Below are 144,179 nucleotides of genomic sequence, written 5' to 3'. Positions count from 1 at the left end.
ATGCCCTGCGTGACCCTTTTCTCTTTTCATATGCAGACGAGGGTTGCAGCCAACTATGCCCACTGCTTGGATGACATCACTATATGCAAATCCATCTGCTGCAGGCCTTCCCCCAGGAATGCTTGCAGTAGTTGTTGCATTTGGTTTGTTGTTTGGGGGTGCTTCAGTATTAGGCAGCCTTCTGCCCTCCCACATTCGTCTGAAAATGTGTTCTCCCTGCAGTTGTTGTTCCCAGATGAGAGTTCCCTTGTGCTTCCTCAGTTGAATCTCCTTAACTTGACAGGGGTGTGCCCGAGCAGCCGCCCTCCACAGCCCTATCCCAACACATACTTATCTTGCATATGAGATCTCTTGATCATGAAGATAGTTCTCACAGGGTGAGGTTCATCCATTACATTTTAAAGTAGGAAGGTACAAATTACATATTCAAATTACATATATGTGCTGGATTCAAATGTTTTCCCCCCTTCCTTTCTCAATTGTGCCCATCAGCAGCTATTCTAATGTTGCTGCCAATGGGTGTGACGCATTCATTTCTTCTGTGGGGTACACTGGACTCCACAAGGATTCACATTGTATATGTACACCAGAGTAGGATCTTGATCTGAGGCACCAACAGGCTCAAAGCTTTTGACTGTTCCCAAGATGCTCAGCGCCCCCTCCTCTATAACCTCGCTTCCATGAACAGGGAGCTCAGTTTGTAGTTGGTGCCTTCAGTAGCAGGCCACTTAACAGGGGGCTGCCTCAGGCAGCCTATTCTTAGCTATTAATTTTGGCAAGAAAAGAAGAACTTTTTTTATAAGAATCTACAAGGGCTGCAGCAGGCTAGGTCTAATAGACCTCTTTACTGCAGCTCCATCACTCCCAGTGGCGCAGTATACTCCCGTGCCCCGGTTGCTGGGTCACTGCAGCGGAGGCTCCGGTTTCTTCCTAAGGTCAGTCACACACACACCGCCCTCCGGGATCACGAGGCCGCTGATGGGGGCGGGCCGTGTGCGCACTGGCGTGGACACTGATTACTGGGCAGCCGCTCCACTAGCCACCAGGGACAGTTAAGGAGCACAGCTCTGGGGTTTTTTCTCCTATATTAACCCCATTTTGTACTACCCGCAGTGCATTGTGATAGGTAATGGGGCCTGATTCAGGTTGGATCGCAATCCAACTGCAATAACTGCTAAGAGCATACGCCTGCATTTTCTGCGGCACCCCGCAGATAATGCGATCACCTCTGCCTGTGAATCGGTGAAGGGGGGGGAAGGGGGGTCAACAACACTCCATTTCCAAGTCGGAGATGGAGCGGTGCGGGGGCACGGTTTCAAAATGGGGTCGGCAACGGAGAAACAGGAGGCGTGGTCAGAGCAGCTGCATGACATCACATGGGCCGGACTCTGCCAGTGGAGCCCAAGCGTCATGAGGTAGATTTTGTAGAGGCCGGGGAGGACTTCTGTTCCTGGGAACTAGCTGTGTTGTGCAGCTTTATTCCTCTGCCCCTACCTCTGGCAAGAAAGGACGCACCTCACACTTTCTTGTTTCTTTGTGACTGAAAGGACTGCATTTGATAATGCGGAGCTTTCTTATGCTGTGAGGGAACATAAGGTAAAAAAATTGATTTTCCAACTGTAGCTGTGCGTGTTAATGCTTTGTCCATCCTACGGGAGGATTTCCATCGTAACCTATCCGTTGATGGAATAGGATACGCCATAAGAATCCTTTTGGAAATCTGCAGTCTTTTATCTGGAGATTCCCAAGCTTTTTCACATAACTCGTTCAGCTCGTGTGACCCCCTCAAAGGTTACCTCAGGCTTCTTTCCCTTGTACATATGTACCCTCTTGTCAGGGACAGGGGGTTCCTCTGTGATGTGCAAAACATCTTTTATTGCCATAATCATATATCGAATGGATTTTGCCAATTTTGGCTGTAACTTTGCATCATCGTAATCGACACTGGAGTCAGAATCCGTGTCGGTATCTGTGTCAACAATCTGGGATAGTGGGCGCTTATGAGACCCTGACAGTCCCTGCAACATAGGATCAGGCATGGGTTGAGTCCCGGACTGTCCCAAAGCTTCAGCCTTGTCTAATCTTTTGTACAATGAGTTTACACTAGCATTTAAAACATTCCACATATCCATCCAATCAGGTGTCAGCGGAGACACCACATTCATTTGCTCCCGCTCCTCTCTAATATAGCCTTCTTCCTCAGACATGTCGACACACGTGTACCGACACACCACACACACAGGGAATACTTTTTCTGAAGACAGTTTCCCCACAAGGCCCTTTGGAGAGACAGAGAGAGAGTATGCCAGCACACTCCCCAGCGCTATATAACCCAGGAATAACACAGTAACTTAATGTTTGTCCAGTAGCGCTGCTGTATGTAATTTGCGCCGAATTATGTGCCCCCCCTCTCTTTTCAACCCTCTTCTCTACTGTGGTATAAGCAGGGGAGAGTCCGGGGAGCTTCCTCTCAGCGGTGCTGTGGAGAAAAAATGGCGCTGGTGAGTGCTGAGGGAGAAGCCCCGCCCCCTCGGCGGCGGGCTTCTGTCCCGCTTAAACTGTAAAATTGGTGGGGGCTCATACATATATACAGTGCCCAGCTGTATATATGTTATATTTTTGCCAAAAAGAGGTTTATATTGCTGCCCAGGGCGCCCCCCCTGCGCCCTGCACCCTTACAGTGACCGGAGTATGTGAGGTGTATGGGAGCAATGGCGCACAGCTGCAGTGCTGTACGCTACCTCAGTGAAGATCATGAACTCTGTGGAGCCCGTCTATCCCCATGGTCCTTACGGAGTCCCCAGCATCCTCTAGGACGTTAGAGAAACTAGGATTTTAATACCTACCGGTAAATCCTTTTCTCTTAGTCTGTTGAGGATGCTGGGCACCCGTCCCAGTGTGTACTGTGTCTGCAGTTATTAAATGGCCCTTAACTCCAGAACATTTATGTGGAGACAACTTTCCTGACTTGACCATCTTCCTTGGACATTTTCCCCCTGTGTGACTGCTCCCCAGCCTCGGAGGGTTGCATCTGTGGTCCCTAGGATCCAGTCCTGGATCCCGAACCATCGCCCCTCTAGGAGGTGAGAACTGTGCAGCCACCAATGGAGTGAGATTCTGGTCTTGGAAGACAGGATTATCCTCCGGTGCATGTGTAGGTGGGATCCGGACCAATTGTCCAACAGGTCCCACTGGAACACTCTGGCATGGAACCTGCCAAACTGAATGGCCTCGTAGGCCACAACCATCTTCCCCAGCAACTGAATGCATTGATGGATTAACACTCTTGCTGGTTTCAGAATTTGTTTGACCAGACTCTGGATCTCCATAGCCTTTCCACTGGAAGAAAACCTCTTCTGTGTCCAGTATGTGTTATGATTCCAGCACTCTGGTCAGAGAAGATCTTATGGCAAGGACCGGAGCACTGGAACGGAATGCTGGGGAAGGGAGCAGGACAGGAAAATAGCCCCTGGCGCCCTAACTCTGTTGTCTCACCCGTGTTGTCAGAAATCCCCTGCGAGACTATGGTTTCTTGAGCCCTTGGCAGCCGCGTTTAAAGGGCGGATTATGTCTGCCCAACTTCGATGCCCCCCGGTCTTAATGAGAGACAAAGGGAAACCCGAGACAGGGTGATAACAAGAGGCCCTCTAACTAAACAACCAGGCCAGGGGATAAGCAAACTCAAAACTATAATATGTGCGGAGAAACCGCCAGGAAAAAGGACAACCAAAATATCCACTTGTCCAATTCTACTACCCGGCACCGCCGAGTACCAGAGAGGACTTGTGGAAGCGGAACCCTCCGCAAATGCTCCAAACACAAAATATAAAAGGTAAAGCGGCTGAGCCGCAACACACGGCAGAGCCGCAACTCACGAACACCACTGGATATAAAACGGTGATCAGTCAGGACTCCAGGGAACCAAACGACCTCTTGGGATGAGTTGACAACTCCCGAATACCGGACTTCTGCGGACTGGAATGACCGGATACAGCAGGACTGGAAACAGACTCTCAGCAAACAAAGGCAGCATGCAGGAAGCTATTACCGGCATCTGTGAGAAGCCCTGGGAGTGTATTTAACAAGGAGTACTCCAATCAGCTGCTAATGGCTGATTAGAATAAATGCCGTGCAGCTGCCTTGCTGCACGGCCAGCGAGCAGGTGAATATCTTAATTTCCTAAAGCCTAGCAACGGGGAACGCGGTCCGCCAGTGGCGTCCCCGTTGCTAGGGTCCGTGCGGCTCAGCGCGCCCGGCGTCTAGCGTTGCTAGGGAGCCGGCGGCTGTACGTGCACGGCATCTCTAGTTGCTAGGCGCCGGGCCGCGCAGACCATCAAGCGGACCCCGGCGCCTAACAGTACCCCCCCCTTGAGGAGGGGTCAAGGAACCCCTAAAGCCAGGTTTCTGAGGAAATTCCCGAAAAAATGCCCTCTTGAGCCTCGGGGCATGAGATCCTTATCCAGGACCCAAGACCTTTCCTCCGGACCGTAGCCTTTCCAGTGAACCAGAAAATACAGCCGATCCAGGGACAATTTGGAATCGAGAACCTTCTCTACCAAGAACTCCTGTTGTCCCTGTACATCCACTGGAGATCTACCCTGAGAGATCTTCCGAGGAAATCTACTGGAAGAAACGTATTGTTTCAACAGGGAACAATGAAACGTATTTCCAATCCTGAGAGATCTTGGTAAACGTAACCGAAAGGCAACTGGGTTGACTCTTTTAATAATAAGAAATGGCCCAATAAATTTGGGTCCCAGTCTAGCTGAGGATTGTCGAAGCCTGATGTTGCGAGTCGACAACCACACCCTATCTCCCACCTTAAAAGTACAAGGACGTCGGAGCCTGTCAGAAAATTTCTTCTCTCGAAAGGCCGCTTTTCTGAGAGCAAGGTGCACCTTTTTCCAAATGGCTCTGAGATGGGAGGTTAAGGTAAGCGAGGAGACTGAGGAATTATGAAAAAAAGAATTAGCTCTGGGGTGAAAACCAAAAACTGAAAAGAATGGAGACTCTTTAGTGGAGGAATGACAAGAATTATTGTAAGCAAATTCAGCCAACGTAAGAAACTCGGACCAATCATTCTGGAGTTTGGCTGAATACAAGCGCAAATATTGTTTCAATGATTGGTTAACTCGTTCGGTTTGCCCGTTGGATTGTGGGTGGTAACCGGATGTTAACGACAATTTCATCTTCAATGAGGCACAAAAACATTTCCAGAATTGTGCGATGAATTGTGGACCCCGATCAGAAACAATATCAGTAGGCAACCCATGAAGCCTGAATACATGGCGGAGAAACAAAACTGCCAACCCTTGGGCAGAAGGCAATCGGGGAAGAGCAATAAAATGAGCCATTTTACTAAAACGGTCCACTACCACCCATATGACTCGGAATCCGGCTGAAAGGGGAAGGTCAACCACAAAATCCATGGAAATATGAGACCACGGCCTGAGAGGAACATTTAAGGGCATAAGTTGCCCGATGGGCAAGGAACGGGGAACCTTATGCTGTGCACAAACCTGACATGAATAAACAAATTCCTTGACGTCTTTAGAAAGACCAGGCCACCATACTGAGCGAGAGACTAACTCCAATGTCTTAGAGACTCCTGGATGCCCTGAAACTTTGTTATCATGGAATTCCGTTAAAACAGTAACTCTCAAAAACTCAGGGACGTAAAGACGACCAGCAGGAGTAATTCTAGGAGCTTGGTGTTGAAGCTGTTTTAACTGGGTAAATAAATCTTGTGTGAGGCCCGCCCAGATGACCGAAGATGGAAGTATGGGGGTAACAGGATTGTTATTGTGAACCGGAAGAAAGCTATGTGACAGGGCATCAGCCTTAGTATTCTTGGAACCAGGCCTGAAAGTGATTATAAATTTGAAACGCGTAAAAAATAATGCCCAACGTGCCTGCCGGGCATTAAGCCGCTTAGCCGATTCAATGTATTGCAGGTTCTTATGGTCAGTCAATACCGAAATAGTATGTTTTGCTCCCTCCAGCCAATGCCTCCACTCCTCGAAAGCCCATTTTACCGCCAGTAACTCCCGATTACCAACGTCATAGTTGGATTCAGCGGAGGAGAATTTCCTGGACATAAAGGCACAAGGATGTAACTCCAGAGACTCCGGATCCTTTTGAGAAAGGATAGCCCCCACTCCAACCTCCGAGGCATCAACCTCCACCACAAAGGGCAATTCCGGATTAGGATGTCTGAGGACTGGAGCCGAGACAAAGGCTTGTTTCAAGGCCCGGAAGGACAACTCAGCTTCACGCGACCAGTTGGTAGGATCCGCTCCTTTCTTTGTCAGAGCTACAATGGGAGCAACCAGGTCAGAAAAAGAATGAATGAACCTCCTATAATAATTCGCAAACCCTAAAAAACGCTTAATTGCTTTTAAATTGGTGGGTTGCGCCCAACTAAGGATGGCCTGGAGTTTCTTTGGTTCCATGGAAAATCCCTGAGGGGAAATTATGTACCCTAAAAAAGATACTTCCGTGACATGAAACTCACACTTCTCCAGCTTGGCATATAAATGATTCTCACATAACTTTTGAAGAACCAGACGCACCTGGGTAACATGTTGTTCCATTGATTTAGAAAAAATCAGGATGTCGTCTAAGTAAACGACCACGAATTTCCCTAGGAAGTCACGGAGCACATCGTTAATGAGGTCTTGAAAAACTGCCGGAGCATTGGACAGGCCGAACGGCATCACCAGGTATTCGTAGTAACCCGACTGAGTACTGAAGGCCGTTTTCCACTCATCTCCAGATTTAATTCGGATGAGGTTGTACGCTCCTCTAAGGTCAATTTTAGAAAAAATCACAGCAGAACGTAACTGATCAAAGAGTACAGAAATCAACGGCAAAGGATAGGTGTTTTTAACTGAGATCTTATTCAGGGCTCTAAAATCAATGCAAGGTCTAAGCGAGCCATCCTTTTTCTCCACAAAGAAGAAGCCTGCACTTAAAGGAGATTTTGATGGTCTAATAAATCCTTTCTCAAGGCTCTCCTTTACATAATCATTCATAGCCGCAGTTTCTGGCCCTGATAATGCATATAATCTTCCCTTTGGCAATGCGGCACCAGGAATTAACTCAATAGCACAATCATAAGGCCGATGGGGAGGCAGAATGTCCGCATTGCCTTTGGAGAAAACATCAGCAAACTCCTGGTATTCCACCGGAATGAGTTCTGGAATGATAGCTGCTACTCTGACTGGAAACGTGATACATTCCTTATCACAAAAAGTACCCCAATGTGAAATCTCCCCCGACCGCCAATCAATGGTGGGATTATGAAAGGCCAGCCAAGGGTGACCCAGAACAACTGGAACTGCTGGGCAATGTGTAAGAAAGAACTCGATTTTCTCGGAATGTAGAGCTCCTACTGTAAGTAGTACAGGGGGTGTACGGAGAGAAATAATCCCATTAGACAGCGGACTCCCATCTAAGCCATGCATGGTGACACACCTACCCAAAGGTAACTGAGGAATGCCTAAGGCCTTAGCCCAAGTTAAATCCATAAAGTTTCCTGCAGCTCCACTGTCAACAAAAGCCGACACCGAAGAACTGAGGCTGCCAAAGGAAACTTTAACTGGGACTAAAAGGGAGTTATTCGAGGAGATAAGCTGCAGACCTAGGTGAACCCCCTCACAATTCACCTGGTCAAAGCGTTTCCCGACTTGTTCGGACAATTACGAGCAAAATGTCCCTTACCCCCACAGTACAGACAAAGACCAGAATTTTGCCTTCTGGCTCTTTCTTCAGGAGACAGCCGGGAGAGACCCATCTGCATGGTCTCCTCTACGTCTTCAGGAATGGAATATACACACGGACTTGACCTTACAGGTGCTCCTTTTTCAGCCCTCCGCTCTCTGAGACGACGATCAATCTTAATAGAAAGCTCCATGAGTTTATCGAGAGTCTCAGGAGCGGGGTACTGAAGGAGACTGTCTTTTATAGACTCTGATAAGCCGAGGCGAAACTGACTGCGCAGGGCTGGGTCATTCCAGCCACAGTCGTTCGACCAACGGCGAAACTCCGTACAATAAACCTCTCCAGGATTTCTACCCTGTCTGAGAGCGCGCAACTGACTTTCAGCGGACGCCTCTCTATCAGGGTCATCATACAAGAGCCCTAAAGACTCAAAAAAAGCGTCAACTGACAACAATGCCGGATCCTCTGCTCTTAAACCAAATGCCCTGGTCTGAGGATCCCCCTGGAGCAAAGAAATAATAAACCCGACCCGCTGAGATTCAGTACCCGAGGAAGTCGGTCTTAAACGAAAATAAAGTTTACAGGATTCTTTAAAATTAAAAAACTCTTTTCTATCACCAGAAAAACGGTCAGGCAAATGCATCTTTGGTTCAGGGACTACCCTTGGGGAAGCTCGCAAAAGATCTTCCTGCGACTTCACCCGAAGAGAAAGATCCTGAACCATCTGAGTAAGTTCTTGAATCTGGCTGACTAAGAGCTGACCAGGATTTGGCCCTAAACCTGTTGGATTCATGAGGCCGATAAACTCTCACAAAACTGAATGAGAAAAAATTAAACCCCGTTTAATTTTAAGTTTTGGTATGGCCGGTAATAATGTTATGATTCCAGCACTCTGGTCAGAGAAGATCTTATGGCAAGGACTGGAGCACTGGAACGGAATGCTGGGGAAGGGAGCAGGACAGGAAAATAGCCCCTGGCGCCCTAACTCTGTTGTCTCACCCGTGTTGTCAGAAATCCCCTGCGAGACTATGGTTTCTTGAGCCCTTGGCAGCCGCGTTTGAAGGGCGGATTATGTCTGCCCAACTTCGATGCCCCCCGGTCTTAATGAGAGACAAAGGGAAACCCGAGACAGGGTGATAACAAGAGGCCCTCTAACTAAACAACCAGGCCAGGGGCTAAGCAAACTCAAAACTATAATATGTGCGGAGAAACCGCCAGGAAAAAGGACAACCAAAATATCCACTTGTCCAATTCTCCTACCCGGCACCGCCAAGTACCAGAGAGGACTTGTGGAAGCGGAACCCTCCGCAAATGCTCCAAACACAAAATATAAAAGGTAAAGCGGCTGAGCCGCAACACACGGCAGAGCCGCAACTCACGAACACCACTGGATATAAAACGGTGATCAGTCAGGACTCCAGGGAACCAAACGACCTCTTGGGATGAGATGACAACTCCCGAATACTGGACTTCTGCGGACTGGAATGACCGGATACAGCAGGACTGGAAACAGACTCTCAGCAAACAAAGGCAGCATGCAGGAAGCTATTACCGGCGTCTGTGAGAAGCCCTGGGAGTGTATTTAACAAGGAGTCCTCCAATCAGCTGCTAAAGGCTGATTAGAATAAATGCCGTGCAGCTGCCTTGCTGCACGGCCAGAGAGCAGGTGAATATCTTAATTTCCTAAAGCCTAGCAACGGGGAACGCGGTCCGCCAGTGGCGTCCCCGTTGCTAGGGTCCGTGCGGCTCAGCGCGCCCGGCGTCTAGCGTTGCTAGGGAGCCGGCGGCTGTACGTGCACGGCGTCTCTAGTTGCTAGGCGCCGGGCCGCGCAGACCATCAAGCGGACCCCGGCGCCTAACAGTATGACTCCCAAAAACAACAACCGCGTCATTGGGACCAACTGCGATTTTGGCAAGTTTAGGAGCCAACCATGTTGTTGAAGAACTGTCAGGGAGAGTAGATGTTTTGCACCAACTGGTCCCTGGATCTCGCCTTTATCAGGAGATCATCCAAGTACGGGATAATTGTGACTCCTTGCTTGCGAAGGAGAACCATAATTTCCGCCATCACCCTGGTGAAAATCCTCGGAGCCGTGGACAGACCAAACGGCAATGTCTGAAATTGGTAATGACAATCCTGAATTGCAAACCTTAGGTAGCTTGAGGCAGTGGCTAAATGGGAACATGTAAGTAGGCATCCTTTATGTCGACCAAAACCATGAAATCTCCGTCCTCCGGACTGGAGATCACTGCCCTGAGAAATTCCATCTTGAAATTGAATTTCTTTAGGAAGAAATTGAGGGATTTCAGATTTAAGATTGGTCTGACTGAGCCGTCCGGCTTCGGGACCACGAAGAGGCTTGAATAAAAACATTCTCCCTGCTGACTAAGGCCAATTTGAACAATCGGTGAGGGGGAACGTCTTGAAACCCCAGTTTGTACCCTTGGGACACTATTTGTAAAACCCACGAGTCCAGGTCCGAATAAATCCAGAACTGACTGAAGAGTTTTAGACGTGCCCCCACTGGTGTGGGCTCCTGCAAGAAAGCCCCAGTGTCATGCAGTGGATTTGGCAGAAGCAGAGGACAATCTCTGGTCCTGCGATCTTGAAGAGGCTACAGACCTCTTCCTTTTCCTTCCTCTACCTGCAAAGAAAGGGTAATCTTAACTTCTTGCATATCTATTGGGCCAAAATGACTGCGGTAGATAATGATGCGTCTTCATCCGTTGAGAGGGAACATAGGGCAAGAAGGTTGACTTACCATTGAAATGAGGATGCATCTTGCTGCCTTTCCAATGAAGCAAGTTTAATTTAGTAATAGGTGAAAAACCATCCTTACAAAGGTGTTAATCAGAGACTTGGCTTTGTGGACACTTTTCAGAGAACAAATTTGTTAGCTTAAAAATAAAGCCAGAAAATGAAGAGCTGTTTAATCACTCAATTGGATTTTTCTGCCAGCATATTTTTTTTCTCTGCAACCCACTGCTAAATTGTGCTTCCTAGCTGTTTTTATAAAATCACTGAATCAAATCTAACTCTGATTACATCAGAGAAGGCCAGGTACCCTACACCATAACAGGGGGTTTGAAATTTTGACTTGTCTACTTAAAGATCACCAAAATCTGATAACAAGGTCAATTAGGTCCCTGGGTGGGATTGAACCACCAACCTTATGGTTAATAGCCATACATACTAACTGATTGCGCCACAGAGACACTTTGCAAAAGTCCATACTGACAAAGGCTAATAAGCATTCATCTAAAACGTTTCCTAGAAAAACTTTAAAAAGTCAATAATCTGGAGAGTTTTTGTAAGATGTTTCTTCCATCAACCAACGAAGAAACACATTGGTACTTTCCCATGATGAGTGAGTGCTTCAGGATCTCTTGCACTTACATGTGCAGCAGAGTACTGCAATGGAAGCATGCTGGGCCCTTAACCCAGAGGTAGGCAGATTGAAACTATCCTCTGCTATATGCATTTTTTTTGTTAATTAAAGTAATCCAAAACTGGGATTGATATTTTGTCTCTTTTATTTTTACTTAAAGTACAATAACTTTTACCATTTTAATTTGTTTTAATAGTATATTGACAGTATTGTTTTCTTTCAAAAATCCACTTACTTTTCTTTACCCTATTATTAAAATGGTAATTGACAAAAACAAACTACATTGTCACCAGAAGAGCAATACAAAATGTACAAGTGATATATTAAAATCATCTTTCCAGCTTGAATTTCAATGATGCATTGGGTCAACAATTTTGTGAGAAACATCTTCACCCTTAAATAAAGATTTTCTTAATTCCTTACCTGTGTGCTAATTAGATATCACCTTGTTTTCACATTAAACAGACTTCCACATGAGAAAGCAGCAAGGATGCAGTGGCGTTAATGTTTCCTGGTGTCAACCTGTATTATTTCAGTAGACATTGAAATGAGGATACATCTTGCTGCCTTTCCAATGAAGCAAGTTTAATTTAGTAATAGGTGAAAAACCATCCCTACAAAGGTGTTAATCAGAGACTTGGCTTTGTGGACACTTTTCAGAGAACAAATTTGTTAGCATAAAAATAAAGCCAGAAAATGAAGAGCTGTTTAATCACGCAATTTGATTTTTTTGCCAGCATATTTCTTTTTCTCTGCAACCCACTGCTAAATTGTGCTTCCTAGATGTTTTTATAAAATCACTGAATCAAATCTAACTCTGATTACATCAGAGAAGGCCAGGTACCCTACACCATAACAGGGGGTATGAAATTTGACTTCTCTACTTAAAGATCACCAAAATCTGATAACAAGGTCAATTACGTCCCTGGGTGGGATTGAACCACCAACCTTTTGGTTAATAGCCGTACACACTAACTGATTGCGCCACAGAAACACTTTGCAAAAGTACATACTGACAAATGCTAATAAGCATTCATCTAAAACGTTTCCTAGAAAAACTTAAAAAAGTCAATAATCTGGAGAGTTTTTGTAAGATGTTTCTTCTATCAACCAACGAAGAAACACATTGGTACTTTCCCATGATGAGTGAGTGCTTCAGGATCTCTTGCACTTACATGTGCAGCAGAGTACAGCAATGGAAGGATGCTGGGCCCATAACCCAGAGGTAGGCAGATTGAAACTTTCCTCTGCTATATGCATTTTTTTGTTTGTTAATTAAGGTAATCCAAAACTGGGATTGATATTTTGGCTCTTTTATTTTTACTTAAAGTACAATAACTTTTACCATTTTAATTTGTTTTAATAGTATATTGACAGTATTGTTTTCTTTCAAAAATCCACTTAATTTTCTTTACCCTATTATTAAAATGGTAATTGACAAAAACAAACTACATTGTCACCAGAAGAGCAATACAAAATGTACAAGTGATATATTAAAATCATCTTTCCAGCTTGAATTTCAATGATGCATTGGGTCAACAATTTTGTGAGAAACATCTTCACCCTTAAATAAAGATTTTCTTAATTCCTTACCTGTGTGCTAATTAGATATCACCTTGTTTTCACATTAAACAGACTTCCACATGAGAAAGCAGCAAGGATGCAGTGGCGTTAATGTTTCCTGGTGTCAACCTGTATTATTTCAGTAGACATTGAAATGAGGATACATCTTGCTGCCTTTCCAATGAAGCAAGTTTAATTTAGTAATAGGTGAAAAACCATCCCTACAAAGGTGTTAATCAGAGACTTGGCTTTGTGGACACTTTTCAGAGAACAAATTTGTTAGCATAAAAATAAAGCCAGAAAATGAAGAGCTGTTTAATCACGCAATTTGATTTTTTTGCCAGCATATTTCTTTTTCTCTGCAACCCACTGCTAAATTGTGCTTCCTAGATGTTTTTATAAAATCACTGAATCAAATCTAACTCTGATTACATCAGAGAAGGCCAGGTACCCTACACCATAACAGGGGGTATGAAATTTGACTTCTCTACTTAAAGATCACCAAAATCTGATAACAAGGTCAATTACGTCCCTGGGTGGGATTGAACCACCAACCTTTTGGTTAATAGCCATACACACTAACTGATTGCGCCACAGAAACACTTTGCAAAAGTACTTACTGACAAATGCTAATAAGCATTCATCTAAAACGTTTCCTAGAAAAACTTAAAAAAGTCAATAATCTGGAGAGTTTTTGTAAGATGTTTCTTCTATCAACCAACGAAGAAACACATTGGTACTTTCCCATGATGAGTGAGTGCTTCAGGATCTCTTGCACTTACATGTGCAGCAGAGTACAGCAATGGAAGCATGCTGGGCCCATAACCCAGAGGTAGGCAGATTGAAACTATCCTCTGCTATATGCATTTTTTTGTTTGTTAATTAAGGTAATCCAAAACTGGGATTGATATTTTGGCTCTTTTATTTTTACTTAAAGTACAATAACTTTTACCATTTTAATTTGTTTTAATAGTATATTGACAGTATTGTTTTCTTTCAAAAATCCACTTAATTTTCTTTACCCTATTATTAAAATGGTAATTGACAAAAACAAACTACATTGTCACCAGAAGAGCAATACAAAATGTACAAGTGATATATTAAAATCATCTTTCCAGCTTGAATTTCAATGATGCATTGGGGCAACGATTTTGTGAGAAACATCTTCACCCTTAAATAAAGATTTTCTTAATTCCTTACCTGTGTGCTAATTAGATATCACCTTGTTTTCACATTAAACAGACTTCCACATGAGAAAGCAGCAAGGATGCAGTGGCGTTAATGTTTCCTGGTGTCAACCTGTATTATTTCAGTAGACATTGAAATGAGGTTGCATCTTGCTGCCTTTCCAATGAAGCAAGTTTAATTTAGTAATAGGTGAAAAACCATCCTTACAAAGGTGTTAATCAGAGACTTGGCTTTGTGGACACTTTTCAGAGAACAAATTTGTTAGCATAAAAATAAAGCCAGAAAATAAAGAGCTGTTTAATCACTCAATTGGATTTTTCTGCCAGCATATTTTTTTTCTCTGCAACCCACTGCTAAATTGTGCTTCCTAGCTGTTTTTATAAAATCACTGAATCAAATCTAACTCTGATTACATCAGAGAAGGCCATGTACCCTACACCATAAGAGGGGGTTTGAAATTTTGACTTGTCTACTTAAATATCACCAAAATCTGATCACAAGTTTAATTACGTCCCTGGGTGTGATTGAACCACCAACCTTTTGGTTAATAGCCAAACACACTAACCGATTGCGCCACAGAGACACTTTGCAAAAAGTGCATACTGACAAAGGCTAATAAGCATACATCTAGAACGTTTCCTAGAAAAACATTAAAAAATCAATAATCTGGAGAGTTTTTGTAAGATGTTTCTTCCATCAACCAACGAATAAACACATTGGTACTTTCCCATGATGAGTGAGTGCTTCAGGATCTCTTGCACTTACATGTGCAGCAGAGTACTGCAATGGAAGCATGCTGGACCCATAACCCAGAGGTAGGCAGATTGAAACTATCCTTTGCTATATGCATTTTTTTTGTTAATTTAAGTAATCAAAACTGGGATTGATATTTTTGCTCTTTTATTTTTACTTAAAGTACAATAACTTTTACCATTTTAATTTGTTTTAATAGTATATTGACAGTATAGTTTTCTTTCAAAAATCCACTTAATTTTCTTTACCCTGTTATTAAAATGGTAATTGACAAAAAAAACTACATTGTCACCAGAAGAGCAATACAAAATGTACAAGTGATATATTAAAATCATCTTTCCAGCTTGAATTTCAATGATGCATTGGGGCAACAATTTTGTGAGAAACATCTTCACCCTTAAATAAAGATTTTCGTAATTCCTTACCTGTGTGCTAATTAGATATCACCTTGTTTTCACATTAAACAGACTTCCACATGAGAAAGCAGCAAGGATGCAGTGGCGTTAATGTTTCCTGGTGTCAACCTGTATTATTTCAGTAGACATTGAAATGAGGATGCATCTTGCTGCCTTTCCAATGAAGCAAGTTTAATTTAGTAATCGGTGAAAAACCATCCCTACAAAGGTGTTAATCAGAGACTTGGCTTTGTGGACACTTTTCAGAGAACAAATTTGTTAGCATAAAAATAAAGCAAGAAAATTAAGAGCTGTTTAATCACGCAATTTGATTTTTTTGCCAGCATATTTCTTTTTCTCTGCAACCCACTGCTAAATTGTGCTTCCTAGATGTTTTTATAAAATCACTGAATCAAATCTAACTCTGATTACATCAGAGAAGGCCAGGTACCCTAAACCATAACAGGGGGTATGAAATTTGACTTGTCTACTTAAAGATCACCAAAATCTGATAACAAGGTCAATTACGTCCCTGGGTGGGATTGAACCACCAACCTTTTGGTTAATAGCCGTACACACTAACTGATTGCGCCACAGAGACACTTTGCAAAAGTACCTACTGACAAAGGCTAATAAGCATTCATCTAAAACGTTTCCTAGAAAAACTTAAAAAAGTCAATAATCTGGAGAGTTTTTGTAAGATGTTTCTTCTATCAACCAACGAAGAAACACATTGGTACTTTCCCATGATGAGTGAGTGCTTCAGGATCTCTTGCACTTACATGTGCAGCAGAGTACTGCAATGGAAGCATGCTGGGCCCATAACCCAGAGGTAGGCAGATTGAAACTATCCTCTGCTATATGCATTTTTTTGTTTGTTAATTAAAGTAATCCAAAACTGGGATTGATATTTTGGCTCTTTTATTTTTACTTAAAGTACAATAACTTTTACCATTGTAATTTGTTTTAATAGTATATTGACAGTATTGTTTTCTTTCAAAAATCCACTTAATTCTCTTTACCCTATTATTAAAATGGTAATTGACAAAAACAAACTACATTGTCACCAGAAGAGCAATACAAAATGTACAAGTGATATATTAAAATAATCTTTCCAGCTTGAATTTCAATGATGCATTGGGGCAACGATTTTGTGAGAAACATCTTCACCCTTAAATAAAGATTTTCTTAATTCCTTACCTGTGTGCTAATTAGATATCACCTTGTTTTCACATTAAACAGACTTCCACATGAGAAAACAGCAAGGATGCAGTGGCGTTAATGTTTCCTGGTGTCAACCTGTATTATTTCAGTAGACATTGAAATGAGGATGCATCTTGCTGCCTTTCCAATGAAGCAAGTTTAATTTAGTAATAGGTGAAAAACCATCCTTACAAAGGTGTTAATCAGAGACTTGGCTTTGTGGACACTTTTCAGAGAACAAATTTGTTAGCATAAAAATAAAGCCAGAAAGTAAAGAGCTGTTTAATCACTCAATTGGATTTTTCTGCAAGCATATTTGTTTTCTCTGCAACCCACTGCTAAATTGTGCTTCCTAGCTGTTTTTATAAAATCACTGAATCAAATCTAACTCTGATTACATCAGAGAAGGCCAGGTACCCTACACCATAACAGGGGGTTTGAAATTTTGACTTGTCTACTTAAAGATCACCAAAATCTGATAACAAGGTCAATTAGGTCCCTGGGTGGGATTGAACCACCAACCTTTTGGTTAATAGCCGTACATACTAACTGATTGCGCCACAGAGACACTTTGCAAAACTCCATACTGACAAAGGCTAATAAGCATTCATCTAAAACGTTTCCTAGCAAAACTTTAAAAAGTCAATAATCTGGAGAGTTTTTGTAAGATGTTTCTTCCTTCAACCAACGAAGAAACACATTGGTACTTTCCCATGATGAGTGAGTGCTTCAGGATCTCTTGCACTTACATGTGCAGCAGAGTACTGCAATGGAAGCATGCTGGGCCCATAACCCAGAGGTAGGCAGATTGAAACTATCCTCTGCTATATGCATTTTTTTTTGTTAATTAAAGTAATCCAAAACTGGGATTGATATTTTGTCTCTTTTATTTTTACTTAAAGTACAATAACTTTTACCATTTTAATTTGTTTTAATAGTATATTGACAGTATTGTTTTCTTTCAAAAATCCACTTAATTTTCTTTACCCTATTAATAAAATGGTAATTGACAAAAACAAACTACATTGTCACCAGAAGAGCAATACAAAATGTACAAGTGATATATTAAATTCATCTTTCCAGCTTGAATTTCAATGATGCATTGGGTCAACAATTTTGTGAGAAACATCTTCACCCTTAAATAAAGATTTTCTTAATTCCTTACCTGTGTACTAATTAGATATCACCTTGTTTTCACATTAAACAGACTTCCACATGAGAAAGCAGCAAGGATGCAGTGGCGTTAATGTTTCCTGGTGTCAACTTGTATTTTTTCAGTAGACATTGAAATGAGGATGCATCTTGCTGCCTTTCCAATGAAGCAAGTTTAATTTAGTAATAGGTGAAAAACCATCCTTACAAAGGTGTTAATCAGAGACTTGGCTTTGTGGACACTTTTCAGAGAACAAATTTGTTAGCATAAAAATAAAGCCAGAAAATGAAGAGCTGTTTAATCACTCAATTGGATTTTTCTGCCAGCATATTTTTTTTCTCTGCAACCCACTGCTAAATTGGCAAGGAAAAGCTGTCTTGTACCTTTGCATTTTTCTCCCAAACGAAGGACACTAGAAAGAAAATTTTAAAGCCTCCTGTTAGGCCATCATCTACACGACATAGCCCTGAATTTTCCAATGTGTAGCTCTTTGCAAAAGAGAGATATTGGCAAGGAAAAGCTGTCTCTTACCTCTGCATTTTTCTCCCAAACGAAGGACACTAGAAAGAAAATTTTAAAGCCTCCTGTTAGGCCATCATCTACACGACATAGCCCTGAATTTTCCAATGCGCAGCTCTTTGCAAAAGAGAGATATTGGCAAGGAAAAGCTGTCTTGTACCATTGCATTTTTCTCCCAAACGAAGGACACTAGAAAGAAAATTTTAAAGCCTCCTGTTAGACCATCATCTACACGGCATAGCCATGAATTTTCCAATGCGCAGCTCTTTGCAAAAGAGAGATATTGGCAAGGAAAAGCTGTCTTGTACCTTTGCATTTTTCTCCCAAACGAAGGACACTAGAATTGAAATGTTAAAGCCTCCTGTTAGGCCATCATCTACACGATATAGCCCTGAATTTTCCGATGCGCAGCTCTTTGCAAAAGAGAGATATTGGCAAGGAAAAGCTGTCTTGTACCTTTGCATTTTTCTCCCAAACGAAGGACACTAGAAAGAAAATTTTAAAGCCTCCTGTTAGACCATCATCTACACGACATAGCCCTGAATTTTCCAATGCGCAGCTCTTTGCAAAAGAGAGATATTGGCAAGGAAAAAGCTGTCTTGTACCATTGCATTTTTCTCCCAAACGAAGGTCACTAGAAAGAAAATTTTAAAGCCTCCTGTTAAGCCATCATCTACACGACATAGCCCTGAATTTTCCAATGCGTAGCTCTTTGCAAAAGAGAGATATTGGCAAGGAAAAGCTGTCTTGTACCTTTGCATTTTTCTCCCAAACGAAGGACACTAGAAAGAAAATTTTAAAGCCTCCTGTTAGGCCATCATCTACACGACATAGCCCTGAATTTTCCAATGCGCAGCTCTTTGCAAACGAGAGATATTGGCAAGGAAAAGCTGTCTTGTACCTTTGCATTTTTCTCCCAAACGAAGGACACTAGAAAGAAAATTTTAAAGCCTCCTGTTAGGCCATCATCTACACGACATAGCCCTGAATTTTCCAAAGCGCAGCTCTTTGCAAAAGAGAGATATTAGCAAGGAAAAGCTGTCTTGTACCATTGCATTTTTCTCCCAAACGAAGGACACTAGAAAGAAAATTTAAAAGCCTCCTGTTAGACCATCATCTACACGGCATAGCCATGAATTTTCCAATGCGCAGCTCTTTGCAAAAGAGAGATATTGGCAAGGAAAAGCTATCTTGTACCTTTGCATTTTTCTTACAAACGAAGGACACTAGAATTAAAATTTTAAAGCCTCCTGTTAGGCCATCATCTACACGACATAGCCCTGAATTTTCCAATGCGCAGCTCTTTGCAAAAGAGAGATATTGGCAAGGAAAAGCTGTCTTGTACCTTTGCATTTTTCTCCCAAACGAAGGTCACTAGAAAGAAAATTTTAAAGCCTCCTGTTAGGCCATCATCTACACGACATAGCCCTGAATTTTCCAATGCGCAGCTCTATGCAAAAGAGAGATATTGGCAAGGAAAAGCTGTCTTGTACCTTTGCATTTTTCTCCCAAACGAAGGTCACTAGAAAGAAAATTTTAAAGCCTCCTGTTAGGCCATCATCTACACGACATAGCCCTGAATTTTCCAATGCGTAGCTCTTTGCAAAAGAGAGATATTGGCAAGGAAAAGCTGTCTTGTACCTTTGCATTTTTCTCCCAAACGAAGGACACTAGAAAGAAAATTTTTAAAGCCGCCTGTTAGACCATCATCTACACGGCATAGCCATGAATTTTCCAATGCGCAGCTCTTTGCAAAAGAGAGATATTGGCAAGGAAAAGCTGTCTTGTACCTTTGCATTTTTCTCCCAAACGAAGGACACTAGAATTAAAATTTTAAAGCCTCCTGTTAGGCCATCATCTACACGATATAGCCCTGAATTTTCCAATGCGCAGCTCTTTGCAAAAGAGAGATATTGGCAAGGAAAAGCTGTCTTGTACCTTTGCATTTTTCTCCCAAACGAATGACACTAGAAAGAAAATTTTAAAGCCTCCTGTTAGGCCATCATCTACACGACATAGCCCTGAATTTTCCAATGCGCAGCTCTTTGCAAAAGAGAGATATTGGCAAGGAAAAGCTGTCTTGTACCTTTGCATTTTTCTCCCAAACGAAGGTAACTAGAAAGAAAATTTTAAAGCCTCCTGTTAGGCCATCATCTACACGACATAGCCCTGAATTTTCCAATGCGTAGCTCTTTGCAAAAGAGAGATATTGGCAAGGAAAAGCTGTCTTGTACCTTTGCATTTTTCTCACAAACGAAGGACACTAGAAAGAAAATTTTAAAGCCTCCTGTTAGGCCATCATCTACACGACATAGCCCTGAATTTTCCAATTCGCAGCTATTTGCAAAAGAGAGATATTGGCAAGGAAAAGCTGTCTTGTACCTTTGCATTTTTCTCCCAAACGAAGGACACTAGAATTAAAATTTTAAAGCCTCCTGTTAGGCCATCATCTACACGACATAGCCCTGAATTTTCCAATGCGCAGCTCTTTGCAAAAGAGAGATATTGGCAAGGAAAAGCTGTCTTGTACCTTTGCATTTTTCTCCCAAACGAAGGTAACTAGAAAGAAAATTTTAAAGCCTCCTGTTAGGCCATCATCTACACGACATAGCCCTGAATTTTCCAATGCGCAGCTCTTTGCAAAAGAGAGATATTGGCAAGGAAAAGCTGTCTTGTACCATTGCATTTTTCTCCCAAACGAAGGACACTAGAATTAAAATTTTAAAGCCTCCTGTTAGGCCATCATCTACACGACATAGCCCTGAATTTTCCAATGCGCAGCTCTTTGCAAAAGAGAGATATTGGCAAGGAAAAGCTGTCTTGTACCTTTGCATTTTTCTCCCAAACGAAGGTAACTAGAAAGAAAATTTTAAAGCCTCCTGTTAGGCCATCATCTACACGACATAGCCCTGAATTTTCCAATGCGTAGCTCTTTGCAAAAGAGAGATATTGGCAAGGAAAAGCTGTCTTGTACCTTTGCATTTTTCTCCCAAACGAAGGACACTAGAAAGAAAATTTTAAAGCCTCCTGTTAGGCCATCATCTACACGACATAGCCCTGAATTTTCCAATTCGCAGCTCTTTGCAAAAGAGAGATATTGGCAAGGAAAAGCTGTCTTGTACCTTTGCATTTTTCTCCCAAACGAAGGTCACTAGAAAGAAAATTTTAAAGCCTCCTGTTAGGCCATCATCTACACGACATAGCCCTGAATTTTCCAATGCGCAGCTCTTTGCAAAAGAGAGATATTGGCAAGGAAAAGCTGTCTTGTACCTTTGCATTTTTCTCCCAAACGAAGGTCACTAGAAAGAAAATTTTAAAGCCTCCTGTTAGGCCATCATCTACACGACATAGCCCTGAATTTTCCAATGCGTAGCTCTTTGCAAAAGAGAGATATTGGCAAGGAAAAGCTGTCTTGTACCTTTGCATTTTTCTCCCAAACGAAGGACACTAGAATTAAAATTTTAAAGCCTCCTGTTAGGCCATCATCTACACGACATAGCCCTGAATTTTCCAATGCGCAGCTCTTTGCAAAAGAGAGATATTGGCAAGGAAAAGCTGTCTTGTACCTTTGCATTTTTCTCCCAAACGAAGGTCACTAGAAAGAAAATTTTAAAGCCTCCTGTTAGGCCATCATCTACACGACATAGCCCTGAATTTTCCAATGCGCAGCTCTTTGCAAAAGAGAGATATTGGCAAGGAAAAGCTGTCTTGTACCTTTGCATTTTTCTCCCAAACGAAGGTCACTAGAAAGAAAATTTTAAAGCCTCCTGTTAGGCCATCTTCTACACGACATAGCCCTGAATTTTCCAATGCGTAGCTCTTTGCAAAAGAGAGATATTGGCAAGGAAAAGCTGTCTTGTACCTTTGCATTTTTCTCCCAAACGAAGGACACTAGAATTAAAATTTTAAAGCCTCCTGTTAGGCCATCATCTACACGACATAGCCCTGAATTTTCCAATGCGCAGCTCTTTGCAAAAGAGAGATATTGGCAAGGAAAAGCTGTCCCGTACCTTTGCATTTTTCTCCCAAACGAAGGTCACTAGAAAGAAAATTTTAAAGCCTCCTGTTAGGCCATCATCTACACGACATAGCCCTGAATTTTCCAATGCGTAGCTCTTTGCAAAAGAGAGATATTGGCAAGGAAAAGCTGTCTTGTACCTTTGCATTTTTCTCCCAAACGAAGGTCACTAGAAAGAAAATTTTAAAGCCTCCTGTTAGGCCATCATCTACACGACATAGCCATGAATTTTCCAATGCGTAGCTCTTTGCAAAAGAGAGATATTGGCAAGGAAAAGCTGTATTGTACCTTTGCATTTTTCTCCCAAACGAAGGACACTAGAAAGAAAATTTTAAAGCCTCCTGTTAGGCCATCATCTACACGACATAGCCCTGAATTTTCCAAAGCGCAGCTCTTTGCAAAAGAGAGATATTGGCAAGGAAAAGCTGTCTTGTACCTTTGCATTTTTCTCCCAAACGAAGGTCACTAGAAAGAAAATTTTAAAGCCTCCTGTTAGGCCATCATCTACACGACATAGCCCTGAATTTTCCAATGAGTAGCTCTTTGCAAAAGAGAGATATTGGCAAGGAAAAGCTGTCTTGTACCTTTGCATTTTTCTCCCAAACGAAGGACACTAGAAAGAAAATGTTAAAGCCTCCTGTTAGGACATCATCTACACGACATAGCCCTGAATTTTCCATTGCGCAGCTCTTTGCAAAAGAGAGATATTGGCAAGGAAAAGCTGTCTTGTACCATTGCATTTTTCTCCCAAACGAAGGACACTAGAAAGAAAATTTTAAAGCCTCCTGTTAGGCCATCATCTACACGATATAGCCCTGAATTTTCCAATGCGCAGCTCTTTGCAAACGAGAGATATTGGCAAGGAAAAGCTGTCTTGCACCTTTGCATTTTTCTCCCAAACGAAGGACACTAGAAAGAAAATTTTAAAGCCTCCTGTTAGGCCATCATCTACACGACATAGCCCTGAATTTTCCAATGCGCAGCTCTTTGCAAAAGAGAGATATTGGCAAGGAAAAGCTGTCTTGTACCATTGCATTTTTTTCCCAAACGAAGGACACTAGAAAGAAAATTTTAAAGCCTCCTGTTAGACCATCATCTACACGACATAGCCCTGAATTTTCCAATGCGCAGCTCTTTGCAAAAGAGAGATATTGGCAAGGAAAAGCTGTCTTGTACCATTGCATTTTTCTCCCAAACGAAGGACACTAGAATTAAAATTTTAAAGCCTCCTGTTAGGCCATCATCTACACGACATAGCCCTTAATTTTCCAATGCGTAGCTCTTTGCAAAAGAGAGATATTGGCAAGGAAAAGCTGTCTTGTACCTTTGCATTTTTCTCCCAAACGAAGGTCACTAGAAAGAAAATTTTAAAGCCTCCTGTTAGGCCATCATCTACACGACATAGCCCTGAATTTTCCAATGCGTAGCTCTTTGCAAAAGAGAGATATTGGCAAGGAAAAGCTGTCTTGTACCTTTGCATTTTTCTCCCAAACGAAGGACACTAGAAAGAAAATTTTAAAGCCTCCTGTTAGGCCATCATCTACACGACATAGCCCTGAATTTTCCAAAGCGCAGCTCTTTGCAAAAGAGAGATATTGGCAAGGAAAAGCTGTCTTGTACCTTTGCATTTTTCTCCCAAACGAAGGTCACTAGAAAGAAAATTTTAAAGCCTCCTGTTAGGCCATCATCTACACGACATAGCCCTGAATTTTCCAATGCGCAGCTCTTTGCAAAAGAGAGATATTGGCAAGGAAAAGCTGTCTTGTACCTTTGCATTTTTCTCCCAAACGAAGGTCACTAGAAAGAAAATTTTAAAGCCTCCTGTTAGGCCATCTTCTACACGACATAGCCCTGAATTTTCCAATGCGTAGCTCTTTGCAAAAGAGAGATATTGGCAAGGAAAAGCTGTCTTGTACCTTTGCATTTTTCTCCCAAACGAAGGACACTAGAATTAAAATTTTAAAGCCTCCTGTTAGGCCATCATCTACACGACATAGCCCTGAATTTTCCAATGCGCAGCTCTTTGCAAAAGAGAGATATTGGCAAGGATAAGCTGTCTTGTACCTTTGCATTTTTCTCCCAAACGAAGGTCACTAGAAAGAAAATTTTAAAGCCTCCTGTTAGGCCATCATCTACACGACATAGCCCTGAATTTTCCAATGCGTAGCTCTTTGCAAAAGAGAGATATTGGCAAGGATAAGCTGTCTTGTACCTTTGCATTTTTCTCCCAAACGAAGGTCACTAGAAAGAAAATTTTAAAGCCTCCTGTTAGGCCATCATCTACACGACATAGCCATGAATTTTCCAATGCGTAGCTCTTTGCAAAAGAGAGATATTGGCAAGGAAAAGCTGTCTTGTACCTTTGCATTTTTCTCCCAAACGAAGGACACTAGAAAGAAAATTTTAAAGCCTCCTGTTAGGCCATCATCTACACGACATAGCCCTGAATTTTCCAAAGCGCAGCTCTTTGCAAAAGAGAGATATTGGCAAGGAAAAGCTGTCTTGTACCTTTGCATTTTTCTCCCAAACGAAGGTCACTAGAAAGAAAATTTTAAAGCCTCCTGTTAGGCCATCATCTACACGACATAGCCCTGAATTTTCCAATGAGTAGCTCTTTGCAAAAGAGAGATATTGGCAAGGAAAAGCTGTCTTGTACCTTTGCATTTTTCTCCCAAACGAAGGACACTAGAAAGAAAATTTTAAAGCCTCCTGTTAGACCATCATCTACACGACATAGCCCTGAATTTTCCAATGCGCAGCTCTTTGCAAAAGAGAGATATTGGCAAGGAAAAGCTGTCTTGTACCATTGCATTTTTCTCCCAAACGAAGGACACTAGAATTAAAATTTTAAAGCCTCCTGTTAGGCCATCATCTACACGACATAGCCCTTAATTTTCCAATGCGTAGCTCTTTGCAAAAGAGAGATATTGGCAAGGAAAAGCTGTCTTGTACCTTTGCATTTTTCTCCCAAACGAAGGTCACTAGAAAGAAAATTTTAAAGCCTCCTGTTAGGCCATCATCTACACGACATAGCCCTGAATTTTCCAATGCGTAGCTCTTTGCAAAAGAGAGATATTGGCAAGGAAAAGCTGTCTTGTACCTTTGCATTTTTCTCCCAAACGAAGGACACTAGAAAGAAAATTTTAAAGCCTCCTGTTAGGCCATCATCTACACGACATAGCCCTGAATTTTCCAAAGCGCAGCTCTTTGCAAAAGAAGGATATTGGCAAGGAAAAGCTGTCTTGTACCTTTGCATTTTTCTCCCAAACGAAGGTCACTAGAAAGAAAATTTTAAAGCCTCCTGTTAGGCCATCATCTACACGACATAGCCCTGAATTTTCCAATGCGCAGCTCTTTGCAAAAGAGAGATATTGGCAAGGAAAAGCTGTCTTGTACCTTTGCATTTTTCTCCCAAACGAAGGTCACTAGAAAGAAAATTTTAAAGCCTCCTGTTAGGCCATCTTCTACACGACATAGCCCTGAATTTTCCAATGCGTAGCTCTTTGCAAAAGAGAGATATTGGCAAGGAAAAGCTGTCTTGTACCTTTGCATTTTTCTCCCAAACGAAGGACACTAGAATTAAAATTTTAAAGCCTCCTGTTAGGCCATCATCTACACGACATAGCCCTGAATTTTCCAATGCGCAGCTCTTTGCAAAAGAGAGATATTGGCAAGGATAAGCTGTCTTGTACCTTTGCATTTTTCTCCCAAACGAAGGTCACTAGAAAGAAAATTTTAAAGCCTCCTGTTAGGCCATCATCTACACGACATAGCCCTGAATTTTCCAAAGCGCAGCTCTTTGCAAAAGAGAGATATTGGCAAGGAAAAGCTGTCTTGTACCTTTGCATTTTTCTCCCAAACGAAGGTCACTAGAAAGAAAATTTTAAAGCCTCCTGTTAGGCCATCATCTACACAACATAGCCCTGAATTTTCCAATGAGTAGCTCTTTGCAAAAGAGAGATATTGGCAAGGAAAAGCTGTCTTGTACCTTTGCATTTTTCTCCCAAACGAAGGACACTAGAAAGAAAATGTTAAAGCCTCCTGTTAGGACATCATCTACACGACATAGCCCTGAATTTTCCAATGCGCAGCTCTTTGTAAAAGAGAGATATTGGCAAGGAAAAGCTGTCTTGCACCTTTTCATTTTTCTCCCAAACGAAGGACACTAGAAAGAAAATTTTAAAGCCTCCTGTTAGGCCATCATCTACACGACATAGCCCTGAATTTTCCAATGCGCAGCTCTTTGCAAAAGAGAGATATTGGCAAGGAAAAGCTGTCTTGTACCATTGCATTTTTTTCCCAAACGAAGGACACTAGAAAGAAAATTTTAAAGCCTCCTGTTAGACCATCATCTACACGACATAGCCCTGAATTTTCCAATGCGCAGCTCTTTGCAAAAGAGAGATATTGGCAAGGAAAAGCTGTCTTGTACCATTGCATTTTTCTCCCAAACGAAGGACACTAGAATTAAAATTTTAAAGCCTCCTGTTAGGCCATCATCTACACGACATAGCCCTGAATTTTCCAATGCGTAGCTCTTTGCAAAAGAGAGATATTGGCAAGGAAAAGCTGTCTTGTACCTTTGCATTTTTCTCCCAAACGAAGGTCACTAGAAAGAAAATTTTAAAGCCTCCTGTTAGGCCATCATCTACACGACATAGCCCTGAATTTTCCAATGCGTAGCTCTTTGCAAAAGAGAGATATTGGCAAGGAAAAGCTGTCTTGTACCTTTGCATTTTTCTCCCAAACGAAGGACACTAGAAAGAAAATTTTAAAGCCTCCTGTTAGGCCATCATCTACACGACATAGCCCTGAATTTTCCAAAGCGCAGCTCTTTGCAAAAGAGAGATATTGGCAAGGAAAAGCTGTCTTGTACCTTTGCATTTTTCTCCCAAACGAAGGTCACTAGAAAGAAAATTTTAAAGCCTCCTGTTAGGCCATCATCTACACGACATAGCCCTGAATTTTCCAATGAGTAGCTCTTTGCAAAAGAGAGATATTGGCAAGGAAAAGCTGTCTTGTACCTTTGCATTTTTCTCCCAAACGAAGGACACTAGAAAGAAAATGTTAAAGCCTCCTGTTAGGACATCATCTACACGACATAGCCCTGAATTTTCCAATGCGCAGCTCTTTGCAAAAGAGAGATATTGGCAAGGAAAAGCTGTCTTGTACCATTGCATTTTTCTCCCAAACGAAGGACACTAGAAAGAAAATTTTAAAGCCTCCTGTTAGGCCATCATCTACACGATATAGCCCTGAATTTTCCAATGCGCAGCTCTTTGCAAACGAGAGATATTGGCAAGGAAAAGCTGTCTTGCACCTTTGCATTTTTCTCCCAAACGAAGGACACTAGAAAGAAAATTTTAAAGCCTCCTGTTAGGCCATCATCTACACGACATAGCCCTGAATTTTCCAATGCGCAGCTCTTTGCAAAAGAGAGATATTGGCAAGGAAAAGCTGTCTTGTACCATTGCATTTTTTTCCCAAACGAAGGACACTAGAAAGAAAATTTTAAAGCCTCCTGTTAGACCATCATCTACACGACATAGCCCTGAATTTTCCAATGCGCAGCTCTTTGCAAAAGAGAGATATTGGCAAGGAAAAGCTGTCTTGTACCATTGCATTTTTCTCCCAAACGAAGGACACTAGAATTAAAATTTTAAAGCCTCCTGTTAGTGCTTCATCTACACGATATAGCCCTGAGTTTTCCAAATGCGCAGCTCTTTGCAAACGAGAGATATTGGCAAGGAAAAGCTGTCTTGTACCTTTGCATTTTTCTCCCAAACGAAGGACACTAGAAAGAAAATTTTAAAGCCTCCTGTTAGACCATCATCTACACGGCATAGCCATGAATTTTCCAATGCGCAGCTCTTTGCAAAAGAGAGATATTGGCAAGGAAAAGCTGTCTTGTACCTTTGCATTTTTCTCCCAAACGAAGGACACTAGAAAGAAAATTTTAAAGCCTCCTGTTAGGCCATCATCTACACGACATAGCCCTGAATTTTCCAATGCGCAGCTCTTTGCAAAAGAGAGATATTGGCAAGGAAAAGCTGTCTTGTACCTTTGCATTTTTCTCCTAAACGAAGGACACTAGAATTAAAATTTTTAAAGCCTCCTGTTAGGCCATCATCTACACGATATAGCCCTGAATTTTCCAATGCGCAGCTCTTTGCAAAAGAGAGATATTGGCAAGGAAAAGCTGTCTTGTACCTTTGCATTTTTCTCCCAAACGAAGGTCACTAGAAAGAAAATTTTAAAGCCTCCTGTTAGGCCATCATCTACACGACATAGCCCTGAATTTTCCAATGCGCAGCTCTTTGCAAAAATGAGATATTGGCAAGGAAAAGCTGTATTGTACCATTGCATTTTTCTCCCAAACGAAGGACACTAGAAAGAAAATTTTAAAGCCTCCTGTTAGACCATCATCTACACGACATAGCCCTGAATTTTCCAATGCGCAGCTCTTTGCAAAAGAGAGATATTGGCAAGGAAAAGCTGTCTTGTACCATTGCATTTTTCTCCCAAACGAAGGACACTAGAATTAAAATTTTAAAGCCTCCTGTTAGGCCATCATCTACACGATATATCCCTGAATTTTCCAATGCGCAGCTCTTTGCAAAAGAGAGATATTGGCAAGGAAAAGCTGTCTTGTACCTTTGCATTTTTCTCCCAAACGAAGGACACTAGAATTAAAATTTTAAAGCCTCCTGTTAGGCCATCATCTACACGATATAGCCCTGGATTTTCCAATGCGCAGCTCTTTGCAAAAGAGAGATATTGGCAAGGAAAAGCTGTCTTGTACCATTGCATTTTTCTCCCAAACGAAGGACACTAGAAAGAAAATTTTAAAGCCTCCTGTTAGACCATCATCTACACGACATAGCCCTGAATTTTCCAATGCGTAGCTCTTTGCAAAAGAGAGATATTGGCAAGGAAAAGCTGTCTTGTACCTTTGCATTTTTCTCCCAAACGAAGGACACTAGAATTAAAATTTTAAAGCCTCCTGTTAGGCCATCATCTACACGACATAGCCATGAATTTTCCAATGCGCAGCTCTTTGCAAAAGAGAGATATTGGCAAGGAAAAGCTGTCTTGTTCCTTTGCATTTTTCTCCCAAACGAAGGTAACTAGAAAGAAAATTTTAAAGCCTCCTGTTAGGCCATCATCTACACGACATAGCCCTGAATTTTCCAATGCGTAGCTCTTTGCAAAAGAGAGATATTGGCAAGGAAAAGCTGTCTTGTACCTTTGCATTTTTCTCCCAAACGAAGGACACTAGAAAGAAAATTTTAAAGCCTCCTGTTAGGCCATCATCTACACGACATAGCCCTGAATTTTCCAATTCGCAGCTCTTTGCAAAAGAGAGATATTGGCAAGGAAAAGCTGTATTGAACCATTGCATTTTTCTCCCAAACGAAGGACACTAGAAAGAAAATTTTAAAGCCTCCTGTTAGACCATCATCTACACGACATAGCCCTGAATTTTCCAATGCGCAGCTCTTTGCAAAAGAGAGATATTGGCAAGGAAAAGCTGTCTTGTACCATTGCATTTTTCTCCCAAACGAAGGACACTAGAATTAAAATTTTAAAGCCTCCTGTTAGGCCATCATCTACACGACATAGCCCTGAATTTTCCAATGCGTAGCTCTTTGCAAAAGAGAGATATTGGCAAGGAAAAGCTGTCTTGTACCTTTGCATTTTTCTCCCAAACGAAGGTCACTAGAAAGAAAATTTTAAAGCCTCCTGTTAGGCCATCATCTACACGACATAGCCCTGAATTTTCCAATGAGTAGCTCTTTGCAAAAGAGAGATATTGGCAAGGAAAAGCTGTCTTGTACCTTTGCATTTTTCTCCCAAACGAAGGACACTAGAAAGAAAATGTTAAAGCCTCCTGTTAGGACATCATCTACACGACATAGCCCTGAATTTTCCAATGCGCAGCTCTTTGTAAAAGAGAGATATTGGCAAGGAAAAGCTGTCTTGCACCTTTGCATTTTTCTCCCAAACGAAGGACACTAGAAAGAAAATTTTAAAGCCTCCTGTTAGGCCATCATCTACACGACATAGCCCTGAATTTTCCAATGCGCAGCTCTTTGCAAAAGAGAGATATTGGCAAGGAAAAGCTGTCTTGCACCTTTGCATTTTTCTCCCAAACGAAGGACACTAGAAAGAAAATTTTAAAGCCTCCTGTTAGGCCATCATCTACACGACATAGCCCTGAATTTTCCAATGCGCAGCTCTTTGCAAAAGAGAGATATTGGCAAGGAAAAGCTGTCTTGTACCATTGCATTTTTTTCCCAACGAAGGACACTAGAAAGAAAATTTTAAAGCCTCCTGTTAGACCATCATCTACACGACATAGCCCTGAATTTTCCAATGCGCAGCTCTTTGCAAAAGAGAGATATTGGCAAGGAAAAGCTGTCTTGTACCATTGCATTTTTCTCCCAAACGAAGGACACTAGAATTAAAATTTTAAAGCCTCCTGTTAGTGCTTCATCTACACGATATAGCCCTGAGTTTTCCAAATGCGCAGCTCTTTGCAAACGAGAGATATTGGCAAGGAAAAGCTGTCTTGTACCTTTGCATTTTTCTCCCAAACGAAGGACACTAGAAAGAAAATTTTAAAGCCTCCTGTTAGACCATCATCTACACGGCATAGCCATGAATTTTCCAATGCGCAGCTCTTTGCAAAAGAGAGATATTGGCAAGGAAAAGCTGTCTTGTACCTTTGCATTTTTCTCCCAAACGAAGGACACTAGAATTAAAATTTTAAAGCCTCCTGTTAGGCCATCATCTACACGATATAGCCCTGAATTTTCCAATGCGCAGCTCTTTGCAAAAGAGAGATATTGGCAAGGAAAAGCTGGCTTGTACCTTTGCATTTTTCTCCCAAACGAAGGACACTAGAAAGAAAATTTTAAAGCCTCCTGTTAGGCCATCATCTACACGACATAGCCCTGAATTTTCCAATGCGCAGCTCTTTGCAAAAGAGAGATATTGGCAAGGAAAAGCTGTCTTGTACCTTTGCATTTTTCTCCTAAACGAAGGACACTAGAATTAAAATTTTTAAAGCCTCCTGTTAGGCCATCATCTACACGATATAGCCCTGAATTTTCCAATGCGCAGCTCTTTGCAAAAGAGAGATATTGGCAAGGAAAAGCTGTCTTGTACCTTTGCATTTTTCTCCCAAACGAAGGTCACTAGAAAGAAAATTTTAAAGCCTCCTGTTAGGCCATCATCTACACGACATAGCCCTGAATTTTCCAATGCGCAGCTCTTTGCAAAAATGAGATATTGGCAAGGAAAAGCTGTATTGTACCATTGCATTTTTCTCCCAAACGAAGGACACTAGAAAGAAAATTTTAAAGCCTCCTGTTAGACCATCATCTACACGACATAGCCCTGAATTTTCCAATGCGCAGCTCTTTGCAAAAGAGAGATATTGGCAAGGAAAAGCTGTCTTGTACCATTGCATTTTTCTCCCAAACGAAGGACACTAGAATTAAAATTTTAAAGCCTCCTGTTAGGCCATCATCTACACGATATATCCCTGAATTTTCCAATGCGCAGCTCTTTGCAAAAGAGAGATATTGGCAAGGAAAAGCTGTCTTGTACCTTTGCATTTTTCTCCCAAACGAAGGACACTAGAATTAAAATTTTAAAGCCTCCTGTTAGGCCATCATCTACACGATATAGCCCTGGATTTTCCAATGCGCAGCTCTTTGCAAAAGAGAGATATTGGCAAGGAAAAGCTGTCTTGTACCTTTGCATTTTTCTCCCAAACGAAGGACACTAGAATTAAAATTTTAAAGCCTCCTGTTAGGCCATCATCTACACGACATAGCCCTGAATTTTCCAATGCGCAGCTCTTTGCAAAAGAGAGATATTGGCAAGGAAAGCTGTCTTGTACCTTTGCATTTTTCTCCCAAACGAAGGTAACTAGAAAGAAAATTTTAAAGCCTCCTGTTAGGCCATTATCTACACGACATAGCCCTGAATTTTCCAATGCGTAGCTCTTTGCAAAAGAGAGATATTGGCAAGGAAAAGCTGTCTTGTACCTTTGCATTTTTCTCCCAAACGAAGGACACTAGAAAGAAAATTTTAAAGCCTCCTGTTAGGCCATCATCTACACGACATAGCCCTGAATTTTCCAATTCGCAGCTCTTTGCAAAAGAGAGATATTGGCAAGGAAAAGCTGTCTTGTACCATTGCATTTTTCTCCCAAACGAAGGACACTAGAAAGAAAATTTTAAAGCCTCCTGTTAGGCCATCATCTACACGACATAGCCCTGAATTTTCCAATGCGCAGCTCTTTGCAAAAGAGAGATATTGGCAAGGAAAAGCTGTATTGAACCATTGCATTTTTCTCCCAAACGAAGGACACTAGAAAGAAAATTTTAAAGCCTCCTGTTAGACCATCATCTACACGACATAGCCCTGAATTTTCCAATGCGCAGCTCTTTGCAAAAGAGAGATATTGGCAAGGAAAGGCTGTCTTGTACCATTGCATTTTTCTCCCAAACGAAGGACACTAGAATTAAAATTTTAAAGCCTCCTGTTAGGCCATCATCTACACGATATATCCCTGAATTTTCCAATGCGCAGCTCTTTGCAAAAGAGAGATATTGGCAAGGAAAAGCTGTCTTGTACCTTTGCATTTTTCTCCCAAACGAAGGACACTAGAATTAAAATTTTAAAGCCTCCTGTTAGGCCATCATCTACACGATATAGCCCTGGATTTTCCAATGCGCAGCTCTTTGCAAAAGAGAGATATTGGCAAGGAAAAGCTGTCTTGTACCATTGCATTTTTCTCCCAAACGAAGGACACTAGAAAGAAAATTTTAAAGCCTCCTGTTAGACCATCATCTACACGACATAGCCCTGAATTTTCCAATGCGTAGCTCTTTGCAAAAGAGAGATATTGGCAAGGAAAAGCTGTCTTGTACCTTTGCATTTTTCTCCCAAACGAAGGACACTAGAATTAAATTTTTAAAGCCTCCTGTTAGGCCATCATCTACACGACATAGCCCTGAATTTTCCAATGCGCAGCTCTTTGCAAAAGAGAGATATTGGCAAGGAAAAGCTGTCTTGTACCTTTGCATTTTTCTCCCAAACGAAGGTCACTAGAAAGAAAATTTTAAAGCCTCCTGTTAGGCCATCATCTACACGACATAGCCCTGAATTTTCCAATGAGTAGCTCTTTGCAAAAGAGAGATATTGGCAAGGAAAAGCTGTCTTGTACCTTTGCATTTTTCTCCCAAACGAAGGACACTAGAAAGAAAATGTTAAAGCCTCCTGTTAGGACATCATCTACACGACATAGCCCTGAATTTTCCAATGCGCAGCTCTTTGCAAAAGAGAGATATTGGCAAGGAAAAGCTGTCTTGTACCATTGCATTTTTCTCCCAAACGAAGGACACTAGAAAGAAAATTTTAAAGCCTCCTGTTAGGCCATCATCTACACGACATAGCCCTGAATTTTCCAATTCGCAGCTCTTTGCAAAAGAGAGATATTGGCAAGGAAAAGCTGTATTGAACCATTGCATTTTTCTCCCAAACGAAGGACACTAGAAAGAAAATTTTAAAGCCTCCTGTTAGACCATCATCTACACGACATAGCCCTGAATTTTCCAATGCGCAGCTCTTTGCAAAAGAGAGATATTGGCAAGGAAAAGCTGTCTTGTACCATTGCATTTTTCTCCCAAACGAAGGACACTAGAATTAAAATTTTAAAGCCTCCTGTTAGGCCATCATCTACACGACATAGCCCTGAATTTTCCAATGCGTAGCTCTTTGCAAAAGAGAGATATTGGCAAGGAAAAGCTGTCTTGTACCTTTGCATTTTTCTCCCAAACGAAGGTCACTAGAAAGAAAATTTTAAAGCCTCCTGTTAGGCCATCATCTACACGACATAGCCCTGAATTTTCCAATGAGTAGCTCTTTGCAAAAGAGAGATATTGGCAAGGAAAAGCTGTCTTGTACCTTTGCATTTTTCTCCCAAACGAAGGACACTAGAAAGAAAATGTTAAAGCCTCCTGTTAGGACATCATCTACACGACATAGCCCTGAATTTTCCAATGCGCAGCTCTTTGTAAAAGAGAGATATTGGCAAGGAAAAGCTGTCTTGCACCTTTGCATTTTTCTCCCAAACGAAGGACACTAGAAAGAAAATTTTAAAGCCTCCTGTTAGGCCATCATCTACACGACATAGCCCTGAATTTTCCAATGCGCAGCTCTTTGCAAAAGAGAGATATTGGCAAGGAAAAGCTGTCTTGTACCATTGCATTTTTTTCCCAAACGAAGGACACTAGAAAGAAAATTTTAAAGCCTCCTGTTAGACCATCATCTACACGACATAGCCCTGAATTTTCCAATGCGTAGCTCTTTGCAAAAGAGAGATATTGGCAAGGAAAAGCTGTCTTGTACCTTTGCATTTTTCTCCCAAACGAAGGACACTAGAAAGAAAATTTTAAAGCCTCCTGTTAGGCCATCATCTACACGACATAGCCCTGAATTTTCCAAAGCGCAGCTCTTTGCAAAAGAGAGATATTGGCAAGGAAAAGCTGTCTTGTACCTTTGCATTTTTCTCCCAAACGAAGGTCACTAGAAAGAAAATTTTAAAGCCTCCTGTTAGGCCATCATCTACACGACATAGCCCTGAATTTTCCAATGAGTAGCTCTTTGCAAAAGAGAGATATTGGCAAGGAAAAGCTGTCTTGTACCTTTGCATTTTTCTCCCAAACGAAGGACACTAGAAAGAAAATGTTAAAGCCTCCTGTTAGGACATCATCTACACGACATAGCCCTGAATTTTCCAATGCGCAGCTCTTTGTAAAAGAGAGATATTGGCAAGGAAAAGCTGTCTTGCACCTTTGCATTTTTCTCCCAAACGAAGGACACTAGAAAGAAAATTTTAAAGCCTCCTGTTAGGCCATCATCTACACGACATAGCCCTGAATTTTCCAATGCGCAGCTCTTTGCAAAAGAGAGATATTGGCAAGGAAAAGCTGTCTTGTACCATTGCATTTTTTTCCCAAACGAAGGACACTAGAAAGAAAATTTTAAAGCCTCCTGTTAGACCATCATCTACACGACATAGCCCTGAATTTTCCAATGCGTAGCTCTTTGCAAAAGAGAGATATTGGCAAGGAAAAGCTGTCTTGTACCTTTGCATTTTTCTCCCAAACGAAGGACACTAGAAAGAAAATTTTAAAGCCTCCTGTTAGGCCATCATCTACACGACATAGCCCTGAATTTTCCAAAGCGCAGCTCTTTGCAAAAGAGAGATATTGGCAAGGAAAAGCTGTCTTGTACCTTTGCATTTTTCTCCCAAACGAAGGTCACTAGAAAGAAAATTTTAAAGCCTCCTGTTAGACCATCATCTACACGACATAGCCCTGAATTTTCCAATGAGTAGCTCTTTGCAAAAGAGAGATATTGGCAAGGAAAAGCTGTCTTGTACCATTGCATTTTTCTCCCAAACGAAGGACACTAGAATTAAAATTTTAAAGCCTCCTGTTAGGCCATCATCTACACGACATAGCCCTGAATTTTCCAATGCGTAGCTCTTTGCAAAAGAGAGATATTGGCAAGGAAAAGCTGTCTTGTACCTTTGCATTTTTCTCCCAAACGAAGGTCACTAGAAAGAAAATTTTAAAGCCTCCTGTTAGGCCATCATCTACACGACATAGCCCTGAATTTTCCAATGCGTAGCTCTTTGCAAAAGAGAGATATTGGCAAGGAAAAGCTGTCTTGTACCTTTGCATTTTTCTCCCAAACGAAGGACACTAGAAAGAAAATTTTAAAGCCTCCTGTTAGGCCATCATCTACACGACATAGCCCTGAATTTTCCAAAGCGCAGCTCTTTGCAAAAGAGAGATATTGGCAAGGAAAAGCTGTCTTGTACCTTTGCATTTTTCTCCCAAACGAAGGTCACTAGAAAGAAAATTTTAAAGCCTCCTGTTAGGCCATCATCTACACGACATAGCCCTGAATTTTCCAATGAGTAGCTCTTTGCAAAAGAGAGATATTGGCAAGGAAAAGCTGTCTTGTACCTTTGCATTTTTCTCCCAAACGAAGGACACTAGAAAGAAAATGTTAAAGCCTCCTGTTAGGACATCATCTACACGACATAGCCCTGAATTTTCCAATGCGCAGCTCTTTGCAAAAGAGAGATATTGGCAAGGAAAAGCTGTCTTGTACCATTGCATTTTTCTCCCAAACGAAGGACACTAGAAAGAAAATTTTAAAGCCTCCTGTTAGGCCATCATCTACACGATATAGCCCTGAATTTTCCAATGCGCAGCTCTTTGCAAACGAGAGATATTGGCAAGGAAAAGCTGTCTTGCACCTTTGCATTTTTCTCCCAAACGAAGGACACTAGAAAGAAAATTTTAAAGCCTCCTGTTAGGCCATCATCTACACGACATAGCCCTGAATTTTCCAATGCGCAGCTCTTTGCAAAAGAGAGATATTGGCAAGGAAAAGCTGTCTTGTACCATTGCATTTTTTTCCCAAACGAAGGACACTAGAAAGAAAATTTTAAAGCCTCCTGTTAGACCATCATCTACACGACATAGCCCTGAATTTTCCAATGCGCAGCTCTTTGCAAAAGAGAGATATTGGCAAGGAAAAGCTGTCTTGTACCATTGCATTTTTCTCCCAAACGAAGGACACTAGAATTAAAATTTTAAAGCCTCCTGTTAGTGCTTCATCTACACGATATAGCCCTGAGTTTTCCAAATGCGCAGCTCTTTGCAAACGAGAGATATTGGCAAGGAAAAGCTGTCTTGTACCTTTGCATTTTTCTCCCAAACGAAGGACACTAGAAAGAAAATTTTAAAGCCTCCTGTTAGACCATCATCTACACGGCATAGCCATGAATTTTCCAATGCGCAGCTCTTTGCAAAAGAGAGATATTGGCAAGGAAAAGCTGTCTTGTACCTTTGCATTTTTCTCCCAAACGAAGGACACTAGAATTAAAATTTTAAAGCCTCCTGTTAGGCCATCATCTACACGATATAGCCCTGAATTTTCCAATGCGCAGCTCTTTGCAAAAGAGAGATATTGGCAAGGAAAAGCTGTCTTGTACCTTTGCATTTTTCTCCCAAACGAAGGACACTAGAAAGAAAATTTTAAAGCCTCCTGTTAGGCCATCATCTACACGACATAGCCCTGAATTTTCCAATGCGCAGCTCTTTGCAAAAGAGAGATATTGGCAAGGAAAAGCTGTCTTGTACCTTTGCATTTTTCTCCTAAACGAAGGACACTAGAATTAAAATTTTTAAAGCCTCCTGTTAGGCCATCATCTACACGATATAGCCCTGAATTTTCCAATGCGCAGCTCTTTGCAAAAGAGAGATATTGGCAAGGAAAAGCTGTCTTGTACCTTTGCATTTTTCTCCCAAACGAAGGTCACTAGAAAGAAAATTTTAAAGCCTCCTGTTAGGCCATCATCTACACGACATAGCCCTGAATTTTCCAATGCGCAGCTCTTTGCAAAAATGAGATATTGGCAAGGAAAAGCTGTATTGTACCATTGCATTTTTCTCCCAAACGAAGGACACTAGAAAGAAAATTTTAAAGCCTCCTGTTAGACCATCATCTACACGACATAGCCCTGAATTTTCCAATGCGCAGCTCTTTGCAAAAGAGAGATATTGGCAAGGAAAAGCTGTCTTGTACCATTGCATTTTTCTCCCAAACGAAGGACACTAGAATTAAAATTTTAAAGCCTCCTGTTAGGCCATCATCTACACGATATATCCCTGAATTTTCCAATGCGCAGCTCTTTGCAAAAGAGAGATATTGGCAAGGAAAAGCTGTCTTGTACCTTTGCATTTTTCTCCCAAACGAAGGACACTAGAATTAAAATTTTAAAGCCTCCTGTTAGGCCATCATCTACACGATATAGCCCTGGATTTTCCAATGCGCAGCTCTTTGCAAAAGAGAGATATTGGCAAGGAAAAGCTGTCTTGTACCATTGCATTTTTCTCCCAAACGAAGGACACTAGAAAGAAAATTTTAAAGCCTCCTGTTAGACCATCATCTACACGACATAGCCCTGAATTTTCCAATGCGTAGCTCTTTGCAAAAGAGAGATATTGGCAAGGAAAAGCTGTCTTGTACCTTTGCATTTTTCTCCCAAACGAAGGACACTAGAATTAAAATTTTAAAGCCTCCTGTTAGGCCATCATCTACACGACATAGCCATGAATTTTCCAATGCGCAGCTCTTTGCAAAAGAGAGATATTGGCAAGGAAAAGCTGTCTTGTACCTTTGCATTTTTCTCCCAAACGAAGGTAACTAGAAAGAAAATTTTAAAGCCTCCTGTTAGGCCATCATCTACACGACATAGCCCTGAATTTTCCAATGCGTAGCTCTTTGCAAAAGAGAGATATTGGCAAGGAAAAGCTGTCTTGTACCTTTGCATTTTTCTCCCAAACGAAGGACACTAGAAAGAAAATTTTAAAGCCTCCTGTTAGGCCATCATCTACACGACATAGCCCTGAATTTTCCAATTCGCAGCTCTTTGCAAAAGAGAGATATTGGCAAGGAAAAGCTGTATTGAACCATTGCATTTTTCTCCCAAACGAAGGACACTAGAAAGAAAATTTTAAAGCCTCCTGTTAGACCATCATCTACACGACATAGCCCTGAATTTTCCAATGCGCAGCTCTTTGCAAAAGAGAGATATTGGCAAGGAAAAGCTGTCTTGTACCATTGCATTTTTCTCCCAAACGAAGGACACTAGAATTAAAATTTTAAAGCCTCCTGTTAGGCCATCATCTACACGACATAGCCCTGAATTTTCCAATGCGTAGCTCTTTGCAAAAGAGAGATATTGGCAAGGAAAAGCTGTCTTGTACCTTTGCATTTTTCTCCCAAACGAAGGTCACTAGAAAGAAAATTTTAAAGCCTCCTGTTAGGCCATCATCTACACGACATAGCCCTGAATTTTCCAATGAGTAGCTCTTTGCAAAAGAGAGATATTGGCAAGGAAAAGCTGTCTTGTACCTTTGCATTTTTCTCCCAAACGAAGGACACTAGAAAGAAAATGTTAAAGCCTCCTGTTAGGACATCATCTACACGACATAGCCCTGAATTGTCCAATGCGCAGCTCTTTGTAAAAGAGAGATATTGGCAAGGAAAAGCTGTCTTGCACCTTTGCATTTTTCTCCCAAACGAAGGACACTAGAAAGAAAATTTTAAAGCCTCCTGTTAGGCCATCATCTACACGACATAGCCCTGAATTTTCCAATGCGCAGCTCTTTGCAAAAGAGAGATATTGGCAAGGAAAAGCTGTCTTGCACCTTTGCATTTTTCTCCCAAACGAAGGACACTAGAAAGAAAATTTTAAAGCCTCCTGTTAGGCCATCATCTACACGACATAGCCCTGAATTTTCCAATGCGCAGCTCTTTGCAAAAGAGAGATATTGGCAAGGAAAAGCTGTCTTGTACCATTGCATTTTTTTCCCAAACGAAGGACACTAGAAAGAAAATTTTAAAGCCTCCTGTTAGACCATCATCTACACGACATAGCCCTGAATTTTCCAATGCGCAGCTCTTTGCAAAAGAGAGATATTGGCAAGGAAAAGCTGTCTTGTACCATTGCATTTTTCTCCCAAACGAAGGACACTAGAATTAAAATTTTAAAGCCTCCTGTTAGTGCTTCATCTACACGATATAGCCCTGAGTTTTCCAAATGCGCAGCTCTTTGCAAACGAGAGATATTGGCAAGGAAAAGCTGTCTTGTACCTTTGCATTTTTCTCCCAAACGAAGGACACTAGAAAGAAAATTTTAAAGCCTCCTGTTAGACCATCATCTACACGGCATAGCCATGAATTTTCCAATGCGCAGCTCTTTGCAAAAGAGAGATATTGGCAAGGAAAAGCTGTCTTGTACCTTTGCATTTTTCTCCCAAACGAAGGACACTAGAATTAAAATTTTAAAGCCTCCTGTTAGGCCATCATCTACACGATATAGCCCTGAATTTTCCAATGCGCAGCTCTTTGCAAAAGAGAGATATTGGCAAGGAAAAGCTGGCTTGTACCTTTGCATTTTTCTCCCAAACGAAGGACACTAGAAAGAAAATTTTAAAGCCTCCTGTTAGGCCATCATCTACACGACATAGCCCTGAATTTTCCAATGCGCAGCTCTTTGCAAAAGAGAGATATTGGCAAGGAAAAGCTGTCTTGTACCTTTGCATTTTTCTCCTAAACGAAGGACACTAGAATTAAAATTTTTAAAGCCTCCTGTTAGGCCATCATCTACACGATATAGCCCTGAATTTTCCAATGCGCAGCTCTTTGCAAAAGAGAGATATTGGCAAGGAAAAGCTGTCTTGTACCTTTGCATTTTTCTCCCAAACGAAGGTCACTAGAAAGAAAATTTTAAAGCCTCCTGTTAGGCCATCATCTACACGACATAGCCCTGAATTTTCCAATGCGCAGCTCTTTGCAAAAATGAGATATTGGCAAGGAAAAGCTGTATTGTACCATTGCATTTTTCTCCCAAACGAAGGACACTAGAAAGAAAATTTTAAAGCCTCCTGTTAGACCATCATCTACACGACATAGCCCTGAATTTTCCAATGCGCAGCTCTTTGCAAAAGAGAGATATTGGCAAGGAAAAGCTGTCTTGTACCATTGCATTTTTCTCCCAAACGAAGGACACTAGAATTAAAATTTTAAAGCCTCCTGTTAGGCCATCATCTACACGATATATCCCTGAATTTTCCAATGCGCAGCTCTTTGCAAAAGAGAGATATTGGCAAGGAAAAGCTGTCTTGTACCTTTGCATTTTTCTCCCAAACGAAGGACACTAGAATTAAAATTTTAAAGCCTCCTGTTAGGCCATCATCTACACGATATAGCCCTGGATTTTCCAATGCGCAGCTCTTTGCAAAAGAGAGATATTGGCAAGGAAAAGCTGTCTTGTACCTTTGCATTTTTCTCCCAAACGAAGGACACTAGAATTAAAATTTTAAAGCCTCCTGTTAGGCCATCATCTACACGACATAGCCCTGAATTTTCCAATGCGCAGCTCTTTGCAAAAGAGAGATATTGGCAAGGAAAAGCTGTCTTGTACCTTTGCATTTTTCTCCCAAACGAAGGTAACTAGAAAGAAAATTTTAAAGCCTCCTGTTAGGCCATTATCTACATGACATAGCCCTGAATTTTCCAATGCGTAGCTCTTTGCAAAAGAGAGATATTGGCAAGGAAAAGCTGTCTTGTACCTTTGCATTTTTCTCCCAAACGAAGGACACTAGAAAGAAAATTTTAAAGCCTCCTGTTAGGCCATCATCTACACGACATAGCCCTGAATTTTCCAATTCGCAGCTCTTTGCAAAAGAGAGATATTGGCAAGGAAAAGCTGTCTTGTACCATTGCATTTTTCTCCCAAACGAAGGACACTAGAAAGAAAATTTTAAAGCCTCCTGTTAGGCCATCATCTACACGACATAGCCCTGAATTTTCCAATGCGCAGCTCTTTGCAAAAGAGAGATATTGGCAAGGAAAAGCTGTATTGAACCATTGCATTTTTCTCCCAAACGAAGGACACTAGAAAGAAAATTTTAAAGCCTCCTGTTAGACCATCATCTACACGACATAGCCCTGAATTTTCCAATGCGCAGCTCTTTGCAAAAGAGAGATATTGGCAAGGAAAAGCTGTCTTTTACCATTGCATTTTTCTCCCAAACGAAGGACACTAGAATTAAAATTTTAAAGCCTCCTGTTAGGCCATCATCTACACGATATATCCCTGAATTTTCCAATGCGCAGCTCTTTGCAAAAGAGAGATATTGGCAAGGAAAAGCTGTCTTGTACCTTTGCATTTTTCTCCCAAACGAAGGACACTAGAATTAAAATTTTAAAGCCTCCTGTTAGGCCATCATCTACACGATATAGCCCTGGATTTTCCAATGCGCAGCTCTTTGCAAAAGAGAGATATTGGCAAGGAAAAGCTGTCTTGTACCATTGCATTTTTCTCCCAAACGAAGGACACTAGAAAGAAAATTTTAAAGCCTCCTGTTAGACCATCATCTACACGACATAGCCCTGAATTTTCCAATGCGTAGCTCTTTGCAAAAGAGAGATATTGGCAAGGAAAAGCTGTCTTGTACCTTTGCATTTTTCTCCCAAACGAAGGACACTAGAATTAAATTTTTAAAGCCTCCTGTTAGGCCATCATCTACACGACATAGTCCTGAATTTTCCAATGCGCAGCTCTTTGCAAAAGAGAGATATTGGCAAGGAAAAGCTGTCTTGTACCTTTGCATTTTTCTCCCAAACGAAGGTCACTAGAAAGAAAATTTTAAAGCCTCCTGTTAGGCCATCATCTACACGACATAGCCCTGAATTTTCCAATGAGTAGCTCTTTGCAAAAGAGAGATATTGGCAAGGAAAAGCTGTCTTGTACCTTTGCATTTTTCTCCCAAACGAAGGACACTAGAAAGAAAATGTTAAAGCCTCCTGTTAGGACATCATCTACACGACATAGCCCTGAATTTTCCAATGCGCAGCTCTTTGCAAAAGAGAGATATTGGCAAGGAAAAGCTGTCTTGTACCATTGCATTTTTCTCCCAAACGAAGGACACTAGAAAGAAAATTTTAAAGCCTCCTGTTAGGCCATCATCTACACGACATAGCCCTGAATTTTCCAATTCGCAGCTCTTTGCAAAAGAGAGATATTGGCAAGGAAAAGCTGTATTGAACCATTGCATTTTTCTCCCAAACGAAGGACACTAGAAAGAAAATTTTAAAGCCTCCTGTTAGACCATCATCTACACGACATAGCCCTGAATTTTCCAATGCGCAGCTCTTTGCAAAAGAGAGATATTGGCAAGGAAAAGCTGTCTTGTACCATTGCATTTTTCTCCCAAACGAAGGACACTAGAATTAAAATTTTAAAGCCTCCTGTTAGGCCATCATCTACACGACATAGCCCTGAATTTTCCAATGCGTAGCTCTTTGCAAAAGAGAGATATTGGCAAGGAAAAGCTGTCTTGTACCTTTGCATTTTTCTCCCAAACGAAGGTCACTAGAAAGAAAATTTTAAAGCCTCCTGTTAGGCCATCATCTACACGACATAGCCCTGAATTTTCCAATGAGTAGCTCTTTGCAAAAGAGAGATATTGGCAAGGAAAAGCTGTCTTGTACCTTTGCATTTTTCTCCCAAACGAAGGACACTAGAAAGAAAATGTTAAAGCCTCCTGTTAGGACATCATCTACACGACATAGCCCTGAATTTTCCAATGCGCAGCTCTTTGTAAAAGAGAGATATTGGCAAGGAAAAGCTGTCTTGCACCTTTGCATTTTTCTCCCAAACGAAGGACACTAGAAAGAAAATTTTAAAGCCTCCTGTTAGGCCATCATCTACACGACATAGCCCTGAATTTTCCAATGCGCAGCTCTTTGCAAAAGAGAGATATTGGCAAGGAAAAGCTGTCTTGTACCATTGCATTTTTTTCCCAAACGAAGGACACTAGAAAGAAAATTTTAAAGCCTCCTGTTAGACCATCATCTACACGACATAGCCCTGAATTTTCCAATGCGTAGCTCTTTGCAAAAGAGAGATATTGGCAAGGAAAAGCTGTCTTGTACCTTTGCATTTTTCTCCCAAACGAAGGACACTAGAAAGAAAATTTTAAAGCCTCCTGTTAGGCCATCATCTACACGACATAGCCCTGAATTTTCCAAAGCGCAGCTCTTTGCAAAAGAGAGATATTGGCAAGGAAAAGCTGTCTTGTACCTTTGCATTTTTCTCCCAAACGAAGGTCACTAGAAAGAAAATTTTAAAGCCTCCTGTTAGGCCATCATCTACACGACATAGCCCTGAATTTTCCAATGAGTAGCTCTTTGCAAAAGAGAGATATTGGCAAGGAAAAGCTGTCTTGTACCTTTCCATTTTTCTCCCAAACGAAGGACACCAGAAAGAAAATGTTAAAGCCTCCTGTTAGGACATCATCTACACGACATAGCCCTGAATTTTCCAATGCGCAGCTCTTTGCAAAAGAGAGATATTGGCAAGGAAAAGCTGTCTTGTACCATTGCATTTTTCTCCCAAACGAAGGACACTAGAAAGAAAATTTTAAAGCCTCCTGTTAGGCCATCATCTACACGATATAGCCCTGAATTTTCCAATGCGCAGCTCTTTGCAAACGAGAGATATTGGCAAGGAAAAGCTGTCTTGCACCTTTGCATTTTTCTCCCAAACGAAGGACACTAGAAAGAAAATTTTAAAGCCTCCTGTTAGGCCATCATCTACACGACATAGCCCTGAATTTTCCAATGCGCAGCTCTTTGCAAAAGAGAGATATTGGCAAGGAAAAGCTGTCTTGTACCATTGCATTTTTTTCCCAAACGAAGGACACTAGAAAGAAAATTTTAAAGCCTCCTGTTAGACCATCATCTACACGACATAGCCCTGAATTTTCCAATGCGCAGCTCTATGCAAAAGAGAGATATTGGCAAGGAAAAGCTGTCTTGTACCATTGCATTTTTCTCCCAAACGAAGGACACTAGAATTAAAATTTTAAAGCCTCCTGTTAGTGCTTCATCTACACGATATAGCCCTGAGTTTTCCAAATGCGCAGCTCTTTGCAAACGAGAGATATTGGCAAGGAAAAGCTGTCTTGTACCTTTGCATTTTTCTCCCAAACGAAGGACACTAGAAAGAAAATTTTAAAGCCTCCTGTTAGACCATCATCTACACGGCATAGCCATGAATTTTCCAATGCGCAGCTCTTTGCAAAAGAGAGATATTGGCAAGGAAAAGCTGTCTTGTACCTTTGCATTTTTCTCCCAAACGAAGGACACTAGAATTAAAATTTTAAAGCCTCCTGTTAGGCCATCATCTACACGATATAGCCCTGAATTTTCCAATGCGCAGCTCTTTGCAAAAGAGAGATATTGGCAAGGAAAAGCTGGCTTGTACCTTTGCATTTTTCTCCCAAACGAAGGACACTAGAAAGAAAATTTTAAAGCCTCCTGTTAGGCCATCATCTACACGACATAGCCCTGAATTTTCCAATGCGCAGCTCTTTGCAAAAGAGAGATATTGGCAAGGAAAAGCTGTCTTGTACCTTTGCATTTTTCTCCTAAACGAAGGACACTAGAATTAAAATTTTTAAAGCCTCCTGTTAGGCCATCATCTACACGATATAGCCCTGAATTTTCCAATGCGCAGCTCTTTGCAAAAGAGAGATATTGGCAAGGAAAAGCTGTCTTGTACCTTTGCATTTTTTTCCCAAACGAAGGTCACTAGAAAGAAAATTTTAAAGCCTCCTGTTAGGCCATCATCTACACGACATAGCCCTGAATTTTCCAATGCGCAGCTCTTTGCAAAAATGAGATATTGGCAAGGAAAAGCTGTATTGTACCATTGCATTTTTCTCCCAAACGAAGGACACTAGAAAGAAAATTTTAAAGCCTCCTGTTAGACCATCATCTACACGACATAGCCCTGAATTTTCCAATGCGCAGCTCTTTGCAAAAGAGAGATATTGGCAAGGAAAAGCTGTCTTGTACCATTGCATTTTTCTCCCAAACGAAGGACACTAGAATTAAAATTTTAAAGCCTCCTGTTAGGCCATCATCTACACGACATATCCCTGAATTTTCCAATGCGCAGCTCTTTGCAAAAGAGAGATATTGGCAAGGAAAAGCTGTCTTGTACCTTTGCATTTTTCTCCCAAACGAAGGACACTAGAATTAAAATTTTAAAGCCTCCTGTTAGGCCATCATCTACACGATATAGCCCTGGATTTTCCAATGCGCAGCTCTTTGCAAAAGAGAGATATTGGCAAGGAAAAGCTGTCTTGTACCTTTGCATTTTTCTCCCAAACGAAGGACACTAGAATTAAAATTTTAAAGCCTCCTGTTAGGCCATCATCTACACGACATAGCCCTGAATTTTCCAATGCGCAGCTCTTTGCAAAAGAGAGATATTGGCAAGGAAAAGCTGTCTTGTACCTTTGCATTTTTCTCCCAAACGAAGGTCACTAGAAAGAAAATTTTAAAGCCTCCTGTTAGGCCATCATCTACACGACATAGCCCTGAATTTTCCAATGCGCAGCTCTTTGCAAAAGAGAGATATTGGCAAGGAAAAGCTGTATTGAACCATTGCATTTTTCTCCCAAACGAAGGACACTAGAAAGAAAATTTTAAAGCCTCCTGTTAGACCATCATCTACACGACATAGCCCTGAATTTTCCAATGCGTAGCTCTTTGCAAAAGAGAGATATTGGCAAGGAAAAGCTGTCTTGTACCTTTGCATTTTTCTCCCAAACGAAGGACACTAGAATTAAATTTTTAAAGCCTCCTGTTAGGCCATCATCTACACGACATAGCCCTGAATTTTCCAATGCGCAGCTCTTTGCAAAAGAGAGATATTGGCAAGGAAAAGCTGTCTTGTACCTTTGCATTTTTCTCCCAAACGAAGGTAACTAGAAAGAAAATTTTAAAGCCTCCTGTTAGGCCATCATCTACACGACATAGCCCTGAATTTTCCAATGCGTAGCTCTTTGCAAAAGAGAGATATTGGCAAGGAAAAGCTGTCTTGTACCTTTGCATTTTTCTCCCAAACGAAGGACACTAGAAAGAACATTTTAAAGCCTCCTGTTAGGCCATCATCTACACGACATAGCCCTGAATTTTCCAATTCGCAGCTCTTTGCAAAAGAGAGATATTGGCAAGGAAAAGCTGTCTTGTACCTTTGCATTTTTCTCCCAAACGAAGGTCACTAGAAAGAAAATTTTAAAGCCTCCTGTTAGGCCATCATCTACACGACATAGCCCTGAATTTTCCAATGAGTAGCTCTTTGCAAAAGAGAGATATTGGCAAGGAAAAGCTGTCTTGTACCTTTGCATTTTTCTCCCAAACGAAGGACACCAGAAAGAAAATGTTAAAGCCTCCTGTTAGGACATCATCTACACGACATAGCCCTGAATTTTCCAATGCGCAGCTCTTTGCAAAAGAGAGATATTGGCAAGGAAAAGCTGTCTTGTACCATTGCATTTTTCTCCCAAACGAAGGACACTAGAAAGAAAATTTTAAAGCCTCCTGTTAGGCCATCATCTACACGATATAGCCCTGAATTTTCCAATGCGCAGCTCTTTGCAAACGAGAGATATTGGCAAGGAAAAGCTGTCTTGCACCTTTGCATTTTTCTCCCAAACGAAGGACACTAGAAAGAAAATTTTAAAGCCTCCTGTTAGGCCATCATCTACACGACATAGCCCTGAATTTTCCAATGCGCAGCTCTTTGCAAAAGAGAGATATTGGCAAGGAAAAGCTGTCTTGTACCATTGCATTTTTTTCCCAAACGAAGGACACTAGAAAGAAAATTTTAAAGCCTCCTGTTAGGCCATCATCTACACGACATAGCCCTGAATTTTCCAATGCGCAGCTCTTTGCAAAAGAGAGATATTGGCAAGGAAAAGCTGTCTTGTACCATTGCATTTTTCTCCCAAACGAAGGACACTAGAATTAAAATTTTAAAGCCTCCTGTTAGTGCTTCATCTACACGATATAGCCCTGAGTTTTCCAAATGCGCAGCTCTTTGCAAACGAGAGATATTGGCAAGGAAAAGCTGTCTTGTACCTTTGCATTTTTCTCCCAAACAAAGGACACTAGAAAGAAAATTTTAAAGCCTCCTGTTAGACCATCATCTACACGGCATAGCCATGAATTTTCCAATGCGCAGCTCTTTGCAAAAGAGAGATATTGGCAAGGAAAAGCTGTCTTGTACCTTTGCATTTTTCTCCCAAACGAAGGACACTAGAATTAAAATTTTAAAGCCTCCTGTTAGGCCATCATCTACACGATATAGCCCTGAATTTTCCAATGCGCAGCTCTTTGCAAAAGAGAGATATTGGCAAGGAAAAGCTGGCTTGTACCTTTGCATTTTTCTCCCAAACGAAGGACACTAGAAAGAAAATTTTAAAGCCTCCTGTTAGGCCATCATCTACACGACATAGCCCTGAATTTTCCAATGCGCAGCTCTTTGCAAAAGAGAGATATTGGCAAGGAAAAGCTGTCTTGTACCTTTGCATTTTTCTCCTAAACGAAGGACACTAGAATTAAAATTTTTAAAGCCTCCTGTTAGGCCATCATCTACACGATATAGCCCTGAATTTTCCAATGCGCAGCTCTTTGCAAAAGAGAGATATTGGCAAGGAAAAGCTGTCTTGTACCTTTGCATTTTTCTCCCAAACGAAGGTCACTAGAAAGAAAATTTTAAAGCCTCCTGTTAGGCCATCATCTACACGACATAGCCCTGAATTTTCCAATGCGCAGCTCTTTGCAAAAATGAGATATTGGCAAGGAAAAGCTGTATTGTACCATTGCATTTTTCTCCCAAACGAAGGACACTAGAAAGAAAATTTTAAAGCCTCCTGTTAGACCATCATCTACACGACATAGCCCTGAATTTTCCAATGCGCAGCTCTTTGCAAAAGAGAGATATTGGCAAGGAAAAGCTGTCTTGTACCATTGCATTTTTCTCCCAAACGAAGGACACTAGAATTAAAATTTTAAAGCCTCCTGTTAGGCCATCATCTACACGATATAGCCCTGAATTTTCCAATGCGCAGCTCTTTGCAAAAGAGAGATATTGGCAAGGAAAAGCTGTCTTGTACCTTTGCATTTTTCTCCCAAACGAAGGTCACTAGAAAGAAAATTTTAAAGCCTCCTGTTAGGCCATCATCTACACGACATAGCCCTGAATTTTCCAATGCGCAGCTCTTTGCAAAAATGAGATATTGGCAAGGAAAAGCTGTATTGTACCATTGCATTTTTCTCCCAAACGAAGGACACTAGAAAGAAAATTTTAAAGCCTCCTGTTAGACCATCATCTACACGACATAGCCCTGAATTTTCCAATGCGCAGCTCTTTGCAAAAGAGAGATATTGGCAAGGAAAAGCTGTCTTGTACCTTTGCATTTTTCTCCCAAACGAAGGACACTAGAATTAAAATTTTAAAGCCTCCTGTTAGGCCATCATCTACACGATATAGCCCTGGATTTTCCAATGCGCAGCTCTTTGCAAAAGAGAGATATTGGCAAGGAAAAGCTGTCTTGTACCTTTGCATTTTTCTCCCAAACGAAGGACACTAGAATTAAAATTTTAAAGCCTCCTGTTAGGCCATCATCTACACGACATAGCCCTGAATTTTCCAATGCGCAGCTCTTTGCAAAAGAGAGATATTGGCAAGGAAAAGCTGTCTTGTACCTTTGCATTTTTCTCCCAAACGAAGGTAACTAGAAAGAAAATTTTAAAGCCTCCTGTTAGGCCATTATCTACACGACATAGCCCTGAATTTTCCAATGCGTAGCTCTTTGCAAAAGAGAGATATTGGCAAGGAAAAGCTGTCTTGTACCTTTGCATTTTTCTCCCAAACGAAGGACACTAGAAAGAAAATTTTAAAGCCTCCTGTTAGGCCATCATCTACACGACATAGCCCTGAATTTTCCAATTCGCAGCTCTTTGCAAAAGAGAGATATTGGCAAGGAAAAGCTGTCTTGTACCTTTGCATTTTTCTCCCAAACGAAGGTCACTAGAAAGAAAATTTTAAAGCCTCCTGTTAGGCCATCATCTACACGACATAGCCCTGAATTTTCCAATGCGCAGCTCTTTGCAAAAGAGAGATATTGGCAAGGAAAAGCTGTATTGAACCATTGCATTTTTCTCCCAAACGAAGGACACTAGAAAGAAAATTTTAAAGCCTCCTGTTAGACCATCATCTACACGACATAGCCCTGAATTTTCCAATGCGCAGCTCTTTGCAAAAGAGAGATATTGGCAAGGAAAAGCTGTCTTGTACCATTGCATTTTTCTCCCAAACGAAGGACACTAGAATTAAAATTTTAAAGCCTCCTGTTAGGCCATCATCTACACGATATATCCCTGAATTTTCCAATGCGCAGCTCTTTGCAAAAGAGAGATATTGGCAAGGAAAAGCTGTCTTGTACCTTTGCATTTTTCTCCCAAACGAAGGACACTAGAATTAAAATTTTAAAGCCTCCTGTTAGGCCATCATCTACACGATATAGCCCTGGATTTTCCAATGCGCAGCTCTTTGCAAAAGAGAGATATTGGCAAGGAAAAGCTGTCTTGTACCATTGCATTTTTCTCCCAAACGAAGGACACTAGAAAGAAAATTTTAAAGCCTCCTGTTAGACCATCATCTACACGACATAGCCCTGAATTTTCCAATGCGTAGCTCTTTGCAAAAGAGAGATATTGGCAAGGAAAAGCTGTCTTGTACCTTTGCATTTTTCTCCCAAACGAAGGACACTAGAATTAAATTTTTAAAGCCTCCTGTTAGGCCATCATCTACACGACATAGCCCTGAATTTTCCAATGCGCAGCTCTTTGCAAAAGAGAGATATTGGCAAGGAAAAGCTGTCTTGTACCTTTGCATTTTTCTCCCAAACGAAGGTAACTAGAAAGAAAATTTTAAAGCCTCCTGTTAGGCCATCTTCTACACGACATAGCCCTGAATTTTCCAATGCGTAGCTCTTTGCAAAAGAGAGATATTGGCAAGGAAAAGCTGTCTTGTACCTTTGCATTTTTCTCCCAAACGAAGGACACTAGAAAGAACATTTTAAAGCCTCCTGTTAGGCCATCATCTACACGACATAGCCCTGAATTTTCCAATTCGCAGCTCTTTGCAAAAGAGAGATATTGGCAAGGAAAAGCTGTCTTGTACCTTTGCATTTTTCTCCCAAACGAAGGTCACTAGAAAGAAAATTTTAAAGCATCCTGTTAGGCCATCATCTACACGACATAGCCCTGAATTTTCCAATGCGTAGCTCTTTGCAAAAGAGAGATATTGGCAAAGAAAAGCTGTCTTGTAACATTGCATTTTTCTCCCAAACGAAGGACACTAGAAAGAAAATTTTAAAGCCTCCTGTTAGGCCATCATCTACACGACATAGCCCTGAATTTTCCAATGCGCAGCTCTTTGCAAAAGAGAGATATTGGCAAGGAAAAGCTGTCTTGTACCATTGCATTTTTCTCCCAAACGAAGGACACTAGAAAGAAAATTTTAAAGCCTCCTGTTAGGCCATCATCTACACGACATAGCCCTGAATTTTCCAATGCGTAGCTCTTTGCAAAAGAGAGATATTGGCAAGGAAAAGCTGTCTTGTACCTTTGCATTTTTCTCCCAAACGAAGGTCACTAGAAAGAAAATTTTAAAGCCTCCTGTTAGGCCATCATCTTCACGACATAGCCATGAATTTTCCAATGCGTAGCTCTTTGCAAAAGAGAGATATTGGCAAGGAAAAGCTGTCTTGTACCTTTGCATTTTTCTCCCAAACGAAGGACACTAGAAAGAAAACTTTAAAGCCTCCTGTTAGGCCATCATCTACACGACATAGCCCTGAATTTTCCAAAGCGCAGCTCTTTGCAAAAGAGAGATATTGGCAAGGAAAAGCTGTCTTGTACCTTTGCATTTTTCTCCCAAACGAAGGTCACTAGAAAGAAAATTTTAAAGCCTCCTGTTAGGCCATCATCTACACGACATAGCCCTGAATTTTCCAATGAGTAGCTCTTTGCAAAAGAGAGATATTGGCAAGGAAAAGCTGTCTTGTACCTTTGCATTTTTCTCCCAAACGAAGGACACTAGAAAGAAAATGTTAAAGCCTCCTGTTAGGACATCATCTACACGACATAGCCCTGAATTTTCCAATGCGCAGCTCTTTGCAAAAGAGAGATATTGGCAAGGAAAAGCTTTCTTGTACCATTGCATTTTTCTCCCAAACGAAGGACACTAGAAAGAAAATTTTAAAGCCTCCTGTTAGGCCATCATCTACACGACATAGCCCTGAATTTTCCAATGCGCAGCTCTTTGCAAAAGAGAGATATTGGCAAGGAAAAGCTGTCTTGTACCATTGCATTTTTTTCCCAAACGAAGGACACTAGAAAGAAAATTTTAAAGCCTCCTGTTAGACCATCATCTACACGACATAGCCCTGAATTTTCCAATGCGCAGCTCTTTGCAAAAGAGAGATATTGGCAAGGAAAAGCTGTCTTGTACCATTGCATTTTTCTCCCAAACGAAGGACACTAGAATTAAAATTTTAAAGCCTCCTGTTAGTGCTTCATCTACACGATATAGCCCTGAGTTTTCCAAATGCGCAGCTCTTTGCAAACGAGAGATATTGGCAAGGAAAAGCTGTCTTGTACCTTTGCATTTTTCTCCCAAACGAAGGACACTAGAAAGAAAATTTTAAAGCCTCCTGTTAGACCATCATCTACACGGCATAGCCATGAATTTTCCAATGCGCAGCTCTTTGCAAAAGAGAGATATTGGCAAGGAAAAGCTGTCTTGTACCTTTGCATTTTTCTCCCAAACGAAGGACACTAGAATTAAAATTTTAAAGCCTCCTGTTAGGCCATCATCTACACGATATAGCCCTGAATTTTCCAATGCGCAGCTCTTTGCAAAAGAGAGATATTGGCAAGGAAAAGCTGTCTTGTACCTTTGCATTTTTCTCCCAAACGAAGGACACTAGAAAGAAAATTTTAAAGCCTCCTGTTAGGCCATCATCTACACGACATAGCCCTGAATTTTCCAATGCGCAGCTCTTTGCAAAAGAGAGATATTGGCAAGGAAAAGCTGTCTTGTACCTTTGCATTTTTCTCCTAAACGAAGGACACTAGAATTAAAATTTTTAAAGCCTCCTGTTAGGCCATCATCTACACGATATAGCCCTGAATTTTCCAATGCGCAGCTCTTTGCAAAAGAGAGATATTGGCAAGGAAAAGCTGTCTTGTACCTTTGCATTTTTCTCCCAAACGAAGGTCACTAGAAAGAAAATTTTAAAGCCTCCTGTTAGGCCATCATCTACACGACATAGCCCTGAATTTTCCAATGCGCAGCTCTTTGCAAAAGAGAGATATTGGCAAGGAAAAGCTGTATTGTACCAAAGCATTTTTCTCCCAAACGAAGGACACTAGAAAGAAAATTTTAAAGCCTCCTGTTAGACCATCATCTACACGACATAGCCCTGAATTTTCCAATGCGCAGCTCTTTGCAAAAGAGAGATATTGGCAAGGAAAAGCTGTCTTGTACCATTGCATTTTTCTCCCAAACGAAGGACACTAGAATTAAAATTTTAAAGCCTCCTGTTAGGCCATCATCTACACGATATAGCCCTGGATTTTCCAATGCGCAGCTCTTTGCAAAAGAGAGATATTGGCAAGGAAAAGCTGTCTTGTACCATTGCATTTTTCTCCCAAACGAAGGACACTAGAAAGAAAATTTTAAAGCCTCCTGTTAGGCCATCATCTACACGATATATCCCTGAATTTTCCAATGCGCAGCTCTTTGCAAAAGAGAGATATTGGCAAGGAAAAGCTGTCTTGTACCTTTGCATTTTTCTCCCAAACGAAGGACACTAGAATTAAAATTTTAAAGCCTCCTGTTAGGCCATCATCTACACGACATAGCCCTGAATTTTCCAATGCGTAGCTCTTTGCAAAAGAGAGATATTGGCAAGGAAAAGCTGTCTTGTACCTTTGCATTTTTCTCCCAAACGAAGGACACTAGAATTAAAATTTTAAAGCCTCCTGTTAGGCCATCATCTACACGACATAGCCCTGAATTTTCCAATGCGCAGCTCTTTGCAAAAGAGAGATATTGGCAAGGAAAAGCTGTATTGTACCAAAGCATTTTTCTCCCAAACGAAGGACACTAGAAAGAAAATTTTAAAGCCTCCTGTTAGACCATCATCTACACGACATAGCCCTGAATTTTCCAATGCGCAGCTCTTTGCAAAAGAGAGATATTGGCAAGGAAAAGCTGTCTTGTACCATTGCATTTTTCTCCCAAACGAAGGACACTAGAATTAAAATTTTAAAGCCTCCTGTTAGGCCATCATCTACACGATATATCCCTGAATTTTCCAATGCGCAGCTCTTTGCAAAAGAGAGATATTGGCAAGGAAAAGCTGTCTTGTACCTTTGCATTTTTCTCCCAAACGAAGGACACTAGAATTAAAATTTTAAAGCCTCCTGTTAGGCCATCATCTACACGATATAGCCCTGGATTTTCCAATGCGCAGCTCTTTGCAAAAGAGAGATATTGGCAAGGAAAAGCTGTCTTGTACCATTGCATTTTTCTCCCAAACGAAGGACACTAGAAAGAAAATTTTAAAGCCTCCTGTTAGGCCATCATCTACACGATATATCCCTGAATTTTCCAATGCGCAGCTCTTTGCAAAAGAGAGATATTGGCAAGGAAAAGCTGTCTTGTACCTTTGCATTTTTCTCCCAAACGAAGGACACTAGAATTAAAATTTTAAAGCCTCCTGTTAGGCCATCATCTACACGACATAGCCCTGAATTTTCCAATGCGTAGCTCTTTGCAAAAGAGAGATATTGGCAAGGAAAAGCTGTCTTGTACCTTTGCATTTTTCTCCCAAACGAAGGACACTAGAAAGAAAATTTTAAAGCCTCCTGTTAGGCCATCATCTACACGACATAGCCCTGAATTTTCCAATTCGCAGCTCTTTGCAAAAGAGAGATATTGGCAAGGAAAAGCTGTCTTGTACCTTTGCATTTTTCTCCCAAACGAAGGTCACTAGAAAGAAAATTTTAAAGCCTCCTGTTAGGCCATCATCTACACGACATAGCCCTGAATTTTCCAATGCGTAGCTCTTTGCAAAAGAGAGATATTGGCAAGGAAAAGCTGTCTTGTACCATTGCATTTTTCTCCCAAACGAAGGACACTAGAAAGAAAATTTTAAAGCCTCCTGTTAGGCCATCATCTACACGACATAGCCCTGAATTTTCCAATGCGTAGCTCTTTGCAAAAGAGAGATATTGGCAAGGAAAAGCTGTATTGTACCATTGCATTTTTCTCCCAAACGAAGGACACTAGAAAGAAAATTTTAAAGCCTCCTGTTAGACCATCATCTACACGACATAGCCCTGAATTTTCCAATGCGCAGCTCTTTGCAAAAGAGAGTTATTGGCAAGGAAAAGCTGTCTTGTACCTTTGCATTTTTCTCCCAAACGAAGGTCACTAGAAAGAAAATTTTAAAGCCTCCTGTTAGGCCATCATCTACACGACATAGCCCTGAATTTTCCAATGCGTAGCTCTTTGCAAAAGAGAGATATTGGCAAGGAAAATCTGTCTTGTACCTTTGCATTTTTCTCCCAAACGAAGGACACTAGAATTAAAATTTTAAAGCCTCCTGTTAGGCCATCATCTACACGACATAGCCCTGAATTTTCCAATGCGCAGCTCTTTGCAAAATAGAGATATTGGCAAGGAAAAGCTGTCTTGTACCTTTGCATTTTTCTCCCAAACGAAGGTCACTAGAAAGAAAATTTTAAAGCCTCCTGTTAGGCCATCATCTACACGACATAGCCCTGAATTTTCCAATGCGCAGCTCTTTGCAAAAGAGAGATATTGGCAAGGAAAAGCTGTCTTGTACCTTTGCATTTTTCTCCCAAACGAAGGTCACTAGAAAGAAAATTTTAAAGCCTCCTGTTAGGCCATCATCTACACGACATAGCCCTGAATTTTCCAATGCGTAGCACTTTGCAAAAGAGAGATATTGGCAAGGAAAAGCTGTCTTGTACCTTTGCATTTTTCTCCCAAACGAAGGTCACTAGAAAGAAAATTTTAAAGCCTCCTGTTAGGCCATCATCTACACGACATAGCCATGAATTTTCCAATGCGTAGCTCTTTGCAAAAGAGAGATATTGGCAAGGAAAAGCTGTCTTGTACCTTTGCATTTTTCTCCCAAACGAAGGACACTAGAAAGAAAATTTTAAAGCCTCCTGTTAGGCCATCATCTACACGACATAGCCCTGAATTTTCCAAAGCGCAGCTCTTTGCAAAAGAGAGATATTGGCAAGGAAAAGCTGTCTTGTACCTTTGCATTTTTCTCCCAAACGAAGGTCACTAGAAAGAAAATTTTAAAGCCTCCTGTTAGGCCATCATCTACACGACATAGCCCTGAATTTTCCAATGAGTAGCTCTTTGCAAAAGAGAGATATTGGCAAGGAAAAGCTGTCTTGTACCTTTGCATTTTTCTCCCAAACGAAGGACACTAGAAAGAAAATTTTAAAGCCTCCTGTTAGGCCATCATCTACACGACATAGCCCTGAATTTTCCAAAGCGCAGCTCTTTGCAAAAGAGAGATATTGGCAAGGAAAAGCTGTCTTGTACCTTTGCATTTTTCTCCCAAACGAAGGTCACTAGAAAGAAAATTTTAAAGCCTCCTGTTAGGCCATCATCTACACGACATAGCCCTGAATTTTCCAATGAGTAGCTCTTTGCAAAAGAGAGATATTGGCAAGGAAAAGCTGTCTTGTACCTTTGCATTTTTCTCCCAAACGAAGGTCACTAGAAAGAAAATTTTAAAGCCTCCTGTTAGGCCATCATCTACACGACATAGCCATGAATTTTCCAATGCGTAGCTCTTTGCAAAAGAGAGATATTGGCAAGGAAAAGCTGTCTTGTACCTTTGCATTTTTCTCCCAAACGAAGGACACTAGAAAGAAAATTTTAAAGCCTCCTGTTAGGCCATCATCTACACGACATAGCCCTGAATTTTCCAAAGCGCAGCTCTTTGCAAAAGAGAGATATTGGCAAGGAAAAGCTGTCTTGTACCATTGCATTTTTCTCCCAAACGAAGGACACTAGAAAGAAAATTTTAAAGCCTCCTGTTAGGCCATCATCTACACGACATAGCCCTGAATTTTCCAATGCGTAGCTCTTTGCAAAAGAGAGATATTGGCAAGGAAAAGCTGTCTTGTACCTTTGCATTTTTCTCCCAAACGAAGGACACTAGAAAGAAAATTTTAAAGCCTCCTGTTAGGCCATCATCTACACGACATAGCCCTGAATTTTCCAATTCGCAGCTCTTTGCAAAAGAGAGATATTGGCAAGGAAAAACTGTCTTGTACCTTTGCATTTTTTTCCCAAACGAAGGTCACTAGAAAGAAAATTTTAAAGCCTCCTGTTAGGCCATCATCTACACGACATAGCCCTGAATTTTCCAATGCGTAGCTCTTTGCAAAAGAGAGATATTGGCAAGGAAAAGCTGTCTTGTACCTTTGCATTTTTCTCCCAAACGAAGGACACTAGAAAGAAAATTTTAAAGCCTCCTGTTAGGCCATCATCTACACGACATAGCCCTGAATTTTCCAATTCGCAGCTTTTTGCAAAAGAGAGATATTGGCAAGGAAAAGCTGTCTTGTACCTTTGCATTTTTCTCCCAAACGAAGGTCACTAGAAAGAAAATTTTAAAGCCTCCTGTTAGGCCATCATCTACACGACATAGCCCTGAATTTTCCAATGCGTAGCTCTTTGCAAAAGAGAGATATTGGCAAGGAAAAGCTGTCTTGTACCATTGCATTTTTCTCCCAAACGAAGGACACTAGAAAGAAAATTTTAAAGCCTCCTGTTAGGCCATCATCTACACGACATAGCCCTGAATTTTCCAATGCGTAGCTCTTTGCAAAAGAGAGATATTGGCAAGGAAAAGCTGTATTGTACCATTGCATTTTTCTCCCAAACGAAGGACACTAGAAAGAAAATTTTAAAGCCTCCTGTTAGACCATCATCTACACGACATAGCCCTGAATTTTCCAATGCGCAGCTCTTTGCAAAAGAGAGTTATTGGCAAGGAAAAGCTGTCTTGTACCTTTGCATTTTTCTCCCAAACGAAGGTCACTAGAAAGAAAATTTTAAAGCCTCCTGTTAGGCCATCATCTACACGACATAGCCCTGAATTTTCCAATGCGTAGCTCTTTGCAAAAGAGAGATATTGGCAAGGAAAAGCTGTCTTGTACCTTTGCATTTTTCTCCCAAACGAAGGACACTAGAATTAAAATTTTAAAGCCTCCTGTTAGGCCATCATCTACACGACATAGCCCTGAATTTTCCAATGCGCAGCTCTTTGCAAAATAGAGATATTGGCAAGGAAAAGCTGTCTTGTACCTTTGCATTTTTCTCCCAAACGAAGGTCACTAGAAAGAAAATTTTAAAGCCTCCTGTTAGGCCATCATCTACACGACATAGCCCTGAATTTTCCAATGCGCAGCTCTTTGCAAAAGAGAGATATTGGCAAGGAAAAGCTGTCTTGTACCTTTGCATTTTTCTCCCAAACGAAGGTCACTAGAAAGAAAATTTTAAAGCCTCCTGTTAGGCCATCATCTACACGACATAGCCCTGAATTTTCCAATGCGTAGCTCTTTGCAAAAGAGAGATATTGGCAAGGAAAAGCTGTCTTGTACCTTTGCATTTTTCTCCCAAACGAAGGTCACTAGAAAGAAAATTTTAAAGCCTCCTGTTAGGCCATCATCTACACGACATAGCCATGAATTTTCCAATGCGTAGCTCTTTGCAAAAGAGAGATATTGGCAAGGAAAAGCTGTCTTGTACCTTTGCATTTTTCTCCCAAACGAAGGACACTAGAAAGAAAATTTTAAAGCCTCCTGTTAGGCCATCATCTACACGACATAGCCCTGAATTTTCCAAAGCGCAGCTCTTTGCAAAAGAGAGATATTGGCAAGGAAAAGCTGTCTTGTACCTTTGCATTTTTCTCCCAAACGAAGGTCACTAGAAAGAAAATTTTAAAGCCTCCTGTTAGGCCATCATCTACACGACATAGCCCTGAATTTTCCAATGAGTAGCTCTTTGCAAAAGAGAGATATTGGCAAGGAAAAGCTGTCTTGTACCTTTGCATTTTTCTCCCAAACGAAGGTCACTAGAAAGAAAATTTTAAAGCCTCCTGTTAGGCCATCATCTACACGACATAGCCATGAATTTTCCAATGCGTAGCTCTTTGCAAAAGAGAGATATTGGCAAGGAAAAGCTGTCTTGTACCTTTGCATTTTTCTCCCAAACGAAGGACACTAGAAAGAAAATTTTAAAGCCTCCTGTTAGGCCATCATCTACACGACATAGCCCTGAATTTTCCAAAGCGCAGCTCTTTGCAAAAGAGAGATATTGGCAAGGAAAAGCTGTCTTGTACCTTTGCATTTTTCTCCCAAACGAAGGTCACTAGAAAGAAAATTTTAAAGCCTCCTGTTAGGCCATCATCTACACGACATAGCCCTGAATTTTCCAATGAGTAGCTCTTTGCAAAAGAGAGATATTGGCAAGGAAAAGCTGTCTTGTACCATTGCATTTTTCTCCCAAACGAAGTACACTAGAAAGAAAATTTTAAAGCCTTCTGTTAGGCCATCATCTACACGATATAGCCCTGAATTTTCCAATGCGCAGCTCTTTGCAAACGAGAGATATTGGCAAGGAAAAGCTGTCTTGCACCTTTGCATTTTTCTCCCAAACGAAGGACACTAGAAAGAAAATTTTAAAGCCTCCTGTTAGGCCATCATCTACACGACATAGCCCTGAATTTTCCAATGCGCAGCTCTTTGCAAAAGAGAGATATTGGCAAGGAAAAGCTGTCTTGTACCATTGCATTTTTTTCCCAAACGAAGGACACTAGAAAGAAAATTTTAAAACCTCCTGTTAGACCATCATCTACACGACATAGCCCTGAATTTTCCAATGCGCAGCTCTTTGCAAAAGAGAGATATTGGCAAGGAAAAGCTGTCTTGTACCATTGCATTTTTCTCCCAAACGAAGGACACTAGAATTAAAATTTTAAAGCCTCCTGTTAGGCCATCATCTACACGACATAGCCCTGAATTTTCCAATGCGTAGCTCTTTGCAAAAGAGAGATATTGGCAAGGAAAAGCTGTCTTGTACCTTTGCATTTTTCTCCCAAACGAAGGACACTAGAAAGAAAATTTTGAAGCCTCCTGTTAGGCCATCATCTACACGACATAGCCCTGAATTTTCCAAAGCGCAGCTCTTTGCAAAAGAGAGATATTGGCAAGGAAAAGCTGTCTTGTACCTTTGCATTTTTCTCCCAAACGAAGGTCACTAGAAAGAAAATTTTAAAGCCTCCTGTTAGGCCATCATCTACACGACATAGCCCTGAATTTTCCAATGAGTAGCTCTTTGCAAAAGAGAGATATTGGCAAGGAAAAGCTGTCTTGTACCTTTGCATTTTTCTCCCAAACGAAGGACACTAGAAAGAAAATGTTAAAGCCTCCTGTTAGGACATCATCTACACGACATAGCCCTGAATTTTCCAATGCGCAGCTCTATGCAAAAGAGAGATATTGGCAAGGAAAAGCTGTCTTGTACCATTGCATTTTTCTCCCAAACGAAGGACACTAGAAAGAAAATTTTAAAGCCTCCTGTTAGGCCATCATCTACACGATATAGCCCTGAATTTTCCAATGCGCAGCTCTTTGCAAACGAGAGATATTGGCAAGGAAAAGCTGTCTTGCACCTTTGCATTTTTCTCCCAAACGAAGGACACTAGAAAGAAAATTTTAAAGCCTCCTGTTAGGCCATCATCTACACGACATAGCCCTGAATTTTCCAATGCGCAGCTCTTTGCAAAAGAGAGATATTGGCAAGGAAAAGCTGTCTTGCACCATTGCATTTTTTTCCCAAACGAAGGACACTAGAAAGAAAATTTTAAAGCCTCCTGTTAGACCATCATCTACACGACATAGCCCTGAATTTTCCAATGCGCAGCTCTTTGCAAAAGAGAGATATTGGCAAGGAAAAGCTGTCTTGTACCATTGCATTTTTCTCCCAAACGAAGGACACTAGAATTAAATTTTTAAAGCCTCCTGTTAGGCCATCATCTACACGACATAGCCCTGAATTTTCCAATGCGTAGCTCTTTGCAAAAGAGAGATATTGGCAAGGAAAAGCTGTCTTGTACCTTTGCATTTTTCTCCCAAACGAAGGACACTAGAAAGAAAATTTTAAAGCCTCCTGTTAGGCCATCATCTACACGACATAGCCCTGAATTTTCCAATTCGCAGCTCTTTGCAAAAGAGAGATATTGGCAAGGAAAAGCTGTCTTGTACCTTTGCATTTTTCTCCCAAACGAAGGTCACTAGAAAGAAAATTTTAAAGCCTCCTGTTAGGCCATCATCTACACGACATAGCCCTGAATTTTCCAATGCGTAGCTCTTTGCAAAAGAGAGATATTGGCAAGGAAAAGCTGTCTTGTACCATTGCATTTTTCTCCCAAACGAAGGACACTAGAAAGAAAATTTTAAAGCCTCCTGTTAGGCCATCATCTACACGACATAGCCCTGAATTTTCCAATGCGTAGCTCTTTGCAAAAGAGAGATATTGGCAAGGAAAAGCTGTATTGTACCATTGCATTTTTCTCCCAAACGAAGGACACTAGAAAGAAAATTTTAAAGCCTCCTGTTAGACCATCATCTACACGACATAGCCCTGAATTTTCCAATGCGCAGCTCTTTGCAAAAGAGAGTTATTGGCAAGGAAAAGCTGTCTTGTACCTTTGCATTTTTCTCCCAAACGAAGGTCACTAGAAAGAAAATTTTAAAGCCTCCTGTTAGGCCATCATCTACACGACATAGCCCTGAATTTTCCAATGCGTAGCTCTTTGCAAAAGAGAGATATTGGCAAGGAAAAGCTGTCTTGTACCTTTGCATTTTTCTCCCAAACGAAGGACACTAGAATTAAAATTTTAAAGCCTCCTGTTAGGCCATCATCTACACGACATAGCCCTGAATTTTCCAATGCGCAGCTCTTTGCAAAAGAGAGATATTGGCAAGGAAAAGCTGTCTTGTACCTTTGCATTTTTCTCCCAAACGAAGGTCACTAGAAAGAAAATTTTAAAGCCTCCTGTTAGGCCATCATCTACACGACATAGCCCTGAATTTTCCAATGCGCAGCTCTTTGCAAAAGAGAGATATTGGCAAGGAAAAGCTGTCTTGTACCTTTGCATTTTTCTCCCAAACGAAGGTCACTAGAAAGAAAATTTTAAAGCCTCCTGTTAGACCATCATCTACACGACATAGCCCTGAATTTTCCAAAGCGCAGCTCTTTGCAAAAGAGAGATATTGGCAAGGAAAAGCTGTCTTGTACCTTTGCATTTTTCTCCCAAACGAAGGTCACTAGAAAGAAAATTTTAAAGCCTCCTGTTAGGCCATCATCTACACGACATAGCCCTGAATTTTCCAATGAGTAGCTCTTTGCAAAAGAGAGATATTGGCAAGGAAAAGCTGTCTTGTACCATTGCATTTTTCTCCCAAACGAAGGACACTAGAATTAAAATTTTAAAGCCTCCTGTTAGGCCATCATCTACACGACATAGCCCTGAATTTTCCAATTCGTAGCTCTTTGCAAAAGAGAGATATTGGCAAGGAAAAGCTGTCTTGTACCTTTGCATTTTTCTCCCAAACGAAGGTCACTAGAAAGAAAATTTTAAAGCCTCCTGTTAGGCCATCATCTACACGACATAGTCCTGAATTTTCCAATGCGTAGCTCTTTGCAAAAGAGAGATATTGGCAAGGAAAAGCTGTCTTGTACCTTTGCATTTTTCTCCCAAACGAAGGACACTAGAAAGAAAATTTTGAAGCCTCCTGTTAGGCCATCATCTACACGACATAGCCCTGAATTTTCCAAAGCGCAGCTCTTTGCAAAAGAGAGATATTGGCAAGGAAAAGCTGTCTTGTACCTTTGCATTTTTCTCCCAAACGAAGGTCACTAGAAAGAAAATTTTAAAGCCTCCTGTTAGGCCATCATCTACACGACATAGCCCTGAATTTTCCAATGAGTAGCTCTTTGCAAAAGAGAGATATTGGCAAGGAAAAGCTGTCTTGTACCTTTGCATTTTTCTCCCAAACGAAGGACACTAGAAAGAAAATGTTAAAGCCTCCTGTTAGGACATCATCTACACGACATAGCCCTGAATTTTCCAATGCGCAGCTCTATGCAAAAGAGAGATATTGGCAAGGAAAAGCTGTCTTGTACCATTGCATTTTTCTCCCAAACGAAGGACACTAGAAAGAAAATTTTAAAGCCTCCTGTTAGGCCATCATCTACACGATATAGCCCTGAATTTTCCAATGCGCAGCTCTTTGCAAACGAGAGATATTGGCAAGGAAAAGCTGTCTTGCACCTTTGCATTTTTCTCCCAAACGAAGGACACTAGAAAGAAAATTTTAAAGCCTCCTGTTAGGCCATCATCTACACGACATAGCCCTGAATTTTCCAATGCGCAGCTCTTTGCAAAAGAGAGATATTGGCAAGGAAAAGCTGTCTTGCACCATTGCATTTTTTTCCCAAACGAAGGACACTAGAAAGAAAATTTTAAAGCCTCCTGTTAGACCATCATCTACACGACATAGCCCTGAATTTTCCAATGCGCAGCTCTTTGCAAAAGAGAGATATTGGCAAGGAAAAGCTGTCTTGTACCATTGCATTTTTCTCCCAAACGAAGGACACTAGAATTAAATTTTTAAAGCCTCCTGTTAGGCCATCATCTACACGACATAGCCCTGAATTTTCCAATGCGTAGCTCTTTGCAAAAGAGAGATATTGGCAAGGAAAAGCTGTCTTGTACCTTTGCATTTTTCTCCCAAACGAAGGACACTAGAAAGAAAATTTTAAAGCCTCCTGTTAGGCCATCATCTACACGACATAGCCCTGAATTTTCCAATTCGCAGCTCTTTGCAAAAGAGAGATATTGGCAAGGAAAAGCTGTCTTGTACCTTTGCATTTTTCTCCCAAACGAAGGTCACTAGAAAGAAAATTTTAAAGCCTCCTGTTAGGCCATCATCTACACGACATAGCCCTGAATTTTCCAATGCGTAGCTCTTTGCAAAAGAGAGATATTGGCAAGGAAAAGCTGTCTTGTACCATTGCATTTTTCTCCCAAACGAAGGACACTAGAAAGAAAATTTTAAAGCCTCCTGTTAGGCCATCATCTACACGACATAGCCCTGAATTTTCCAATGCGTAGCTCTTTGCAAAAGAGAGATATTGGCAAGGAAAAGCTGTATTGTACCATTGCATTTTTCTCCCAAACGAAGGACACTAGAAAGAAAATTTTAAAGCCTCCTGTTAGACCATCATCTACACGACATAGCCCTGAATTTTCCAATGCGCAGCTCTTTGCAAAAGAGAGTTATTGGCAAGGAAAAGCTGTCTTGTACCTTTGCATTTTTCTCCCAAACGAAGGTCACTAGAAAGAAAATTTTAAAGCCTCCTGTTAGGCCATCATCTACACGACATAGCCCTGAATTTTCCAATGCGTAGCTCTTTGCAAAAGAGAGATATTGGCAAGGAAAAGCTGTCTTGTACCTTTGCATTTTTCTCCCAAACGAAGGACACTAGAATTAAAATTTTAAAGCCTCCTGTTAGGCCATCATCTACACGACATAGCCCTGAATTTTCCAATGCGCAGCTCTTTGCAAAAGAGAGATATTGGCAAGGAAAAGCTGTCTTGTACCTTTGCATTTTTCTCCCAAACGAAGGTCACTAGAAAGAAAATTTTAAAGCCTCCTGTTAGGCCATCATCTACACGACATAGCCCTGAATTTTCCAATGAGTAGCTCTTTGCAAAAGAGAGATATTGGCAAGGAAAAGCTGTCTTGTACCTTTGCATTTTTCTCCCAAACGAAGGTCACTAGAAAGAAAATTTTAAAGCCTCCTGTTAGGCCATCATCTACACGACATAGCCATGAATTTTCCAATGCGTAGCTCTTTGCAAAAGAGAGATATTGGCAAGGAAAAGCTGTCTTGTACCTTTGCATTTTTCTCCCAAACGAAGGACACTAGAAAGAAAATTTTAAAGCCTCCTGTTAGGCCATCATCTACACGACATAGCCCTGAATTTTCCAAAGCGCAGCTCTTTGCAAAAGAGAGATATTGGCAAGGAAAAGCTGTCTTGTACCTTTGCATTTTTCTCCCAAACGAAGGTCACTAGAAAGAAAATTTTAAAGCCTCCTGTTAGGCCATCATCTACACGACATAGCCCTGAATTTTCCAATGAGTAGCTCTTTGCAAAAGAGAGATATTGGCAAGGAAAAGCTGTCTTGTACCATTGCATTTTTCTCCCAAACGAAGTACACTAGAAAGAAAATTTTAAAGCCTCCTGTTAGGCCATCATCTACACGATATAGCCCTGAATTTTCCAATGCGCAGCTCTTTGCAAACGAGAGATATTGGCAAGGAAAAGCTGTCTTGCACCTTTGCATTTTTCTCCCAAACGAAGGACACTAGAAAGAAAATTTTAAAGCCTCCTGTTAGGCCATCATCTACACGACATAGCCCTGCATTTTCCAATGCGCAGCTCTTTGCAAAAGAGAGATATTGGCAAGGAAAAGCTGTCTTGTACCATTGCATTTTTTTCCCAAACGAAGGACACTAGAAAGAAAATTTTAAAACCTCCTGTTAGACCATCATCTACACGACATAGCCCTGAATTTTCCAATGCGCAGCTCTTTGCAAAAGAGAGATATTGGCAAGGAAAAGCTGTCTTGTACCATTGCATTTTTCTCCCAAACGAAGGACACTAGAATTAAAATTTTAAAGCCTCCTGTTAGGCCATCATCTACACGACATAGCCCTGAATTTTCCAATGCGTAGCTCTTTGCAAAAGAGAGATATTGGCAAGGAAAAGCTGTCTTGTACCTTTGCATTTTTCTCCCAAACGAAGGTCACTAGAAAGAAAATTTTAAAGCCTCCTGTTAGGCCATCATCTACACGACATAGTCCTGAATTTTCCAATGCGTAGCTCTTTGCAAAAGAGAGATATTGGCAAGGAAAAGCTGTCTTGTACCTTTGCATTTTTCTCCCAAACGAAGGACACTAGAAAGAAAATTTTGAAGCCTCCTGTTAGGCCATCATCTACACGACATAGCCCTGAATTTTCCAAAGCGCAGCTCTTTGCAAAAGAGAGATATTGGCAAGGAAAAGCTGTCTTGTACCTTTGCATTTTTCTCCCAAACGAAGGTCACTAGAAAGAAAATTTTAAAGCCTCCTGTTAGGCCATCATCTACACGACATAGCCCTGAATTTTCCAATGAGTAGCTCTTTGCAAAAGAGAGATATTGGCAAGGAAAAGCTGTCTTGTACCTTTGCATTTTTCTCCCAAACGAAGGACACTAGAAAGAAAATTTTAAAGCCTCCTGTTAGGCCATCATCTACACGATATAGCCCTGAATTTTCCAATGCGCAGCTCTTTGCAAACGAGAGATATTGGCAAGGAAAAGCTGTCTTGCACCTTTGCATTTTTCTCCCAAACGAAGGACACTAGAAAGAAAATTTTAAAGCCTCCTGTTAGGCCATCATCTACACGACATAGCCCTGAATTTTCCAATGCGCAGCTCTTTGCAAAAGAGAGATATTGGCAAGGAAAAGCTGTCTTGTACCATTGCATTTTTTTCCCAAACGAAGGACACTAGAAAGAAAATTTTAAAGCCTCCTGTTAGACCATCATCTACACGACATAGCCCTGAATTTTCCAATGCGCAGCTCTTTGCAAAAGAGAGATATTGGCAAGGAAAATCTGTCTTGTACCATTGCATTTTTCTCCCAAACGAAGGACACTAGAATTAAAATTTTAAAGCCTCCTGTTAGGCCATCATCTACACGACATAGCCCTGAATTTTCCAATGCGTAGCTCTTTGCAAAAGAGAGATATTGGCAAGGAAAAGCTGTCTTGTACCTTTGCATTTTTCTCCCAAACGAAGGTCACTAGAAAGAAAATTTTAAAGCCTCCTGTTAGGCCATCATCTACACGACATAGCCCTGAATTTTCCAATGCGTAGCTCTTTGCAAAAGAGAGATATTGGCAAGGAAAAGCTGTCTTGTACCTTTGCATTTTTCTCCCAAACGAAGGACACTAGAAAGAAAATTTTGAAGCCTTCTGTTAGGCCATCATCTACACGACATAGCCCTGAATTTTCCAAAGCGCAGCTCTTTGCAAAAGAGAGATATTGGCAAGGAAAAGCTGTCTTGTACCTTTGCATTTTTCTCCCAAACGAAGGTCACTAGAAAGAAAATTTTAAAGCCTCCTGTTAGGCCATCATCTACACGACATAGCCCTGAATTTTCCAATGAGTAGCTCTTTGCAAAAGAGAGATATTGGCAAGGAAAAGCTGTCTTGTACCTTTGCATTTTTCTCCCAAACGAAGGACACTAGAAAGAAAATGTTAAAGCCTCCTGTTAGGACATCATCTACACGACATAGCCCTGCATTTTCCAATGCGCAGCTCTTTGCAAAAGAGAGATATTGGCAAGGAAAAGCTGTCTTGTACCATTGCATTTTTCTCCCAAACGAAGGACACTAGAAAGAAAATTTTAAAGCCTCCTGTTAGGCCATCATCTACACGATATAGCCCTGCATTTTCCAATGCGCAGCTCTTTGCAAACGAGAGATATTGGCAAGGAAAAGCTGTCTTGCACCTTTGCATTTTTCTCCCAAACGAAGGACACTAGAAAGAAAATTTTAAAGCCTCCTGTTAGGCCATCATCTACACGACATAGCCCTGAATTTTCCAATGCGCAGCTCTTTGCAAAAGAGAGATATTGGCAAGGAAAAGCTGTATTGTACCATTGCATTTTTCTCCCAAACGAAGGACACTAGAAAGAAAATTTTAAAGCCTCCTGTTAGACCATCATCTACACGACATAGCCCTGAATTTTCCAATGCGCAGCTCTTTGCAAAAGAGAGATATTGGCAAGGAAAAGCTGTCTTGTACCATTGCATTTTTCTCCCAAACGAAGGACACTAGAAAGAAAATTTTAAAGCCTCCTGTTAGACCATCATCTACACGGCATAGCCATGAATTTTCCAATGCGCAGCTCTTTGCAAAAGAGAGATATTGGCAAGGAAAAGCTGTCTTGTACCTTTGCATTTTTCTCCCAAACGAAGGTCACTAGAAAGAAAATTTTAAAGCCTCCTGTTAGGCCATCATCTACACGACATAGCCCTGAATTTTCCAATGAGTAGCTCTTTGCAAAAGAGAGATATTGGCAAGGAAAAGCTGTCTTGTACCTTTGCATTTTTCTCCCAAACGAAGGACACTAGAAAGAAAATGTTAAAGCCTCCTGTTAGGACATCATCTACACGACATAGCCCTGAATTTTCCAATGCGCAGCTCTATGCAAAAGAGAGATATTGGCAAGGAAAAGCTGTCTTGTACCATTGCATTTTTCTCCCAAACGAAGGACACTAGAAAGAAAATTTTAAAGCCTCCTATTAGGCCATCATCTACACGATATAGCCCTGAATTTTCCAATGCGCAGCTCTTTGCAAACGAGAGATATTGGCAAGGAAAAGCTGTCTTGCACCTTTGCATTTTTCTCCCAAACGAAGGACACTAGAAAGAAAATTTTAAAGCCTCCTGTTAGGCCATCATCTACACGACATAGCCCTGAATTTTCCAATGCGCAGCTCTTTGCAAAAGAGAGATATTGGCAAGGAAAAGCTGTCTTGTACCATTGCATTTTTCTCCCAAACGAAGGACACTAGAATTAAAATTTTAAAGCCTCCTGTTAGTGCTTCATCTACACGATATAGCCCTGAGTTTTCCAAATGCGCAGCTCTTTGCAAACGAGAGATATTGGCAAGGAAAAGCTGTCTTGTACCTTTGCATTTTTCTCCCAAACGAAGGACACTAGAAAGAAAATTTTAAAGCCTCCTGTTAGACCATCATCTACACGGCATAGCCATGAATTTTCCAATGCGCAGCTCTTTGCAAAAGAGAGATATTGGCAAGGAAAAGCTGTCTTGTACCTTTGCATTTTTCTCCCAAACGAAGGACACTAGAATTAAAATTTTAAAGCCTCCTGTTAGGCCATCATCTACACGACATAGCCCTGAATTTTCCAATGCGCAGCTCTTTGCAAAAGAGAGATATTGGCAAGGAAAAGCTGTCTTGTACCTTTGCATTTTTCTCCTAAACGAAGGACACTAGAATTAAAATTTTTAAAGCCTCCTGTTAGGCCATCATCTACACGATATAGCCCTGAATTTTCCAATGCGCAGCTCTTTGCAAAAGAGAGATATTGGCAAGGAAAAGCTGTCTTGTACCTTTGCATTTTTCTCCCAAACGAAGGACACTAGAATTAAAATTTTAAAGCCTCCTGTTAGGCCATCATCTACACGATATAGCCCTGGATTTTCCAATGCGCAGCTCTTTGCAAAAGAGAGATATTGGCAAGGAAAAGCTGTCTTGTACCATTGCATTTTTCTCCCAAACGAAGGACACTAGAAAGAAAATTTTAAAGCCTCCTGTTAGACCATCATCTACACGACATAGCCCTGAATTTTCCAATGCGTAGCTCTTTGCAAAAGAGAGATATTGGCAAGGAAAAGCTGTCTTGTACCTTTGCATTTTTCTCCCAAACGAAGGACACTAGAATTAAAATTTTAAAGCCTCCTGTTAGGCCATCATCTACACGACATAGCCCTGAATTTTCCAATGCGCAGCTCTTTGCAAAAGAGAGATATTGGCAAGGAAAAGCTGTCTTGTACCTTTGCATTTTTCTCCCAAACGAAGGTAACTAGAAAGAAAATTTTAAAGCCTCCTGTTAGGCCATCATCTACACGACATAGCCCTGAATTTTCCAATGCGTAGCTCTTTGCAAAAGAGAGATATTGGCAAGGAAAAGCTGTCTTGTACCTTTGCATTTTTCTCCCAAACGAAGGACACTAGAAAGAAAATTTTAAAGCCTCCTGTTAGGCCATCATCTACACGACATAGCCCTGAATTTTCCAATTCGCAGCTCTTTGCAAAAGAGAGATATTGGCAAGGAAAAGCTGTCTTGTACCTTTGCATTTTTCTCCCAAACGAAGGTCACTAGAAAGAAAATTTTAAAGCCTCCTGTTAGGCCATCATCTACACGACATAGCCCTGAATTTTCCAATGCGTAGCTCTTTGCAAAAGAGAGATATTGGCAAGAAAAAGCTGTCTTGTACCATTGCATTTTTCTCCCAAACGAAGGACACTAGAAAGAAAATTTTAAAGCCTCCTGTTAGGCCATCATCTACACGACATAGCCCTGAATTTTCCAATGCGCAGCTCTTTGCAAAAGAGAGATATTGGCAAGGAAAAGCTGTCTTGTACCTTTGCATTTTTCTCCCAAACGAAGGACACTAGAATTAAAATTTTAAAGCCTCCTGTTAGGCCATCATCTACACGACATAGTCCTGAATTTTCCAATGCGTAGCTCTTTGCAAAAGAGAGATATTGGCAAGGAAAAGCTGTCTTGTACCTTTGCATTTTTCTCCCAAACGAAGGACACTAGAAAGAAAATTTTAAAGCCTCCTGTTAGGCCATCATCTACACGACATAGCCCTGAATTTTCCAATTCGCAGCTCTTTGCAAAAGAGAGATATTGGCAAGGAAAAGCTGTCTTGTACCTTTGCATTTTTCTCCCAAACGAAGGTCACTAGAAATAAAATTTTAAAGCCTCCTGTTAGGCCATCATCTACACGACATAGCCCTGAATTTTCCAATGCGTAGCTCTTTGCAAAAGAGAGATATTGGCAAGGAAAAGCTGTCTTGTACCTTTGCATTTTTCTCCCAAACGAAGGACACTAGAATTAAAATTTTAAAGCCTCCTGTTAGGCCATCATCTACACGACATAGCCCTGAATTTTCCAATGCGCAGCTCTTTGCAAAAGAGAGATATTGGCAAGGAAAAGCTGTCTTGTACCTTTGCATTTTTCTCCCAAACGAAGGTCACTAGATAGAAAATTTTAAAGCCTCCTGTTAGGCCATCATCTACACGACATAGCCCTGAATTTTCCAATGCGCAGCTCTTTGCAAAAGAGAGATATTGGCAAGGAAAAGCTGTCTTGTACCTTTGCATTTTTCTCCCAAACGAAGGTCACTAGAAAGAAAATTTTAAAGCCTCCTGTTAGGCCATCATCTACACGACATAGCCCTGAATTTTCCAATGCGTAGCTCTTTGCAAAAGAGAGATATTGGCAAGGAAAAGCTGTCTTGTACCTTTGCATTTTTCTCCCAAACGAAGGTCACTAGAAAGAAAATTTTAAAGCCTCCTGTTAGGCCATCATCTACACGACATAGCCATGAATTTTCCAATGCGTAGCTCTTTGCAAAAGAGAGATATTGGCAAGGAAAAGCTGTCTTGTACCTTTGCATTTTTCTCCCAAACGAAGGACACTAGAAAGAAAATTTTAAAGCCTCCTGTTAGGCCATCATCTACACGACATAGCCCTGAATTTTCCAAAGCGCAGCTCTTTGCAAAAGAGAGATATTGGCAAGGAAAAGCTGTCTTGTACCTTTGCATTTTTCTCCCAAACGAAGGTCACTAGAAAGAAAATTTTAAAGCCTCCTGTTAGGCCATCATCTACACGACATAACCCTGAATTTTCCAATGAGTAGCTCTTTGCAAAAGAGAGATATTGGCAAGGAAAAGCTGTCTTGTACCTTTGCATTTTTCTCCCAAACGAAGGACACTAGAAAGAAAATGTTAAAGCCTCCTGTTAGGACATCATCTACACGACATAGCCCTGAATTTTCCAATGCGCAGCTCTTTGCAAAAGAGAGATATTGGCAAGGAAAAGCTGTCTTGTACCATTGCATTTTTCTCCCAAACGAAGGACACTAGAAAGAAAATTTTAAAGCCTCCTGTTAGGCCATCATCTACACGATATAGCCCTGAATTTTCCAATGCGCAGCTCTTTGCAAACGAGAGATATTGGCAAGGAAAAGCTGTCTTGCACCTTTGCATTTTTCTCCCAAACGAAGGACACTAGAAAGAAAATTTTAAAGCCTCCTGTTAGGCCATCATCTACACGACATAGCCCTGAATTTTCCAATGCGCAGCTCTTTGCAAAAGAGAGATATTGGCAAGGAAAAGCTGTATTGTACCATTGCATTTTTCTCCCAAACGAAGGACACTAGAAAGAAAATTTTAAAGCCTCCTGTTAGACCATCATCTACACGACATAGCCCTGAATTTTCCAATGCGCAGCTCTTTGCAAAAGAGAGATATTGGCAAGGAAAAGCTGTCTTGTACCATTGCATTTTTCTCCCAAACGAAGGACACTAGAAAGAAAATTTTAAAGCCTCCTGTTAGTGCTTTATCTACACGGCATAGCCCTGAATTTTCCAATGCGTAGCTCTTTGCAAAAGAGAGATATTGGCAAGGAAAAGCTGTCTTGCACCTTTGCATTTTTCTCCCAAACGAAGGACACTAGAAAGAAAATTTTAAAGCCTCCTGTTAGACCATCATCTACACGGCATAGCCATGAATTTTCCAATGCGCAGCTCTTTGCAAAAGAGAGATATTGGCAAGGAAAAGCTGTCTTGTACCTTTGCATTTTTCTCCCAAACGAAGGTCACTAGAAAGAAAATTTTAAAGCCTCCTGTTAGGCCATCATCTACACGACATAGCCCTGAATTTTCCAATGAGTAGCTCTTTGCAAAAGAGAGATATTGGCAAGGAAAAGCTGTCTTGTACCTTTGCATTTTTCTCCCAAACGAAGGACACTAGAAAGAAAATGTTAAAGCCTCCTGTTAGGACATCATCTACACGACATAGCCCTGAATTTTCCAATGCGCAGCTCTATGCAAAAGAGAGATATTGGCAAGGAAAAGCTGTCTTGTACCATTGCATTTTTCTCCCAAACGAAGGACACTAGAAAGAAAATTTTAAAGCCTCCTATTAGGCCATCATCTACACGATATAGCCCTGAATTTTCCAATGCGCAGCTCTTTGCAAACGAGAGATATTGGCAAGGAAAAGCTGTCTTGCACCTTTGCATTTTTCTCCCAAACGAAGGACACTAGAAAGAAAATTTTAAAGCCTCCTGTTAGGCCATCATCTACACGACATAGCCCTGAATTTTCCAATGCGCAGCTCTTTGCAAAAGAGAGATATTGGCAAGGAAAAGCTGTCTTGTACCATTGCATTTTTCTCCCAAACGAAGGACACTAGAATTAAAATTTTAAAGCCTCCTGTTAGTGCTTCATCTACACGATATAGCCCTGAGTTTTCCAAATGCGCAGCTCTTTGCAAACGAGAGATATTGGCAAGGAAAAGCTGTCTTGTACCTTTGCATTTTTCTCCCAAACGAAGGACACTAGAAAGAAAATTTTAAAGCCTCCTGTTAGACCATCATCTACACGGCATAGCCATGAATTTTCCAATGCGCAGCTCTTTGCAAAAGAGAGATATTGGCAAGGAAAAGCTGTCTTGTACCTTTGCATTTTTCTCCCAAACGAAGGACACTAGAATTAAAATTTTAAAGCCTCCTGTTAGGCCATCATCTACACGACATAGCCCTGAATTTTCCAATGCGCAGCTCTTTGCAAAAGAGAGATATTGGCAAGGAAAAGCTGTCTTGTACCTTTGCATTTTTCTCCTAAACGAAGGACACTAGAATTAAAATTTTTAAAGCCTCCTGTTAGGCCATCATCTACACGATATAGCCCTGAATTTTCCAATGCGCAGCTCTTTGCAAAAGAGAGATATTGGCAAGGAAAAGCTGTCTTGTACCTTTGCATTTTTCTCCCAAACGAAGGACACTAGAATTAAAATTTTAAAGCCTCCTGTTAGGCCATCATCTACACGATATAGCCCTGGATTTTCCAATGCGCAGCTCTTTGCAAAAGAGAGATATTGGCAAGGAAAAGCTGTCTTGTACCATTGCATTTTTCTCCCAAACGAAGGACACTAGAAAGAAAATTTTAAAGCCTCCTGTTAGACCATCATCTACACGACATAGCCCTGAATTTTCCAATGCGTAGCTCTTTGCAAAAGAGAGATATTGGCAAGGAAAAGCTGTCTTGTACCTTTGCATTTTTCTCCCAAACGAAGGACACTAGAATTAAAATTTTAAAGCCTCCTGTTAGGCCATCATCTACACGACATAGCCCAGAATTTTCCAATGCGCAGCTCTTTGCAAAAGAGAGATATTGGCAAGGAAAAGCTGTCTTGTACCTTTGCATTTTTCTCCCAAACGAAGGTAACTAGAAAGAAAATTTTAATGCCTCCTGTTAGGCCATCATCTACACGACATAGCCCTGAATTTTCCAATGCGTAGCTCTTTGCAAAAGAGAGATATTGGCAAGGAAAAGCTGTCTTGTACCTTTGCATTTTTCTCCCAAACGAAGGACACTAGAAAGAAAATTTTAAAGCCTCCTGTTAGGCCATCATCTACACGACATAGCCCTGAATTTTCCAATTCGCAGCTCTTTGCAAAAGAGAGATATTGGCAAGGAAAAGCTGTCTTGTACCTTTGCATTTTTCTCCCAAACGAAGGTCACTAGAAAGAAAATTTTAAAGCCTCCTGTTAGGCCATCATCTACACGATATAGCCCTGAGTTTTCCAAATGCGCAGCTCTTTGCAAACGAGAGATATTGGCAAGGAAAAGCTGTCTTGTACCTTTGCATTTTTCTCCCAAACGAAGGACACTAGAAAGAAAATTTTAAAGCCTCCTGTTAGACCATCATCTACACGGCATAGCCATGAATTTTCCAATGCGCAGCTCTTTGCAAAAGAGAGATATTGGCAAGGAAAAGCTGTCTTGTACCTTTGCATTTTTCTCCCAAACGAAGGACACTAGAATTAAAATTTTAAAGCCTCCTGTTAGGCCATCATCTACACGACATAGCCCTGAATTTTCCAATGCGCAGCTCTTTGCAAAAGAGAGATATTGGCAAGGAAAAGCTGTCTTGTACCTTTGCATTTTTCTCCTAAACGAAGGACACTAGAATTAAAATTTTTAAAGCCTCCTGTTAGGCCATCATCTACACGATATAGCCCTGAATTTTCCAATGCGCAGCTCTTTGCAAAAGAGAGATATTGGCAAGGAAAAGCTGTCTTGTACCTTTGCATTTTTCACCCAAACGAAGGACACTAGAATTAAAATTTTAAAGCCTCCTGTTAGGCCATCATCTACACGATATAGCCCTGGATTTTCCAATGCGCAGCTCTTTGCAAAAGAGAGATATTGGCAAGGAAAAGCTGTCTTGTACCATTGCATTTTTCTCCCAAACGAAGGACACTAGAAAGAAAATTTTAAAGCCTCCTGTTAGACCATCATCTACACGACATAGCCCTGAATTTTCCAATGCGTAGCTCTTTGCAAAAGAGAGATATTGGCAAGGAAAAGCTGTCTTGTACCTTTGCATTTTTCTCCCAAACGAAGGACACTAGAATTAAAATTTTAAAGCCTCCTGTTAGGCCATCATCTACACGACATAGCCCTGAATTTTCCAATGCGCAGCTCTTTGCAAAAGAGAGATATTGGCAAGGAAAAGCTGTCTTGTACCTTTGCATTTTTCTCCCAAACGAAGGTAACTAGAAAGAAAATTTTAAAGCCTCCTGTTAGGCCATCATCTACACGACATAGCCCTGAATTTTCCAATGCGTAGCTCTTTGCAAAAGAGAGATATTGGCAAGGAAAAGCTGTCTTGTACCTTTGCATTTTTCTCCCAAACGAAGGACACTAGAAAGAAAATTTTAAAGCCTCCTGTTAGGCCATCATCTACACGACATAGCCCTGAATTTTCCAATTCGCAGCTCTTTGCAAAAGAGAGATATTGGCAAGGAAAAGCTGTCTTGTACCTTTGCATTTTTCTCCCAAACGAAGGTCACTAGAAAGAAAATTTTAAAGCCTCCTGTTAGGCCATCATCTACACGACATAGCCCTGAATTTTCCAATGCGTAGCTCTTTGCAAAAGAGAGATATTGGCAAGAAAAAGCTGTCTTGTACCATTGCATTTTTCTCCCAAACGAAGGACACTAGAAAGAAAATTTTAAAGCCTCCTGTTAGGCCATCATCTACACGACATAGCCCTGAATTTTCCAATGCGCAGCTCTTTGCAAAAGAGAGATATTGGCAAGGAAAAGCTGTCTTGTACCTTTGCATTTTTCTCCCAAACGAAGGACACTAGAATTAAAATTTTAAAGCCTCCTGTTAGGCCATCATCTACACGACATAGTCCTGAATTTTCCAATGCGTAGCTCTTTGCAAAAGAGAGATATTGGCAAGGAAAAGCTGTCTTGTACCTTTGCATTTTTCTCCCAAACGAAGGACACTAGAAAGAAAATTTTAAAGCCTCCTGTTAGGCCATCATCTACACGACATAGCCCTGAATTTTCCAATTCGCAGCTCTTTGCAAAAGAGAGATATTGGCAAGGAAAAGCTGTCTTGTACCTTTGCATTTTTCTCCCAAACGAAGGTCACTAGAAAGAAAATTTTAAAGCCTCCTGTTAGGCCATCATCTACACGACATAGCCCTGAATTTTCCAATGCGTAGCTCTTTGCAAAAGAGAGATATTGGCAAGGAAAAGCTGTCTTGTACCATTGCATTTTTCTCCCAAACGAAGGACACTAGAAAGAAAATTTTAAAGCCTCCTGTTAGTGCTTTATCTACACGGCATAGCCCTGAATTTTCCAATGCGTAGCTCTTTGCAAAAGAGAGATATTGGCAAGGAAAAGCTGTCTTGCACCTTTGCATTTTTCTCCCAAACGAAGGACACTAGAAAGAAAATTTTAAAGCCTCCTGTTAGACCATCATCTACACGGCATAGCCATGAATTTTCCAATGCGCAGCTCTTTGCAAAAGAGAGATATTGGCAAGGAAAAGCTGTCTTGTACCTTTGCATTTTTCTTCCAAACGAAGGACACTAGAAAGAAAATTTTAAAGCCTCCTGTTAGGCCATCATCTACACGACATAGCCCTGAATTTTCCAATGCGCAGCTCTTTGCAAAAGAGAGATATTGGCAAGGAAAAGCTGTATTGTACCATTTCATTTTTCTCCCAAACGAAGGACACTAGAAAGAAAATTTTAAAGCCTCCTGTTAGACCATCATCTACACGACATAGCCCTGAATTTTCCAATGCGCAGCTCTTTGCAAAAGAGAGATATTGGCAAGGAAAAGCTGTCTTGTACCATTGCATTTTTCTCCCAAACGAAGGACACTAGAAAGAAAATTTTAAAGCCTCCTGTTAGACCATCATCTACACGGCATAGCCATGAATTTTCCAATGCGCAGCTCTTTGCAAAAGAGAGATATTGGCAAGGAAAAGCTGTCTTGTACCTTTGCATTTTTCTCCCAAACGAAGGTCACTAGATAGAAAATTTTAAAGCCTCCTGTTAGGCCATCATCTACACGACATAGCCCTGAATTTTCCAATGCGCAGCTCTTTGCAAAAGAGAGATATTGGCAAGGAAAAGCTGTCTTGTACCTTTGCATTTTTCTCCCAAACGAAGGTCACTAGAAAGAAAATTTTAAAGCCTCCTGTTAGGCCATCATCTACACGACATAGCCCTGAATTTTCCAATGCGTAGCTCTTTGCAAAAGAGAGATATTGGCAAGGAAAAGCTGTCTTGTACCTTTGCATTTTTCTCCCAAACGAAGGTCACTAGAAAGAAAATTTTAAAGCCTCCTGTTAGGCCATCATCTACACGACATAGCCATGAATTTTCCAATGCGTAGCTCTTTGCAAAAGAGAGATATTGGCAAGGAAAAGCTGTCTTGTACCTTTGCATTTTTCTCCCAAACGAAGGACACTAGAAAGAAAATTTTAAAGCCTCCTGTTAGGCCATCATCTACACGACATAGCCCTGAATTTTCCAAAGCGCAGCTCTTTGCAAAAGAGAGATATTGGCAAGGAAAAGCTGTCTTGTACCTTTGCATTTTTCTCCCAAACGAAGGTCACTAGAAAGAAAATTTTAAAGCCTCCTGTTAGGCCATCATCTACACGACATAACCCTGAATTTTCCAATGAGTAGCTCTTTGCAAAAGAGAGATATTGGCAAGGAAAAGCTGTCTTGTACCTTTGCATTTTTCTCCCAAACGAAGGACACTAGAAAGAAAATGTTAAAGCCTCCTGTTAGGACATCATCTACACGACATAGCCCTGAATTTTCCAATGCGCAGCACTTTGCAAAAGAGAGATATTGGCAAGGAAAAGCTGTCTTGTACCATTGCATTTTTCTCCCAAACGAAGGACACTAGAAAGAAAATTTTAAAGCCTCCTGTTAGGCCATCATCTACACGATATAGCCCTGAATTTTCCAATGCGCAGCTCTTTGCAAACGAGAGATATTGGCAAGGAAAAGCTGTCTTGCACCTTTGCATTTTTCTCCCAAACGAAGGACACTAGAAAGAAAATTTTAAAGCCTCCTGTTAGGCCATCATCTACACGACATAGCCCTGAATTTTCCAATGCGCAGCTCTTTGCAAAAGAGAGATATTGGCAAGGAAAAGCTGTATTGTACCATTGCATTTTTCTCCCAAACGAAGGACACTAGAAAGAAAATTTTAAAGCCTCCTGTTAGACCATCATCTACACGACATAGCCCTGAATTTTCCAATGCGCAGCTCTTTGCAAAAGAGAGATATTGGCAAGGAAAAGCTGTCTTGTACCATTGCATTTTTCTCCCAAACGAAGGACACTAGAAAGAAAATTTTAAAGCCTCCTGTTAGTGCTTTATCTACACGACATAGCCCTGAATTTTCCAATGCGTAGCTCTTTGCAAAAGAGAGATATTGGCAAGGAAAAGCTGTCTTGCACCTTTGCATTTTTCTCCCAAACGAAGGACACTAGAAAGAAAATTTTAAAGCCTCCTGTTAGACCATCATCTACACGGCATAGCCATGAATTTTCCAATGCGCAGCTCTTTGCAAAAGAGAGATATTGGCAAGGAAAAGCTGTCTTGTACCTTTGCATTTTTCTTCCAAACGAAGGACACTAGAAAGAAAATTTTAAAGCCTCCTGTTAGGCCATCATCTACACGACATAGCCCTGAATTTTCCAATGCGCAGCTCTTTGCAAAAGAGAGATATTGGCAAGGAAAAGCTGTATTGTACCATTTCATTTTTCTCCCAAACGAAGGACACTAGAAAGAAAATTTTAAAGCCTCCTGTTAGACCATCATCTACACGACATAGCCCTGAATTTTCCAATGCGCAGCTCTTTGCAAAAGAGAGATATTGGCAAGGAAAAGCTGTCTTGTACCATTGCATTTTTCTCCCAAACGAAGGACACTAGAAAGAAAATTTTAAAGCCTCCTGTTAGACCATCATCTACACGGCATAGCCATGAATTTTCCAATGCGCAGCTCTTTGCAAAAGAGAGATATTGGCAAGGAAAAGCTATCTTGTACCTTTGCATTTTTCTCCCAAACGAAGGACACTAGAATTAAAATTTTAAAGCCTCCTGTTAGGCCATCATCTACACGACATAGCCCTGAATTTTCCAATGCGCAGCTCTTTGCAAAAGAGAGATATTGGCAAGATAAAGCTGTCTTGTACCTTTGCATTTTTCTCCCAAACGAAGGTCACTAGAAAGAAAATTTTAAAGCCTCCTGTTAGGCCATCATCTACACGACATAGCCCTGAATTTTCCAATGCGTAGCTCTTTGCAAAAGAGAGATATTGGCAAGGAAAAGCTGTCTTGTACCTTTCCTTTTTTCTACCAAACGAAGGACACTAGAAAGAAAATTTTAAAGCCTCCTGTTAGGCCATCATCTACACGACATAGCCCTGAATTTTCCAATGCGCAGCTCTTTGCAAAAGAGAGATATTGGCAAGGAAAAGCTGTCTTGTACCTTTGCATTTTTCTCCCAAACGAAGGACACTAGAAAGAAAATTTTAAAGCCTCCTGTTAGGCCATCATCTACACGACATAGCCCTGAATTTTCCAATGCGTAGCTCTTTGCAAAAGAGAGATATTGGCAAGGAAAAGCTGTCTTGTACCTTTGCATTTTTCTCCCAAACGAAGGACACTAGAAAGAAAATTTTAAAGCCTCCTGTTAGGCAATCATCTACACGACATAGCCCTGAATTTTCCAATGCGCAGCTCTTTGCAAAAGAGAGATATTGGCAAGGAAAAGCTGTCTTGTACCATTGCATTTTTCTCCCAAACGAAGGACACTAGAAAGAAAATTTTAAAGCCTCCTGTTAGACCATCATCTACACGGCATAGCCATGAATTTTCCAATGCGCAGCTCTTTGCAAAAGAGAGATATTGGCAAGGAAAAGCTGTCTTGTACCTTTGCATTTTTCTCCCAAACGAAGGACACTAGAATTAAAATTTTAAAGCCTCCTGTTAGGCCATCATCTACACGAAATAGCCCTGAATTTTCCAATGCGCAGCTCTTTGCAAAAGAGAGATATTGGCAAGGAAAAGCTGTCTTGTACCTTTGCATTTTTCTCCCAAACGAAGGACACTAGAAAGAAAATTTTAAAGCCTCCTGTTAGACCATCATCTACACGACATAGCCCTGAATTTTCCAATGCGCAGCTCTTTGCAAAAGAGAGATATTGGCAAGGAAAAAGCTGTCTTGTACCATTGCATTTTTCTCCCAAACGAAGGATACTAGAATTAAAATTTTAAAGCCTCCTGTTAGGCCATCATCTACACGACATAGCCCTGAATTTTCCAATGCGCAGCTCTTTGCAAAAGAGAGATATTGGCAAGGAAAATCTGTCTTGTACCATTGCATTTTTCTCCCAAACGAACGACACTAGAAAGAAAATTTTAAAGCCTCCTGTTAGACCATCATCTACACGACATAGCCCTGAATTTTCCAATGCGCAGCTCTTTGCAAAAGAGAGATATTGGCAAGGAAAAGCTGTCTTGTACCATTGCATTTTTCTCCCAAACGAAGGACACTAGAAAGAAAATTTTAAAGCCTCCTGTTAGACCATCATCTACACGACATAGCCCTGAATTTTCCAATGCGCAGCTCTTTGCAAAAGAGAGATATTGGCAAGGAAAAGCTGTCTTGTACCTTTGCATTTTTCTCCCAAACGAAGGACACTAGAATGAAAATTTTAAAGCCTCCTGTTAGTGCTTTATCTACACGGCATAGCCCTGAATTTTCCAATGCGTAGCTCTTTGCAAAAGAGAGATATTGGCAAGGAAAAGCTGTCTTGCACCTTTGCATTTTTCTCCCAAACGAAGGACACTAGAAAGAACATTTTAAAGCCTCCTGTTAGACCATTATCTACACGGCATAGCCATGAATTTTCCAATGCGCAGCTCTTTGCAAAAGAGAGATATTGGCAAGGAAAAGCTGTCTTGTACCTTTGCATTTTTCTCCCAAACGAAGGACACTAGAATTAAAATTTTAAAGCCTCCTGTTAGGCCATCATCTACACGATATAGCCCTGAATTTTCCAATGCGCAGCTCTTTGCAAAAGAGAGATATTGGCAAGGAAAAGCTGTCTTGTACCTTTGCATTTTTCTCCCAAACGAAGGACACTAGAAAGAAAATTTTAAAGCCTCCTGTTAGGCCATCATCTACACGACATAGCCCTGAATTTTCCAATGCGCAGCTCTATGCAAAAGAGAGATATTGGCAAGGAAAAGCTGTATTGTACCATTTCATTTTTCTCCCAAACGAAGGACACTAGAAAGAAAATTTTAAAGCCTCCTGTTAGACCATCATCTACACGACATAGCCCTGAATTTTCCAATGCGCAGCTCTTTGCAAAAGAGAGATATTGGCAAGGAAAAGCTGTCTTGTACCATTGCATTTTTCTCCCAAACGAAGAACACTAGAAAGAAAATTTTAAAGCCTCCTGTTAGACCATCATCTACACGGCATAGCCATGAATTTTCCAATGCGCAGCTCTTTGCAAAAGAGAGATATTGGCAAGGAAAAGCTGTCTTGTACCTTTGCATTTTTCTCCCAAACGAAGGACACTAGAATTAAAATTTTAAAGCCTCCTGTTAGGCCATCATCTACACGATATAGCCCTGAATTTTCCAATGCGCAGCTCTTTGCAAAAGAGAGATATTGGCAAGGAAAAGCTGTCTTGTACCTTTGCATTTTTCTCCCAAACGAAGGACACTAGAAAGAAAATTTTAAAGCCTCCTGTTAGGCCATCATCTACACGACATAGCCCTGAATTTTCCAATGCGCAGCTCTATGCAAAAGAGAGATATTGGCAAGGAAAAGCTGTATTGTACCATTTCATTTTTCTCCCAAACGAAGGACACTAGAAAGAAAATTTTAAAGCCTCCTGTTAGACCATCATCTACACGACATAGCCCTGAATTTTCCAATGCGCAGCTCTTTGCAAAAGAGAGATATTGGCAAGGAAAAGCTGTCTTGTACCATTGCATTTTTCTCCCAAACGAAGGACACTAGAAAGAAAATTTTAAAGCCTCCTGTTAGACCATCATCTACACGGCATAGCCATGAATTTTCCAATGCGCAGCTCTTTGCAAAAGAGAGATATTGGCAAGGAAAAGCTATCTTGTACCTTTGCATTTTTCTCCCAAACGAAGGACACTAGAATTAAAATTTTAAAGCCTCCTGTTAGGCCATCATCTACACGACATAGCCCTGAATTTTCCAATGCGCAGCTCTTTGCAAAAGAGAGATATTGGCAAGATAAAGCTGTCTTGTACCTTTGCATTTTTCTCCCAAACGAAGGTCACTAGAAAGAAAATTTTAAAGCCTCCTGTTAGGCCATCATCTACACGACATAGCCCTGAATTTTCCAATGCGTAGCTCTTTGCAAAAGAGAGATATTGGCAAGGAAAAGCTGTCTTGTACCTTTCCTTTTTTCTACCAAACGAAGGACACTAGAAAGAAAATTTTAAAGCCTCCTGTTAGGCCATCATCTACACGACATAGCCCTGAATTTTCCAATGCGCAGCTCTTTGCAAAAGAGAGATATTGGCAAGGAAAAGCTGTCTTGTACCTTTGCATTTTTCTCCCAAACGAAGGACACTAGAAAGAAAATTTTAAAGCCTCCTGTTAGGCCATCATCTACACGACATAGCCCTGAATTTTCCAATGCGTAGCTCTTTGCAAAAGAGAGATATTGGCAAGGAAAAGCTGTCTTGTACCTTTGCATTTTTCTCCCAAACGAAGGACACTAGAAAGAAAATTTTAAAGCCTCCTGTTAGGCAATCATCTACACGACATAGCCCTGAATTTTCCAATGCGCAGCTCTTTGCAAAAGAGAGATATTGGCAAGGAAAAGCTGTCTTGTACCATTGCATTTTTCTCCCAAACGAAGGACACTAGAAAGAAAATTTTAAAGCCTCCTGTTAGACCATCATCTACACGGCATAGCCATGAATTTTCCAATGCGCAGCTCTTTGCAAAAGAGAGATATTGGCAAGGAAAAGCTGTCTTGTACCTTTGCATTTTTCTCCCAAACGAAGGACACTAGAATTAAAATTTTAAAGCCTCCTGTTAGGCCATCATCTACACGACATAGCCCTGAATTTTCCAATGCGCAGCTCTTTGCAAAAGAGAGATATTGGCAAGGAAAAGCTGTCTTGTACCTTTGCATTTTTCTCCCAAACGAAGGACACTAGAAAGAAAATTTTAAAGCCTCCTGTTAGACCATCATCTACACGACATAGCCCTGAATTTTCCAATGCGCAGCTCTTTGCAAAAGAGAGATATTGGCAAGGAAAAAGCTGTCTTGTACCATTGCATTTTTCTCCCAAACGAAGGATACTAGAATTAAAATTTTAAAGCCTCCTGTTAGGCCATCATCTACACGACATAGCCCTGAATTTTCCAATGCGCAGCTCTTTGCAAAAGAGAGATATTGGCAAGGAAAATCTGTCTTGTACCATTGCATTTTTCTCCCAAACGAAGGACACTAGAAAGAAAATTTTAAAGCCTCCTGTTAGACCATCATCTACACGACATAGCCCTGAATTTTCCAATGCGCAGCTCTTTGCAAAAGAGAGATATTGGCAAGGAAAAGCTGTCTTGTACCATTGCATTTTTCTCCCAAACGAAGGACACTAGAAAGAAAATTTTAAAGCCTCCTGTTAGACCATCATCTACACGACATAGCCCTGAATTTTCCAATGCGCAGCTCTTTGCAAAAGAGAGATATTGGCAAGGAAAAGCTGTCTTGTACCTTTGCATTTTTCTCCCAAACGAAGGACACTAGAATTAAAATTTTAAAGCCTCCTGTTAGGCCATCATCTACACGACATAGCCCTGAATTTTCCAATGCGCAGCTCTTTGCAAAAGAGAGATATTGGCAAGGAAAAGCTGTCTTGTACCTTTGCATTTTTCTCCCAAACGAAGGACACTAGAAAGAAAATTTTAAAGCCTCCTGTTAGACCATCATCTACACGGCATAGCCATGAATTTTCCAATGCCCAGCTCTTTGCAAAAGAGAGATATTGGCAAGGAAAAGCTATCTTGTACCTTTGCATTTTTCTCCCAAACGAAGGACACTAGAATTAAATTTTTAAAGCCTCCTGTTAGGCCATCATCTACACGACATAGCCCTGAATTTTCCAATGCGCAGCTCTTTGCAAAAGAGAGATATTGGCAAGGAAAAGCTGTCTTGTACCTTTGCATTTTTCTCCCAAACGAAGGTCACTAGAAAGAAAATTTTAAAGCCTCCTGTTAGGCCATCATCTACATGACATAGCCCTGAATTTTCCAATGCGTAGCTCTTTGCAAAAGAGAGATATTGGCAAGGAAAAGCTGTCTTGTACCTTTGCATTTTTCTCCCAAACGAAGGACACTAGAAAGAAAATTTAAAAGCCTCCTGTTAGGCCATCATCTACACGACATAGCCCTGAATTTTCCAATGCGCAGCTCTTTGCAAAAGAGAGATATTGGCAAGGAAAAGCTGTCTTGTACCTTTGCATTTTTCTCCCAAACGAAGGACACTAGAAAGAAAATTTTAAAGCCTCCTGTTAGGCCATCATCTACACGACATAGCCCTGAATTTTCCAATGCGTAGCTCTTTGCAAAAGAGAGATATTGGCAAGGAAAAGCTGTCTTGTACCTTTGCATTTTTCTCCCAAACGAAGGACACTAGAAAGAAAATTTTAAAGCCTCCTGTTAGGCCATCATCTACACGACATAGCCCTGCATTTTCCAATGCGCAGCTCTTTGCAAAAGAGAGATATTGGCAAGGAAAAGCTGTCTTGTACCTTTGCATTTTTCTCCCAAACGAAGGTCACTAGAAAGAAAATTTTAAAGCCTTCTGTTAGGCCATCATCTACACGACATAGCCCTGAATTTTCCAATGCGCAGCTCTTTGCAAAAGAGAGATATTGGCAAGGAAAAGCTGTATTGTACCATTGCATTTTTCTCCCAAACGAAGGACACTAGAAAGAAAATTTTAAAGCCTCCTGTTAGACCATCATCTACACGACATAGCCCTGAATTTTCCAATGCGCAGCTCTTTGCAAAAGAGAGATATTGGCAAGGAAAAGCTGTCTTGTACCATTGCATTTTTCTCCCAAACGAAGGACACTAGAAATAAAATTTTAAAGCCTCCTGTTAGACCATCATCTACACGGCATAGCCATGAATTTTCCAATGCGCAGCTCTTTGCAAAAGAGAGATATTGGCAAGGAAAAGCTGTCTTGTACCTTTGCATTTTTCTCCCAAACGAAGGTCACTAGAAAGAAAATTTTAAAGCCTCCTGTTAGGCCATCATCTACACGACATAGCCCTGAATTTTCCAATGCGTAGCTCTTTGCAAAAGAGAGATATTGGCAAGGAAAAGCTGTCTTGTACCTTTGAAATTTTTCTCCCAAACGAAGGACACTAGAAAGAACATTTTAAAGCCTCCTGTTAGGCCATCATCTACACGACATAGCCCTGAATTTTCAAATGCGCAGCTCTTTGCAAAAGAGAGATATTGGCAAGGAAAAGCTGTCTTGTACCTTTGCATTTTTCTCCCAAACGAAGGACACTAGAATGAAAATTTTAAAGCCTCCTGTTAGTGCTTTATCTACACGGCATAGCCCTGAATTTTCCAATGCGTAGCTCTTTGCAAAAGAGAGATATTGGCAAGGAAAAGCTGTCTTGCACCTTTGCATTTTTCTCCCAAACGAAGGACACTAGAAAGAAAATTTTAAAGCCTCCTGTTAGACCATCATCTACACGGCATAGCCATGAATTTTCCAATGCGCAGCTCTTTGCAAAAGAGAGATATTGGCAAGGAAAAGCTGTCTTGTACCTTTGCATTTTTCTCCCAAACGAAGGACACTAGAATTAAAATTTTAAAGCCTCCTGTTAGGCCATCATCTACACGATATAGCCCTGAATTTTCCAATGCGCAGCTCTTTGCAAAAGAGAGATATTGGCAAGGAAAAGCTGTCTTGTACCTTTGCATTTTTCTCCCAAACGAAGGACACTAGAAAGAAAATTTTAAAGCCTCCTGTTAGGCCATCATCTACACGACATAGCCCTGAATTTTCCAATGCGCAGCTCTATGCAAAAGAGAGATATTGGCAAGGAAAAGCTGTATTGTACCATTTCATTTTTCTCCCAAACGAAGGACACTAGAAAGAAAATTTTAAAGCCTCCTGTTAGACCATCATCTACACGACATAGCCCTGAATTTTCCAATGCGCAGCTCTTTGCAAAAGAGAGATATTGGCAAGGAAAAGCTGTCTTGTACCATTGCATTTTTCTCCCAAACGAAGGACACTAGAAAGAAAATTTTAAAGCCTCCTGTTAGACCATCATCTACACGGCATAGCCATGAATTTTCCAATGCGCAGCTCTTTGCAAAAGAGAGATATTGGCAAGGAAAAGCTATCTTGTACCTTTGCATTTTTCTCCCAAACGAAGGACACTAGAATTAAAATTTTAAAGCCTCCTGTTAGGCCATCATCTACACGACATAGCCCTGAATTTTCCAATGCGCAGCTCTTTGCAAAAGAGAGATATTGGCAAGATAAAGCTGTCTTGTACCTTTGCATTTTTCTCCCAAACGAAGGTCACTAGAAAGAAAATTTTAAAGCCTCCTGTTAGGCCATCATCTACACGACATAGCCCTGAATTTTCCAATGCGTAGCTCTTTGCAAAAGAGAGATATTGGCAAGGAAAAGCTGTCTTGTACCTTTCCTTTTTTCTACCAAACGAAGGACACTAGAAAGAAAATTTTAAAGCCTCCTGTTAGGCCATCATCTACACGACATAGCCCTGAATTTTCCAATGCGCAGCTCTTTGCAAAAGAGAGATATTGGCAAGGAAAAGCTGTCTTGTACCTTTGCATTTTTCTCCCAAACGAAGGACACTAGAAAGAAAATTTTAAAGCCTCCTGTTAGGCCATCATCTACACGACATAGCCCTGAATTTTCCAATGCGTAGCTCTTTGCAAAAGAGAGATATTGGCAAGGAAAAGCTGTCTTGTACCTTTGCATTTTTCTCCCAAACGAAGGACACTAGAAAGAAAATTTTAAAGCCTCCTGTTAGGCAATCATCTACACGACATAGCCCTGAATTTTCCAATGCGCAGCTCTTTGCAAAAGAGAGATATTGGCAAGGAAAAGCTGTCTTGTACCATTGCATTTTTCTCCCAAACGAAGGACACTAGAAAGAAAATTTTAAAGCCTCCTGTTAGACCATCATCTACACGGCATAGCCATGAATTTTCCAATGCGCAGCTCTTTGCAAAAGAGAGATATTGGCAAGGAAAAGCTATCTTGTACCTTTGCATTTTTCTCCCAAACGAAGGACACTAGAATTAAAATTTTAAAGCCTCCTGTTAGGCCATCATCTACACGACATAGCCCTGAATTTTCCAATGCGCAGCTCTTTGCAAAAGAGAGATATTGGCAAGGAAAAGCTGTCTTGTACCTTTGCATTTTTCTCCCAAACGAAGGTCACTAGAAAGAAAATTTTAAAGCCTCCTGTTAGGCCATCATCTACACGACATAGCCCTGAATTTTCCAATGCGTAGCTCTTTGCAAAAGAGAGATATTGGCAAGGAAAAGCTGTCTTGTACCTTTGCATTTTTCTCCCAAACGAAGGACACTAGAAAGAAAATTTTAAAGCCTCCTGTTAGGCCATCATCTACACGACATAGCCCTGAATTTTCCAATGCGCAGCTCTTTGCAAAAGAGAGATATTGGCAAGGAAAAGCTGTCTTGTACCTTTGCATTTTTCTCCCAAACGAAGGACACTAGAAAGAAAATTTTAAAGCCTCCTGTTAGGCCATCATCTACACGACATAGCCCTGAATTTTCCAATGCGCAGCTCTTTGCAAAAGAGAGATATTGGCAATGAAAAGCTGTCTTGTACCATTGCATTTTTCTCCCAAACGAAGGACACTAGAAAGAAAATTTTAAAGCCTCCTGTTAGACCATCATCTACACGGCATAGCCATGAATTTTCCAATGCGCAGCTCTTTGCAAAAGAGAGATATTGGCAAGGAAAAGCTATCTTGTACCTTTGCATTTTTCTCCCAAACGAAGGACACTAGAATTAAAATTTTAAAGCCTCCTGTTAGGCCATCATCTACACGACATAGCCCTGAATTTTCCAATGCGCAGCTCTTTGCAAAAGAGAGATATTGGCAAGGAAAAGCTGTCTTGTACCTTTGCATTTTTCTCCCAAACGAAGGTCACTAGAAAGAAAATTTTAAAGCCTCCTGTTAGGCCATCATCTACACGACATAGCCCTGAATTTTCCAATGCGTAGCTCTTTGCAAAAGAGAGATATTGGCAAGGAAAAGCTGTCTTGTACCTTTGCATTTTTCTCCCAAACGAAGGACACTAGAAAGAAAATTTTAAAGCCTCCTGTTAGGCCATCATCTACACGACATAGCCCTGAATTTTCCAATGCGCAGCTCTTTGCAAAAGAGAGATATTGGCAAGGAAAAGCTGTCTTGTACCTTTGCATTTTTCTCCCAAACGAAGGACACTAGAAAGAAAATTTTAAAGCCTCCTGTTAGACCATCATCTACACGGCATAGCCATGAATTTTCCAATGCGCAGCTCTTTGCAAAAGAGAGATATTGGCAAGGAAAAGCTGTCTTGTACCTTTGCATTTTTCTCCCAAACGAAGGACACTAGAATTAAAATTTTAAAGCCTCCTGTTAGGCCATCATCTACACGATATAGCCCTGAATTTTCCAATGCGCAGCTCTTTGCAAAAGAGAGATATTGGCAAGGAAAAGCTGTCTTGTACCTTTGCATTTTTCTCCCAAACGAAGGACACTAGAAAGAAAATTTTAAAGCCTCCTGTTAGGCCATCATCTACACGACATAGCCCTGAATTTTCCAATGCGCAGCTCTTTGCAAAAGAGAGATATTGGCAATGAAAAGCTGTCTTGTACCATTGCATTTTTCTCCCAAACGAAGGACACTAGAAAGAAAATTTTAAAGCCTCCTGTTAGACCATCATCTACACGGCATAGCCATGAATTTTCCAATGCGCAGCTCTTTGCAAAAGAGAGATATTGGCAAGGAAAAGCTATCTTGTACCTTTGCATTTTTCTCCCAAACGAAGGACACTAGAATTAAAATTTTAAAGCCTCCTGTTAGGCCATCATCTACACGACATAGCCCTGAATTTTCCAATGCGCAGCTCTTTGCAAAAGAGAGATATTGGCAAGGAAAAGCTGTCTTGTACCTTTGCATTTTTCTCCCAAACGAAGGTCACTAGAAAGAAAATTTTAAAGCCTCCTGTTAGGCCATCATCTACATGACATAGCCCTGAATTTTCCAATGCGTAGCTCTTTGCAAAAGAGAGATATTGGCAAGGAAAAGCTGTCTTGTACCTTTGCATTTTTCTCCCAAACGAAGGACACTAGAAAGAAAATTTAAAAGCCTCCTGTTAGGCCATCATCTACACGACATAGCCCTGAATTTTCCAATGCGCAGCTCTTTGCAAAAGAGAGATATTGGCAAGGAAAAGCTGTCTTGTACCTTTGCATTTTTCTCCCAAACGAAGGACACTAGAAAGAAAATTTTAAAGCCTCCTGTTAGGCCATCATCTACACGACATAGCCCTGAATTTTCCAATGCGTAGCTCTTTGCAAAAGAGAGATATTGGCAAGGAAAAGCTGTCTTGTACCTTTGCATTTTTCTCCCAAACGAAGGACACTAGAAAGAAAATTTTAAAGCCTCCTGTTAGGCCATCATCTACACGACATAGCCCTGCATTTTCCAATGCGCAGCTCTTTGCAAAAGAGAGATATTGGCAAGGAAAAGCTGTCTTGTACCTTTGCATTTTTCTCCCAAACGAAGGTCACTAGAAAGAAAATTTTAAAGCCTTCTGTTAGGCCATCATCTACACGACATAGCCCTGAATTTTCCAATGCGCAGCTCTTTGCAAAAGAGAGATATTGGCAAGGAAAAGCTGTATTGTACCATTGCATTTTTCTCCCAAACGAAGGACACTAGAAAGAAAATTTTAAAGCCTCCTGTTAGACCATCATCTACACGACATAGCCCTGAATTTTCCAATGCGCAGCTCTTTGCAAAAGAGAGATATTGGCAAGGAAAAGCTGTCTTGTACCATTGCATTTTTCTCCCAAACGAAGGACACTAGAAATAAAATTTTAAAGCCTCCTGTTAGACCATCATCTACACGGCATAGCCATGAATTTTCCAATGCGCAGCTCTTTGCAAAAGAGAGATATTGGCAAGGAAAAGCTGTCTTGTACCTTTGCATTTTTCTCCCAAACGAAGGTCACTAGAAAGAAAATTTTAAAGCCTCCTGTTAGGCCATCATCTACACGACATAGCCCTGAATTTTCCAATGCGTAGCTCTTTGCAAAAGAGAGATATTGGCAAGGAAAAGCTGTCTTGTACCTTTGAAATTTTTCTCCCAAACGAAGGACACTAGAAAGAACATTTTAAAGCCTCCTGTTAGGCCATCATCTACACGACATAGCCCTGAATTTTCAAATGCGCAGCTCTTTGCAAAAGAGAGATATTGGCAAGGAAAAGCTGTCTTGTACCTTTGCATTTTTCTCCCAAACGAAGGACACTAGAATGAAAATTTTAAAGCCTCCTGTTAGTGCTTTATCTACACGGCATAGCCCTGAATTTTCCAATGCGTAGCTCTTTGCAAAAGAGAGATATTGGCAAGGAAAAGCTGTCTTGCACCTTTGCATTTTTCTCCCAAACGAAGGACACTAGAAAGAAAATTTTAAAGCCTCCTGTTAGACCATCATCTACACGGCATAGCCATGAATTTTCCAATGCGCAGCTCTTTGCAAAAGAGAGATATTGGCAAGGAAAAGCTGTCTTGTACCTTTGCATTTTTCTCCCAAACGAAGGACACTAGAATTAAAATTTTAAAGCCTCCTGTTAGGCCATCATCTACACGATATAGCCCTGAATTTTCCAATGCGCAGCTCTTTGCAAAAGAGAGATATTGGCAAGGAAAAGCTGTCTTGTACCTTTGCATTTTTCTCCCAAACGAAGGACACTAGAAAGAAAATTTTAAAGCCTCCTGTTAGGCCATCATCTACACGACATAGCCCTGAATTTTCAAATGCGCAGCTCTTTGCAAAAGAGAGATATTGGCAATGAAAAGCTGTCTTGTACCATTGCATTTTTCTCCCAAACGAAGGACACTAGAAAGAAAATTTTAAAGCCTCCTGTTAGACCATCATCTACACGGCATAGCCATGAATTTTCCAATGCGCAGCTCTTTGCAAAAGAGAGATATTGGCAAGGAAAAGCTATCTTGTACCTTTGCATTTTTCTCCCAAACGAAGGACACTAGAATTAAAATTTTAAAGCCTCCTGTTAGGCCATCATCTACACGACATAGCCCTGAATTTTCCAATGCGCAGCTCTTTGCAAAAGAGAGATATTGGCAAGGAAAAGCTGTCTTGTACCTTTGCATTTTTCTCCCAAACGAAGGTCACTAGAAAGAAAATTTTAAAGCGTCCTGTTAGGCCATCATCTACACGACATAGCCCTGAATTTTCCAATGCGTAGCTCTTTGCAAAAGAGAGATATTGGCAAGGAAAAGCTGTCTTGTACCTTTGCATTTTTCTCCCAAACGAAGGACACTAGAAAGAAAATTTTAAAGCCTCCTGTTAGGCCATCATCTACACGACATAGCCCTGAATTTTCCAATGCGCAGCTCTTTGCAAAAGAGAGATATTGGCAAGGAAAAGCTGTCTTGTACCTTTGCATTTTTCTCCCAAACGAAGGACACTAGAAAGAAAATTTTAAAGCCTCCTGTTAGACCATCATCTACACGGCATAGCCATGAATTTTCCAATGCGCAGCTCTTTGCAAAAGAGAGATATTGGCAAGGAAAAGCTGTCTTGTACCTTTGCATTTTTCTCCCAAACGAAGGACACTAGAATTAAAATTTTAAAGCCTCCTGTTAGGCCATCATCTACACGATATAGCCCTGAATTTTCCAATGCGCAGCTCTTTGCAAAAGAGAGATATTGGCAAGGAAAAGCTGTCTTGTACCTTTGCATTTTTCTCCCAAACGAAGGACACTAGAAAGAAAATTTTAAAGCCTCCTGTTAGGCCATCATCTACACGACATAGCCCTGAATTTTCCAATGCGCAGCTCTTTGCAAAAGAGAGATATTGGCAATGAAAAGCTGTCTTGTACCATTGCATTTTTCTCCCAAACGAAGGACACTAGAAAGAAAATTTTAAAGCCTCCTGTTAGACCATCATCTACACGGCATAGCCATGAATTTTCCAATGCGCAGCTCTTTGCAAAAGAGAGATATTGGCAAGGAAAAGCTATCTTGTACCTTTGCATTTTTCTCCCAAACGAAGGACACTAGAATTAAAATTTTAAAGCCTCCTGTTAGGCCATCATCTACACGACATAGCCCTGAATTTTCCAATGCGCAGCTCTTTGCAAAAGAGAGATATTGGCAAGGAAAAGCTGTCTTGTACCTTTGCATTTTTCTCCCAAACGAAGGTCACTAGAAAGAAAATTTTAAAGCCTCCTGTTAGGCCATCATCTACACGACATAGCCCTGAATTTTCCAATGCGTAGCTCTTTGCAAAAGAGAGATATTGGCAAGGAAAAGCTGTCTTGTACCTTTGCATTTTTCTCCCAAACGAAGGACACTAGAAAGAAAATTTTAAAGCCTCCTGTTAGGCCATCATCTACACGACATAGCCCTGAATTTTCCAATGCGCAGCTCTTTGCAAAAGAGAGATATTGGCAAGGAAAAGCTGTCTTGTACCTTTGCATTTTTCTCCCAAACGAAGGACACTAGAAAGAAAATTTTAAAGCCTCCTGTTAGGCCATCATCTACACGACATAGCCCTGAATTTTCCAATGCGTAGCTCTTTGCAAAAGAGAGATATTGGCAAGGAAAAGCTGTCTTGTACCTTTGCATTTTTCTCCCAAACGAAGGACACTAGAAAGAAAATTTTAAAGCCTCCTGTTAGGCCATCATCTACACGATATAGCCCTGAATTTTCCAATGCGCAGCTCTTTGCAAAAGAGAGATATTGGCAAGGAAAAGCTGTCTTGTACCATTGCATTTTTCTCCCAAACGAAGGACACTAGAAAGAAAATTTTAAAGCCTCCTGTTAGACCATCATCTACACGGCATAGCCATGAATTTTCCAATGCGCAGCTCTTTGCAAAAGAGAGATATTGGCAAGGAAAAGCTGTCTTGTACCTTTGCATTTTTCTCCCAAACGAAGGACACTAGAATTAAAATTTTAAAGCCTCCTGTTAGGCCATCATCTACACGAAATAGCCCTGAATTTTCCAATGCGCAGCTCTTTGCAAAAGAGAGATATTGGCAAGGAAAAGCTGTCTTGTACCTTTGCATTTTTCTCCCAAACGAAGGACACTAGAATTAAAATTTTAAAGCCTCCTGTTAGGCCATCATCTACACGACATAGCCCTGAATTTTCCAATGCGCAGCTCTTTGCAAAAGAGAGATATTGGCAAGGAAAAGCTGTCTTGTACCTTTGCATTTTTCTCCCAAACGAAGGACACTAGAAAGAAAATTTTAAAGCCTCCTGTTAGACCATCATCTACACGGCATAGCCATGAATTTTCCAATGCGCAGCTCTTTGCAAAAGAGAGATATTGGCAAGGAAAAGCTATCTTGTACCTTTGCATTTTTCTCCCAAACGAAGGACACTAGAATTAAATTTTTAAAGCCTCCTGTTAGGCCATCATCTACACGACATAGCCCTGAATTTTCCAATGCGCAGCTCTTTGCAAAAGAGAGATATTGGCAAGGAAAAGCTGTCTTGTACCTTTGCATTTTTCTCCCAAACGAAGGTCACTAGAAAGAAAATTTTAAAGCCTCCTGTTAGGCCATCATCTACACGACATAGCCCTGAATTTTCCAATGCGTAGCTCTTTGCAAAAGAGAGATATTGGCAAGGAAAAGCTGTCTTGTACCTTTGCATTTTTCTCCCAAACGAAGGACACTAGAAAGAAAATTTTAAAGCCTCCTGTTAGGCCATCATCTACACGACATAGCCCTGAATTTTCCAATGCGCAGCTCTTTGCAAAAGAGAGATATTGGCAAGGAAAAGCTGTCTTGTACCTTTGCATTTTTCTCCCAAACGAAGGACACTAGAAAGAAAATTTTAAAGCCTCCTGTTAGGCAATCATCTACACGACATAGCCCTGAATTTTCCAATGCGCAGCTCTTTGCAAAAGAGAGATATTGGCATGGAAAAGCTGTCTTGTACCATTGCATTTTTCTCCCAAACGAAGGACACTAGAAAGAAAATTTTAAAGCCTCCTGTTAGACCATCATCTACACGGCATAGCCATGAATTTTCCAATGCGCAGCTCTTTGCAAAAGAGAGATATTGGCAAGGAAAAGCTGTCTTGTACCTTTGCATTTTTCTCCCAAACGAAGGACACTAGAATTAAAATTTTAAAGCCTCCTGTTAGGCCATCATCTACACGATATAGCCCTGAATTTTCCAATGCGCAGCTCTTTGCAAAAGAGAGATATTGGCAAGGAAAAGCTGTCTTGTACCATTGCATTTTTCTCCCAAACGAAGGACACTAGAAAGAAAATTTTAAAGCCTCCTGTTAGACCATCATCTACACGGCATAGCCATGAATTTTCCAATGCGCAGCTCTTTGCAAAAGAGAGATATTGGCAAGGAAAAGCTGTCTTGTACCTTTGCATTTTTCTCCCAAACGAAGGACACTAGAATTAAAATTTTAAAGCCTCCTGTTAGGCCATCATCTACACGAAATAGCCCTGAATTTTCCAATGCGCAGCTCTTTGCAAAAGAGAGATATTGGCAAGGAAAAGCTGTCTTGTACCTTTGCATTTTTCTCCCAAACGAAGGACACTAGAATTAAAATTTTAAAGCCTCCTGTTAGGCCATCATCTACACGACATAGCCCTGAATTTTCCAATGCGCAGCTCTTTGCAAAAGAGAGATATTGGCAAGGAAAAGCTGTCTTGTACCTTTGCATTTTTCTCCCAAACGAAGGACACTAGAAAGAAAATTTTAAAGCCTCCTGTTAGACCATCATCTACACGGCATAGCCATGAATTTTCCAATGCGCAGCTCTTTGCAAAAGAGAGATATTGGCAAGGAAAAGCTATCTTGTACCTTTGCATTTTTCTCCCAAACGAAGGACACTAGAATTAAATTTTTAAAGCCTCCTGTTAGGCCATCATCTACACGACATAGCCCTGAATTTTCCAATGCGCAGCTCTTTGCAAAAGAGAGATATTGGCAAGGAAAAGCTGTCTTGTACCTTTGCATTTTTCTCCCAAACGAAGGTCACTAGAAAGAAAATTTTAAAGCCTCCTGTTAGGCCATCATCTACACGACATAGCCCTGAATTTTCCAATGCGTAGCTCTTTGCAAAAGAGAGATATTGGCAAGGAAAAGCTGTCTTGTACCTTTGCATTTTTCTCCCAAACGAAGGACACTAGAAAGAAAATTTTAAAGCCTCCTGTTAGGCCATCATCTACACGACATAGCCCTGAATTTTCCAATGCGCAGCTCTTTGCAAAAGAGAGATATTGGCAAGGAAAAGCTGTCTTGTACCTTTGCATTTTTCTCCCAAACGAAGGACACTAGAAAGAAAATTTTAAAGCCTCCTGTTAGGCAATCATCTACACGACATAGCCCTGAATTTTCCAATGCGCAGCTCTTTGCAAAAGAGAGATATTGGCATGGAAAAGCTGTCTTGTACCATTGCATTTTTCTCCCAAACGAAGGACACTAGAAAGAAAATTTTAAAGCCTCCTGTTAGACCATCATCTACACGGCATAGCCATGAATTTTCCAATGCGCAGCTCTTTGCAAAAGAGAGATATTGGCAAGGAAAAGCTGTCTTGTACCTTTGCATTTTTCTCCCAAACGAAGGACACTAGAATTAAAATTTTAAAGCCTCCTGTTAGGCCATCATCTACACGAAATAGCCCTGAATTTTCCAATGCGCAGCTCTTTGCAAAAGAGAGATATTGGCAAGGAAAAGCTGTCTTGTACCTTTGCATTTTTCTCCCAAACGAAGGACACTAGAAAGAAAATTTTAAAGCCTCCTGTTAGGCAATCATCTACACGACATAGCCCTGAATTTTCCAATGCGCAGCTCTTTGCAAAAGAGAGATATTGGCAAGGACAAGCTGTCTTGTACCATTGCATTTTTCTCCCAAACGAAGGACACTAGAAAGAAAATTTTAAAGCCTCCTGTTAGACCATCATCTACACGGCATAGCCATGAATTTTCCAATGCGCAGCTCTTTGCAAAAGAGAGATATTGGCAAGGAAAAGCTGTCTTGTACCTTTGCATTTTTCTCCCAAACGAAGGACACTAGAATTAAAATTTTAAAGCCTCCTGTTAGGCCATCATCTACACGACATAGCCCTGAATTTTCCAATGCGCAGCTCTTTGCAAAAGAGAGATATTGGCAAGGAAAAGCTGTCTTGTACCTTTGCATTTTTCTCCCAAACGAAGGACACTAGAAAGAAAATTTTAAAGCCTCCTGTTAGACCATCATCTACACGACATAGCCCTGAATTTTCCAATGCGCAGCTCTTTGCAAAAGAGAGATATTGGCAAGGAAAAAGCTGTCTTGTACCATTGCATTTTTCTCCCAAACGAAGGATACTAGAATTAAAATTTTAAAGCCTCCTGTTAGGCCATCATCTACACGACATAGCCCTGAATTTTCCAATGCGCAGCTCTTTGCAAAAGAGAGATATTGGCAAGGAAAATCTGTCTTGTACCATTGCATTTTTCTCCCAAACGAAGGACACTAGAAAGAAAATTTTAAAGCCTCCTGTTAGACCATCATCTACACGACATAGCCCTGAATTTTCCAATGCGCAGCTCTTTGCAAAAGAGAGATATTGGCAAGGAAAAGCTGTCTTGTACCATTGCATTTTTCTCCCAAACGAAGGACACTAGAAAGAAAATTTTAAAGCCTCCTGTTAGACCATCATCTACACGACATAGCCCTGAATTTTCCAATGCGCAGCTCTTTGCAAAAGAGAGATATTGGCAAGGAAAAGCTGTCTTGTACCTTTGCATTTTTCTCCCAAACGAAGGACACTAGAATTAAAATTTTAAAGCCTCCTGTTAGGCCATCATCTACACGACATAGCCCTGAATTTTCCAATGCGCAGCTCTTTGCAAAAGAGAGATATTGGCAAGGAAAAGCTGTCTTGTACCTTTGCATTTTTCTCCCAAACGAAGGACACTAGAAAGAAAATTTTAAAGCCTCCTGTTAGACCATCATCTACACGGCATAGCCATGAATTTTCCAATGCCCAGCTCTTTGCAAAAGAGAGATATTGGCAAGGAAAAGCTATCTTGTACCTTTGCATTTTTCTCCCAAACGAAGGACACTAGAATTAAATTTTTAAAGCCTCCTGTTAGGCCATCATCTACACGACATAGCCCTGAATTTTCCAATGCGCAGCTCTTTGCAAAAGAGAGATATTGGCAAGGAAAAGCTGTCTTGTACCTTTGCATTTTTCTCCCAAACGAAGGTCACTAGAAAGAAAATTTTAAAGCCTCCTGTTAGGCCATCATCTACATGACATAGCCCTGAATTTTCCAATGCGTAGCTCTTTGCAAAAGAGAGATATTGGCAAGGAAAAGCTGTCTTGTACCTTTGCATTTTTCTCCCAAACGAAGGACACTAGAAAGAAAATTTAAAAGCCTCCTGTTAGGCCATCATCTACACGACATAGCCCTGAATTTTCCAATGCGCAGCTCTTTGCAAAAGAGAGATATTGGCAAGGAAAAGCTGTCTTGTACCTTTGCATTTTTCTCCCAAACGAAGGACACTAGAAAGAAAATTTTAAAGCCTCCTGTTAGGCCATCATCTACACGACATAGCCCTGCATTTTCCAATGCGCAGCTCTTTGCAAAAGAGAGATATTGGCAAGGAAAAGCTGTCTTGTACCTTTGCATTTTTCTCCCAAACGAAGGTCACTAGAAAGAAAATTTTAAAGCCTTCTGTTAGGCCATCATCTACACGACATAGCCCTGAATTTTCCAATGCGCAGCTCTTTGCAAAAGAGAGATATTGGCAAGGAAAAGCTGTATTGTACCATTGCATTTTTCTCCCAAACGAAGGACACTAGAAAGAAAATTTTAAAGCCTCCTGTTAGACCATCATCTACACGACATAGCCCTGAATTTTCCAATGCGCAGCTCTTTGCAAAAGAGAGATATTGGCAAGGAAAAGCTGTCTTGTACCATTGCATTTTTCTCCCAAACGAAGGACACTAGAAATAAAATTTTAAAGCCTCCTGTTAGACCATCATCTACACGGCATAGCCATGAATTTTCCAATGCGCAGCTCTTTGCAAAAGAGAGATATTGGCAAGGAAAAGCTGTCTTGTACCTTTGCATTTTTCTCCCAAACGAAGGTCACTAGAAAGAAAATTTTAAAGCCTCCTGTTAGGCCATCATCTACACGACATAGCCCTGAATTTTCCAATGCGTAGCTCTTTGCAAAAGAGAGATATTGGCAAGGAAAAGCTGTCTTGTACCTTTGAAATTTTTCTCCCAAACGAAGGACACTAGAAAGAACATTTTAAAGCCTCCTGTTAGGCCATCATCTACACGACATAGCCCTGAATTTTCAAATGCGCAGCTCTTTGCAAAAGAGAGATATTGGCAAGGAAAAGCTGTCTTGTACCTTTGCATTTTTCTCCCAAACGAAGGACACTAGAATGAAAATTTTAAAGCCTCCTGTTAGTGCTTTATCTTCACGGCATAGCCCTGAATTTTCCAATGCGTAGCTCTTTGCAAAAGAGAGATATTGGCAAGGAAAAGCTGTCTTGCACCTTTGCATTTTTCTCCCAAACGAAGGACACTAGAAAGAAAATTTTAAAGCCTCCTGTTAGACCATCATCTACACGGCATAGCCATGAATTTTCCAATGCGCAGCTCTTTGCAAAAGAGAGATATTGGCAAGGAAAAGCTGTCTTGTACCTTTGCATTTTTCTCCCAAACGAAGGACACTAGAATTAAAATTTTAAAGCCTCCTGTTAGGCCATCATCTACACGATATAGCCCTGAATTTTCCAATGCGCAGCTCTTTGCAAAAGAGAGATATTGGCAAGGAAAAGCTGTCTTGTACCTTTGCATTTTTCTCCCAAACGAAGGACACTAGAAAGAAAATTTTAAAGCCTCCTGTTAGGCCATCATCTACACGACATAGCCCTGAATTTTCCAATGCGCAGCTCTATGCAAAAGAGAGATATTGGCAAGGAAAAGCTGTATTGTACCATTTCATTTTTCTCCCAAACGAAGGACACTAGAAAGAAAATTTTAAAGCCTCCTGTTAGACCATCATCTACACGACATAGCCCTGAATTTTCCAATGCGCAGCTCTTTGCAAAAGAGAGATATTGGCAAGGAAAAGCTGTCTTGTACCATTGCATTTTTCTCCCAAACGAAGGACACTAGAAAGAAAATTTTAAAGCCTCCTGTTAGACCATCATCTACACGGCATAGCCATGAATTTTCCAATGCGCAGCTCTTTGCAAAAGAGAGATATTGGCAAGGAAAAGCTATCTTGTACCTTTGCATTTTTCTCCCAAACGAAGGACACTAGAATTAAAATTTTAAAGCCTCCTGTTAGGCCATCATCTACACGACATAGCCCTGAATTTTCCAATGCGCAGCTCTTTGCAAAAGAGAGATATTGGCAAGATAAAGCTGTCTTGTACCTTTGCATTTTTCTCCCAAACGAAGGTCACTAGAAAGAAAATTTTAAAGCCTCCTGTTAGGCCATCATCTACACGACATAGCCCTGAATTTTCCAATGCGTAGCTCTTTGCAAAAGAGAGATATTGGCAAGGAAAAGCTGTCTTGTACCTTTCCTTTTTTCTACCAAACGAAGGACACTAGAAAGAAAATTTTAAAGCCTCCTGTTAGGCCATCATCTACACGACATAGCCCTGAATTTTCCAATGCGCAGCTCTTTGCAAAAGAGAGATATTGGCAAGGAAAAGCTGTCTTGTACCTTTGCATTTTTCTCCCAAACGAAGGACACTAGAAAGAAAATTTTAAAGCCTCCTGTTAGGCCATCATCTACACGACATAGCCCTGAATTTTCCAATGCGTAGCTCTTTGCAAAAGAGAGATATTGGCAAGGAAAAGCTGTCTTGTACCTTTGCATTTTTCTCCCAAACGAAGGACACTAGAAAGAAAATTTTAAAGCCTCCTGTTAGGCAATCATCTACACGACATAGCCCTGAATTTTCCAATGCGCAGCTCTTTGCAAAAGAGAGATATTGGCAAGGAAAAGCTGTCTTGTACCATTGCATTTTTCTCCCAAACGAAGGACACTAGAAAGAAAATTTTAAAGCCTCCTGTTAGACCATCATCTACACGGCATAGCCATGAATTTTCCAATGCGCAGCTCTTTGCAAAAGAGAGATATTGGCAAGGAAAAGCTGTCTTGTACCTTTGCATTTTTCTCCCAAACGAAGGACACTAGAATTAAAATTTTAAAGCCTCCTGTTAGGCCATCATCTACACGACATAGCCCTGAATTTTCCAATGCGCAGCTCTTTGCAAAAGAGAGATATTGGCAAGGAAAAGCTGTCTTGTACCTTTGCATTTTTCTCCCAAACGAAGGACACTAGAAAGAAAATTTTAAAGCCTCCTGTTAGACCATCATCTACACGACATAGCCCTGAATTTTCCAATGCGCAGCTCTTTGCAAAAGAGAGATATTGGCAAGGAAAAAGCTGTCTTGTACCATTGCATTTTTCTCCCAAACGAAGGATACTAGAATTAAAATTTTAAAGCCTCCTGTTAGGCCATCATCTACACGACATAGCCCTGAATTTTCCAATGCGCAGCTCTTTGCAAAAGAGAGATATTGGCAAGGAAAATCTGTCTTGTACCATTGCATTTTTCTCCCAAACGAAGGACACTAGAAAGAAAATTTTAAAGCCTCCTGTTAGACCATCATCTACACGACATAGCCCTGAATTTTCCAATGCGCAGCTCTTTGCAAAAGAGAGATATTGGCAAGGAAAAGCTGTCTTGTACCATTGCATTTTTCTCCCAAACGAAGGACACTAGAAAGAAAATTTTAAAGCCTCCTGTTAGACCATCATCTACACGACATAGCCCTGAATTTTCCAATGCGCAGCTCTTTGCAAAAGAGAGATATTGGCAAGGAAAAGCTGTCTTGTACCTTTGCATTTTTCTCCCAAACGAAGGACACTAGAATTAAAATTTTAAAGCCTCCTGTTAGGCCATCATCTACACGACATAGCCCTGAATTTTCCAATGCGCAGCTCTTTGCAAAAGAGAGATATTGGCAAGGAAAAGCTGTCTTGTACCTTTGCATTTTTCTCCCAAACGAAGGACACTAGAATTAAAATTTTAAAGCCTCCTGTTAGGCCATCATCTACACGACATAGCCCTGAATTTTCCAATGCGCAGCTCTTTGCAAAAGAGAGATATTGGCAAGGAAAAGCTGTCTTGTACCTTTGCATTTTTCTCCCAAACGAAGGACACTAGAAAGAAAATTTTAAAGCCTCCTGTTAGACCATCATCTACACGGCATAGCCATGAATTTTCCAATGCCCAGCTCTTTGCAAAAGAGAGATATTGGCAAGGAAAAGCTATCTTGTACCTTTGCATTTTTCTCCCAAACGAAGGACACTAGAATTAAATTTTTAAAGCCTCCTGTTAGGCCATCATCTACACGACATAGCCCTGAATTTTCCAATGCGCAGCTCTTTGCAAAAGAGAGATATTGGCAAGGAAAAGCTGTCTTGTACCTTTGCATTTTTCTCCCAAACGAAGGTCACTAGAAAGAAAATTTTAAAGCCTCCTGTTAGGCCATCATCTACATGACATAGCCCTGAATTTTCCAATGCGTAGCTCTTTGCAAAAGAGAGATATTGGCAAGGAAAAGCTGTCTTGTACCTTTGCATTTTTCTCCCAAACGAAGGACACTAGAAAGAAAATTTAAAAGCCTCCTGTTAGGCCATCATCTACACGACATAGCCCTGAATTTTCCAATGCGCAGCTCTTTGCAAAAGAGAGATATTGGCAAGGAAAAGCTGTCTTGTACCTTTGCATTTTTCTCCCAAACGAAGGACACTAGAAAGAAAATTTTAAAGCCTCCTGTTAGGCCATCATCTACACGACATAGCCCTGAATTTTCCAATGCGTAGCTCTTTGCAAAAGAGAGATATTGGCAAGGAAAAGCTGTCTTGTACCTTTGCATTTTTCTCCCAAACGAAGGACACTAGAAAGAAAATTTTAAAGCCTCCTGTTAGGCCATCATCTACACGACATAGCCCTGCATTTTCCAATGCGCAGCTCTTTGCAAAAGAGAGATATTGGCAAGGAAAAGCTGTCTTGTACCTTTGCATTTTTCTCCCAAACGAAGGTCACTAGAAAGAAAATTTTAAAGCCTTCTGTTAGGCCATCATCTACACGACATAGCCCTGAATTTTCCAATGCGCAGCTCTTTGCAAAAGAGAGATATTGGCAAGGAAAAGCTGTATTGTACCATTGCATTTTTCTCCCAAACGAAGGACACTAGAAAGAAAATTTTAAAGCCTCCTGTTAGACCATCATCTACACGACATAGCCCTGAATTTTCCAATGCGCAGCTCTTTGCAAAAGAGAGATATTGGCAAGGAAAAGCTGTCTTGTACCATTGCATTTTTCTCCCAAACGAAGGACACTAGAAATAAAATTTTAAAGCCTCCTGTTAGACCATCATCTACACGGCATAGCCATGAATTTTCCAATGCGCAGCTCTTTGCAAAAGAGAGATATTGGCAAGGAAAAGCTGTCTTGTACCTTTGCATTTTTCTCCCAAACGAAGGTCACTAGAAAGAAAATTTTAAAGCCTCCTGTTAGGCCATCATCTACACGACATAGCCCTGAATTTTCCAATGCGTAGCTCTTTGCAAAAGAGAGATATTGGCAAGGAAAAGCTGTCTTGTACCTTTGAAATTTTTCTCCCAAACGAAGGACACTAGAAAGAACATTTTAAAGCCTCCTGTTAGGCCATCATCTACACGACATAGCCCTGAATTTTCAAATGCGCAGCTCTTTGCAAAAGAGAGATATTGGCAAGGAAAAGCTGTCTTGTACCTTTGCATTTTTCTCCCAAACGAAGGACACTAGAATGAAAATTTTAAAGCCTCCTGTTAGTGCTTTATCTACACGGCATAGCCCTGAATTTTCCAATGCGTAGCTCTTTGCAAAAGAGAGATATTGGCAAGGAAAAGCTGTCTTGCACCTTTGCATTTTTCTCCCAAACGAAGGACACTAGAAAGAAAATTTTAAAGCCTCCTGTTAGACCATCATCTACACGGCATAGCCATGAATTTTCCAATGCGCAGCTCTTTGCAAAAGAGAGATATTGGCAAGGAAAAGCTGTCTTGTACCTTTGCATTTTTCTCCCAAACGAAGGACACTAGAATTAAAATTTTAAAGCCTCCTGTTAGGCCATCATCTACACGATATAGCCCTGAATTTTCCAATGCGCAGCTCTTTGCAAAAGAGAGATATTGGCAAGGAAAAGCTGTCTTGTACCTTTGCATTTTTCTCCCAAACGAAGGACACTAGAAAGAAAATTTTAAAGCCTCCTGTTAGGCCATCATCTACACGACATAGCCCTGAATTTTCCAATGCGCAGCTCTATGCAAAAGAGAGATATTGGCAAGGAAAAGCTGTATTGTACCATTTCATTTTTCTCCCAAACGAAGGACACTAGAAAGAAAATTTTAAAGCCTCCTGTTAGACCATCATCTACACGACATAGCCCTGAATTTTCCAATGCGCAGCTCTTTGCAAAAGAGAGATATTGGCAAGGAAAAGCTGTCTTGTACCATTGCATTTTTCTCCCAAACGAAGGACACTAGAAAGAAAATTTTAAAGCCTCCTGTTAGACCATCATCTACACGGCATAGCCATGAATTTTCCAATGCGCAGCTCTTTGCAAAAGAGAGATATTGGCAAGGAAAAGCTATCTTGTACCTTTGCATTTTTCTCCCAAACGAAGGACACTAGAATTAAAATTTTAAAGCCTCCTGTTAGGCCATCATCTACACGACATAGCCCTGAATTTTCCAATGCGCAGCTCTTTGCAAAAGAGAGATATTGGCAAGATAAAGCTGTCTTGTACCTTTGCATTTTTCTCCCAAACGAAGGTCACTAGAAAGAAAATTTTAAAGCCTCCTGTTAGGCCATCATCTACACGACATAGCCCTGAATTTTCCAATGCGTAGCTCTTTGCAAAAGAGAGATATTGGCAAGGAAAAGCTGTCTTGTACCTTTCCTTTTTTCTACCAAACGAAGGACACTAGAAAGAAAATTTTAAAGCCTCCTGTTAGGCCATCATCTACACGACATAGCCCTGAATTTTCCAATGCGCAGCTCTTTGCAAAAGAGAGATATTGGCAAGGAAAAGCTGTCTTGTACCTTTGCATTTTTCTCCCAAACGAAGGACACTAGAAAGAAAATTTTAAAGCCTCCTGTTAGGCCATCATCTACACGACATAGCCCTGAATTTTCCAATGCGTAGCTCTTTGCAAAAGAGAGATATTGGCAAGGAAAAGCTGTCTTGTACCTTTGCATTTTTCTCCCAAACGAAGGACACTAGAAAGAAAATTTTAAAGCCTCCTGTTAGGCAATCATCTACACGACATAGCCCTGAATTTTCCAATGCGCAGCTCTTTGCAAAAGAGAGATATTGGCAAGGAAAAGCTGTCTTGTACCATTGCATTTTTCTCCCAAACGAAGGACACTAGAAAGAAAATTTTAAAGCCTCCTGTTAGACCATCATCTACACGGCATAGCCATGAATTTTCCAATGCGCAGCTCTTTGCAAAAGAGAGATATTGGCAAGGAAAAGCTGTCTTGTACCTTTGCATTTTTCTCCCAAACGAAGGACACTAGAATTAAAATTTTAAAGCCTCCTGTTAGGCCATCATCTACACGACATAGCCCTGAATTTTCCAATGCGCAGCTCTTTGCAAAAGAGAGATATTGGCAAGGAAAAGCTGTCTTGTACCTTTGCATTTTTCTCCCAAACGAAGGACACTAGAAAGAAAATTTTAAAGCCTCCTGTTAGACCATCATCTACACGACATAGCCCTGAATTTTCCAATGCGCAGCTCTTTGCAAAAGAGAGATATTGGCAAGGAAAAAGCTGTCTTGTACCATTGCATTTTTCTCCCAAACGAAGGATACTAGAATTAAAATTTTAAAGCCTCCTGTTAGGCCATCATCTACACGACATAGCCCTGAATTTTCCAATGCGCAGCTCTTTGCAAAAGAGAGATATTGGCAAGGAAAATCTGTCTTGTACCATTGCATTTTTCTCCCAAACGAAGGACACTAGAAAGAAAATTTTAAAGCCTCCTGTTAGACCATCATCTACACGACATAGCCCTGAATTTTCCAATGCGCAGCTCTTTGCAAAAGAGAGATATTGGCAAGGAAAAGCTGTCTTGTACCATTGCATTTTTCTCCCAAACGAAGGACACTAGAAAGAAAATTTTAAAGCCTCCTGTTAGACCATCATCTACACGACATAGCCCTGAATTTTCCAATGCGCAGCTCTTTGCAAAAGAGAGATATTGGCAAGGAAAAGCTGTCTTGTACCTTTGCATTTTTCTCCCAAACGAAGGACACTAGAATTAAAATTTTAAAGCCTCCTGTTAGGCCATCATCTACACGACATAGCCCTGAATTTTCCAATGCGCAGCTCTTTGCAAAAGAGAGATATTGGCAAGGAAAAGCTGTATTGTACCATTGCATTTTTCTCCCAAACGAAGGACACTAGAAAGAAAATTTTAAAGCCTCCTGTTAGACCATCATCTACACGACATAGCCCTGAATTTTCCAATGCGCAGCTCTTTGCAAAAGAGAGATATTGGCAAGGAAAAGCTGTCTTGTACCATTGCATTTTTCTCCCAAACGAAGGACACTAGAAATAAAATTTTAAAGCCTCCTGTTAGACCATCATCTACACGGCATAGCCATGAATTTTCCAATGCGCAGCTCTTTGCAAAAGAGAGATATTGGCAAGGAAAAGCTGTCTTGTACCTTTGCATTTTTCTCCCAAACGAAGGTCACTAGAAAGAAAATTTTAAAGCCTCCTGTTAGGCCATCATCTACACGACATAGCCCTGAATTTTCCAATGCGTAGCTCTTTGCAAAAGAGAGATATTGGCAAGGAAAAGCTGTCTTGTACCTTTGAAATTTTTCTCCCAAACGAAGGACACTAGAAAGAACATTTTAAAGCCTCCTGTTAGGCCATCATCTACACGACATAGCCCTGAATTTTCCAATGCGCAGCTCTTTGCAAAAGAGAGATATTGGCAAGGAAAAGCTGTCTTGTACCTTTGCATTTTTCTCCCAAACGAAGGACACTAGAATTAAAATTTTAAAGCCTCCTGTTAGGCCATCATCTACACGACATAGCCCTGAATTTTCCAATGCGCAGCTCTTTGCAAAAGAGAGATATTGGCAAGGAAAAGCTGTCTTGTACCTTTGCATTTTTCTCCCAAACGAAGGACACTAGAAAGAAAATTTTAAAGCCTCCTGTTAGACCATCATCTACACGGCATAGCCATGAATTTTCCAATGCCCAGCTCTTTGCAAAAGAGAGATATTGGCAAGGAAAAGCTATCTTGTACCTTTGCATTTTTCTCCCAAACGAAGGACACTAGAATTAAATTTTTAAAGCCTCCTGTTAGGCCATCATCTACACGACATAGCCCTGAATTTTCCAATGCGCAGCTCTTTGCAAAAGAGAGATATTGGCAAGGAAAAGCTGTCTTGTACCTTTGCATTTTTCTCCCAAACGAAGGTCACTAGAAAGAAAATTTTAAAGCCTCCTGTTAGGCCATCATCTACATGACATAGCCCTGAATTTTCCAATGCGTAGCTCTTTGCAAAAGAGAGATATTGGCAAGGAAAAGCTGTCTTGTACCTTTGCATTTTTCTCCCAAACGAAGGACACTAGAAAGAAAATTTTAAAGCCTCCTGTTAGGCAATCATCTACACGACATAGCCCTGAATTTTCCAATGCGCAGCTCTTTGCAAAAGAGAGATATTGGCAAGGAAAAGCTGTCTTGTACCATTGCATTTTTCTCCCAAACGAAGGACACTAGAAAGAAAATTTTAAAGCCTCCTGTTAGACCATCATCTACACGGCATAGCCATGAATTTTCCAATGCGCAGCTCTTTGCAAAAGAGAGATATTGGCAAGGAAAAGCTGTCTTGTACCTTTGCATTTTTCTCCCAAACGAAGGACACTAGAATTAAAATTTTAAAGCCTCCTGTTAGGCCATCATCTACACGACATAGCCCTGAATTTTCCAATGCGCAGCTCTTTGCAAAAGAGAGATATTGGCAAGGAAAAGCTGTCTTGTACCTTTGCATTTTTCTCCCAAACGAAGGACACTAGAAAGAAAATTTTAAAGCCTCCTGTTAGACCATCATCTACACGACATAGCCCTGAATTTTCCAATGCGCAGCTCTTTGCAAAAGAGAGATATTGGCAAGGAAAAAGCTGTCTTGTACCATTGCATTTTTCTCCCAAACGAAGGATACTAGAATTAAAATTTTAAAGCCTCCTGTTAGGCCATCATCTACACGACATAGCCCTGAATTTTCCAATGCGCAGCTCTTTGCAAAAGAGAGATATTGGCAAGGAAAATCTGTCTTGTACCATTGCATTTTTCTCCCAAACGAAGGACACTAGAAAGAAAATTTTAAAGCCTCCTGTTAGACCATCATCTACACGACATAGCCCTGAATTTTCCAATGCGCAGCTCTTTGCAAAAGAGAGATATTGGCAAGGAAAAGCTGTCTTGTACCATTGCATTTTTCTCCCAAACGAAGGACACTAGAAAGAAAATTTTAAAGCCTCCTGTTAGACCATCATCTACACGACATAGCCCTGAATTTTCCAATGCGCAGCTCTTTGCAAAAGAGAGATATTGGCAAGGAAAAGCTGTCTTGTACCTTTGCATTTTTCTCCCAAACGAAGGACACTAGAATTAAAATTTTAAAGCCTCCTGTTAGGCCATCATCTACACGACATAGCCCTGAATTTTCCAATGCGCAGCTCTTTGCAAAAGAGAGATATTGGCAAGGAAAAGCTGTATTGTACCATTGCATTTTTCTCCCAAACGAAGGACACTAGAAAGAAAATTTTAAAGCCTCCTGTTAGACCATCATCTACACGACATAGCCCTGAATTTTCCAATGCGCAGCTCTTTGCAAAAGAGAGATATTGGCAAGGAAAAGCTGTCTTGTACCATTGCATTTTTCTCCCAAACGAAGGACACTAGAAATAAAATTTTAAAGCCTCCTGTTAGACCATCATCTACACGGCATAGCCATGAATTTTCCAATGCGCAGCTCTTTGCAAAAGAGAGATATTGGCAAGGAAAAGCTGTCTTGTACCTTTGCATTTTTCTCCCAAACGAAGGTCACTAGAAAGAAAATTTTAAAGCCTCCTGTTAGGCCATCATCTACACGACATAGCCCTGAATTTTCCAATGCGTAGCTCTTTGCAAAAGAGAGATATTGGCAAGGAAAAGCTGTCTTGTACCTTTGAAATTTTTCTCCCAAACGAAGGACACTAGAAAGAACATTTTAAAGCCTCCTGTTAGGCCATCATCTACACGACATAGCCCTGAATTTTCCAATGCGCAGCTCTTTGCAAAAGAGAGATATTGGCAAGGAAAAGCTGTCTTGTACCTTTGCATTTTTCTCCCAAACGAAGGACACTAGAATTAAAATTTTAAAGCCTCCTGTTAGGCCATCATCTACACGACATAGCCCTGAATTTTCCAATGCGCAGCTCTTTGCAAAAGAGAGATATTGGCAAGGAAAAGCTGTCTTGTACCTTTGCATTTTTCTCCCAAACGAAGGACACTAGAAAGAAAATTTTAAAGCCTCCTGTTAGACCATCATCTACACGGCATAGCCATGAATTTTCCAATGCCCAGCTCTTTGCAAAAGAGAGATATTGGCAAGGAAAAGCTATCTTGTACCTTTGCATTTTTCTCCCAAACGAAGGACACTAGAATTAAATTTTTAAAGCCTCCTGTTAGGCCATCATCTACATGACATAGCCCTGAATTTTCCAATGCGTAGCTCTTTGCAAAAGAGAGATATTGGCAAGGAAAAGCTGTCTTGTACCTTTGCATTTTTCTCCCAAACGAAGGACACTAGAAAGAAAATTTAAAAGCCTCCTGTTAGGCCATCATCTACACGACATAGCCCTGAATTTTCCAATGCGCAGCTCTTTGCAAAAGAGAGATATTGGCAAGGAAAAGCTGTCTTGTACCTTTGCATTTTTCTCCCAAACGAAGGACACTAGAAAGAAAATTTTAAAGCCTCCTGTTAGGCCATCATCTACACGACATAGCCCTGAATTTTCCAATGCGTAGCTCTTTGCAAAAGAGAGATATTGGCAAGGAAAAGCTGTCTTGTACCTTTGCATTTTTCTCCCAAACGAAGGACACTAGAAAGAAAATTTTAAAGCCTCCTGTTAGGCCATCATCTACACGACATAGCCCTGCATTTTCCAATGCGCAGCTCTTTGCAAAAGAGAGATATTGGCAAGGAAAAGCTGTCTTGTACCTTTGCATTTTTCTCCCAAACGAAGGTCACTAGAAAGAAAATTTTAAAGCCTTCTGTTAGGCCATCATCTACACGACATAGCCCTGAATTTTCCAATGCGCAGCTCTTTGCAAAAGAGAGATATTGGCAAGGAAAAGCTGTATTGTACCATTGCATTTTTCTCCCAAACGAAGGACACTAGAAAGAAAATTTTAAAGCCTCCTGTTAGACCATCATCTACACGACATAGCCCTGAATTTTCCAATGCGCAGCTCTTTGCAAAAGAGAGATATTGGCAAGGAAAAGCTGTCTTGTACCATTGCATTTTTCTCCCAAACGAAGGACACTAGAAATAAAATTTTAAAGCCTCCTGTTAGACCATCATCTACACGGCATAGCCATGAATTTTCCAATGCGCAGCTCTTTGCAAAAGAGAGATATTGGCAAGGAAAAGCTGTCTTGTACCTTTGCATTTTTCTCCCAAACGAAGGTCACTAGAAAGAAAATTTTAAAGCCTCCTGTTAGGCCATCATCTACACGACATAGCCCTGAATTTTCCAATGCGTAGCTCTTTGCAAAAGAGAGATATTGGCAAGGAAAAGCTGTCTTGTACCTTTGAAATTTTTCTCCCAAACGAAGGACACTAGAAAGAACATTTTAAAGCCTCCTGTTAGGCCATCATCTACACGACATAGCCCTGAATTTTCAAATGCGCAGCTCTTTGCAAAAGAGAGATATTGGCAAGGAAAAGCTGTCTTGTACCTTTGCATTTTTCTCCCAAACGAAGGACACTAGAATGAAAATTTTAAAGCCTCCTGTTAGTGCTTTATCTACACGGCATAGCCCTGAATTTTCCAATGCGTAGCTCTTTGCAAAAGAGAGATATTGGCAAGGAAAAGCTGTCTTGCACCTTTGCATTTTTCTCCCAAACGAAGGACACTAGAAAGAAAATTTTAAAGCCTCCTGTTAGACCATCATCTACACGGCATAGCCATGAATTTTCCAATGCGCAGCTCTTTGCAAAAGAGAGATATTGGCAAGGAAAAGCTGTCTTGTACCTTTGCATTTTTCTCCCAAACGAAGGACACTAGAATTAAAATTTTAAAGCCTCCTGTTAGGCCATCATCTACACGATATAGCCCTGAATTTTCCAATGCGCAGCTCTTTGCAAAAGAGAGATATTGGCAAGGAAAAGCTGTCTTGTACCTTTGCATTTTTCTCCCAAACGAAGGACACTAGAAAGAAAATTTTAAAGCCTCCTGTTAGGCCATCATCTACACGACATAGCCCTGAATTTTCAAATGCGCAGCTCTTTGCAAAAGAGAGATATTGGCAATGAAAAGCTGTCTTGTACCATTGCATTTTTCTCCCAAACGAAGGACACTAGAAAGAAAATTTTAAAGCCTCCTGTTAGACCATCATCTACACGGCATAGCCATGAATTTTCCAATGCGCAGCTCTTTGCAAAAGAGAGATATTGGCAAGGAAAAGCTATCTTGTACCTTTGCATTTTTCTCCCAAACGAAGGACACTAGAATTAAAATTTTAAAGCCTCCTGTTAGGCCATCATCTACACGACATAGCCCTGAATTTTCCAATGCGCAGCTCTTTGCAAAAGAGAGATATTGGCAAGGAAAAGCTGTCTTGTACCTTTGCATTTTTCTCCCAAACGAAGGTCACTAGAAAGAAAATTTTAAAGCGTCCTGTTAGGCCATCATCTACACGACATAGCCCTGAATTTTCCAATGCGTAGCTCTTTGCAAAAGAGAGATATTGGCAAGGAAAAGCTGTCTTGTACCTTTGCATTTTTCTCCCAAACGAAGGACACTAGAAAGAAAATTTTAAAGCCTCCTGTTAGGCCATCATCTACACGACATAGCCCTGAATTTTCCAATGCGCAGCTCTTTGCAAAAGAGAGATATTGGCAAGGAAAAGCTGTCTTGTACCTTTGCATTTTTCTCCCAAACGAAGGACACTAGAAAGAAAATTTTAAAGCCTCCTGTTAGACCATCATCTACACGGCATAGCCATGAATTTTCCAATGCGCAGCTCTTTGCAAAAGAGAGATATTGGCAAGGAAAAGCTGTCTTGTACCTTTGCATTTTTCTCCCAAACGAAGGACACTAGAATTAAAATTTTAAAGCCTCCTGTTAGGCCATCATCTACACGATATAGCCCTGAATTTTCCAATGCGCAGCTCTTTGCAAAAGAGAGATATTGGCAAGGAAAAGCTGTCTTGTACCTTTGCATTTTTCTCCCAAACGAAGGACACTAGAAAGAAAATTTTAAAGCCTCCTGTTAGGCCATCATCTACACGACATAGCCCTGAATTTTCCAATGCGCAGCTCTTTGCAAAAGAGAGATATTGGCAATGAAAAGCTGTCTTGTACCATTGCATTTTTCTCCCAAACGAAGGACACTAGAAAGAAAATTTTAAAGCCTCCTGTTAGACCATCATCTACACGGCATAGCCATGAATTTTCCAATGCGCAGCTCTTTGCAAAAGAGAGATATTGGCAAGGAAAAGCTATCTTGTACCTTTGCATTTTTCTCCCAAACGAAGGACACTAGAATTAAAATTTTAAAGCCTCCTGTTAGGCCATCATCTACACGACATAGCCCTGAATTTTCCAATGCGCAGCTCTTTGCAAAAGAGAGATATTGGCAAGGAAAAGCTGTCTTGTACCTTTGCATTTTTCTCCCAAACGAAGGTCACTAGAAAGAAAATTTTAAAGCCTCCTGTTAGGCCATCATCTACACGACATAGCCCTGAATTTTCCAATGCGTAGCTCTTTGCAAAAGAGAGATATTGGCAAGGAAAAGCTGTCTTGTACCTTTGCATTTTTCTCCCAAACGAAGGACACTAGAAAGAAAATTTTAAAGCCTCCTGTTAGGCCATCATCTACACGACATAGCCCTGAATTTTCCAATGCGCAGCTCTTTGCAAAAGAGAGATATTGGCAAGGAAAAGCTGTCTTGTACCTTTGCATTTTTCTCCCAAACGAAGGACACTAGAAAGAAAATTTTAAAGCCTCCTGTTAGGCCATCATCTACACGACATAGCCCTGAATTTTCCAATGCGTAGCTCTTTGCAAAAGAGAGATATTGGCAAGGAAAAGCTGTCTTGTACCTTTGCATTTTTCTCCCAAACGAAGGACACTAGAAAGAAAATTTTAAAGCCTCCTGTTAGGCCATCATCTACACGATATAGCCCTGAATTTTCCAATGCGCAGCTCTTTGCAAAAGAGAGATATTGGCAAGGAAAAGCTGTCTTGTACCATTGCATTTTTCTCCCAAACGAAGGACACTAGAAAGAAAATTTTAAAGCCTCCTGTTAGACCATCATCTACACGGCATAGCCATGAATTTTCCAATGCGCAGCTCTTTGCAAAAGAGAGATATTGGCAAGGAAAAGCTGTCTTGTACCTTTGCATTTTTCTCCCAAACGAAGGACACTAGAATTAAAATTTTAAAGCCTCCTGTTAGGCCATCATCTACACGAAATAGCCCTGAATTTTCCAATGCGCAGCTCTTTGCAAAAGAGAGATATTGGCAAGGAAAAGCTGTCTTGTACCTTTGCATTTTTCTCCCAAACGAAGGACACTAGAATTAAAATTTTAAAGCCTCCTGTTAGGCCATCATCTACACGACATAGCCCTGAATTTTCCAATGCGCAGCTCTTTGCAAAAGAGAGATATTGGCAAGGAAAAGCTGTCTTGTACCTTTGCATTTTTCTCCCAAACGAAGGACACTAGAAAGAAAATTTTAAAGCCTCCTGTTAGACCATCATCTACACGGCATAGCCATGAATTTTCCAATGCGCAGCTCTTTGCAAAAGAGAGATATTGGCAAGGAAAAGCTATCTTGTACCTTTGCATTTTTCTCCCAAACGAAGGACACTAGAATTAAATTTTTAAAGCCTCCTGTTAGGCCATCATCTACACGACATAGCCCTGAATTTTCCAATGCGCAGCTCTTTGCAAAAGAGAGATATTGGCAAGGAAAAGCTGTCTTGTACCTTTGCATTTTTCTCCCAAACGAAGGTCACTAGAAAGAAAATTTTAAAGCCTCCTGTTAGGCCATCATCTACACGACATAGCCCTGAATTTTCCAATGCGTAGCTCTTTGCAAAAGAGAGATATTGGCAAGGAAAAGCTGTCTTGTACCTTTGCATTTTTCTCCCAAACGAAGGACACTAGAAAGAAAATTTTAAAGCCTCCTGTTAGGCCATCATCTACACGACATAGCCCTGAATTTTCCAATGCGCAGCTCTTTGCAAAAGAGAGATATTGGCAAGGAAAAGCTGTCTTGTACCTTTGCATTTTTCTCCCAAACGAAGGACACTAGAAAGAAAATTTTAAAGCCTCCTGTTAGGCAATCATCTACACGACATAGCCCTGAATTTTCCAATGCGCAGCTCTTTGCAAAAGAGAGATATTGGCATGGAAAAGCTGTCTTGTACCATTGCATTTTTCTCCCAAACGAAGGACACTAGAAAGAAAATTTTAAAGCCTCCTGTTAGACCATCATCTACACGGCATAGCCATGAATTTTCCAATGCGCAGCTCTTTGCAAAAGAGAGATATTGGCAAGGAAAAGCTGTCTTGTACCTTTGCATTTTTCTCCCAAACGAAGGACACTAGAATTAAAATTTTAAAGCCTCCTGTTAGGCCATCATCTACACGAAATAGCCCTGAATTTTCCAATGCGCAGCTCTTTGCAAAAGAGAGATATTGGCAAGGAAAAGCTGTCTTGTACCTTTCCTTTTTTCTACCAAACGAAGGACACTAGAATTAAAATTTTAAAGCCTCCTGTTAGGCCATCATCTACACGACATAGCCCTGAATTTTCCAATGCGCAGCTCTTTGCAAAAGAGAGATATTGGCAAGGAAAAGCTGTCTTGTACCTTTGCATTTTTCTCCCAAACGAAGGACACTAGAAAGAAAATTTTAAAGCCTCCTGTTAGACCATCATCTACACGGCATAGCCATGAATTTTCCAATGCGCAGCTCTTTGCAAAAGAGAGATATTGGCAAGGAAAAGCTATCTTGTACCTTTGCATTTTTCTCCCAAACGAAGGACACTAGAATTAAATTTTTAAAGCCTCCTGTTAGGCCATCATCTACACGACATAGCCCTGAATTTTCCAATGCGCAGCTCTTTGCAAAAGAGAGATATTGGCAAGGAAAAGCTGTCTTGTACCTTTGCATTTTTCTCCCAAACGAAGGTCACTAGAAAGAAAATTTTAAAGCCTCCTGTTAGGCCATCATCTACACGACATAGCCCTGAATTTTCCAATGCGTAGCTCTTTGCAAAAGAGAGATATTGGCAAGGAAAAGCTGTCTTGTACCTTTGCATTTTTCTCCCAAACGAAGGACACTAGAAAGAAAATTTTAAAGCCTCCTGTTAGGCCATCATCTACACGACATAGCCCTGAATTTTCCAATGCGCAGCTCTTTGCAAAAGAGAGATATTGGCAAGGAAAAGCTGTCTTGTACCTTTGCATTTTTCTCCCAAACGAAGGACACTAGAAAGAAAATTTTAAAGCCTCCTGTTAGGCCATCATCTACACGACATAGCCCTGAATTTTCCAATGCGTAGCTCTTTGCAAAAGAGAGATATTGGCAAGGAAAAGCTGTCTTGTACCTTTGCATTTTTCTCCCAAACGAAGGACACTAGAAAGAAAATTTTAAAGCCTCCTGTTAGGCCATCATCTACACGACATAGCCCTGCATTTTCCAATGCGCAGCTCTTTGCAAAAGAGAGATATTGGCAAGGAAAAGCTGTCTTGTACCTTTGCATTTTTCTCCCAAACGAAGGTCACTAGAAAGAAAATTTTAAAGCCTTCTGTTAGGCCATCATCTACACGACATAGCCCTGAATTTTCCAATGCGCAGCTCTTTGCAAAAGAGAGATATTGGCAAGGAAAAGCTGTATTGTACCATTGCATTTTTCTCCCAAACGAAGGACACTAGAAAGACAATTTTAAAGCCTCCTGTTAGACCATCATCTACACGACATAGCCCTGAATTTTCCAATGCGCAGCTCTTTGCAAAAGAGAGATATTGGCAAGGAAAAGCTGTATTGTACCATTGCATTTTTCTCCCAAACGAAGGACACTAGAAATAAAATTTTAAAGCCTCCTGTTAGACCATCATCTACACGGCATAGCCATGAATTTTCCAATGCGCAGCTCTTTGCAAAAGAGAGATATTGGCAAGGAAAAGCTGTCTTGTACCTTTGCATTTTTCTCCCAAACGAAGGTCACTAGAAAGAAAATTTTAAAGCCTCCTGTTAGGCCATCATCTACACGACATAGCCCTGAATTTTCCAATGTGTAGCTCTTTGCAAAAGAGAGATATTGGCAAGGAAAAGCTGTCTTGTACCTTTGAAATTTTTCTCCCAAACGAAGGACACTAGAAAGAACATTTTAAAGCCTCCTGTTAGGCCATCATCTACACGACATAGCCCTGAATTTTCAAATGCGCAGCTCTTTGCAAAAGAGAGATATTGGCAAGGAAAAGCTGTCTTGTACCTTTGCATTTTTCTCCCAAACGAAGGACACTAGAATGAAAATTTTAAAGCCTCCTGTTAGTGCTTTATCTACACGGCATAGCCCTGAATTTTCCAATGCGTAGCTCTTTGCAAAAGAGAGATATTGGCAAGGAAAAGCTGTCTTGCACCTTTGCATTTTTCTCCCAAACGAAGGACACTAGAAAGAAAATTTTAAAGCCTCCTGTTAGACCATCATCTACACGGCATAGCCATGAATTTTCCAATGCGCAGCTCTTTGCAAAAGAGAGATATTGGCAAGGAAAAGCTGTCTTGTACCTTTGCATTTTTCTCCCAAACGAAGGACACTAGAATTAAAATTTTAAAGCCTCCTGTTAGGCCATCATCTACACGATATAGCCCTGAATTTTCCAATGCGCAGCTCTTTGCAAAAGAGAGATATTGGCAAGGAAAAGCTGTCTTGTACCTTTGCATTTTTCTCCCAAACGAAGGACACTAGAAAGAAAATTTTAAAGCCTCCTGTTAGGCCATCATCTACACGACATAGCCCTGAATTTTCCAATGCGCAGCTCTTTGCAAAAGAGAGATATTGGCAAGGAAAAGCTGTATTGTACCATTTCATTTTTCTCCCAAACGAAGGACACTAGAAAGAAAATTTTAAAGCCTCCTGTTAGACCATCATCTACACGACATAGCCCTGAATTTTCCAATGCGCAGCTCTTTGCAAAAGAGAGATATTGGCAATGAAAAGCTGTCTTGTACCATTGCATTTTTCTCCCAAACGAAGGACACTAGAAAGAAAATTTTAAAGCCTCCTGTTAGACCATCATCTACACGGCATAGCCATGAATTTTCCAATGCGCAGCTCTTTGCAAAAGAGAGATATTGGCAAGGAAAAGCTATCTTGTACCTTTGCATTTTTCTCCCAAACGAAGGACACTAGAATTAAAATTTTAAAGCCTCCTGTTAGGCCATCATCTACACGACATAGCCCTGAATTTTCCAATGCGCAGCTCTTTGCAAAAGAGAGATATTGGCAAGGAAAAGCTGTCTTGTACCTTTGCATTTTTCTCCCAAACGAAGGTCACTAGAAAGAAAATTTTAAAGCCTCCTGTTAGGCCATCATCTACACGACATAGCCCTGAATTTTCCAATGCGTAGCTCTTTGCAAAAGAGAGATATTGGCAAGGAAAAGCTGTCTTGTACCTTTGCATTTTTCTCCCAAACGAAGGACACTAGAAAGAAAATTTTAAAGCCTCCTGTTAGGCCATCATCTACACGACATAGCCCTGAATTTTCCAATGCGCAGCTCTTTGCAAAAGAGAGATATTGGCAAGGAAAAGCTGTCTTGTACCTTTGCATTTTTCTCCCAAACGAAGGACACTAGAAAGAAAATTTTAAAGCCTCCTGTTAGGCCATCATCTACACGACATTGCCCTGAATTTTCCAATGCGTAGCTCTTTGCAAAAGAGAGATATTGGCAAGGAAAAGCTGTCTTGTACCTTTGCATTTTTCTCCCAAACGAAGGACACTAGAAAGAAAATTTTAAAGCCTCCTGTTAGGCCATCATCTACACGATATAGCCCTGAATTTTCCAATGCGCAGCTCTTTGCAAAAGAGAGATATTGGCAAGGAAAAGCTGTCTTGTACCATTGCATTTTTCTCCCAAACGAAGGACACTAGAAAGAAAATTTTAAAGCCTCCTGTTAGACCATCATCTACACGGCATAGCCATGAATTTTCCAATGCGCAGCTCTTTGCAAAAGAGAGATATTGGCAAGGAAAAGCTGTCTTGTACCTTTGCATTTTTCTCCCAAACGAAGGACACTAGAATTAAAATTTTAAAGCCTCCTGTTAGGCCATCATCTACACGACATAGCCCTGAATTTTCCAATGCGCAGCTCTTTGCAAAAGAGAGATATTGGCAAGGAAAAGCTGTCTTGTACCTTTGCATTTTTCTCCCAAACGAAGGTCACTAGAAAGAAAATTTTAAAGCCTCCTGTTAGGCCATCATCTACACGACATAGCCCTGAATTTTCCAATGCGTAGCTCTTTGCAAAAGAGAGATATTGGCAAGGAAAAGCTGTCTTGTACCTTTGCATTTTTCTCCCAAACGAAGGACACTAGAAAGAAAATTTTAAAGCCTCCTGTTAGGCCATCATCTACACGACATAGCCCTGAATTTTCCAATGCGCAGCTCTTTGCAAAAGAGAGATATTGGCAAGGAAAAGCTGTCTTGTACCTTTGCATTTTTCTCCCAAACGAAGGACACTAGAAAGAAAATGTTAAAGCCTCCTGTTAGGCCATCATCTACACGACATAGCCCTGAATGTTCCAATGCGTAGCTCTTTGCAAAAGAGAGATATTGGCAAGGAAAAGCTGTCTTGTACCATTGCATTTTTCTCCCAAACGAAGGACACTAGAAAGAAAATGTTAAAGCCTCCTGTTAGGCCATCATCTACACGACATAGCCCTGAATTTTCCAATGCGCAGCTCTTTGCAAAAGAGAGATATTGGCAAGGAAAAGCTGTCTTGTACCATTGCATTTTTCTCCCAAACGAAGGACACTAGAAAGAAAATTTTAAAGCCTCCTGTTAGACCATCATCTACACGGCATAGCCATGAATTTTCCAATTCGCAGCTCTTTGCAAAAGAGAGATATTGGCAAGGAAAAGCTGTCTTGTACCTTTGCATTTTTCTCCCAAACGAAGGACACTAGAATTAAAATTTTAAAGCCTCCTGTTAGGCCATCATCTACACGATATAGCCCTGAATTTCCCAATGCGCAGCTCTTTGCAAACGAGAGATATTGGCAAGGAAAAGCTGTCTTGTACCTTTGCATTTTTCTCAAAAACGAAGGACACTAGAAAGAAAATTTTAAAGCCTCCTGTTAGACCATCATCTACACGACATAGCCCTGAATTTTCCAATGCGCAGCTCTTTGCAAAAGAGAGATATTGGCAAGGAAAAAGCTGTCTTGTACCATTGCATTTTTCTCCCAAACGAAGGACACTAGAATTAAAATTTTAAAGCCTCCTGTTAGGCCATCATCTACACGATATAGCCCTGAATTTTCCAATGCGCAGCTCTTTGCAAAAGAGAGATATTGGCAAGGAAAAAGCTGTCTTGTACCATTGCATTTTTCTCCCAAACGAAGGACACTAGAAAGAAAATTTTAAAGCCTCCTGTTAGGCCATCATCTACACGACATAGCCCTGAATTTTCCAATGCGCAGCTCTTTGCAAAAGAGAGATATTGGCAAGGAAAATCTGTCTTGTACCATTGCATTTTTCTCCCAAACGAAGGACACTAGAAAGAAAATTTTAAAGCCTCCTGTTAGACCATCATCTACACGACATAGCCCTGAATTTTCCAATGCGCAGCTCTTTGCAAAAGAGAGATATTGGCAAGGAAAAGCTGTCTTGTACCATTGCATTTTTCTCCCAAACGAAGGACACTAGAAAGAAAATTTTAAAGCCTCCTGTTAGACCATCATCTACACGGCATAGCCATGAATTTTCCAATGCGCAGCTCTTTGCAAAAGAGAGATATTGGCAAGGAAAAGCTTTCTTGTACCTTTGCATTTTTCTCCCAAACGAAGGTCACTAGAAAGAAAATTTTAAAGCCTCCTGTTAGGCCATCATCTACACGACATAGCCCTGAATTTTCCAATGCGTAGCTCTTTGCAAAAGAGAGATATTGGCAAGGAAAAGCTGTCTTGTACCTTTGCATTTTTCTCCCAAACGAAGGACACTAGAAAGAAAATTTTAAAGCCTCCTGTTAGGCCATCATCTACACGACATAGCCCTGAATTTTCCAATGCGCAGCTCTTTGCAAAAGAGAGATATTGGCAAGGAAAAGCTGTCTTGTACCTTTGCATTTTTCTCCCAAACAAAGGACACTAGAAAGAAAATTTTAAAGCCTCCTGTTAGGCAATCATCTACACGACATAGCCCTGAATTTTCCAATGCGCAGCTCTTTGCAAAAGAGAGATATTGGCATGGAAAAGCTGTCTTGTACCATTGCATTTTTCTCCCAAACGAAGGACACTAGAAAGAAAATTTTAAAGCCTCCTGTTAGACCATCATCTACACGGCATAGCCATGAATTTTCCAATGCGCAGCTCTTTGCAAAAGAGAGATATTGGCAAGGAAAAGCTGTCTTGTACCTTTGCATTTTTCTCCCAAACGAAGGACACTAGAATTAAAATTTTAAAGCCTCCTGTTAGGCCATCATCTACACGAAATAGCCCTGAATTTTCCAATGCGCAGCTCTTTGCAAAAGAGAGATATTGGCAAGGAAAAGCTGTCTTGTACCTTTGCATTTTTCTCCCAAACGAAGGACACTAGAATTAAAATTTTAAAGCCTCCTGTTAGGCCATCATCTACACGACATAGCCCTGAATTTTCCAATGCGCAGCTCTTTGCAAAAGAGAGATATTGGCAAGGAAAAGCTGTCTTGTACCTTTGCATTTTTCTCCCAAACGAAGGACACTAGAAAGAAAATTTTAAAGCCTCCTGTTAGACCATCATCTACACGGCATAGCCATGAATTTTCCAATGCGCAGCTCTTTGCAAAAGAGAGATATTGGCAAGGAAAAGCTATCTTGTACCTTTGCATTTTTCTCCCAAACGAAGGACACTAGAATTAAATTTTTAAAGCCTCCTGTTAGGCCATCATCTACACGACATAGCCCTGAATTTTCCAATGCGCAGCTCTTTGCAAAAGAGAGATATTGGCAAGGAAAAGCTGTCTTGTACCTTTGCATTTTTCTCCCAAACGAAGGTCACTAGAAAGAAAATTTTAAAGCCTCCTGTTAGGCCATCATCTACACGACATAGCCCTGAATTTTCCAATGCGTAGCTCTTTGCAAAAGAGAGATATTGGCAAGGAAAAGCTGTCTTGTACCTTTGCATTTTTCTCCCAAACGAAGGACACTAGAAAGAAAATTTTAAAGCCTCCTGTTAGGCCATCATCTACACGACATAGCCCTGAATTTTCCAATGCGCAGCTCTTTGCAAAAGAGAGATATTGGCAAGGAAAAGCTGTCTTGTACCTTTGCATTTTTCTCCCAAACGAAGGACACTAGAAAGAAAATTTTAAAGCCTCCTGTTAGGCAATCATCTACACGACATAGCCCTGAATTTTCCAATGCGCAGCTCTTTGCAAAAGAGAGATATTGGCAAGGAAAAGCTGTCTTGTACCTTTCCTTTTTTCTACCAAACGAAGGACACTAGAATTAAAATTTTAAAGCCTCCTGTTAGGCCATCATCTACACGACATAGCCCTGAATTTTCCAATGCGCAGCTCTTTGCAAAAGAGAGATATTGGCAAGGAAAAGCTGTCTTGTACCTTTGCATTTTTCTCCCAAACGAAGGACACTAGAAAGAAAATTTTAAAGCCTCCTGTTAGACCATCATCTACACGGCATAGCCATGAATTTTCCAATGCGCAGCTCTTTGCAAAAGAGAGATATTGGCAAGGAAAAGCTATCTTGTACCTTTGCATTTTTCTCCCAAACGAAGGACACTAGAATTAAATTTTTAAAGCCTCCTGTTAGGCCATCATCTACACGACATAGCCCTGAATTTTCCAATGCGCAGCTCTTTGCAAAAGAGAGATATTGGCAAGGAAAAGCTGTCTTGTACCTTTGCATTTTTCTCCCAAACGAAGGTCACTAGAAAGAAAATTTTAAAGCCTCCTGTTAGGCCATCATCTACACGACATAGCCCTGAATTTTCCAATGCGTAGCTCTTTGCAAAAGAGAGATATTGGCAAGGAAAAGCTGTCTTGTACCTTTGCATTTTTCTCCCAAACGAAGGACACTAGAAAGAAAATTTTAAAGCCTCCTGTTAGGCCATCATCTACACGACATTGCCCTGAATTTTCCAATGCGTAGCTCTTTGCAAAAGAGAGATATTGGCAAGGAAAAGCTGTCTTGTACCTTTGCATTTTTCTCCCAAACGAAGGACACTAGAAAGAAAATTTTAAAGCCTCCTGTTAGGCCATCATCTACACGATATAGCCCTGAATTTTCCAATGCGCAGCTCTTTGCAAAAGAGAGATATTGGCAAGGAAAAGCTGTCTTGTACCATTGCATTTTTCTCCCAAACGAAGGACACTAGAAAGAAAATTTTAAAGCCTCCTGTTAGACCATCATCTACACGGCATAGCCATGAATTTTCCAATGCGCAGCTCTTTGCAAAAGAGAGATATTGGCAAGGAAAAGCTGTCTTGTACCTTTGCATTTTTCTCCCAAACGAAGGACACTAGAATTAAAATTTTAAAGCCTCCTGTTAGGCCATCATCTACACGACATAGCCCTGAATTTTCCAATGCGCAGCTCTTTGCAAAAGAGAGATATTGGCAAGGAAAAGCTGTCTTGTACCTTTGCATTTTTCTCCCAAACGAAGGTCACTAGAAAGAAAATTTTAAAGCCTCCTGTTAGGCCATCATCTACACGACATAGCCCTGAATTTTCCAATGCGTAGCTCTTTGCAAAAGAGAGATATTGGCAAGGAAAAGCTGTCTTGTACCTTTGCATTTTTCTCCCAAACGAAGGACACTAGAAAGAAAATTTTAAAGCCTCCTGTTAGGCCATCATCTACACGACATAGCCCTGAATTTTCCAATGCGCAGCTCTTTGCAAAAGAGAGATATTGGCAAGGAAAAGCTGTCTTGTACCTTTGCATTTTTCTCCCAAACGAAGGACACTAGAAAGAAAATGTTAAAGCCTCCTGTTAGGCCATCATCTACACGACATAGCCCTGAATTTTCCAATGCGTAGCTCTTTGCAAAAGAGAGATATTGGCAAGGAAAAGCTGTCTTGTACCATTGCATTTTTCTCCCAAACGAAGGACACTAGAAAGAAAATGTTAAAGCCTCCTGTTAGGCCATCATCTACACGACATAGCCCTGAATTTTCCAATGCGCAGCTCTTTGCAAAAGAGAGATATTGGCAAGGAAAAGCTGTCTTGTACCATTGCATTTTTCTCCCAAACGAAGGACACTAGAAAGAAAATTTTAAAGCCTCCTGTTAGACCATCATCTACACGGCATAGCCATGAATTTTCCAATTCGCAGCTCTTTGCAAAAGAGAGATATTGGCAAGGAAAAGCTGTCTTGTACCTTTGCATTTTTCTCCCAAACGAAGGACACTAGAATTAAAATTTTAAAGCCTCCTGTTAGGCCATCATCTACACGATATAGCCCTGAATTTCCCAATGCGCAGCTCTTTGCAAACGAGAGATATTGGCAAGGAAAAGCTGTCTTGTACCTTTGCATTTTTCTCAAAAACGAAGGACACTAGAAAGAAAATTTTAAAGCCTCCTGTTAGACCATCATCTACACGACATAGCCCTGAATTTTCCAATGCGCAGCTCTTTGCAAAAGAGAGATATTGGCAAGGAAAAAGCTGTCTTGTACCATTGCATTTTTCTCCCAAACGAAGGACACTAGAATTAAAATTTTAAAGCCTCCTGTTAGGCCATCATCTACACGATATAGCCCTGAATTTTCCAATGCGCAGCTCTTTGCAAAAGAGAGATATTGGCAAGGAAAAAGCTGTCTTGTACCATTGCATTTTTCTCCCAAACGAAGGACACTAGAAAGAAAATTTTAAAGCCTCCTGTTAGGCCATCATCTACACGACATAGCCCTGAATTTTCCAATGCGCAGCTCTTTGCAAAAGAGAGATATTGGCAAGGAAAATCTGTCTTGTACCATTGCATTTTTCTCCCAAACGAAGGACACTAGAAAGAAAATTTTAAAGCCTCCTGTTAGACCATCATCTACACGACATAGCCCTGAATTTTCCAATGCGCAGCTCTTTGCAAAAGAGAGATATTGGCAAGGAAAAGCTGTCTTGTACCATTGCATTTTTCTCCCAAACGAAGGACACTAGAAAGAAAATTTTAAAGCCTCCTGTTAGACCATCATCTACACGGCATAGCCATGAATTTTCCAATGCGCAGCTCTTTGCAAAAGAGAGATATTGGCAAGGAAAAGCTTTCTTGTACCTTTGCATTTTTCTCCCAAACGAAGGTCACTAGAAAGAAAATTTTAAAGCCTCCTGTTAGGCCATCATCTACACGACATAGCCCTGAATTTTCCAATGCGTAGCTCTTTGCAAAAGAGAGATATTGGCAAGGAAAAGCTGTCTTGTACCTTTGCATTTTTCTCCCAAACGAAGGACACTAGAAAGAAAATTTTAAAGCCTCCTGTTAGGCCATCATCTACACGACATAGCCCTGAATTTTCCAATGCGCAGCTCTTTGCAAAAGAGAGATATTGGCAAGGAAAAGCTGTCTTGTACCTTTGCATTTTTCTCCCAAACAAAGGACACTAGAAAGAAAATTTTAAAGCCTCCTGTTAGGCAATCATCTACACGACATAGCCCTGAATTTTCCAATGCGCAGCTCTTTGCAAAAGAGAGATATTGGCATGGAAAAGCTGTCTTGTACCATTGCATTTTTCTCCCAAACGAAGGACACTAGAAAGAAAATTTTAAAGCCTCCTGTTAGACCATCATCTACACGGCATAGCCATGAATTTTCCAATGCGCAGCTCTTTGCAAAAGAGAGATATTGGCAAGGAAAAGCTGTCTTGTACCTTTGCATTTTTCTCCCAAACGAAGGACACTAGAATTAAAATTTTAAAGCCTCCTGTTAGGCCATCATCTACACGAAATAGCCCTGAATTTTCCAATGCGCAGCTCTTTGCAAAAGAGAGATATTGGCAAGGAAAAGCTGTCTTGTACCTTTGCATTTTTCTCCCAAACGAAGGACACTAGAATTAAAATTTTAAAGCCTCCTGTTAGGCCATCATCTACACGACATAGCCCTGAATTTTCCAATGCGCAGCTCTTTGCAAAAGAGAGATATTGGCAAGGAAAAGCTGTCTTGTACCTTTGCATTTTTCTCCCAAACGAAGGACACTAGAAAGAAAATTTTAAAGCCTCCTGTTAGACCATCATCTACACGGCATAGCCATGAATTTTCCAATGCGCAGCTCTTTGCAAAAGAGAGATATTGGCAAGGAAAAGCTATCTTGTACCTTTGCATTTTTCTCCCAAACGAAGGACACTAGAATTAAATTTTTAAAGCCTCCTGTTAGGCCATCATCTACACGACATAGCCCTGAATTTTCCAATGCGCAGCTCTTTGCAAAAGAGAGATATTGGCAAGGAAAAGCTGTCTTGTACCTTTGCATTTTTCTCCCAAACGAAGGTCACTAGAAAGAAAATTTTAAAGCCTCCTGTTAGGCCATCATCTACACGACATAGCCCTGAATTTTCCAATGCGTAGCTCTTTGCAAAAGAGAGATATTGGCAAGGAAAAGCTGTCTTGTACCTTTGCATTTTTCTCCCAAACGAAGGACACTAGAAAGAAAATTTTAAAGCCTCCTGTTAGGCCATCATCTACACGACATAGCCCTGAATTTTCCAATGCGCAGCTCTTTGCAAAAGAGAGATATTGGCAAGGAAAAGCTGTCTTGTACCTTTGCATTTTTCTCCCAAACGAAGGACACTAGAAAGAAAATTTTAAAGCCTCCTGTTAGGCAATCATCTACACGACATAGCCCTGAATTTTCCAATGCGCAGCTCTTTGCAAAAGAGAGATATTGGCAAGGAAAAGCTGTCTTGTACCTTTCCTTTTTTCTACCAAACGAAGGACACTAGAATTAAAATTTTAAAGCCTCCTGTTAGGCCATCATCTACACGACATAGCCCTGAATTTTCCAATGCGCAGCTCTTTGCAAAAGAGAGATATTGGCAAGGAAAAGCTGTCTTGTACCTTTGCATTTTTCTCCCAAACGAAGGACACTAGAAAGAAAATTTTAAAGCCTCCTGTTAGACCATCATCTACACGGCATAGCCATGAATTTTCCAATGCGCAGCTCTTTGCAAAAGAGAGATATTGGCAAGGAAAAGCTATCTTGTACCTTTGCATTTTTCTCCCAAACGAAGGACACTAGAATTAAATTTTTAAAGCCTCCTGTTAGGCCATCATCTACACGACATAGCCCTGAATTTTCCAATGCGCAGCTCTTTGCAAAAGAGAGATATTGGCAAGGAAAAGCTGTCTTGTACCTTTGCATTTTTCTCCCAAACGAAGGTCACTAGAAAGAAAATTTTAAAGCCTCCTGTTAGGCCATCATCTACACGACATAGCCCTGAATTTTCCAATGCGTAGCTCTTTGCAAAAGAGAGATATTGGCAAGGAAAAGCTGTCTTGTACCTTTGCATTTTTCTCCCAAACGAAGGACACTAGAAAGAAAATTTTAAAGCCTCCTGTTAGGCCATCATCTACACGACATAGCCCTGAATTTTCCAATGCGCAGCTCTTTGCAAAAGAGAGATATTGGCAAGGAAAAGCTGTCTTGTACCTTTGCATTTTTCTCCCAAACAAAGGACACTAGAAAGAAAATTTTAAAGCCTCCTGTTAGGCAATCATCTACACGACATAGCCCTGAATTTTCCAATGCGCAGCTCTTTGCAAAAGAGAGATATTGGCATGGAAAAGCTGTCTTGTACCATTGCATTTTTCTCCCAAACGAAGGACACTAGAAAGAAAATTTTAAAGCCTCCTGTTAGACCATCATCTACACGGCATAGCCATGAATTTTCCAATGCGCAGCTCTTTGCAAAAGAGAGATATTGGCAAGGAAAAGCTGTCTTGTACCTTTGCATTTTTCTCCCAAACGAAGGACACTAGAATTAAAATTTTAAAGCCTCCTGTTAGGCCATCATCTACACGAAATAGCCCTGAATTTTCCAATGCGCAGCTCTTTGCAAAAGAGAGATATTGGCAAGGAAAAGCTGTCTTGTACCTTTGCATTTTTCTCCCAAACGAAGGACACTAGAATTAAAATTTTAAAGCCTCCTGTTAGGCCATCATCTACACGACATAGCCCTGAATTTTCCAATGCGCAGCTCTTTGCAAAAGAGAGATATTGGCAAGGAAAAGCTGTCTTGTACCTTTGCATTTTTCTCCCAAACGAAGGACACTAGAAAGAAAATTTTAAAGCCTCCTGTTAGACCATCATCTACACGGCATAGCCATGAATTTTCCAATGCGCAGCTCTTTGCAAAAGAGAGATATTGGCAAGGAAAAGCTATCTTGTACCTTTGCATTTTTCTCCCAAACGAAGGACACTAGAATTAAATTTTTAAAGCCTCCTGTTAGGCCATCATCTACACGACATAGCCCTGAATTTTCCAATGCGCAGCTCTTTGCAAAAGAGAGATATTGGCAAGGAAAAGCTGTCTTGTACCTTTGCATTTTTCTCCCAAACGAAGGTCACTAGAAAGAAAATTTTAAAGCCTCCTGTTAGGCCATCATCTACACGACATAGCCCTGAATTTTCCAATGCGTAGCTCTTTGCAAAAGAGAGATATTGGCAAGGAAAAGCTGTCTTGTACCTTTGCATTTTTCTCCCAAACGAAGGACACTAGAAAGAAAATTTTAAAGCCTCCTGTTAGGCCATCATCTACACGACATAGCCCTGAATTTTCCAATGCGCAGCTCTTTGCAAAAGAGAGATATTGGCAAGGAAAAGCTGTCTTGTACCTTTGCATTTTTCTCCCAAACGAAGGACACTAGAAAGAAAATTTTAAAGCCTCCTGTTAGGCAATCATCTACACGACATAGCCCTGAATTTTCCAATGCGCAGCTCTTTGCAAAAGAGAGATATTGGCAAGGAAAAGCTGTCTTGTACCTTTCCTTTTTTCTACCAAACGAAGGACACTAGAATTAAAATTTTAAAGCCTCCTGTTAGGCCATCATCTACACGACATAGCCCTGAATTTTCCAATGCGCAGCTCTTTGCAAAAGAGAGATATTGGCAAGGAAAAGCTGTCTTGTACCTTTGCATTTTTCTCCCAAATGAAGGACACTAGAAAGAAAATTTTAAAGCCTCCTGTTAGACCATCATCTACACGGCATAGCCATGAATTTTCCAATGCGCAGCTCTTTGCAAAAGAGAGATATTGGCAAGGAAAAGCTATCTTGTACCTTTGCATTTTTCTCCCAAACGAAGGACACTAGAATTAAATTTTTAAAGCCTCCTGTTAGGCCATCATCTACACGACATAGCCCTGAATTTTCCAATGCGCAGCTCTTTGCAAAAGAGAGATATTGGCAAGGAAAAGCTGTCTTGTACCTTTGCATTTTTCTCCCAAACGAAGGTCACTAGAAAGAAAATTTTAAAGCCTCCTGTTAGGCCATCATCTACACGACATAGCCCTGAATTTTCCAATGCGTAGCTCTTTGCAAAAGAGAGATATTGGCAAGGAAAAGCTGTCTTGTACCTTTGCATTTTTCTCCCAAACGAAGGACACTAGAAAGAAAATTTTAAAGCCTCCTGTTAGGCCATCATCTACACGACATAGCCCTGAATTTTCCAATGCGCAGCTCTTTGCAAAAGAGAGATATTGGCAAGGAAAAGCTGTCTTGTACCTTTGCATTTTTCTCCCAAACGAAGGTCACTAGAAAGAAAATTTTAAAGCCTTCTGTTAGGCCATCATCTACACGACATAGCCCTGAATTTTCCAATGCGCAGCTCTTTGCAAAAGAGAGATATTGGCAAGGAAAAGCTGTATTGTACCATTGCATTTTTCTCCCAAACGAAGGACACTAGAAAGACAATTTTAAAGCCTCCTGTTAGACCATCATCTACACGACATAGCCCTGAATTTTCCAATGCGCAGCTCTTTGCAAAAGAGAGATATTGGCAAGGAAAAGCTGTATTGTACCATTGCATTTTTCTCCCAAACGAAGGACACTAGAAATAAAATTTTAAAGCCTCCTGTTAGACCATCATCTACACGGCATAGCCATGAATTTTCCAATGCGCAGCTCTTTGCAAAAGAGAGATATTGGCAAGGAAAAGCTGTCTTGTACCTTTGCATTTTTCTCCCAAACGAAGGTCACTAGAAAGAAAATTTTAAAGCCTCCTGTTAGGCCATCATCTACACGACATAGCCCTGAATTTTCCAATGCGTAGCTCTTTGCAAAAGAGAGATATTGGCAAGGAAAAGCTGTCTTGTACCTTTGAAATTTTTCTCCCAAACGAAGGACACTAGAAAGAACATTTTAAAGCCTCCTGTTAGGCCATCATCTACACGACATAGCCCTGAATTTTCAAATGCGCAGCTCTTTGCAAAAGAGAGATATTGGCAAGGAAAAGCTGTCTTGTACCTTTGCATTTTTCTCCCAAACGAAGGACACTAGAATGAAAATTTTAAAGCCTCCTGTTAGTGCTTTATCTACACGGCATAGCCCTGAATTTTCCAATGCGTAGCTCTTTGCAAAAGAGAGATATTGGCAAGGAAAAGCTGTCTTGCACCTTTGCATTTTTCTCCCAAACGAAGGACACTAGAAAGAAAATTTTAAAGCCTCCTGTTAGACCATCATCTACACGGCATAGCCATGAATTTTCCAATGCGCAGCTCTTTGCAAAAGAGAGATATTGGCAAGGAAAAGCTGTCTTGTACCTTTGCATTTTTCTCCCAAACGAAGGACACTAGAATTAAAATTTTAAAGCCTCCTGTTAGGCCATCATCTACACGATATAGCCCTGAATTTTCCAATGCGCAGCTCTTTGCAAAAGAGAGATATTGGCAAGGAAAAGCTGTCTTGTACCTTTGCATTTTTCTCCCAAACGAAGGACACTAGAAAGAAAATTTTAAAGCCTCCTGTTAGGCCATCATCTACACGACATAGCCCTGAATTTTCCAATGCGCAGCTCTTTGCAAAAGAGAGATATTGGCAAGGAAAAGCTGTCTTGTACCTTTGCATTTTTCTCCCAAACAAAGGACACTAGAAAGAAAATTTTAAAGCCTCCTGTTAGGCAATCATCTACACGACATAGCCCTGAATTTTCCAATGCGCAGCTCTTTGCAAAAGAGAGATATTGGCATGGAAAAGCTGTCTTGTACCATTGCATTTTTCTCCCAAACGAAGGACACTAGAAAGAAAATTTTAAAGCCTCCTGTTAGACCATCATCTACACGGCATAGCCATGAATTTTCCAATGCGCAGCTCTTTGCAAAAGAGAGATATTGGCAAGGAAAAGCTGTCTTGTACCTTTGCATTTTTCTCCCAAACGAAGGACACTAGAATTAAAATTTTAAAGCCTCCTGTTAGGCCATCATCTACACGAAATAGCCCTGAATTTTCCAATGCGCAGCTCTTTGCAAAAGAGAGATATTGGCAAGGAAAAGCTGTCTTGTACCTTTGCATTTTTCTCCCAAATGAAGGACACTAGAATTAAAATTTTAAAGCCTCCTGTTAGGCCATCATCTACACGACATAGCCCTGAATTTTCCAATGCGCAGCTCTTTGCAAAAGAGAGATATTGGCAAGGAAAAGCTGTCTTGTACCTTTGCATTTTTCTCCCAAACGAAGGACACTAGAAAGAAAATTTTAAAGCCTCCTGTTAGACCATCATCTACACGGCATAGCCATGAATTTTCCAATGCGCAGCTCTTTGCAAAAGAGAGATATTGGCAAGGAAAAGCTATCTTGTACCTTTGCATTTTTCTCCCAAACGAAGGACACTAGAATTAAATTTTTAAAGCCTCCTGTTAGGCCATCATCTACACGACATAGCCCTGAATTTTCCAATGCGCAGCTCTTTGCAAAAGAGAGATATTGGCAAGGAAAAGCTGTCTTGTACCTTTGCATTTTTCTCCCAAACGAAGGTCACTAGAAAGAAAATTTTAAAGCCTCCTGTTAGGCCATCATCTACACGACATAGCCCTGAATTTTCCAATGCGCAGCTCTTTGCAAAAGAGAGATATTGGCAAGGAAAAGCTGTATTGTACCATTTCATTTTTCTCCCAAACGAAGGACACTAGAAAGAAAATTTTAAAGCCTCCTGTTAGACCATCATCTACACGGCATAGCCATGAATTTTCCAATGCGCAGCTCTTTGCAAAAGAGAGATATTGGCAAGGAAAAGCTTTCTTGTACCTTTGCATTTTTCTCCCAAACGAAGGTCACTAGAAAGAAAATTTTAAAGCCTCCTGTTAGGCCATCATCTACACGACATAGCCCTGAATTTTCCAATGCGTAGCTCTTTGCAAAAGAGAGATATTGGCAAGGAAAAGCTGTCTTGTACCTTTGCATTTTTCTCCCAAACGAAGGACACTAGAAAGAAAATTTTAAAGCCTCCTGTTAGGCCATCATCTACACGACATAGCCCTGAATTTTCCAATGCGCAGCTCTTTGCAAAAGAGAGATATTGGCAAGGAAAAGCTGTCTTGTACCTTTGCATTTTTCTCCCAAACAAAGGACACTAGAAAGAAAATTTTAAAGCCTCCTGTTAGGCAATCATCTACACGACATAGCCCTGAATTTTCCAATGCGCAGCTCTTTGCAAAAGAGAGATATTGGCATGGAAAAGCTGTCTTGTACCATTGCATTTTTCTCCCAAACGAAGGACACTAGAAAGAAAATTTTAAAGCCTCCTGTTAGACCATCATCTACACGGCATAGCCATGAATTTTCCAATGCGCAGCTCTTTGCAAAAGAGAGATATTGGCAAGGAAAAGCTGTCTTGTACCTTTGCATTTTTCTCCCAAACAAAGGACACTAGAAAGAAAATTTTAAAGCCTCCTGTTAGGCAATCATCTACACGACATAGCCCTGAATTTTCCAATGCGCAGCTCTTTGCAAAAGAGAGATATTGGCAAGGAAAAGCTGTCTTGTACCTTTGCATTTTTCTCCCAAACAAAGGACACTAGAATTAAAATTTTAAAGCCTCCTGTTAGGCCATCATCTACACGATATAGCCCTGAATTTTCCAATGCGCAGCTCTTTGCAAAAGAGAGATATTGGCAAGGAAAAGCTGTCTTGTACCTTTGCATTTTTCTCCCAAACGAAGGACACTAGAAAGAAAATTTTAAAGCCTCCTGTTAGGCCATCATCTACACGACATAGCCCTGAATTTTCCAATGCGCAGCTCTTTGCAAAAGAGAGATATTGGCAAGGAAAAGCTGTCTTGTACCTTTGCATTTTTCTCCCAAACAAAGGACACTAGAATTAAAATTTTAAAGCCTCCTGTTAGGCCATCATCTACACGATATAGCCCTGAATTTTCCAATGCGCAGCTCTTTGCAAAAGAGAGATATTGGCAAGGAAAAGCTGTCTTGTACCTTTGCATTTTTCTCCCAAACGAAGGACACTAGAAAGAAAATTTTAAAGCCTCCTGTTAGGCCATCATCTACACGACATAGCCCTGAATTTTCCAATGCGCAGCTCTTTGCAAAAGAGAGATATTGGCAAGGAAAAGCTGTCTTGTACCTTTGCATTTTTCTCCCAAACAAAGGACACTAGAAAGAAAATTTTAAAGCCTCCTGTTAGGCAATCATCTACACGACATAGCCCTGAATTTTCCAATGCGCAGCTCTTTGCAAAAGAGAGATATTGGCATGGAAAAGCTGTCTTGTACCATTGCATTTTTCTCCCAAACGAAGGACACTAGAAAGAAAATTTTAAAGCCTCCTGTTAGACCATCATCTACACGGCATAGCCATGAATTTTCCAATGCGCAGCTCTTTGCAAAAGAGAGATATTGGCAAGGAAAAGCTGTCTTGTACCTTTGCATTTTTCTCCCAAACGAAGGACACTAGAATTAAAATTTTAAAGCCTCCTGTTAGGCCATCATCTACACGAAATAGCCCTGAATTTTCCAATGCGCAGCTCTTTGCAAAAGAGAGATATTGGCAAGGAAAAGCTGTCTTGTACCTTTGCATTTTTCTCCCAAATGAAGGACACTAGAATTAAAATTTTAAAGCCTCCTGTTAGGCCATCATCTACACGACATAGCCCTGAATTTTCCAATGCGCAGCTCTTTGCAAAAGAGAGATATTGGCAAGGAAAAGCTGTCTTGTACCTTTGCATTTTTCTCCCAAACGAAGGACACTAGAAAGAAAATTTTAAAGCCTCCTGTTAGACCATCATCTACACGGCATAGCCATGAATTTTCCAATGCGCAGCTCTTTGCAAAAGAGAGATATTGGCAAGGAAAAGCTATCTTGTACCTTTGCATTTTTCTCCCAAACGAAGGACACTAGAATTAAATTTTTAAAGCCTCCTGTTAGGCCATCATCTACACGACATAGCCCTGAATTTTCCAATGCGCAGCTCTTTGCAAAAGAGAGATATTGGCAAGGAAAAGCTGTCTTGTACCTTTGCATTTTTCTCCCAAACGAAGGTCACTAGAAAGAAAATTTTAAAGCCTCCTGTTAGGCCATCATCTACACGACATAGCCCTGAATTTTCCAATGCGCAGCTCTTTGCAAAAGAGAGATATTGGCAAGGAAAAGCTGTATTGTACCATTTCATTTTTCTCCCAAACGAAGGACACTAGAAAGAAAATTTTAAAGCCTCCTGTTAGACCATCATCTACACGGCATAGCCATGAATTTTCCAATGCGCAGCTCTTTGCAAAAGAGAGATATTGGCAAGGAAAAGCTTTCTTGTACCTTTGCATTTTTCTCCCAAACGAAGGTCACTAGAAAGAAAATTTTAAAGCCTCCTGTTAGGCCATCATCTACACGACATAGCCCTGAATTTTCCAATGCGTAGCTCTTTGCAAAAGAGAGATATTGGCAAGGAAAAGCTGTCTTGTACCTTTGCATTTTTCTCCCAAACGAAGGACACTAGAAAGAAAATTTTAAAGCCTCCTGTTAGGCCATCATCTACACGACATAGCCCTGAATTTTCCAATGCGCAGCTCTTTGCAAAAGAGAGATATTGGCAAGGAAAAGCTGTCTTGTACCTTTGCATTTTTCTCCCAAACAAAGGACACTAGAAAGAAAATTTTAAAGCCTCCTGTTAGGCAATCATCTACACGACATAGCCCTGAATTTTCCAATGCGCAGCTCTTTGCAAAAGAGATATATTGGCATGGAAAAGCTGTCTTGTACCATTGCATTTTTCTCCCAAACGAAGGACACTAGAAAGAAAATTTTAAAGCCTCCTGTTAGACCATCATCTACACGGCATAGCCATGAATTTTCCAATGCGCAGCTCTTTGCAAAAGAGAGATATTGGCAAGGAAAAGCTGTCTTGTACCTTTGCATTTTTCTCCCAAACGAAGGACACTAGAATTAAAATTTTAAAGCCTCCTGTTAGGCCATCATCTACACGAAATAGCCCTGAATTTTCCAATGCGCAGCTCTTTGCAAAAGAGAGATATTGGCAAGGAAAAGCTGTCTTGTACCTTTGCATTTTTCTCCCAAATGAAGGACACTAGAATTAAAATTTTAAAGCCTCCTGTTAGGCCATCATCTACACGACATAGCCCTGAATTTTCCAATGCGCAGCTCTTTGCAAAAGAGAGATATTGGCAAGGAAAAGCTGTCTTGTACCTTTGCATTTTTCTCCCAAACGAAGGACACTAGAAAGAAAATTTTAAAGCCTCCTGTTAGACCATCATCTACACGGCATAGCCATGAATTTTCCAATGCGCAGCTCTTTGCAAAAGAGAGATATTGGCAAGGAAAAGCTATCTTGTACCTTTGCATTTTTCTCCCAAACGAAGGACACTAGAATTAAATTTTTAAAGCCTCCTGTTAGGCCATCATCTACACGACATAGCCCTGAATTTTCCAATGCGCAGCTCTTTGCAAAAGAGAGATATTGGCAAGGAAAAGCTGTCTTGTACCTTTGCATTTTTCTCCCAAACGAAGGACACTAGAAAGAAAATTTTAAAGCCTCCTGTTAGGCCATCATCTACACGACATAGCCCTGAATTTTCCAATGCGCAGCTCTTTGCAAACGAGAGATATTGGCAAGGAAAAGCTGTCTTGTACCTTTGCATTTTTCTCCCAAACGAAGGACACTAGAAAGAAAATTTTAAAGCCTCCTGTTAGGCCATCATCTACACGACATAGCCCTGAATTTTCCAAAGCGCAGCTCTTTGCAAAAGAGAGATATTGGCAAGGAAAAGCTGTCTTGTACCATTGCATTTTTCTCCCAAACGAAGGACACTAGAAAGAAAATTTTAAAGCCTCCTGTTAGACCATCATCTACACGGCATAGCCATGAATTTTCCAATGCGCAGCTTTTTGCAAAAGAGAGATATTGTCAAGGAAAAGCTATCTTGTACCTTTGCATTTTTCTCCCAAACGAAGGACACTAGAATTAAAATTTTAAAGCCTCCTGTTAGGCCATCATCTACACGACATAGCCCTGAATTTTCCAATGCGTAGCTCTTTGCAAAAGAGAGATATTGGCAAGGAAAAGCTGTCTTGTACCTTTGCATTTTTCTCCCAAACGAAGGACACTAGAAAGAAAATTTTAAAGCCTCCTGTTAGGCCATCATCTACACGACATAGCCCTGAATTTTCCAATGCGCAGCTCTTTGCAAAAGAGAGATATTGGCAAGGAAAAGCTGTCTTGCACCTTTGCATTTTTCTCCCAAACGAAGGACACTAGAATTAAAATTTTAAAGCCTCCTGTTAGGCCATCATCTACACGACATAGCCCTGAATTTTCCAATGCGCAGCTCTTTGCAAAAGAGAGATATTGGCAAGGAAAAGCTCTCTTGTACCTTTGCATTTTTCTCCCAAACGAAGGTCACTAGAAAGAATATTTTAAAGCCTCCTGTTAGGCCATCATCTACACAACATAGCCCTGAATTTTCCAATGCGTAGCTTATTGCAAAAGAGAGATATTGGCAAGGAAAAGCTATCTTGTACCTTTGCATTTTTCTCCCAAACGAAGGACACTAGAAAGAAAATTTTAAAGCCTCCTGTTAGGCCATCATCTACACGACATAGCCCTGAATTTTCCAATGCGCAGCTCTTTGCAAAAGAGAGATATTGGCAAGGAAAAGCTGTCTTGTACCTTTGCATTTTTCTCCCAAACGAAGGACACTAGAATTAAAATTTTAAAGCCTCCTGTTAGGCCATCATCTACACGACATAGCCCTGAATTTTCCAATGCGCAGCTCTTTGCAAAAGAGAGATATTGGCAAGGAAAAGCTGTCTTGTACCATTGCATTTTTCTCCCAAACGAAGGACACTAGAAAGAAAATTTTAAAGCCTCCTGTTAGACCATCATCTACACGGCATAGCCATGAATTTTCCAATGCGTAGCTCTTTGCAAAATAGAGATATTGGCAAGGAAAAGCTGTCTTGTACCTTTGCATTTTTCTCCCAAACGAAGGACACTAGAATTAAAATTTTAAAGCCTCCTGTTAGGCCATCATCTACACGACATAGCCCTGAATTTTCCAATGCGCAGCTCTTTGCAAAAGAGAGATATTGGCAAGGAAAAGCTGTCTTGTACCTTTGCATTTTTCTCCCAAACGAAGGTCACTAGAAAGAAAATTTTAAAGCCTCCTGTTAGGCCATCATCTACACGACATAGCCCTGAATTTTCCAATGCGCAGCTCTTTGCAAAAGAGAGATATTGGCAAGGAAAAGCTGTCTTGTACCTTTGCATTTTTCTCCCAAACGAAGGTCACTAGAAAGAAAATTTTAAAGCCTCCTGTTAGGCCATCATCTACACGACATAGCCCTGAATTTTCCAATGCGTAGCTCTTTGCAAAAGAGAGATATTGGCAAGGAAAAGCTGTCGTGTACCTTTGCATTTTTCTCCCAAACGAAGGACACTAGAAAGAAAATTTTAAAGCCTCCTGTTAGGCCATCATCTACACGACATAGCCCTGAATTTTCCAATGCGCAGCTCTTTGCAAAAGAGAGATATTGGCAAGGAAAATCTGTCTTGTACCTTTGCATTTTTCTCCCAAACGAAGGTCACTAGAAAGAAAATTTTAAAGCCTCCTGTTAGGCCATCATCTACACGACATAGCCCTGAATTTTCCAATGCGCAGCTCTTTGCAAAAGAGAGATATTGGCAAGGAAAAGCTGTCTTGTACCTTTGCATTTTTCTCCCAAACGAAGGACACTAGAAAGAAAATTTTAAAGCCTCCTGTTTAGACCATCATCTGCACGGCATAGCCATGAATTTTCCAATGCGCAGCTCTTTGCAAAAGAGAGATATTGGCAAGGAAAAGCTGTATTGTACCTTTGCATTTTTCTCCCAAACGAAGGACACTAGAATTAAAATTTTAAAGCCTCCTGTTAGGCCATCATCTACACGACATAGCCCTGAATTTTCCAATGCGCAGCTCTTTGCAAAAGAGAGATATTGGCAAGGACAAGCTGTCTTGTACCTTTGCATTTTTCTCCCAAACGAAGGTCACTAGAAAGAAAATTTTAAAGACTCCTGTTAGGCCATCATCTACACGACATAGCCCTGAATTTTCCAATGCGTAGCTCTTTGCAAAAGAGAGATATTGGCAAGGAAAAGCTGTCTTGTACCTTTGCATTTTTCTCCCAAACGAAGGTCACTAGAAAGAAAATTTTAAAGCCTCCTGTTAGGCCATCATCTACACGACATAGCCCTGAATTTTCCAATGCGTAGCTCTTTGCAAAAGAGAGATATTGGCAAGGAAAAGCTGTCTTGTACCTTTGCATTTTTCTCCCAAACGAAGGACACTAGAAAGAAAATTTTAAAGCCTCCTGTTAGGCCATCATCTACACGACATAGCCCTGAATTTTCCAATGCGCAGCTCTTTGCAAAAGAGAGATATTGGCAAGGAAAATCTGTCTTGTACCTTTGCATTTTTCTCCCAAACGAAGGTCACTAGAAAGAACATTTTAAAGCCTCCTGTTAGGCCATCATCTACACGACATAGCCCTGAATTTTCCAATGCGCTGCTCTTTGCAAAAGAGAGATATTGGCAAGGAAAAGCTGTCTTGTACCTTTGCATTTTTCTCCCAAACGAAGGACACTAGAATTAAAATTTTAAAGCCTCCTGTTAGGCCATTTTCCAATGCGCAGCTCTTTGCAAAAGAGAGATATTGGCAAGGACAAGCTGTCTTGTACCTTTGCATTTTTCTCCCAAACGAAGGTCACTAGAAAGAAAATTTTAAAGCCTCCTGTTAGGCCATCATCTACACGACATAGCCCTGAATTTTCCAATGCGTAGCTCTTTGCAAAAGAGAGATATTGGCAAGGAAAAGCTGTCTTGTACCTTTGCATTTTTCTCCCAAACGAAGGACACTAGAAAGAAAATTTTAAAGCCTCCTGTTAGGCCATCATCTACACGGCATAGCCCTGAATTTTCCAATGCGCAGCTCTTTGCAAAAGAGAGATATTGGCAAGGAAAAGCTGTCTTGCACCTTTGCATTTTTCTCCCAAACGAAGGACACTAGAATTAAAATTTTAAAGCCTCCTGTTAGGCCATCATCTACACGACATAGCCCTGAATTTTCCAATGCGCAGCTCTATGCAAAAGAGAGATATTGGCAAGGAAAAGCTGTCTTGTACCTTTGCATTTTTCTCCCAAACGAAGGTCACTAGAAAGAAAATTTTAAAGCCTCCTGTTAGGCCATCATCTACACGATATAGCCCTGAATTTTCCAATGCGCAGCTCTTTGCAAAAGAGAGATATTGGCAAGGAAAAGCTGTCTTGTACCTTTGCATTTTTCTCCCAAACGAAGGTCACTAGAAAGAAAATTTTAAAGCCTCCTGTAAAGCCATCATCTACACGACATAGCCCTAAATTTTCCAATGCGCAGCTCTTTGCAAAAGAGAGATATTGGCAAGGAAAAGCTGTCTTGTACCTTTGCATTTTTCTCCCAAACGAAGGACACTAGAAAGAAAATTTTAAAGCCTCCTGTTAGGCCATCATCTACACGACATAGCCCTGAATTTTCCAATGCGCAGCTCTTTGCAAACGAGAGATATTGGCAAGGAAAAGCTGTCTTGTACCTTTGCATTTTTCTCCCAAACGAAGGACACTAGAAAGAAAATTTTAAAGCCTCCTGTTAGGCCATCATCTACACGACATAGCCCTGAATTTTCCAAAGCGCAGCTCTTTGCAAAAGAGAGATATTGGCAAGGAAAAGCTGTCTTGTACCATTGCATTTTTCTCCCAAACGAAGGACACTAGAAAGAAAATTTTAAAGCCTCCTGTTAGACCATCATCTACACGGCATAGCCATGAATTTTCCAATGCGCAGCTTTTTGCAAAAGAGAGATATTGTCAAGGAAAAGCTATCTTGTACCTTTGCATTTTTCTCCCAAACGAAGGACACTAGAATTAAAATTTTAAAGCCTCCTGTTAGGCCATCATCTACACGACATAGCCCTGAATTTTCCAATGCGTAGCTCTTTGCAAAAGAGAGATATTGGCAAGGAAAAGCTGTCTTGTACCTTTGCATTTTTCTCCCAAACGAAGGACACTAGAAAGAAAATTTTAAAGCCTCCTGTTAGGCCATCATCTACACGACATAGCCCTGAATTTTCCAATGCGCAGCTCTTTGCAAAAGAGAGATATTGGCAAGGAAAAGCTGTCTTGTACCTTTGCATTTTTCTCCCAAACGAAGGTCACTAGAAAGAAAATTTTAAAGCCTCCTGTTAGGCCATCATCTACACGACATAGCCCTGAATTTTCCAATGCGTAGCTCTTTGCAAAAGAGAGATATTGGCAAGGAAAAGCTGTCTTGTACCTTTGCATTTTTCTCCCAAACGAAGGACACTAGAAAGAAAATTTTAAAGCCTCCTGTTAGGCCATCATCTACACGACATAGCCCTGAATTTTCCAATGCGCAGCTCTTTGCAAAAGAGAGATATTGGCAAGGAAAATCTGTCTTGTACCTTTGCATTTTTCTCCCAAACGAAGGTCACTAGAAAGAACATTTTAAAGCCTCCTGTTAGGCCATCATCTACACGACATAGCCCTGAATTTTCCAATGCGCTGCTCTTTGCAAAAGAGAGATATTGGCAAGGAAAAGCTGTCTTGTACCTTTGCATTTTTCTCCCAAACGAAGGACACTAGAATTAAAATTTTAAAGCCTCCTGTTAGGCCATTTTCCAATGCGCAGCTCTTTGCAAAAGAGAGATATTGGCAAGGACAAGCTGTCTTGTACCTTTGCATTTTTCTCCCAAACGAAGGTCACTAGAAAGAAAATTTTAAAGCCTCCTGTTAGGCCATCATCTACACGACATAGCCCTGAATTTTCCAATGCGTAGCTCTTTGCAAAAGAGAGATATTGGCAAGGAAAAGCTGTCTTGTACCTTTGCATTTTTCTCCCAAACGAAGGACACTAGAAAGAAAATTTTAAAGCCTCCTGTTAGGCCATCATCTACACGGCATAGCCCTGAATTTTCCAATGCGCAGCTCTTTGCAAAAGAGAGATATTGGCAAGGAAAAGCTGTCTTGCACCTTTGCATTTTTCTCCCAAACGAAGGACACTAGAATTAAAATTTTAAAGCCTCCTGTTAGGCCATCATCTACACGACATAGCCCTGAATTTTCCAATGCGCAGCTCTATGCAAAAGAGAGATATTGGCAAGGAAAAGCTGTCTTGTACCTTTGCATTTTTCTCCCAAACGAAGGTCACTAGAAAGAAAATTTTAAAGCCTCCTGTTAGGCCATCATCTACACGATATAGCCCTGAATTTTCCAATGCGCAGCTCTTTGCAAAAGAGAGATATTGGCAAGGAAAAGCTGTCTTGTACCTTTGCATTTTTCTCCCAAACGAAGGTCACTAGAAAGAAAATTTTAAAGCCTCCTGTAAAGCCATCATCTACACGACATAGCCCTAAATTTTCCAATGCGCAGCTCTTTGCAAAAGAGAGATATTGGCAAGGAAAAGCTGTCTTGTACCTTTGCATTTTTCTCCCAAACGAAGGACACTAGAAAGAAAATTTTAAAGCCTCCTGTTAGGCCATCATCTACACGACATAGCCCTGAATTTTCCAATGCGCAGCTCTTTGCAAACGAGAGATATTGGCAAGGAAAAGCTGTCTTGTACCTTTGCATTTTTCTCCCAAACGAAGGACACTAGAAAGAAAATTTTAAAGCCTCCTGTTAGGCCATCATCTACACGACATAGCCCTGAATTTTCCAAAGCGCAGCTCTTTGCAAAAGAGAGATATTGGCAAGGAAAAGCTGTCTTGTACCATTGCATTTTTCTCCCAAACGAAGGACACTAGAAAGAAAATTTTAAAGCCTCCTGTTAGACCATCATCTACACGGCATAGCCATGAATTTTCCAATGCGCAGCTTTTTGCAAAAGAGAGATATTGTCAAGGAAAAGCTATCTTGTACCTTTGCATTTTTCTCCCAAACGAAGGACACTAGAATTAAAATTTTAAAGCCTCCTGTTAGGCCATCATCTACACGACATAGCCCTGAATTTTCCAATGCGTAGCTCTTTGCAAAAGAGAGATATTGGCAAGGAAAAGCTGTCTTGTACCTTTGCATTTTTCTCCCAAACGAAGGACACTAGAAAGAAAATTTTAAAGCCTCCTGTTAGGCCATCATCTACACGACATAGCCCTGAATTTTCCAATGCGCAGCTCTTTGCAAAAGAGAGATATTGGCAAGGAAAAGCTGTCTTGCACCTTTGCATTTTTCTCCCAAACGAAGGACACTAGAATTAAAATTTTAAAGCCTCCTGTTAGGCCATCATCTACACGACATAGCCCTGAATTTTCCAATGCGCAGCTCTTTGCAAAAGAGAGATATTGGCAAGGAAAAGCTCTCTTGTACCTTTGCATTTTTCTCCCAAACGAAGGTCACTAGAAAGAATATTTTAAAGCCTCCTGTTAGGCCATCATCTACACGACATAGCCCTGAATTTTCCAATGCGCAGCTCTTTGCAAAAGAGAGATATTGGCAAGGAAAAGCTGTCTTGTACCTTTGCATTTTTCTCCCAAACGAAGGTCACTAGAAAGAAAATTTTAAAGCCTCCTGTTAGGCCATCATCTACACGACATAGCCCTGAATTTTCCAATGCGCAGCTCTTTGCAAAAGAGAGATATTGGCAAGGAAAAGCTGTCTTGTACCTTTGCATTTTTCTCCCAAACGAAGGTCACTAGAAAGAAAATTTTAAAGCCTCCTGTTAGGCCATCATCTACACGACATAGCCCTGAATTTTCCAATGCGTAGCTCTTTGCAAAAGAGAGATATTGGCAAGGAAAAGCTGTCTTGTATCTTTGCATTTTTCTCCCAAACGAAGGACACTAGAAAGAAAATTTTAAAGCCTCCTGTTAGGCCATCATCTACACGACATAGCCCTGAATTTTCCAATGCGCAGCTCTTTGCAAAAGAGAGATATTGGCAAGGAAAATCTGTCTTGTACCTTTGCATTTTTCTCCCAAACGAAGGTCACTAGAAAGAAAATTTTAAAGCCTCCTGTTAGGCCATCATCTACACGACATAGCCCTGAATTTTCCAATGCGCAGCTCTTTGCAAAAGAGAGATATTGGCAAGGAAAAGCTGTCTTGTACCTTTGCATTTTTCTCCCAAACGAAGGACACTAGAAAGAAAATTTTAAAGCCTCCTGTTTAGACCATCATCTGCACGGCATAGCCATGAATTTTCCAATGCGCAGCTCTTTGCAAAAGAGAGATATTGGCAAGGAAAAGCTGTATTGTACCTTTGCATTTTTCTCCCAAACGAAGGACACTAGAATTAAAATTTTAAAGCCTCCTGTTAGGCCATCATCTACACGACATAGCCCTGAATTTTCCAATGCGCAGCTCTTTGCAAAAGAGAGATATTGGCAAGGACAAGCTGTCTTGTACCTTTGCATTTTTCTCCCAAACGAAGGTCACTAGAAAGAAAATTTTAAAGCCTCCTGTTAGGCCATCATCTACACGACATAGCCCTGAATTTTCCAATGCGTAGCTCTTTGCAAAAGAGAGATATTGGCAAGGAAAAGCTGTCTTGTACCTTTGCATTTTTCTCCCAAACGAAGGACACTAGAAAGAAAATTTTAAAGCCTCCTGTTAGGCCATCATCTACACGGCATAGCCCTGAATTTTCCAATGCGCAGCTCTTTGCAAAAGAGAGATATTGGCAAGGAAAAGCTGTCTTGTACCTTTGCATTTTTCTCCCAAATGAAGGACACTAGAATGAAAATTTTAAAGCCTCCTGTTAGTGCTTTATCTACACGGCATAGCCCTGAATTTTCCAATGCGTAGCTCTTTGCAAAAGAGAGATATTGGCAAGGAAAAGCTGTCTTGCACCTTTGCATTTTTCTCCCAAACGAAGGACACTAGAATTAAAATTTTAAAGCCTCCTGTTAGGCCATCATCTACACGACATAGCCCTGAATTTTCCAATGCGCAGCTCTATGCAAAAGAGAGATATTGGCAAGGAAAAGCTGTCTTGTACCTTTGCATTTTTCTCCCAAACGAAGGTCACTAGAAAGAAAATTTTAAAGCCTCCTGTTAGGCCATCATCTACACGATATAGCCCTGAATTTTCCAATGCGCAGCTCTTTGCAAAAGAGAGATATTGGCAAGGAAAAGCTGTCTTGTACCTTTGCATTTTTCTCCCAAACGAAGGTCACTAGAAAGAAAATTTTAAAGCCTCCTGTAAAGCCATCATCTACACGACATAGCCCTAAATTTTCCAATGCGCAGCTCTTTGCAAAAGAGAGATATTGGCAAGGAAAAGCTGTCTTGTACCTTTGCATTTTTCTCCCAAACGAAGGACACTAGAAAGAAAATTTTAAAGCCTCCTGTTAGGCCATCATCTACACGACATAGCCCTGAATTTTCCAATGCGCAGCTCTTTGCAAACGAGAGATATTGGCAAGGAAAAGCTGTCTTGTACCTTTGCATTTTTCTCCCAAACGAAGGACACTAGAAAGAAAATTTTAAAGCCTCCTGTTAGGCCATCATCTACACGACATAGCCCTGAATTTTCCAATGCGCAGCTCTTTGCAAAAGAGAGATATTGGCAAGGAAAAGCTGTCTTGTACCATTGCATTTTTCTCCCAAACGAAGGACACTAGAAAGAAAATTTTAAAGCCTCCTGTTAGACCATCATCTACACGGCATAGCCATGAATTTTCCAATGCGCAGCTTTTTGCAAAAGAGAGATATTGTCAAGGAAAAGCTATCTTGTACCTTTGCATTTTTCTCCGAAACGAAGGACACTAGAATTAAAATTTTAAAGCCTCCTGTTAGGCCATCATCTACACGACATAGCCCTGAATTTTCCAATGCGTAGCTCTTTGCAAAAGAGAGATATTGGCAAGGAAAAGCTGTCTTGTACCTTTGCATTTTTCTCCCAAACGAAGGACACTAGAAAGAAAATTTT

The sequence above is a fragment of the Pseudophryne corroboree genome, unplaced genomic scaffold (genome assembly GCF_028390025.1).
Source record: "Pseudophryne corroboree isolate aPseCor3 unplaced genomic scaffold, aPseCor3.hap2 scaffold_1093, whole genome shotgun sequence".
Taxonomy (NCBI): domain Eukaryota; kingdom Metazoa; phylum Chordata; class Amphibia; order Anura; family Myobatrachidae; genus Pseudophryne; species Pseudophryne corroboree.
Note: the sequence above shows the minus strand (reverse complement) of the source record.